Source organism: Pelodiscus sinensis, unplaced genomic scaffold (assembly GCF_049634645.1).
Source record: "Pelodiscus sinensis isolate JC-2024 unplaced genomic scaffold, ASM4963464v1 ctg110, whole genome shotgun sequence".
Taxonomy (NCBI): Eukaryota; Metazoa; Chordata; order Testudines; family Trionychidae; genus Pelodiscus; species Pelodiscus sinensis.
Window position 1 is genome coordinate 137,184 of NW_027465850.1, and position 135,978 is coordinate 273,161.

Below are 135,978 nucleotides of genomic sequence, written 5' to 3' on the forward strand. Positions count from 1 at the left end.
TGCCTGTCCTCCGCCCGCGGGGCTGCCTGTCCTCCACCTGCGGGGCTGCCTGTCCCCCTGCAGGGCTGCCTGTCCTCCGCCTGCGGGGCTGCCTGTCCTCCACCTGCAGGGCTGCCTGTCCTCTGCCTGCGGGGCTGCCTGTCCTCCACCTGCAGGGCTGCCTGTCCTCTGCCTGCGGGGCTGCCTGTCCTCCACCTGCAGGGCTGCCTGTCCTCCCCCTGCAGGGCTGCCTGTCCTCCCCCTGCAGGGCTGCCTGTCCTCCGCCTGCAGGGCTGCCTGTCCTCCGCCTGCAGGGCTGCCTGTCCTCCACCCGCAGGGCTGCCTGTCCTCCACCCGCAGGGCTGCCTGTCCTCCGCCCGCGGGGCTGCCTGTTCTCCGCCCGCGGGGCTGCCTGTCCTCCGCCCGCGGGGCTGCCTGTCCTCCGCCCGCGGGGCTGCCTGTTCTCCGCCCGCGGGGCTGCCTGTCCTCCGCCCGCGGGGCTGCCTGTCCTCCACCCGCGGGGCTGCCTGTCCTCCGCCTGCGGGGCTGCCTGTCCATCTGCGGGGCTGCCTGTCCTCCGCCTGCGGGGCTGCCTGTCCTCCGCCTGCGGGGCTGCCTGTCCATCTGCGGGGCTGCCTGTCCTCCGCCTGCGGGGCTGCCTGTCCTCCGCCTGCGGGGCTGCCTGTCCATCTGCGGGGCTGCCTGTCCTCCGCCTGCGGGGCTGCCTGTCCTCCGCCTGCGGGGCTGCCTGTCCATCTGCGGGGCTGCCTGTCCTCCGCCTGTGGGGCTGCCTGTCCATCTGCGGGGCTGCCTGTCCTCCACCTGCGGGGCTGCCTGTCCTCCGCCCGCAGGGCTGCCTGTCCTCCGCCTGCGGGGCTGCCTGTCCTCCGCCTGCGGGGCTGCCTGTCCTCTGCCTGTGGGACGCCTGTCCTCCACCTGCGGGGCTGCCTGTCCTCCACCTGCGGGGCTGCCTGTCCCCCTGCAGGGCTGCCTGTCCTCCGCCTGCGGGGCTGCCTGTCCTCCGCCTGCGGGGCTGCCTGTCCTCCGCCTGTGGGGCTGCCTGTCCTCTGCCCACGGGGCTGCCTGTCCATCTGCGGGGCTGCCTGTCCTCCGCCCGCGGGGCTGCCTGTCCTCCGCCTGCGGGACGCCTGTCCTCCGCCTGCGGGGCTGCCTGTCCACCTGCAGGGCTGCCTGTCCTCTGCCTGCGGGGCTGCCTGTCCGCCTGTGGGGCTGCCTGTCCACCTGCAGGGCTGCCTGTCCTCCGCCTGCGGGGCTGTCTGTCCTCCGCCTGCGGGGCTGCCTGTCCACCTGCGGGGCTGCCCGTGGCTGGCAGCTCCTCCCTGTGGCCGGCTCTCTGGCAGCGGAGTGGCAGGCAGCGTGGCTATCGGCACCCAGGACCGAGACCAGGTAGCCTATTGCATCCGTGCACACGCCTGCCTTGGGGCACTGCCAGCTGGGGCGGGCGCCTCAGGAAAGATCTGGTGGCGTTGGAGAAGGGTCAGAAAAGGGGGTGGGAACAGCTGCCACATAACGACACGGACGCTTCAGCTTGGCTGAGCCGGCTCGGGGATGTGACCGTCTGTCTGGCCGTGACGGGGGGGGAGACCGTGAATAGCGACTTGCTATTTATTCCTACCCACAACGTGGCATCAGGGTGACCCCGAAATTCCTAGGGCCACGTGTGTGCTCAGGCCTGCACTGGGGGGGTTCACATCCCCCCCTTCCCGAGAGCAGGGCCCAGCCCACCTGGTCTCAGACCCCCAGCCCTGCCCATGAAGTTTCACCTTTTCTCCCCTCCCCGTGAGCACATGAAACGTGGCTCTTGGCAGGCTCCACGGCTTGGCAAGACCCAGGGTCCCCGGCGCAAGGCCCGTGGCGGGAGTCCAGCCTGGATGCTCTGAACGAGCCAGGTATTCGCTCACATGGCCCGTGTTTGTGTGGCCCATGTGAGAGCACCTGCCCCCCAGGGGCTCCAGGAACGGGCCCCTGCAACTCTCCAGACCCTGCCAGCCCCTTTGTCGCCAGGCGCCAGCGTGTGCCAGTGGGAGCGCAGGCAGCCACCACGCCTGGCTGCGCTGGAGGCGACGGTAAATCGGACCGATCGCCGTGGGCAAGGGTGTGGGGATATTCGCCCACGTGTGCCCCCGAGGATGACCCGCCCCTCACGGCGTAGGTCTGCAGCCCGCTCCTGTGGGGGCCTCGGGGCGCAGCGCTGGGCCTGTGTGGTCAGCTCCGCTGGGGCGTGGCCGTACCACGAGCCCATACGCTGAGCTTCCAGGCGAGCCGCTTGCTTTGCTTTGGGAGCCGGGGCAGCTGGCGGCTATTCATGTGGGTCAGTCCCCATAAGCGATTGCAGCGGCTTTGCCCTGGCATGGACCGGTCCCCGTCTGACCGCACACTACGAAGCACAATCCGAAGCCGCACCCTGCGCAGGGCCCCGGCCCGGGGTCAGCAGTGACCTCTCGCTTTCCAGCTTCCCACCGTTGTTCAAACCCAGCTACGCACGTCGCCCGGCCTCTGAACTCTGGGGGAGCGGATACGAGCCGGGGCAGGGCCCAGCCTTCTGTTCTGTGTCTGTGCAGCACCGAGCGCAGAGCGGGCCTGGCCCTGAGTGGGGCTCCCAGGGCTACAACGATAAGAACGGCCAGGCTGGGGCAGACCAACGGTCCATCAGCCTGGTGTCCCGTCTGCCCACAGTGGCCAATGCTGGGTGCCCCGGAGGGATCACAACAAGGAATCCTCACACGATCCCTCCCTTGTCACTCACCTCCAGAGAAACAGAGGCCAGGGACACCCTTCCTACCCATCCTGGCTAACAGCCACTGAGTCCTCCACGAGTCAGTCTAGCCCTTTTCAGAATCCTGTTAAAGTCCTGGGCTTCACAACATCCCCTGGCGAGGAGTTCCACAGGTTGACTGTGCAGTGAGTGAAGAAAAACTTCCTTTGGTTTGTTTTAAACCTGCTGCCTGTTCATTCCATTGGGTGACCCCTAGTTCTTATCCTGTGGGAATAAGTAAAGAACTTTGTCTTAGTCACTTTTCCCACCTGTCATGATTTTATAGACCTTCATCTTGCAATATGAATAATAAACCATAGTGTGTGTGTGGGGGGGAGGGGGGGATCAAGCCATGCCAGTTAGCTCACTCTTGCTGCTGCCCTGTTTTCCTATGCCGGGCGCTCCTGCTTTGTGCTGTTCTCTGTGAGTTTCTCTGGTTCACCCCCAGGACAAGCTCGCCTGGGCAGGGTTTCCCAGGGCTCTGCAGCAGGAAACGTAGCCTGGGGCCACATTTCCCCGTTTCCCGTGGCTTTGTGTCTGCCTGTGAGGAGGAAGGACAGGAACAGCTTCCGTGTCCTGGGCTTGGCTCCGCGGCACAGCGCCCCGGCCATCCCTCTGGCCCGTTCCAGATCTAGCGCCAGCTTCACAAAACGACCCGTGTGGGGTGGGAGGAAGAGCTGGGGCAGCTGTACAGAAGCGGAAACACGCCCGTCCCACCATGGGACCAGCACTGACCGTGTGAGCCTGGTTTAGCATTCGAGCCAGCGTTAGCTGTGGCGAGCCTCTCTGGGGTGGAGCCCTGCATGGAGATGAAATTTGCATCCGTATCCTCAGCCATAGCCACAGAAACGAGCCGGATACTCCCCGCCACACCCCTGGATGCAGATACCTGCAGGTTGGCAAGGCCCTTGTCCAATGCTCCCTCTAATTGTTCCCACCATTGTGTGGAATACATTTTATGATGTGCACTGAGGCAGGTGTGGACGTGCACCACCAACAGACACGCACATGCTGCCGGCTTTGGGCGCTCTGTTAATCAGCTGGGCCGCACCTGAATCTCCCCTGCGCGGCCGTCCAAGCGCCCGGCTCACAGGGACGCTGCTCTAGCTGGAAAACATGGAGGTGCCTGACGTGGCTGAGGGCGGGTGTGTGTGGGGGGGGGGGGTCTATTTACACGTCATTCCCGTGTCAAAGTTCCCTTCGTTCCTGGCTCAGAACGTGCTGAAACCAGACAGGCGATTCAGCCTCAAGGGCCCGCAAGCTCGCTCAGGCCCTCGCAGGTTCAGCGGCTCTCTGCTGAGCCCCCTGAACATCTCCCTGAATGGGCCCCTGCACCGTAGATCAGTCTGCCCCAGACGCTGACGAGTCTCAGGCGTCAGACGGTTCCTCCGTAGCTGTGGCCAGCAAAGGCCACACGGTGGCACCAGCCAGCTGCCTGTTCTATTCCCCACAGCGCCCGCGGGGTGCCCCGCCCAGGCACAAGCAAAGCCCCCCTTCCTCGGCGGACGTGGGCTGTGCCCACCAAGCCCAGGGCCCCACCGACAGGCTGAGCCCGGCGCTAAGGTGGGGCAGGACCGTGTCCCGTTGGATCGTTGTGTGGCCGGCTGCTCTGACCTCTCCCACGTCACGTCGGACCAAGCGATCCACGAGAACGCGACCCACCCAGTCCACGGGGTTAGCTCCGGGTCAGCAGGGCCCCGGTCTGCGAACTGCTCCCGCAGGCCTCTAAAACCGCCCGCAGCGCCCGGCGCAGAATTCCACAGCTGGGTAAATGGCAGCCCCGTTGGAAGCCGTGTCTGTCCCACTGCGTGGCCAGCACCAATAGCTACGCGTGTCTGAGGCCGTTACTTCGGGACCTCCTCCCAGACAGCAGGACCTGGACTCGCCGCCCTCGGGACGCTGCGCCCGCCTCGCCGAGCTCCAAGCCAGGGCCGGGCTGGCTGTGCCTGGGAAACGGGACGTGCCGGGAATGGGACGGGTTTCCAGAATCGACAAAGGGAAGGGCAGGGAGAGGAGACGCGATTCTGTGTGGTCATTGGGGGCAGCCACGTCAGCAAGGCAGACTGGCCTGCTGGGGGAAAGGGCTCTGCAACAGAGCAGGTGAGAGGCCCTCGGGGGGGGGGGGGAGCCTCTGTCCATCCTGGCCCCCCCAGCCCCAGGGCCTCCCACTCCTGCCCCCCCCAGCCCCAGGACCTCCCACTCCTGCCCCCCCAGCCCCAGGGCCTCCCACTCCTGACCCCCCAGCCCCAGGGCCTCCCACTCCTGCCCCGCCACCCCCAGCCTCCCACCCCCACCACCCGTAACTCCCACTATGGGACCCCCCCTGCTCCACCCAGGAGCCCCGTCAACAGAAGCCCAGATGCCCAGGCTGTGGGGGGACAGTAAGGCAGGTTGGGGGCAACTCCTGGAACCTCCCCCCTGTGCCAAGCCCCCCATTTGGGACCCTAGTGGAGACAGCCCCACCTGTGGCCCCCAGCTCGCTCTCTGATGGGCGTGCTTTCGCTGTGATCGGAGCCGTTACCAGCAGACCGGGGCAGACGCGGGGCTGAGGAATTTGGCTTTGAGCTTCCGGGTGTCCCCCTGGAATCCCCAGCTGGGAACCTTCTCGCCAGAGCTAAGGCTGCCAGACACTTTCACAAAAATGCCTGAACATGGGGAAATCCTGGCCAGGGAAAACCTGGTTACACGTTGGAGATTAGGAAAAACTCTTCCCCTAGGCGGGTGGGAAGCGCTGGGCCGGGTTCCCTGGGGCGGGGGGAAGTCCCGGCCTGACAGAGCCCTGGCTGGGGGGGTTGAGTCGGGGCTGGGTCCCGCGTTGGGCAGGGGCTGGACTCGTCACTCCGGAGGGCTCTGCCCCGGGGGGGCGCGGCGCCTACGAGCTGGCGATTTACGTAGCCGGCCGGTGGGGGGATGGGCTGTGTCTCCCTGACTGTGTTTCCTGACCTCACTGTGTGTCCCCAAGGGACCGGGGGGGTCACTGGGCCCTGCCCCCCACCCGCAGCCAGACGGGACTCTCAGCCGGCAGGAGAACAGGGGGTCTCTTGGGTCCCAGGACCCCTGGTCAGCGCAGGTACCTGGAGCCGTCGGTACAGCCCAGATTGGGGGGGGCAGAGCCAGGCCTTTGACCCCCCCCCCGCCTCCCAAGCCACTGGATTCACCCACTCCCAGCTCCTGGTCCCAGCTCAGCCAGCTCCTGCTCTGGCTTTTGTGCTACTCCCCGGGCACAAGGTGTCGGCTGGGTGCCCCCTCTTCCCGGGCTCAGGCATTGGGCTCTGTGCGTGGGGGAGGCTGTCACACCGAAACGCCCATCCCCAGCTAGGGATTGGTGCAGTGCCTGGGGAAACTGAGGCACACACACGGGTTACTGTAGGACGGTAGAACAGCTCGTGGAGAGGAACGTTGCCAAGCGCTGCCGGTGCAGGGCGCCCGGGTAACTCCCCACGGTCGACGTTGCTTCATTTCACTGGGCCCCACAGGCAGGGTCACCGCCAGTTCGCCCTGTTTTAGGGTGAACGTTCCTGGTGCATCGAGGCAGCCTCCCGCGAACGCGCCAGAGGGACAGCGAACGCCCCTCTCCAGAGCGTCGCCTCGGCAAGCGAGCAGCCGGCCAGAGCTCCGATGCCGCTTGAGACACGTTAACGTGCACGCGAAAGGGACAGGAGAAGGGGCCCTGTTGAGCCAAGAAGGCGGCTCGGAACCTGCCGCGGGCCCCACAGGACGACGCGGTTCGGGGCGGTGCTGGGGAGCTGGCTCTACCCGTGAAGAGAGACGAGAAATCGCCTGCCGGCCTTGCCATGAGGAGAACTGAGGCGGCCACCTCGGGTTCAGACTGGGGGGGGCGCCACTGGGAGCCAGCGAATTGAGACTTTCAAAGTCTTGGCCCAAGCGAGGAGCCTGGGGGCGTCTTGTGAGCTCCCGCCTCTGGGGCCACAATGTCGTGGGCCGGCCTGGTCCCTACGGGCCCAGAAGGCAGCCCTGCCTGCGTCCGTCGCCTGCACCTCGATGCCGCCCCACGGCCTCCCCCAGGGCGCGACCCGACAAGGCTGCCCAAGAGAAAGCGCTGGAAGGGCCCGTGGCGGGGAGGCCGACCCCGAGGAGCAGGGGAAGCAGCCGCAAAGGGCGGAGGGGCTGGGGGGCGGGCGTGGTACTGCCCTGGGAATGGGAAGAGGGGTTCTGTTTTCCCGGATCCCTAAACCAGCCTGGTCCCATTGCTCGCCAGGGCCCCCGCCTCCGCCGGCCACAGTAACATCTGCGCTGGAGACGCCCCGGGGCGCAGGCCGGGGGAAGGGCCGAGGCTGAGTCCCAGGCTGGGAACTCGTCAGGCCCTGGATTAAAACCTCCAGTTCACTGCCCAGCACGGAGCCTGGCCAACCTGTGCTATGGATCAGGCATTCCAGAGTGGTTAGGGGAAGGCGAGGAGTGCGATTAGGGGGTGGGTTGGTATTGGAGTAAAGGGGAGGGTTAGGGTTAGGTTTGGGGTTGGGGGTGAGGTTAGTGTTAGGGTTGGGGTTGGGGGTGGGGTTGGGGGTGAGGTTAGTGTTAGGGTTGGGGTTGGGAGGGTTAGGGTTAGGGTTGAGGTTGAGGTTGGGGTTGGGGTTGGGGGTGAGGTTAGTGTTAGGGTTGGGGTTGGGGGGGTTAGGGTTAGGGTTGGGGTTGGGGTTGGGGGTGAGGTTAGTGTTAGGGTTGGGGTTGGGGGGGTTAGGGTTAGGGTTGGGGTTGGGGTTGGGGGTGAGGTTAGTGTTAGGGTTGGGGTTGGGAGGGTTAGGGTTAGGGTTGAGGTTGAGATTGGGGTTGGGGTTGAGGTTAGTGTTAGGGTTGGGGTTGGGAGGGTTAGGGTTAGGGTTGAGGTTGGGGTTGGGGTTGGGGGTGAGGTTAGTGTTAGGGTTGGGGTTGGGGTTGGGGTTATGGTTACGGTTAAGGTCAGGGTCAGGGTCAGGGTTACGGTTAGGGTTAGGATTAGGTTTGGGGTTGGGGGTAGGGTTAGTGTTAGGGTTGGGGTTGGGGTTGAGGTTGGAGTTGGGGGCGGGGCTAGGGTTGGGGTTGGGGTTGGGGTTGCGGTTGGGGTGGGGGTGGGGTTGGGGTTGGGGTTGGGGGTGGGGGTAGGGTTAGGGGTGGGGGTGGGGTTGGGGGTGGGTTGGGGGTGGGGGTGGGGTTAGGGTTAGGGTTTGGGGTTGGGGTTGGGGTTGGGGTTGGGGTTGGGGGTAGGGTTAGGGGTGGGGTTGGGGGTGTGGTTGGAGGTAGGGTTAGGGGTGGGGTTGGGGGTAGGAGGTGGTGTTAGGGGTGGGGTTGGGGGTAGGGTTAGGGGTGGGGTTAGGGTTAGGGTTTGGGGTTGGGGTTGGGGTTGGGGTTGGGGGTGGGGGTAGGGTTAGGGGTGGGGGTGGGGTTGAGGTTGGGTTGGGGGTGGGGGTGGGGTTAGGGTTAGGGTTAGGGTTAGGGTTTGGGGTTGGGGTTGGGGTTGGGGGTAGGGTTAGGGGTGGGGTTGGGGGTGTGGTTGGAGGTAGGGGTGGGGTTGGGGTTGGGGTTGGGGTTGGGGGTGGGGGTAGGGTTAGGGGTGGGGTTGGGGGTGGGGTTGAGGTTGGGTTGGGGGTGGGGGTGGGGTTAGGGTTAGGGTTTGGGGTTGGGGTTGGGGTTGGGGTTGGGGGTAGGGTTAGGGGTGGGGTTGGGGGTGTGGTTGGAGGTAGGGTTAGGGGTGGGGTTGGGGGTAGGAGGTGGTGTTGGGGGTGGGGTTGGGGGTAGGGGGTGGGGTTAGGGGTGGGGTTGGGGGTAGGGGGTGGGGTTAGGGGTGGTGTTGGGGGTGGGGTTGGGGGTAGGGGGTGGGGTTAGGGGTGGGGTTGGGGGTAGGGGGTGGTGTTAGGGGTGGGGTTGGGGGTAGGGTTAGGGGTGGTGTTGGGGGTGGTTTTGGGGGTAGGGGGTAGGGTTAGGGGTGGGGTTGGGGGTAGGGGGTGGGGTTAGGGGTGGGGTTGGGGGTAGGGTTAGGGGTGGTGTTGGGGGTGGTTTTGGGGGTAGGGGGTGGGGTTAGGGGTGGGGTTGGGGGTAGGGGGTGGGGTTAGGGGTGGGGTTGGGGGTAGGGTTCAGACACAGACCAGCTCCTGCACTTGCTTCCAGTCCACAGCAGACGGGGTGGGTTGACAGAGCGAGGAAGGGGGCTGCTCTGTGGAAGCTGTTGGGGCCCGGGGAAGACAGAAAATCCCCAGGGTGCCGTGTCCGTTCTGTGTCCCCGTTGGCCTCGGCTTGGAGACGCCGGGGTATTTCCTGCAGCCTTTCTCCCGCCGCGGGGCAGCGGGGAGCCCCGTGGCTGCTGAGCTGAGTCCATGGCCCCAGATTGGCCTGGGGGAGGGGAGGGGCGGTGCCGCTGGGGTCTGGATCAACCTGCTTGGCAGGCTGGAGCCGGCCCACAGAGGCTCTTTTGCCCTCCCCGATACAGACGCATAAGAAGGGCCAGGCGGGGTCAGACCAACGGCCTGTCCAGCCCAGGGGCCCGTCTGCCCACCGTGGCCGATGCCCGGTGCCCTAGAGGGAGGGAACCGAACAGGGAAGCATCCCGTGACCCTGTGTCACTGGTTAGCCGGTGAAAGGGGCCGTGGCGGCAGGGCTGGAGAGCAGGGCCTGGTGCAAGATCTGAGCCCCGACCCACAGTCTGTGAGCCAGCCAGGCCGTGGGCTAAAGCCGATGTTTGCACGTTCCCCGTCCAGCTCAGGGCCTTGCTAGCGCTCGTGCCCTCGGCACTCGATAGTCACGTCGCTGCATTCCCACTCCCACGGGCAGCCCTCAGTCTAATATGGGGCAAGGGGGTTGGAGCAGTGTGTCAGGGAGGGTCCAGACGGGGCGTGGTCCTGCCGGGGGGGGAGGGGACTCGCCCCCCAAGGTCCCTGCCAGGCCCAGTGTTGTGCGGTTCTCTGACTGACCAAAGAACAGGGCTGTTTCTGCCAAGCTCTCCGGAACAAGGAAGCTACAAGCAGCTGTCGTGGGAGCTGTAAGGTGGGGCGTACGCTACGTGCGCTCGCTGTTTGCTTTCGCTGTGACTGTCACAGGATTTCACCCGAATTCTTTGTTTGGCCAAGGGGGCAGCCAACATTCCTGCTGCTAACTGAGCCGGGCCTTGCCATGGGGCACTTGTGTTAGCAAACCTGTAACCACAGCCAGGGCCTACGGCTGCGTCTCAGTAACAGGACACCTGGCCCAGTGCCGTTGTCACTGAACCGAGCCAGGGGACTTTCCTTCCGAGTGTCGCTGACTCTGCTGAACAAGCAGGCTGCCTTCCCTGCCCCCAGGCCAGGCCCACCGGGCAGCCGGACCAGCGTTACTAATGCAACCCCACCCCAGCTGCCAGCACCTAGCAGCTGTGTGCTGGACTGTCCAGCCAGCTGTCCCTGCAGAGCTGGACGGCACACGGAAACACCATGCCCACCCAAGCCAACTGAGCCAGGAGTTTTGGTCTCCTGCAGGTGGGAACCCTGAAGCTGTCTCCTGTTTTAGGTTCCTCCTCTGCTCGGAGAAGCTTGGCACAGTCCGTGCAAATAGGCAAGATAGTGTCAAAGAGAGAACAAGTCTCCGACATCAGCTGCCACACCCCCGGGGCCGAACTTCCGCAAGCTGCTGAGATGACGATACTAATAAATACTAATACTCCAAGGTTACCTGGGTTTTGTGTCAATATAAAGCACAGGTACATACTGAATGGTGCAGCCGTGAGCTTTTGGGAGTAATCTCTGATGTGAATGCTCCCGTTCCCAGCACCAGTGACCCCTCTGTGCACGGGGAAGATTTGGTAACAAAAGTGCTGCCAACGTGCAAAAGTTGCCAAAAGTAAAAACTGGTCACATTGGTTTCTCTGCCTCCCCTTGTCAACATTCCATGGCCACATGGCCGCTCCCCTGTTGACCGACAGAGCAAAGCATTGTGGGCAAGCATCCAGCAGGGCAGTGTTGTGGGAAGGCTGAGCGGATCCCTGCACTTCCAGGGATTCCCTCCTAGCTCTGGGAGCTCTCTGTGCTGAGGAACGTCCAAGCATCACGGCGTCTCTCCACCCTCCCCTGGCAGCAGCAGCCTGCCCGCCACTGTGTTCCTGGCAGTGCAGAACAGGAGCGCTCCAGTGATTTGCTCTTTGTTTGCTCCCCAAAGGCAGCAGCTCACTGGCTGTCAGACACTTCCCAGAGCTGTGAAAGGGGAGGGACGCAGGCCTGCAGGGCAGCAGAGATCACAGAACACTGAGCACAGGCGTCAGGGCAGGCACTGTGGGATACTGACGGAAGCCAGTTCTCTGGACAGAACACACAGCAGAGTCCACACTGGCTCTTTGTCCACAATAAAGGGAGAGGGGAAAACAAAAGTCTCTCGCGGCCTTGTTAGTTTTTGACCCAAAACTGGACGTTTTTCCTGACAAAAGTTGCACTGCGGTGTAAATGCTCTCACTGTTTTGTTGCCAAAAGGCAGGAGTTGATAACAAAACGTGCCAGTGTAGACAAGACCTGAGGGCGTCATTTGAGAGACTAGAGAAGTGTCTTTCCCCACAGGTTAGTGTGTAGGGTTTGTTTGGTTTGTTTGACATTTGGGGCAGTCAAGTCCACTAGGCTAAGGAGAAAAAAAACCTGGGGGTATGTCTACACTACAGCGCTAGTTCGAACTAACTTAGTTCGAATTAGTTAATTCGAACTAAGCTAATTCGAACTAACGCGTCTAGAACTAAAAACTAGTTCGAATTAGCGTTTTGCTAATTCGAACTAGCAAGTCCACATTGAGTGGACTCTGAACAGGTCTTAAGGATGGCCGGAAGCAGTGCCGGCAGGGCATCAGAGGAGTACTTAGAGCAGTCTCAGGCTAGCCGAGGGCTGCGCTTAAAGGGTCCCGACCCCCACCCCGGACAGACAGTTCTAAGGGGTGCCCCACTTGAAAACCAGTCCTGGCTTGGAGTGCCCGGAGTACCCACACTGGGCACATCACACCACTCGGCCATCAGCCCGGCTGCACTTGCCGCAGGCTGCCATCTGGGGAGAGGGGGCAATCGGGGGGCTGCAGGAGAGCTTCCACCCCCAGAAGCCCACAGAGCCAGCCCAGTCCTCCCCATCGGGGGCTCGTACCCCATTCCTCCCTCACCTCCTTCCACTTACCCTTCCCTAGCCCCCCTTCTTATTGATGTACAAAATAAAGATAACGTTTCTTCCAACATTGACTCTGTCTTTATTGAACAAAACTGGGGGAGACTGGGAAAAGGAGGTGGGAGAGGGGAAGAGAAAGGCTGGGAGAGGGGAGGGCAACTAACATGATCAGGGGTTGGGAACAGGTCCCAGATGAAGAAAGGCTACAGAGACTGGGACTGTTCAGCTTAGAAAAGAGGAGATGGAGCAGGGACAGGATAAAGGTCTCTAAAAGCAGGGGTTGGGTGGAGAGGGTGCATTCAGAAAAGTTCTTCATGAGTTCCCATAAAGAAGGACTAGAGGACACCAAAGGAAAGGAATGGGTATCAGGCTTCAAACTAGTAAGAGAAAGTTGTTCTTCTTGACAAAGCAAATAGTTAACCTGCGGAACTCCTTGCTGCAGGAGGCTGTGAAGGCTACAACTAGAACAGAGTTTAAAGGGAAGTGAGATCAAGTCATGGAGGTTGGGTCCATGGAGTAGTCTTAGCCAGGGGGTAGGAGTGCTGTCCCTGCCCAAAGTTTGTGGAAGGCTGGAGAGGGATGGCACGAGACAAATGGCTTGGTCACTGTCTTCGGTCCATCCCCTCCAGGGTCCCTAGGGTTGGCCGCTGTCGGCAGACAGGCTACTGGGCTAGATGGACCTTTGGTCTGACCCAGGACGGCCATTGTAAGCTCAGGGCTCAGGGTTGGGGGTCTCAGTGGACCCCCTTGATTTTCATGCACACCTGCTCCTGGGTGGCCAGGCTGGCAGCTCTCCTGCCCTAGATGGCCACTTTCCTGTGCCTAGTGCAGAGATCGTGGACGAGGTCCACGATGTCCGCACTAGCCCAGGAAGGTGCCCGCCTCTTGCGGTCCAGGGCAAGCTCCCGGGAGCCGCCAGCCTGGTCCCGGGAAGAGGGGGTGGGCTGGGGGACATCGGGTGGGTGGCTCTGTGCCGTGCCAGGTGCAGGGTCTGCTGGCTGGGTGCTGGCAGGCTTGCACCTGGCACGGGCACCGTAGCCAGCCCGTGCCCCTTTAAGGGGTCCGGGGCCGGGAGGGGGGCATAGAGTTTCCCTGGTGTTGGCCAGAGTGGCCACCAAGGAAAGCTGGGGAGGGCTAGCCTCCCACTAGTTCGAATTAAGGGGCTACACACCCCTTAATTCGAACTAGCTAGTTCGAACTAGGCTTAATCCTCGTAAAATGAGGTTTACCTAGTTCGAACTAAGCGCTCCGCTAGTTCGATTCAAATTCGAACTAGCGGAGCGCTAGTGTAGCGGCTATGAATGTTAGTTCGAACTAACGTCCGTTAGTTCGAACTAACATTGTAGTGTAGACATACCCTGGGACTTTTCAACGAGCATTATTGTTTCAGATTGTTCTCTCTAGTGGAGATTGCTTGTGTCTAGCGAGGGAGCCCAATGTCAGAGTGATTACGGTACCTGGTCCATAGGCTACTAGCTCTGCAGAGAGACTGCACCTGCCACTCGCCAGTGACCTGCAGAGATCTGTCCCAGAGGATCCCGATTAGCCCTACATACCACCCGGGCCCCCTGCCAGTTTTCACCAAGAGGCCCCTGGGGCGCAAGGAACTGGTTTAACACTCACCCAATACCCTGACTCCAAGTCACCAATTTCTCGTCCTGACGGCGACCGAGCAGCGAGGCCCCACGTTTCAGCCACTGGCCGGCTGCCGGACAGACACTGACCTAGCCACGCCGGCGGTGCCAGAACTCAGGTTGCCAGGAAACTGGCGGTTGCTTATTTGGGTTCTAGAGACCTTTGTTCGGCAGAGTGACACCGCGCAGGGAAAAGGTCAGGCCACAGTTCACTCCCCATTACACTGGAAACCCCGTCACCAGCAAGGGGCAAGCCCAGAGATGCAAGGGCCGCCGGTGTCTGGCTCAGTGACCCAAGCAGGTGGACTCCTGGACTGGCTTCCAAGCAGTTCCCATGCTGTTGGGTTTTGTAATGATTTCTCAGGGCAGCAGCATGTGGGGAAGGACCCACAAACCCGTCCAGCATCTCCAGCCACCCCCCGGCTGTGTCACACTTCGGAAAGTCGTTCCAGCTGGAAACTCGTGTTTCCGTGAGTGCAACTGTTCTCTGGAACTCGGGGGCCGAGGGGAGCCAGACACCTCGTGCTAGCGAAGGGGAACCGCGCACGAGCGAGCCAAGGGAGGCTGACTGGTCTGACCCAGAGAGAACTACAAGGGAAGCAATAAAACAGGCAAATGAAATTGGATTTAAAATTCTTGCAGGTTTTACTATCCCTTGCAAGGTGACAGAAGTTTCAATTAAGAGAAATGCCAACACACACTAGAAATCTCACTGACACTAATGATTTGACAGTAGAAGCCACAAAATTCGACCAGTCTCCAAGCCCCCATTCTAAAAGGGGAACGTTTCTTTCCTTACAAGGCCACAACCAGTAATTAGAGTATAGAACAAAATTTTTTTAGTCCCGTCTTGTCCTTCTTAAACATTCCCAGGGTGTAGCAGGGCTGCTCGGCGTTTTTACGCACCATTCGATCGATCATGTCAAACAACTCAGAGACCTGCTCAGACGTCTCGTTTCCTTCGGCTCTGTTGTTGAAAGCGAGGCATCGGTGTCCACACGTCTCAATCAGGTTCTTTAGATCGTCGTCGCCCTCCTCTAAGAACGCGTCCAGGGTTTTCTTCCCCAGGTCTTCCTTCCGGGTGAACAGGACGAGCATGTATTTCTTTGCTTCAAAATTGAAAAGCCTTTGTATCTCCCTAGCCACTTCCTTTTCTTCTTCGGTGAAGCGCCCCAGCTGTATGACATGAACAATGGCGTGGACACCTGAAGAAAGGAGCTTCAAAGACTCGCCAATTTTTTTGGAGATCTCGTTGTTATGTTTCTTAGTGTCAAAAAGGCCGGGGGTGTCAAGCACCGTCACGTTCCTCCGGTGAGTAACGGCTTCCTGTCTTTCGCACTCCTTGGTAACCGACGAGGGGGAGATGTCAGAAATAAATTTTTCGGCCCCAAGAATCATGTTTCCTGTTGCACTTTTCCCAACTCCAGTTTTACCAACCAGGATGATTTTCCGCTCTGGTGCTGCTGGGAACAAGCGAGAGAGAGACAGTAGGCCAGCCGGTCAGTCCCGCTTCATTGAATAATGGAAAAAATTGTTCCCCAACCGTGTGTGGAGCAGGAATTCTTCTCACTTTCCCCAGTTTGTCATGATTTACTATTTCAAAAGTTTACTAACCCGAAAAACACTTCACAGCTGCTCCTCTTGCCCTCTTCCACCTGCCTGCCTTCCCTCCACCCTGCTTTACAGTTAGCTCACCCCCTACTAAAAAACACCCCCCGTCCCAAAATATGGCCTAGCATGCTGTGTTCTGCCATCACAGCTCACTGCTGGCGTCTTCTACTTCCCACCCTGGAAGCTGAACACCTGGGCAGCCACCCAGGAGAGATTCAGATGGTGCTCAGCTGATTAGTGGAGCACCCACAGCCAGCAGCGTGTGTATGTACTGGTGGTGCACATCTGCACATGCCTTGGTGAACAGAACAAAATTTATTCCATACTGTGACGGGCTGGCAGCAGCCCACACTAGCGCGGACAGGCGGGCAGCGCCTACCCCGGACGAGGAGGGGGCAAACGAGAGGGTGGCTAGGAAGCAGCCCGGGGCGGGGCCATTTTGGAGGCCATGGGCTGACGCGTTACGGGGTGGGACCCCGTCAGCCGGGTGAGGGTGTTCACCCGAACCCCATAGGGCCCCGGGCTGGGACCCGGTGGAGAGGGCAGTCCCGGGTCCCCCTAGCCCCCAGGCCGCCCTGGAAAGGCCTCTGGCAAGCAGTAGGCAGGGGAAGTAAAGGAGACACAAACAACAAGCCGACAGAGCCGGCGAAGGTAAACTGACGCTCCTGGGACTAGCAGCCGGGAATTGGGGCTCACTGAGCACCTTCCGCCCTAAGGTCTACCCTAGGGCCATGGATGTCGAGTCTCTTGCAGTTTTCAGCGTCTTAAGACCACCTGCTCTCTGGAACCCGACTGAATAGGCGGGGCGGGGCGGGGCGGGGCGGGGCGGGGCGGGGCAGGGCAGGGCGAGGCGGGGCGGGGCGGGGCGGGGCGGGGCAGGGCAGGGCAGGGTGAGGCAGGGCAGGCGGGGCGGGGCAGGCGGGGCGGGGCGGGGCGGGGCAGGGCAGGGCGAGGCGGGGCAGGGCTGGACGAGGCGGGGCAGGGCAGGGCAGGGCAGGGCAGGGTGAGGCAGGGCAGGCGGGGCGGGGCAGGCGGGGCGGGGCGGGGCGGGGCGGGGCGGGGCAGGGCGGGGCGGGGCAGGGCTGGACGAGGCGGGGCAGGGCAGGGCAGGGCAGGGCAGGGCGAGGCGGGGCAGGTGGGGCGGGGCAGGGCTGGACGAGGCGGGGCAGGGCAGGGCGGGGCGGGGCGGGGCGGGGCGGGGCGGGGCGGGGCGGGGCAGGGCAGGCAGGGCTGGGCTGGGCGAGGCGGGGCAGGTGGGGCAGGGCAGGGCAGGGCAGGGTGAGGCAGGGCAGGCGGGGCGGGGCAGGGCGGGGCGGGGCGGGGCAGGGCTGGGCGAGGTGGGGCAGGGCTGGGCGGGGCAGGGCGGGGCAGGGCGGGGCGGGGCGGGGCAGGGCTGGGCGAGGTGGGGCAGGGCGGGGCGGGGCAGGGCAGGGCAGGGCAGGGCGAGGCAGGGCAGGCGGGGCGGGGCAGGGCTGGACGAGGCGGGGCAGGGCAGGGCGAAGTGGGGCGGGGCGGGGCAGGGCAGGCAGGGCTGGGCTGGGCGAGGCAGGGCAGGCGGGGCGGGGCAGGGCGAAGTGGGGCGGGGCAGGGCAGGCAGGGCAGGGCTGGGCGAGGCGGGGCAGGGCAGGGCGGGGCAGGGCAAGGCGGGGCAGGTGGGGCAGGCGGGGCAGGCGGGGCAGGGCGGGGCAGGCGGGGCAGGGCAGGGCAAGGCGAGGCGAGGCGAGGCGGGGCGGGGCAGGGCAGGGCAGGGCGAGGCGGGGCAGGGCGGGGCAGGGCGAGGCGGGGCAGGGCAGGGCAGGGCGAGGCAGGGCAGGCGGGGCGGGGCAGGGCTGGACGAGGCGGGGCAGGGCAGGGCGAAGTGGGGCGGGGCAGGGCAGGGCAGGGCTGGGCGAGGCGGGGCGGGGCGGGGCAGGGCAGGCAGGGCTGGGCTGGGCGAGGCAGGGCAGGCGGGGCGGGGCAGGGCTGGACGAGGCGGGGCAGGGCAGGGCGAAGTGGGGCGGGGCGGGGCAGGGCAGGCAGGGCTGGGCTGGGCGAGGCAGGGCAGGCGGGGCGGGGCAGGGCGAAGTGGGGCGGGGCAGGGCAGGCAGGGCAGGGCTGGGCGAGGCGGGGCAGGGCAGGGCGGGGCAGGGCAAGGCGGGGCAGGTGGGGCAGGCGGGGCAGGGCGGGGCAGGCGGGGCAGGGCAGGGCAAGGCGAGGCGAGGCGAGGCGGGGCGAGGCGGGGCGGGGCAGGGCAGGGCAGGGCGAGGCGGGGCAGGGCGGGGCGGGGCAGGGCGAGGCGGGGCAGGGCGGGGCGGGGCAGGGCGGGGCGGGGCAGGGCGAGGCGGGGCAGGTGGGGCAGGCGGGGCAGGGCGGGGCAGGGCAGGGCAAGGCGAGGCGAGGCGAGGCGGGGCGAGGCGGGGCGGGGCAGGGCAGGGCAGGGCGAGGCGGGGCAGGGCGGGGCGGGGCAGGGCGGGGCGGGGCAGGGCGAGGCGGGGCAGGTGGGGCAGGCGGGGCAGGGCGGGGCAGCTGCCTCACCATCTGAAGACGGTCAGGACAGGGGGCTAGCGGAGAGTGTGGCTGGGCTGGATTTAGGGAAGAGAAGGGCAAGCGAGGGAGGAGGCTGGGGAGCGGGTGGCCCAGCGGGGTGAGAGCTGCGAGAGGCCTGGGAAGCCGCAGCAGGAGGAGGGATCTGCGGACAGGGCAGGGCAGGGGGCGGATTCCAGCCCTTCCCTCACACAGAGCCTGTGGGGGGCAGGGTTAGCTCTGTGCTCTTCAGGCTTCTCCCGGAGAGGAGGCCCGGGGGGGCCTATCCCCCTCCCCCCGTGAGCCTGCCTAGGCAGGAATGACGGAGCCAGAGCCTGGGCTCCCTCCTGGGACAGGCTGGGGGGGGCTCATCACCTGCCGCTGGCTCCGTTTCCCATCACCCACGGGTGGGGAGTTCCTGGGCCCTGCCCCCCCCGCAGTCGGGGGGCTCCCAGCCGGCAGGGGCGCAGGAGGGTCACTGGCCCCAGGGACCCAGCGCGGCCCAGACCGGCCAGTGCAGGGACCAGGGGCAGCCTGGCAGCCCAGCCTGGGGAGCGGGGCCCTGGGCCCCTCCCTGCACCCAAAGCCAGCCCAGACTCCCCCACACCGGCGACTGTCCCCAGCCCTGCAGGCCCCCCTCCCCCCGTCCCTTTCCCGGCCCAAAGGGGTCACCAGCTCAGACCCCCCTTCAGGCTCAGGACAGAGAAAGCCTGGGCCAGGGTGCGGGTGCGGGAGGCTGACACACCCAAATTCCCGTCCCCATCTCGCTATTGGTGCAGAGCCCAGGGAAACTGAGGCACACCCACGGGGTTACTGCAGGCCAGTAGAGTCCCATGCAACAGAACAGGCGCGCAGAGTGACTCTAACCCCCCCCCCTGCTCTGCCCCAGGCTCGACCCGGCAGCCTGAGCTGGGCTCTGAGCACCTGCTCATGGGTGACGCTCTGGTGGGAGCCCTGCAGGGGTCGCGGGGCCCCCTCCTGCCCGCCCCAGCCCACTGGGAGCCGATGGGGGTGGGCTCCAGCCTGCCCTGAGCGACCGAGGGCCCCGGTGGAGCCCGCGTCCCGCCCACGGGAATCTCACCTCGGCCCGGCCCATGTGCCACGGAGAGACACATCTTCTCCTCCCAGGACTTTACGACCAGCCTCACAGTCATGCTCGCCCGGGATTGCTGGGAGACAAAGGGAGAGGGCCGCGGTCACGGGCCTGGCTCCACAAAGGCTGGGGACCCGTAGGCCCCGGCAAATCGCCGGGCCCCATAGACCCTGCCCCGGCCCCCTCACACCTGAATGGGATCCACACAGGCCCCCAGGCTGGGCGGGGAGCCCCTAAGCTAGCCAAGGGGAGATGCCAAGGAGAGGGGCCCCGCCCCCGCTAGACTTTAGGCACTTAACTCTGGGCGGAGAGGAGCCCGTCTTGGCGAATGTTGCACAGCCGGGAACGCCGCCCTGCAGCTGGGGGCCTCCGCTATTTCTCACCCCAATGGCTGAGGGGCCTGGCGGGGGCGAGCGCTCTAACCACTGGGCTCACTTGCCTTTTCCCGGGCCCTCACTGTGCAGGGAGGTCGGTGTTCTCTGAGGAGCTACGAGATGAGGATGTCGGCTGTCACGGACGCTGCTCAGTGAGCAGGCTGGCACTGGCGCTGGGTGAGGGCTGCGAGGGGCTGGCTGTAAGGGAAGGGTCACAGGTCCGTGTGCGACTCCCATCGGTCACCGGCTGAAGGACCCTGCGCTCAGCTACACACGCAGGGCGAGGGGAGGCAGTGAGTGCGGGGCCTTGGGGAAGGAGGGCTGGCGACGGACAGTCCTTAATTCCAATTGGCGCCTTCAGTCCCGTTGGTTTGGGTGGCAAGAGAGCGGAGTCTACGGGACTGTCCCGGGTAAGACTCACACAGTGCTCCAGGGACTCACAGTTGTTACTGGCTCGGGGAAAGCTAAGCACAGAGCACTGGGACCTCGCAGGGCCATCGAGTCCCTCCCCGGCCCTCACGGCAGAACCAAGCACCAGCTAGTGCATCCCTGGCAGGCGTCTGTCCAACCTACTCTTCAATATCTCCAGGGATGGGGATTCCACAACCCCCCTCGGCAACTTATCCCAGCGTGTCACCCCCCGACAGGCAGGAACTTTTTCCTAATGTCCAACCTCAACCTCCCTGGCTGCAGTTTCAGTCCATTGCTTCTTGTTCTATCCCCAGAGGCCGAGGGGAACAAGTTTTCTCCCTCCTCCCTGTGACACCCTTTGAGATACCTGAAAACGGCTCTCATGTCCCCCCTCAGTCTTCTCCTCTCTAAACTAAACCAGCCCGATTCTTTCAGTCTTCCCCCCTAGCTCCTGTTCTCTCGACCTTTCATCATCCTTGTTGCTCTTCTCTGGACCCTCTCCAATTTCTCCACATTTTTCTTGAAATGTGGCGCCCAGAACTGGACACAGGGACTCCAGCTGAGACCTAGTCGAAATGCACAAGGACGCAAGTGACGGAGCCATTCATAAAAAGGGGTGTGAACCCCACTAGCCGAATGAATGTGAACACCAGTGAACAGTCACTGGACGCCTGGTACATGGCTAGCAAATGTCCAGCGGGCAGAGAGCTTGTTCTGAGCTTCCACCAGGAGAGCAGGACCTTTGCGGCCGCTGGGACTGGTTTGTGAGCGAGTCTCTAGCCAGGAAAAGGGACACGTGCACAGAGGGTTTGAGCCAGACCGAAGTGTTTCGCCAGCTGTCAGAGCAGGAAGAGAACTGGAAGCTCGAAGGCGTGATCCCAGCTCGTAGGGTTGAGAGCATCGCCCGCCTGTGATACTGACAGTATTAAAGTCAGGGACTACCCTGCAAATGAGCGCGATTTTATTACCACCCCCTCCACCGCTAAAGTCAGCTAATGCTCCACATACCCCCCGCCTGCGAGTTTCCAGCTCTTGGAATCTGGAATCCCCAGAAGCTCCTATATACTTAGCGCACTTGTGTGCATGCACACATGCATGCACACACACACACACACACGAACACACGCACGCACGCACACGAACACACGCACGCACACGCACATGCACACACACACACACACACACGACACGAACACACGCACGCACACACACACACACACGAACACACGCACGCACACACACGAACACACGCACGCACACGCACATGCACACACACACACGAACACACACACACGAACACACGCGCGCACACACACATGCACACACACGCACACGCACATGCACACACACACACGAACACACACACACACGAACACACACGCGCGTGCACACAAAGTGAGACATCAGCCTGTAGCATTTCTCCTGTCTGCAGCCGGGAACATTTCCGTGATTCACTCTCGTTTGCACAATTCCTGATTCAGACACACGAGCAAAGCTGAAATCCCTTGAGCCAGCAATACCTCAGGGCTGCCGCCTCGGTTTGGAACAAGCGAGAGCTTTTCCTGTCGCCTCCGCAGCTCTGCCCAGCTCCTGGGGCATCTTCCCGGGCTCCTGGAGGGCGGGCAGCGCAGGAACCCATTTATAGGCGGTGTCTGGCGTGTTCCGGGTTTACTCTGAATCGGGTCACCGCGCGTGCAGGACGACAAACCTGTTCTGCCTCATTTTGCGGCTCTGCTGCTGAGCAGGGGTGGGAGGGGAGAAGCAGGATTCATCGGGGGGCTGGCTGGCCAGCCGGCTCGCTCTGAAACGCTCCAGGTGTCAGAACTGAATTTGTGTCAGTGCTTAAAAAAACAGCAAGCAAATGGTCTGGTAGCACTTGCTAGACGAACAAAACATGGAGACGGGATCAGGAGCTTTTATGCGCACAGCCACTTCTCCGGATGCCCGGCGTTATGACTAGGGATAAGAGAACTCGAAATAAATAGGAGAAGGGAAGGGGGGGGGGGGAAGATGCTCTGTCGCCCCTCCCCCTCCCTCTAAACCTAAAGTATCAGGAGATGCTAAACCTGAGTAGACAACGATCCCAGTCAGTGGCTAGCTTGCTGAGCAGGAAGGAACCATTCAGAGAGCTGTTAGCACCTTCAGTGATAAGGGCCCACCACCCCATATCTCCATTAAGTCCATTAGTAATTGAATTGCATTTGCATATGTATTGTAATTCCAAGCTTCCCCTGTGGATTTGTTTTGTTAGTCTGCTCCATAAAGTGCTACCAGACCATTTGCTTTGATTTTTTCTGTTAGGGTACGTCTACACTAGCCCCCTAGGTCTATCTAGGGAAGCTAATGAGGGCAACCGGAATTGCAAATCTAGCCCGGGATTTAAATATCCTGCCCTTGATTTGCATGTTCCCGGCCGGTCGCCATTTTAGAAATTGACAAGCCTGAAGTAACTGCCCCCGTCTACACGCGGCAGTGAAGCGGGATTCCGATTTAAAGCCCCGAATTTGAATTAGCTGGTAAACCTCATTGCAGGAGGAATACCAGCTAATTCGAGTTAGGGCTTTAAACCGGAATCCTGTTTCACTGCCGCGTGTAGACAGTTACTTCGGGCTAGTCACTTTCTAAAATGGCGACCGGCCAGGAACATGCAAATCAAGGGCAGGATATTTAAATCCCGGGCTTGATTTGCAATTCAGGTTGCCCTCATTAGCCTCCCTAGATAGACCTAGGGGGCTAGTGTAGACGTACCCTGACAGACTAACTCGGCTACCCCTGGAGCTCATGTCAGTGCTTAGTTTGTGCCAGGGCTTGCTGGCCTGTGCCCTGGGCATCTCAGGGCCTGGGCATTCAGAGCCCGGCACCTCTGGGTCTGGCAGCTCAGAGCCCGGCACCTCTGGGCCTGACAGCTCAGAGCCCGGCACCTCTGGGCCTGACAGCTCAGAGCCCGGCACCTCTGGGCCTGACAGCTCAGAGCCCGGCACCTCTGGGCCTGGCAGCTCAGAGCCCGGCACCTCTGGGCCTGGCAGCTCAGAGCCCGGCACCTCTGGGCCTGGCAGCTCAGAGCCCGGCACCTCTGGGCCTGGCAGCTCAGAGCCCGGCACCTCTGGGCCTGGCAGCTCAGAGCCCGGCACCTCTGGGTCTGACAGCTCAGAGCCCGGCACCTCTGGGCCTGGCAGCTCAGAGCCCGGCACCTCTGGGCCTGACAGCTCAGACCCCGGCACCTCTGGGTCTGGCAGCTCAGAGCCCGGCACCTCTGGGTCTGGCAGCTCAGAGCCCGGCACCTCTGGGCCTGACAGCTCAGAGCCCGGCACCTCTGGGCCTGGCAGCTCAGAGCCCGGCACCTCTGGGCCTGGCAGCTCAGAGCCCGGCACCTCTGGGCCTGGCAGCTCAGAGCCCGGCACCTCTGGGCCTGACAGCTCAGAGCCCGGCACCTCTGGGCCTGACAGCTCAGAGCCCGGCACCTCTGGGCCTGGCAGCTCAGAGCCCGGCACCTCTGGGCCTGGCAGCTCAGAGCCCGGCACCTCTGGGTCTGGCAGCTCAGAGCCCGGCACCTCTGGGTCTGGCAGCTCAGAGCCCGGCACCTCTGGGCTTGTGCATCTTTCTGAAATGTAATAGCTTGCTGCAGCAGCACAAGCAGAGAAGCGCGCTGAGCTGGGAAGGGGAAGGGCCGGTCCACCCGGCTCCGCAATAAACGGTTCTCTGCAACGCAAAATCTTTGGCCCATCTGAATGGACAGAAGGGAAACTGGGTTTTCATCATGGCGGGGAGGGGCTAGTTTAGGGAGTGGGCCAGACTCAAGAAACTTGGTCTGCCAGGCCAATGCTCTGACCTCTAGGGCTGCCATCGGGCCTGTGATGGGGGGCAAGCATTGGTGGGACCTTGCAGGAAGAGCCCCTCCTTGTAAAGTCCACAGACCCGGTTCATGAGCAGGAGGAACAGAACCTGCAACCTTGCAGGCTAAAGCCACGAGCTTCTCCAGCCTGAGCGAAAAGCCTCCCGACGCGCCAGGCAGCGAAGCAGAGGGCTCTCCCGTGTCAGGGGGCTTGGTGGCTCCAGTTCCACAGGGCTGCAAGGAAAGAGCGAGAAGAGGGTCAAGTGGCCAGCGACAAAGGACGTGAAGAAATGAAGAGTGAGAGCGAAACGGGGGAGACAAACACCCCGCGAGCAAGGCGAGGCTGCCGGGGCGCGAGGGGCGGCAAGCGAGAAATGCCGGGGGGGAGGACGGACACAAGGACCCTGGGCAGGTCGGTGCGGCTGTTTTCTATTGTCCCTCCTTGCAGAAGAGTCTTTCGAACAAAGGCTGCCAGCGATGGCCCCAGCCCTTCTCCAGGTGGCATGTGGCGCGCGGGGCGAGCTGGCCGCAGCCCGCAGGGAGCCAGGGACCCCAGCGCTCCCGTTTCCCAGTTGTAAGCACTTCTCTGGTTCTGGGTCATTTCAGAGTGAGCCGTCGCCACTCCTTCCCCCACCCTGCTCAGCAGCAGAGCCGCAAAATGAGGCAGAACAGGTTTGTCGTCCTGCACGCGCGGTGACCCGATTCGGAGTAAACCCGGAACACGCCAGACACCGCCTATAAATGGGTCCCTGCGCCGCCCGCCCTCCAGGAGCCCGGGAAGATGCCCCAGGAGCTGGGCAGAGCTGCGGAGGCGACAGGAAAAGCTCTCGCTTGTTCCAAACCGAGGCGGCAGCCCTGAGGTATTGCTGGCTCAAGGGATTTCAGCTTTGCTCGTGTGTCTGAATCAGGAATTGTGCAAACGAGAATGAATCACGGAAATGTTCCCGGCTGCAGACAGGAGAAATGCTACCGGCTGATGTCTCACTGTGTGTGTGTGTGTGTGTGTGTGTGTGTGCGTGTGCGCGCGCAGTGTGCATGCGTGTGTGTGTGCGTGTGTGTGCGCGCAGTGTGCATGCGTGTGTGTGCATGTGTGTGTGCATGCATGTGTGTGTGTGCACAGTGTGTGTGTCTGTGCGCGCGCACAGTGTACATGCATGTGTGTGCGCGCAGTGTGCATGCGTGTGTGTGTATGTGTGTGTGCATGCATGTGTGTGTGTGCACAGTGTGTGTGTCTGTGCGCGCGCACAGTGTGCATGCATGTGTGTGCGCGCAGTGTGCATGCATGTGTGTGTGTGTGTGTGCGCGCAAAGTGTGCATGTGCGTGTGTGTGCGCGCAGTGTGCATGTGTGTGTGCGCATGCGTGTGTGCATGCATGTGTGCACGCAGTGTGCAAGCATGTGTGTGCGTGTGTGCACAGTATGTGTGTGTGTGTGTGTGCGCGCGCGCACAGTGTGCATGCATGTGTATGCGCGCAGTGTGCATGTGTGTGTTACACGCTCCTAGGGATTCCACGTTCCAAAGATGGAAACATGCAGGCTGTGATTATGGGGTGTGCTAGTTGTTTTGGAGTGTATGCGTGTGTTTGTGCGTGTGTGCACGTGTGTGTGCGTGTACGTATGTGGGGGTTAATAAACGCCTGCTCATTTGCAAGATACTCCCTTAGGGTTGTCCCATGAGTGGGGCTGGGATCAGGCGGGTTTGGCTGTGCCGAGACCAATCGGCCGTTCAGACAAGACACCGACAGCCGAGTCCGTCCGGGGGGGCCGATGGGCTGCCAGCTGCAAGGGGCTCTGGTGCAGCTCCCAGAGCCCCCACCCCCACCCATTCTCCACCTGCCAAAGCTGGGTGGGGGAACCGGGGAACCTGCCGGAAATGCCGGGTGTCTGCTGGGGGGGCACAATAAATGATTCTGCCCCTGCCAACAGCTGGAACCCCCCCCCCGGCAGGCCCCCGCAGCCCTTCCTGGCAGCTCCCAGCTGTTTGCTCCAGGCCGCAGGGGAAGGAGACTGGCCTTGGCCAGGCAGGCAGGGAGCTGGGCCAGACCATGTGGCGGACGGGGGCCACCAAACCCTGGGAAACTTGGTGGGGCCTGGCCCCCCCGGCCCCCCCGGCCCCCCCGGCCCCTTCTGCTTTGCTCTGCGGGCGCCTCCGTGGGGGGGTCGTGGGGCTTCTCCTACTTCGCCGAAGCTCCGGCCCCGCCCGCCGCCCGGGTCCCCGCCTGGGCAGTGTCGGCAGCGGCTGGGCGGCTACGTCCCGCCGGGGGGTCTGGCGCTGGGCCCTTCCCTCCTGACTGCCCCGAGCCCCGACCCCCCTTCCCCCCACAGCCACCCCCTTCCCCCAACTCCTCCCCCCACAGCCACCCCCTTGCCCCCAACTCCTCCCCCACACCCACCCCCTTCCCCCGACTCCTCCCCCCACACCCACCCCCTTCCCCCCGACTCCTCCCCCCACACCCATCCCCTTCCCCCGACTCCTCCCCCACACCCACCCCCTTCCCCCGACTCCTCCCCCCACACCCATCCCCTTCCCCCGACTCCTCCCCCACACCCATCCCCTTCCCCCGACTCCTCCCCCACACCCACCCCCTTCCCCCGACTCCTCCCCCCACACCCATCCCCTTCCCCCGACTCCTCCCCCACACCCATCCCCTTCCCCCGACTCCTCCCCCACACCCATCCCCTTCCCCCAACTCCTCCCCCCACACCCATCCCCTTCCCCCGACTCCTCCCCCCACACCCACCCCCTTCCCCCAACTCCTCCCCCCACACCCATCCCCTTCCCCCGACTCCTCCCCCCACAGCCACCCCCTTCCCCCCTGACTGCCCCGAGCCCCGACCCCCCTTCCCCCCACACCCACCCCCTTCCCCCGACTCCTCCCCCACACCCATCCCCTTCCCCCGACTCCTCCCCCCACAGCCACCCCCTTCCCCCAACTCCTCCCCCCACACCCATCCCCTTCCCCCCGACTCCTCCCCCCACAGCCACCCCCTTCCCCCCTGACTGCCCCGAGCCCCGACCCCCCTTCCCCCCACACCCACCCCCTTCCCCCGACTCCTCCCCCACACCCATCCCCTTCCCCCGACTCCTCCCCCCACAGCCACCCCCTTGCCCCCAACTCCTCCCCCACACCCACCCCCTTCCCCCGACTCCTCCCCCACACCCATCCCCTTCCCCCCGACTCCTCCCCCCACACCCATCCCCTTCCCCCCGACTCCTCCCCCACAGCCACCCCCTTACCCCCGACTCCTCCCCCACACCCATCCCCTTACCCCCGACTCCTCCCCCACACCCATCCCCTTCCCCCGACTCCTCCCCCCACACCCATCCCCTTCCCCCGACTCCTCCCCCACAGCCACCCCCTTCCCCCGACTCCTCCCCCCACACCCATCCCCTTCCCCCCGACTCCTCCCCCACACCCATCCCCTTACCCCCGACTCCTCCCCCCACACCCATCCCCTTCCCCCCGACTCCTCCCCCACACCCATCCCCTTACCCCCGACTCCTCCCCCCACACCCATCCCCTTACCCCCGACTCCTCCCCCCACACCCATCCCCTTACCCCCGACTCCTCCCCCCACACCCATCCCCTTCCCCCCGACTCCTCCCCCACACCCATCCCCTTACCCCCGACTCCTCCCCCCACACCCATCCCCTTCCCCCCGACTCCTCCCCCACACCCATCCCCTTACCCCCGACTCCTCCCCCACACCCATCCCCTTACCCCCGACTCCTCCCCCACACCCATCCCCTTCCCCCGACTCCTCCCCCCACACCCATCCCCTTCCCCCGACTCCTCCCCCACAGCCACCCCCTTACCCCCGACTCCTCCCCCCACACCCATCCCCTTCCCCCCGACTCCTCCCCCACACCCATCCCCTTACCCCCGACTCCTCCCCCCACACCCATCCCCTTCCCCCCGACTCCTCCCCCACACCCATCCCCTTACCCCCGACTCCTCCCCCACACCCATCCCCTTCCCCCGACTCCTCCCCCCACACCCATCCCCTTCCCCCGACTCCTCCCCCACAGCCACCCCCTTACCCCCGACTCCTCCCCCCACACCCATCCCCTTCCCCCCGACTCCTCCCCCACACCCATCCCCTTACCCCCGACTCCTCCCCCCACACCCATCCCCTTCCCCCCGACTCCTCCCCCACAGCCACCCCCTTACCCCCGACTCCTCCCCCACACCCATCCCCTTACCCCCGACTCCTCCCCCACACCCATCCCCTTCCCCCGACTCCTCCCCCCACACCCATCCCCTTCCCCCGACTCCTCCCCCACAGCCACCCCCTTACCCCCGACTCCTCCCCCCACACCCATCCCCTTCCCCCCGACTCCTCCCCCACACCCATCCCCTTACCCCCGACTCCTCCCCCCACACCCATCCCCTTCCCCCCGACTCCTCCCCCACACCCATCCCCTTACCCCCGACTCCTCCCCCCACACCCATCCCCTTACCCCCGACTCCTCCCCCCACACCCATCCCCTTACTCCCGACTCCTCCCCCCACACCCATCCCCTTACCCCCCCAGCCCTCTCCCCACAGCCACCCACTTACCCCCTGACTCCTCCCCCACACTCATCCCCTTACCCCCCCAGCCCTCCCCCCACAGCCACCCCCTTACCCCCGACTCCTCCCCCACACCCATCCCCTTCCCCCGACTCCTTCCCCACAGCCACCTCCTTACCCCCGACTCCTCCCCCCACACCCATCCCCTTACCCCCCCAGCCCTCTCCCCACAGCCACCCACTTACCCCCTGACTCCTCCCCCACACTCATCCCCTTACCCCCCCAGCCCTCTCCCCACGGCCACCCACTTACCCCCGACTCCTCCCCCCACACCCATCCCCTTACCCCCCGACTAACCCCACGCTGCTCTGGCCAGGCCGTTGCCAGGGCTGCGTGTAACGCCGTTCTCCTCGTTCTTTCCTCAGGAACCCAGGGAGATCGTGGGGCGCGCCGGGGGCTGGCCACGCGGCCGGATACAATGTCTTCCAGGGAGTCGCTCCCCGCCACGCCCGGCCAGCCGCAGGGTAAATCTCCTCGCCGAGTCCAGGGGAAGCTCTGGCACCGTGGAGTAGCCAGGCGGGGTGGGGGGCACTTGCTGAGCTATGGCCCTGACCCATCGGCCACTGAGCTCAATCGCGGGGAGCCTTTCCGCGCGCCCCGGGGCCGTGTGCACGGGGCCCTCTGGCCACGGCAGGGCAAAGCAGAGTCGAGGACGGCTCGAACCTCAGAGACCAGCCCCGTCAGACGGGACTTCGCTCGACCAGAGACAGCAACCAGCCAGGGCAGGGCCAGGGCATGACCCCCCAGCCAGAGGAGGAGGCGCAGGCTCCAGCTCAGGGGGAGGGAGGGGAAAAGCAATTCCCAGTGGCCTCGCCCTGCGCCAAGGGCCACAGAGAGCTCGGCGCGCCGTGGGCTCTGCTGGCCGCTTCCAGCCCGAGCAGGAGGGCTGCTGACCTGCCCCAGCGCTGGCGGCTCCAAAGACAATTTCATCGCCCTGCCTCCCTCCCCTGGCTGCCCTCTCCTACCCGGCTTTGTCCTCTTCCGCTTGAATTTCTGACCCGCCCCCCTTTCGGCCCTGAACCTGCTCCCATCCACCCGCTTCTGAGCGCAGTGTCCCAGCGCCCCTTTGTCTCCTGCTGCTCCGGTGTCTGGGGCCGGCTGCTAGGAACCTGGGCTGCTGCCTTCAGGGTCTAGTTTCCTCTCCCAAGACTCATTCCCTTGGCTCCCTCCCCGAAGCTCTTCTCCTTCGGGACCCCTGCAAAGCAAACAGCAAGAAATGACGCAAGATCGAAACGGGAAACAAAGCTGGCCCGTCGCAGCCATGCCAGCGTTCCTGCCCATGCCACCTGCCACCAGCCCTGCGACTGGTGCCTCCCCCTGCACAGTACGATGGACAGTTTCGGGATATTTACACCCCCCATAAACTCATTCCTCCCCCCTGAGGTTCTTGCAAAGAGATGTCCCCAGTTAGTAACCCTACAATGTAGTGGGCCTGTGTGCGTGAGCGTGTGCGTGAGCCTGAGCGTGTGCGTGTGCGTGTGCGTGAGTGTGTGCGTGTGCGTGTGCGTGAGCGTGTGCGTGTGCATGAGCGTGAGCGTGTGCCTGAGCCTGAGCGTGTGCGTGTGCGTGAGCGTGAGCCTGAGCCTGAGCGTGTGCGTGTGCGTGAGCGTGAGCATGTGTGTGTGCGTGAGCGTGTGCGTGAGCCTGAGTGTGTGCGTGTGCGTGAGCATGTGCGTGTGCGTGTGCATGAGCCTGAGCGTGTGCATGTGCGTGTGCGTGAGTGTGTGCGTGAGCTCCTCTGTGTCCTTCGCTAAACATGTCGGTCTCGTTACCGAACAGAAGGCTGAGGGCTCATTACCGTTGGCAGCTCCCCATTCCTCGTCTAGACAGTCAGCTGATTCCTCTGCTTGGAGGACAGCGAGGAATATCTGCCGCCTGCGTCCCGAGTGGCTCAGCAGAGATCCGGTCCCATCAGGCTTTCTCTGCCGGACTTTCTGTTGCCTATCAGCCCAGAGGAGGTGGATAGGACTCTACAGAGTCTCTGCTGTTGCTCTCTACGGGAGATCAAACTCTCCGGGTGCAGGCGGTCAGCTACTAGCTCAGCGTAATCCCACCGGCTCTGAGCGCTCGGAGGCCGTCTGCGCTGCCACAGCTCCCCAGAACACCACAAACGGAGCAGGGCACCCGGCGCGAGGGCTAAACGCTGGCCGGCTGACGGGCCTCGAAATGTCCCTGTCCACGCTGCAGCGCTGGGCCCTGCTCCGGGCCCCGATTCAGGAAGGAGGGTAGCAAACGGACGAGGGTTCAAAGAAGAGCCATGAGAGTGATTAACGGCTCGGGAAACACGCCCGACAGTGACAGACTCAGAGCGTCAGCTGGGCACAGAGCAGGGGAGCTGCCAGCCGCTCCCCGTTGTCTGGTCCTCGTTAGGGCCCCAGTGGAGCTGACGCTCAATGCAGAATGGATGGGCGGCTTTTCCATCCTCGCCGTCTCCCGCCCTCATTACGGATTGTGAGCGCGCGGCGGGCCGGCCATCCTCGCCCGCACTGCGACTAGCCCCTCCAGCGCGGAGCCGTTCCACCAGCAGGACCTTGCACGTTGGCTGGTCCCCCCAGCCTGGCTTTCTGGGAGTGGGACACGCAGGCCACAGTGGCTGCCAGTCCCTCTGGATACCAGCGCAGCCGTAGACGGGAGCAGCGTTGGCACCAGCGATGCGGCTTTTCCTAACCACGGTGCTTCAGTTAGGAGCCCCTCCTGCACACGCATTTGCTCGCCCCGTCCGCACCAGGGACCCTGGAGCATTGAACCGAACCGTTCCCTGGTGGCCCGTTTCCCTTCTCTCACAAAGCAAATGCGCCAGCGGTCGGAGCTGCTCCGGAAGGCGCTGAGCCAGATCAAGAGCCCTCTCGTCACGCTCCCTAGCCTCTCTGTGCTCACGGAGGGCGCGGGAGAGCCCCGGAGCATTGGTCTCACCCGCCTCTTGGGTCCTGGGTGCTGAGGCTCTGACTCTGTCGCCCTTGTTCCCGACAGGGCCGGGCAACGGCAGCCGCCTCCCTGGGCAGTCAGAACCTGTGGGTGAGATGGGAGCTGGGAAAAGTGCCCCAGGAAGCAGCACCCTTGGGCAGGAGAAATGGGAGTCCGTCCGCGGGGCCACGGAGGCCTGCAGCGACGGCGGCAGGACCTGGAATGGAGGGGAGGGCGCGACCACCAGCACGCCCGCGCCCTCTGACACTGAGCGCTCCGGCGAAGACGCCCGCGGTGAGCTCGGGGGCCGGAGGGAGCTGTCCTTGCCAGGCCCCCACGCGCTGGTGCTGGTGACCCTGCTGCGCCGGCACACGGACGGAGACCAGCCAGCACCGAGCAGAGCCCAGGAGACGTGTGGCCCGGAGGCCCCGAAGAACACGATTGTCTTGTTCGCCCGGAGAGAAGAGCTGCCGAGCGGGGCCCTGGAGCAGTGGCTCTCGCCCGCGGGGGACGTGCCCAGATGGTGGCAAGGCCGACGTTGCGCTCTCGACACGGAAGCGGCAGGGCAGGAGCGAGCTGCCCAGGCAGAACTGCTGATGGCTCAGGTAGCGGAGACGGTGCGGCGCAGCAAGGCCCCTGACGGTCCGGGCACGGCTCCCGGGGCAGACGGCAGCAGGAAGCAGGGCGGGGAAGAGGAAGATGACCAGCAAGGGGAGGCAAAGGAAGGGGCCCAAGAGGAAGAGGCGCCAGCCAGCGAGACAGGTAAATCCCCTAGGAAATAGCAAACGAGGTTTCGTTGCACGCTCCCTTCCTGCCCTGCCGGCTCCCTGCTGTAGCACAGAGCCCCGAGCTTTGCTCCCAACTCTCCATCTGCTTCTGTAACTGCACTGGACTCTCCCCGGCTTAATTCGGTGCTTTCCCTCCCCTGTCTAACGCTCGTCTTCCCGCCCCTCTGCCCCTCTCTTTGCTGGACAGCCCTGGATCCTGTGCCCAGATCCGAGTCGCTCACTCAGCTCTCCCCACCCCTGAGCAATGGCCGGGCCTTCGTCTGCCCTGGGGGTGGGCATGGAGCCAGGCAGCTCCTCTCAGCCCTGTGCTCCCCCTCTGCCCCCGGTCCCTCCTCTCCCCGTTCCTGTGACCCCCCCACACCGGTTACCAGCCTGCCCCTGCCCTCTGCTTTTCTGCTCTGGCTCCTCCCTCGTGTGCATCCCCCTCCCCACCTCCTCCTGTTCCTGCCCCGCCCCGCCCTGGTACCCGGGGAGAATGTGGGGGGGGTGATGCTGAGCTTGGTACAGGGGCTCCCAGCGCTGAGCCTGCAGGCCGTGTGTGGTGGGCTCAGTGACCCCCAGCCCGCAGCCCGGCCCTGGGGGGGGAGGAGGTCACTGACAGCCGCTGTCTCCGCTCCAGGGCCTGTCCTGACCCCCGGCCGGGGGGAGTCCAGCGCACCGGGCAGCCAGCGGGTCTCGGGTTAGGGAGGCTGCGCTAGCGCCTCCCCCTTACGGCGTTATGGGGCCAGCCCCTGCGGGTGACTGGGACGCTCGGAGGAGCCCCTAGAGAGAGTTCCTGGGACCGGCTGGGTTAGCTGTGCTGAGGTGGGAGCCGGATGCGCCTGCCCTTGGTGCTGCTGGCCCTCTGTCCGAAAGGGAGCCGGCTCCTTCCGACCCTCCCCTCCCCACGCTGGGCATGGGGGAAAGTGACACGCCCACCGGCCTCGGAGACCTGCTCATGGACCACTGGCCGGGCTGTCAGCACCCCCTGCTGCTCCATCCTGGGGCTGCACCTTCGCTCCCTGCCCCCTCCCTGCCCCAGGCCAGGCACTCCAGTCCCCATTTAAATCAGCCCAAACGCCCCGATCCCGCGCTCCTCCAGCCTGAGCCGCACCGGCCCCGGGGCTGTCAATGGCACGTTGTGTCGCCAGGCAGGGTCTGGCCGGGATCGGCGGGAACTCCATTCCGTCTGAAACGCCAGCCAGCACGCTCTGGTCCAGCCCTGCTGGGCACTAGCTGTGAGCACACGCAGACCTGAGCCATGGGGTTAGGCCCACCCGGAGATTTGCTTTGGACACCGAGCCGTCAGGGACGGGGAGTCCAGAGGCCAGGAGAAACGACTCTCCCTGGAGAGCTCCCAGACTGCTCCCAAGTGCACTGTGACCTGCCTTTTAGAACTAACTTTTACCAAACGGGTGGGTCATACGACCCCGACGGGATCATCACTTCCCCTGCAGTCTGGCTGAAATTACCTTGATCACATTCTGGGGAAGACCTCGCCCCCTCCTCAAATCCAAGGCAACGCCACGGCTCTTCCAAGAAATCCCAGCCCTGATGTGCTCTCAGTCTTGGGCCCAACACAGCTCCGCTAGCAGGCTCAATCCTGAGCAAGACACGAGGGCTGTGTCTAGACTGGCCACTTTTTCCGGAAAATCAGCCGCTTTTCCAGAAAAATTTGCCAGCTGTCTACACTGGCCACTTGAATTTCCGCAAAAACACTGACGAGCTCATGTAAGATTGTCAGAGCTTTTCCGGAAATACTGTGCTGCTCCCGTTCGGGCAAAAGTCTTTTTCCGAAAAACTTTTGCGCAAAAGGGCCAGTGCAGACAGCAGAGATTTGTTTTCCACAAAAAAGCCCCGATTGCAAAAATGGCGATCCGGGCTTTTTTGCAGAAAAGCGCGTCTAGATTGGCCACGGACGCTTTTCCACAAAAAGTGCTTTTGCGGCAAAGCGTCCTGCCAATCTAGACGCTCTTTTCCGAAAATGCTTTTAACAGAAAACTTTTCCGTTAAAAGCATTTCTGGAAAATCCTGCCAGTCTAGACATAGCCAAGGGGTGTGTCTAGACTACAGGGTTGTGTCATCAAAAGTGGACTTTTGTCAACAAAACTAGACCTGTGTCTACACTACCGCCGAGTTCTGTCGACATAACGTAAACCTCATTCTACAAGGAATAACACCTTTTGTCGAGAGAGTTCTGTCGCCAGAAGGCGTTATTGCATCTACACTGTCCTTTGCGTCTACACTCTCATGTCGACAAAGCGGCTTGCTTTGTCGACAGAACTGGCTGCAGTCTAGACGCTCTTTGTCGACAGAAGCTTTGTTGACAATATCTGTTGACAAAGCCTCTGTTGAGAAAAGCCTGTCGTCTAGACGTACCCAAGGAGTCATTCTTCTGCTCTGCTCTGCGCTGATTAGGCCTCAGTCAGAGGATTGAGTCTAGTTCTGGGCACCAGATTTCAGGAAAGATGTGGAGAAATTGGAGAGGATCCAGAGAAGGGAAACAGAAATGATGAAAGGTCTAGAGAACATGAGCTATGAGGGAAAACCGAAAGAATTGGGCGTGTTTAGTTTGGAAAGGAGAAGACTGAGGGGACATGAGAGCGGTTTTCAAGTATCTAAAAGGGTGTCACAGGGAGGAGGAAGAAAAATAGTTCCCCTTGGCCTCTGAGGATAGAACAAGAAGCAATGGGCTTAAACTGCAGCAGGGGAGGTTTAGGTTGGACATTAGGAAAAACTTCCTGCCTGTCAGGGGGGTCAAACACTGGAATGAATTGCCCAGGGGGGTTGTGGAATCTCCATCCCTGGAGCTATTTAAGAGCAGGTCGGACAGACCCTGTCAGGGGTGGGCTAATCGGTGCTGGCTCCTGCCGCGAGGGCCGGGGACGGGACTCGGCCTCACAAGCTCCCTGCCAGTCCTCGTGTTCCATGATTCTCTGAACTGCAGAACTCTCTAGTCCCACACTCCTAGGGCTGTCCCAGCAAGTGGTTAAATGTGCCGTATCGTGGACAGGTTCCCTAGGCCGAGACATAAGCTCCCTTCATGCCCAGCCTGACTCAGACGGAGCCAAGAGCTCCAGTGTTTAAGGACTAGCTCAGTAACCGCCTTGCCCTGCCGCTGCCAGTGAAAGCAGCAAGGCCCATGTGAGCACAGGGCCACCTCTTTGGGGTCTGGCCAGGGATGTTCTGAATCGGTCACATTTGCTCCCAGCAGGGCCGGGGACCAGCAGCTGCCTCACAGGGAAACCAGAGCTGAGGATCGTCCTCGTGGGTAAGACGGGAGGCGGGAAAAGCGCCACAGGAAACACCCTCCTGGGCGAGGAGACGTTTCCGTCTGTACTCCAGGCGACACCTGTCACGCAGAGCTGCAGCCGAGGCAGCAGGACCTGGCGAGGAAGGAAGGTTTTGGTTATCGACACCCCTGCTATTTTTGACACCCATGTCTCTGATGATCGAGTCACCCGGGAGATGCGTCGCTGTAGGGAGCTCTCCGCCCCAGGCGCCCACGCGCTGGTGCTGGTGACCCAGCTGGGCCGCTACACGGCGGAAGACCAGCGCGCAGTGAGGCGAGTGCAAGAGCTGTTTGGCTGGGAGGCCATGAAGTACACGATGGTCGTATTCACCCGCAGAGAGGACCTGCGCCGCGGGACGCTGGAGGAGTATCTATCCCACCGGGACAACGAGCAGCTTCTGCACCTAATCCGAGAGTGCGGCGGCCGCTACTGCGCGTTCAACAACAAGGCTCCAAAGGAGGCTCGGGCTGCCCAGGCGGAGGAGCTGCTGGGTAAGATCGCCGAGATGGAGCGGGAGAACAAAGACCGACCGTTCTACGTGAATGAGATGTCTGAAAAGGCCGAGAAGCTTCTGAAAGCAAAGGCCGCGGGCTGTGAGAGAGATGGAAGCACACGAAGAGGAGGGGAGGCCGAGCAGAGAGAGCTGATGGAAACCCAGAAGGCCTATGAGAGAAAACAGAAATCCAGGGGTGATAAAAGAAGTGCCGGAGACTGGTGTTTATCATGGCCAGGCATCTCAGTGCCAAGTTTGTCAGCGCCAGGCATCTCACTGACAAGGTTTTTGGAGGGCCGGAAGTGACAGCAACTGAGCTGCACCTACTGCCTCGCTTGACTTTGTGGGGTCTCCGAATTCAAAGCTGGAGGGAAAAGAACTTTTAACTCTTCTGAGACACAAATTTCCAGGCGCCAAAGGGCCCGTCTACACGGCATTTTGGAGCAAGTCTCTCCGGCCAGGTCAATGGACGCCGACCCCCAACCTCCTTAGGCTTCCGAGCCCGAGTGTCATTGTGAGTGGCAGCTTCCAAGCACTGTGTGTACCACTGTTTTCGGAGCACTCGCGTGAGCTCTGCAAGCCTGGGTGAGATGCTCGCTTCAGCGCCCGTGCAGCCACGTGCCATGCGACCGGTCCCACGTGGCGCCTGTCCTGGGAGACGCTGGAGGATTGTCCCGCACAGCGCGTGCCCCAAGCTCCCGTTCCATCCAGCCCTAAGCAAGTCACTGACGGACGTCACCCGTTTGCTGACGGAAGCCCTATTGTCTGTTAGGAAAATGGCTGGTCCCCGAAATGTTCTTTCCCTCAGCTTCATCCAGTTCTAGCTACGTATAAATCTTTGGCCCGTCCTTGTCCATTCAGTTCCTCCGAAAGCCCAACTGGGTTTTACCACTTTTCTCTAGCCTCCTACAGTCTACCCTTTGTGATAGTGCAAAGCCAAGATCTCAAAGCACCATCCTGCGAGTGAACCCACCTAGGGTCCTAGCCAACCACCCACCTGCCCGCTCCGCACATGGTGCCTCTGGAGCCCACAGGCATGCTGGCTCTTTCTGACACCTCACCCAGCAAACTCGGGTAACATGTTTCCCTCACATCACATGAGCTCTAAAGAGTCATTAAAGCAATTTCACTGTTTCCTGTCCCTAAGAATTCCTAAATCCTGCATCTCAGCTGCGTGTCTGCCCACACCGTATATCCGTGCAGAATATTTATACAACGAAGAAGTGGAACCACTAATTAGCATGTGTCCTCTACTAGTGCTGGGTACCATGAAATCTGTACCCCAAGCCACTTTATTAGCAAAATGTACCTTAGGAGAGTGCTTTAATATAAAACTCTGAAAATTAAACATTGTTGAAATCTATTCCATATTCGAGTGGGAAAATGAAACCGAGCAGTAATCTAAGGTTAGGCTGGATGAAGCATTAGATAGTTGTAGTGAAAAAGGATATGAAGGAACCCTATTCATGCAATTTTTACTTCTTGGTTGAGTGAGACTTTTTTTTAGGTTGCCGAAGCTTGTAAAAGACTAGGGAAGAGACATGCTCTTTACAGTGAGACCCTAATGATCTTTTTCTTCGTTCTTCTGAAATATTAGAAAAGTGCTAGTTTTTCAGTTACAACACTTAGAATTGTACATGCACAATGAGGTATGCATTCTGCTTTCTCTAACTGGTACTGCACTAGCTTGTCTTTAAAAATGTTGCTCACATTTTGCACTGGTATTTTAGTGAGTTACAATCAAATATTTCCATCTCTAGTTTATAACTATTAAAAACGAGGATTCTGTTTGTGTTTTGTTCTTTTAGGGTGACAATCGCCTTGGTGCAGAGAGTCAGCACAAGGCCTGGGCATGACTTTGTATCCACTTAAGTCTGTAAAACATGGTTTTACATGGGATTTCAATGATGGTGTTTTGTGCAGCTGCTCTGTATAGGGTATGTCTACACTAGCGGACAAAGTTGAAGTAAGATATGTAACTTCAGCTACATTAATTGCACAGCAGAAGTCGAAGTATCTTACCTCGACTTTTGGTGTGGTCTTCACGGCAGGGAGTCAAAGGGAGAACACTCTTCCTTGGACTGCCCTTACTCCTCGTAAGTTTTCCGTTAAAAGCATTTTCAGAAAAGCGCGTCTAGATTGGCAGGATGCTTTTCCGCAAAAGCACTTTTTGCGGAAAAGCGTTCGTGGCCAATTTAGACGCGGTTTTCCGCAAAAAAGCCCCGATCGCCATTTCGGCGATCGGGGCTTTTTTGCAGAAAACACTACTATGCTGTCTACACTGGCCCTTTTGGGCAAAAGTCTTTCGGAAAAAGACTTTTGCACAAACGGGAGCAGCATAGTATTTCCGGAAAAGCTCTGACAATCTTACATGGGATCGTCAGTGCTTTTCCGGAAATTCAAGCAGCCAGTGTAGACAGCTGGCAAGTTTTTCCAGAAAAGCAGATGATTTTGCGGAAAAACTTGCCAGTCTAGACACAGCCCACATGTGTTCGGAAAACCCTAAGATGAAACTGAGCACTGCACATCAGACTATAAGAACGGCCACACGGGGCCAGAGCAAGGGTGCCTCAAGCCCCAAAGCCTGCCTCGGACTGGCCCGTGCCAGCTGCTTCAGAGGGACTGAGCGAGCCAGCTTCCTAACATCTCCGGGCAGCCGGGCACTGTTAACAAACCCAGCGTGGCCAAAGGCAAGCTCTTCCTCTTCCCTCACTGCTAGCAGGCGAACAATATTTGGGTCTAGAACTGCAGAGACTACAAGTCTAACAGTGGGAACCAGACGGGTGCTACATTATTCTTCCCCCATTGTCTTTTTCCTGGTATATTCCTGATCTCGTACGTACGTCCCCAGCCAGCTGGGAATGAACCAGCTGCTCCCCACTCCAGCCCCATCGCTACTGCAGCCACGAGAAAGGGGACGATGCGCTTGGACTAAGCTCCTCCTGATGCATTGATCAGGCAGCGGCGTTCCCCAGCTCCCATGTCGCCACGGGCCTCAGCATAACCCCTCTGGCATTTTGCAACCCCCTTGCCCAATGCAGCTTGTTCCCCTCTCCCCCTTCCCCCCACTCTGCCAGGAGAGAGCCCTGTCTCTCTCCCCCACAACGGCTTTCCGAAAGCCCAATCACAGTCTATCGACTGCATCGCCCTCGCCAAGCGCTTGCTGACATGGAGAAGGAATTCTAAGGGACTGGCGAGGCACGATTCCCCTTCCCACCAAACCGGGCTGCTCTTTGGGTCTGGCAATCGCTCTTTGCCAGAGTTTCAATCTCTTCGCCCAGGCCTGATGTTAGATTTGCCGGCCTGTCACTGCCAGGGTCACCTCTGGGGCCTTTTCAAAGATCAGCTTCAGATCAGCTGCCCTCCTGTCGTCTGGGGCAGAGGCCGATTTCAGCGAGAGGCCACGTGCACACGCAGGTGCTCTGCAGACTCCGGCGTGCGTTCTTTCAGCGCGCCGGGGAGATACGCCAGCCCACGGGGACGCAGCCCTGCTCAGAGGATCAGGCTGGTTGCACCGGGGAGATACGCCAGCCCACGGGGACTCAGCCCTGCTCAGAGGATCAGGCTGGTTGCACCGGGGAGATACGCCAGCCCACGGGGACTCAGCCCTGCTCAGAGGATCAGGCTGGTTGCACCGGGGAGATACGCCAGCCCACGGGGACGCAGCCCTGCTCAGAGGATCAGGCTGGTTGCACCGGGGAGATACGCCAGCCCACGGGGACTCAGCCCTGCTCAGAGGATCAGGCTGGTTGCACCGGGGAGATACGCCAGCCCACGGGGACTCAGCCCTGCTCAGAGGATCAGGCTGGTTGCACCGGGGAGATACGCCAGCCCACGGGGACTCAGCCCTGCTCAGAGGATCAGGCTGGTTGCACCGGGGAGATACGCCAGCCCACGGGCTGACTCCCGAAGCAACATGCCACAGGCTCCTGGCACAGCTGCAGAGGGGGAAAGGAGCACCCTGCCCATGGGCAGCTGGGGCAGCTAGGGCCGGGGGAGGCAGGACCCCAGCCTCACCCGCAGCCCCACCCCCTCTGCAGAGTCCCCACCTCCCACAGGGAGGGGAGAAGGTGGGGCAGTGTGCCGAGCGTGCCCACCTCCCGGGGGGGAGGAGGCGGGACAGTGCACTGAGCATGCCCCAGCCTCCCCGGGGCACCAGGGAGGGGAAGAGAGGTGAGGGGTCAGCTCCCCTGGTCCCCTGGGTCAGCAGGGACAGCAAAGAAGTGACCCGTGGCGCTCCCCCTCACCCAGCAGCAGCTCAGCGGCGCCCACCGGCACGCAGCGGGGGTACAGTCCCTGTGTGCTCCCAGGGGACTTAGGTCCCTAGATAGAAACCTACAGCAGCCCGGCAGGAGCAGAGAGACCCTGCGTCCCCCTGCAAGGGGCTGATCTGCCGACTCGGGGGGGAGGGTTTCGGTCAAACTGTGCCACTGGAGAAGTTGTGGCAGTCGCGGGGTTTCAAATGGAGGCATGAAAGGAGACGAGTTTGAACGTGGTATCGGTGAGCGTGGCCTGCAGTTACCTCCAGGGGTCCTCTGTCCGATGTGGGTCCTTGGGCGGGGCGGCAGGGTCGTCCGTGGCGCCTCCTTGTGGCTCCTCTGGGGAATTAGCTGGGATGGCCGTCGTGTGATTACTCGGCTGCTGTTCCCCTCAGCCACGGCACCAGAAGCAGCAGCACTTTCCTCGCCAGGGCTTGGCCCTCTGGCCACGTCACACTGAAGTTCTCCCCCTTCCAGGGTATCGCGGACCCGTTAAGGAAAACTGCCCCTGGCGGCCTGCGCGTGGTCTGGTCTGTGCCACTCCGCCAGTGGCCGAGAAGGGAACCCGGGCCTATCCTCTACCCAGGTTCCAGCCCTGGTCGCTCCTTCCCTGGGCGGCTTCCTCCTTCATCACAGCTCCCTGCTCTACCAGGGAGTGCGCCTGCTGGTCAGCGGCCTGCCGGCTCTCTCCCTTTGCCAGCTCCTCCCAGCGGGCCTCCATCCACAGACAGGGCCTAGCACTGCCCGGGTTCCTCCAGCCTTCAGGCCTGGCGTGGGGCTGACCGGAAACGAGGGTTCTGTAAAACCGAAACTTTCCCCAAGAAAAACGGATGTTGCTGAAATTTCATAGTTTTTCCATCAGGAAAATGAAACAAAAATATTTCTGTTTGGCTTTGCCCGTCCGGAACTGAACGGTCCAGATGGCTGGACTCACGCAAAGCGTTTGCTTTCGGCTCAGCCTGGTGTCAGTCTGTGTGCGTCTGAGATCTGCCCAGGCCACGTAATACAGAGGGGGCGCCCGGATTGGAGAATTGAGCTCCCTGTGGAAACGGCAACAGGAACCAACCGTGTGCGGATGGCGAGAGCACAAGGCAGCCATCAGACCCTAGCACTAGCATGAGACATGGGAGTGAAACCCCATGTGTAACTTGCAAAGCCCCTGGCCAGACAGGGACAGCCCTAGACTCTGAGGTGCGCCATGCAGGGAAAGGGTCAGCAAATGAACCCCTGGATTCTGAATTGCCAGCCCACTCCCCCTCAGCCCACGGCACTAATGCCGGAGCAGTGACCCTGGGCTTCAGCTGCGAGTCGGGAGTACGAAAGGCAGGAGGGGCAGGCGGGGAGAGCGAATGAGGACCCACGGGACCAGACAGCAGGAAGCAAACAGGCCCTGCATCATCTCCTCCCCAAAGGCAAACGTGGTGAAGAGACGGGCCAATGGGCAGCCAGCAGAGACTAAAGGTAGAGACACTTTGCTGAGCACAGAGGGGCTGTACATCACGGTGCGATTCCCCCCACGAAAACGCCTTTGGAGTATTCCCTGGGCCCAACGGGCTCGCCCAGCCGAAGGCGAGTGCGACCGGAGAATCGCCCGTCGGCCTCTGAGCTCCTAGGGCTGCCCCATCTGGCAAAGGGCTTGAATAGCTATGTCCCGTTTGGGCCTCGGGGGCGATAGTCTGGGCTGGGGGGCACAGCGATCAGTGACAGGCACAAACTGTTCCCTGCCTGCAGCTGGGGACCAGTGGGAGGTGACACGTGCTCCCTGGTTTGGGTTCTGGTGATTGCCATGTCGTGGATTTGGGGCGTGGGGAACACCCCGCTGCAGCATCCTGGGCGCCGGTCGAATTATTCTTACCTTGCGCTCCTGAGTGAGCGTCTGGCCTCTCACCTGGACCAGTCATTTACCTGCAGCTCCTGGAGCAACGGCCGGGGGGGGGGGTCATTCACTTGGAACTTGCCTTTTGGGGTTGGACGGAACTAGAAACTTTCCACTCTTGGCCCGGCATTCCTGGGAGGGGCTTTGGGCTGCACGTCCAGCAAAGGTCACTAACACGCACCTCAACAGATCTGGAGGCGGCTTCCTTTCGTTCGATTTCCAAGCTGCACACAGCCTGCTAAGCAGCCCTCTTGGGGCTCCCAGATTAGCTCCCAAGGCGCTCGCTGCCCTTCCTGCGCTAACACACGGACTGTCCTCCCGTGATTTCCCCCGCTGGCAACGTCTCCGCCCGGGCTCTGCTTGCAGTTACTGGTAAATCCCAACACGGCCTCTGGCTCTCACTGACACAACTTTGCATCTGTCTCTAAGCGCGCAGCACCTGGAGCTCCGTCTCCCACAGGCCCCGTCGTCTTCGCAATGCCGGCGAGTGTGACGGCTCCTAACGGAGAGGCAGGGCTAGTCGGCCCTGAAGGCCCCAGGGCATTTTACAGTTGCATTGTGGATTTCCCTTTCCTCTGTTTTCAAAGGAGATGGCATTGCCTGCGTTTGTCAACTTCTCCAGTAGACAGTTTCGGTGGGGAGTTTTGTTCTAAGCTTTTCTTATTGGCCACTGTCGGCAGACAGGACACTGGGCAGAGGGACCACCAATGGCTATTAGCCAGGACAGGTAGGAATAGTGTCCCTAGCCTCAGGCCACGCCTCCCCTGCCCCCTCACTCAGACAGGGACCACTCCCCTCAACAGCATCCCCTTTGGGCCAGCCAACTGTGGATGTCCCCCCTCATCAGCTCCCGCCTCGGTGGCACCCCTGGGATACGAGGCAGGGGTACCGACCGCAGTCCGCACATATCTACCCTTTAAGGCACACAGCCGCTACATCCCAGCAACACCGCACCTGGAGGCCCTCCCCCTCAATCTCTGCACGCTCCTCACCTGCTCGCCCGCCAGCCGCCATTTCTCAAGCGGGGTCCAGCGAGCAGGACAACTTGCCTCCGTCAGATTCAGAGAGCTCCTCACAGGAACCCAGATCTAGGCAGGAGGAAGCAGGGTTCCAGATCTCGCCTTCTCCCCTGGCAGATGACCTGATTGTCAGGAACTTTTCAGATGGGTAGCCCAGTCACAAGACATCCAGGGCCGCATTACGACTATCGTGGGCCCTAGGCACTGTTGCCTTCGTGGGCCCCTTCCTCCATAAAAAAAAATATTAAAAATTATTTTTGATAGAACCCTAAATACTTCAACATTTTTTTTTCTGTTTTAGGCAAAATTTAATAGATTTTCGTGGGCCCTAAAAGTTTCATTTTTTTCTGATGTGAGAAAAGAATTCAAACATTTTCTTCCACCCTAAAAGTTCATTTTTTTTCTTCTGATTTAAAAAAAAATTAAAACATTTTCGTGGGCCCCTAAAAGTATCGTGGGCCCCAGGCACTGCGCCTGCTGCGCCTAATGGATAAGTCGGCCCTGAAGACATCACATTACAGAAGGTGCAGGGCAAATACTACAAATTGCTCATCATATTACAACCCTCAGCATCCTCCAAGATCACTTTACCCACCAACGAGGTTACCCTCGAACCTTCGAACTTTCGGATGCTTTGTGGCAAAATCCAGCCTCTCTCCCGCCCACAAACCGCAAAGCAGACAGAAAATACTTCATCCCTGCAAAGGACGTGGACTTTCTATTTGCCCACCCACAGCCAAACTCACTGGTGGTGGACTCTGTGAATCACAAGGCTAAGAACCCACAGTTTGAATCTACGGCCCGTGACAAGGAACACAAACGGCTAGACACCTTGGGCCACAAAGTGTGCTCTGCGGCCACTCTCCAGTTCCCGATAGCTAATTATACAGCCCTGCTAGCTAATTACGATCATGCCAATTATGCCAAATTACGAGATCTGCTACAGGACATTATTATCTAACATTCAATGAAGGTGCAACAGCTCTTTGTCTGTGTAGAATCGGCGCCCTTCCTATCTACTGCTCTCCTTTGATCCTTATCTGCTTCTTTTAACCAGCCAATCTTCACGTGCTTACAGATGGCCAGTTCTGCCTACTTGTTTTTCCCTTTAATATTTCCATACCCTCCGCTCCTGGCTTCCCACCTCCCTCTTTTTTTACCCTCCCCCTTCTCCCTTCTCCCCTATTTATTTTGGGTCTGCACATCCTAAACTCAACACTCCAGTCATCTGAAGAAGTGGGCTGTGCCCACGAAAGCTCATGATCCCATCTCCATATTTGGTTAGTCTTTAAAGTGCTACCAGACCATTGGTTGTTGTTTAAGTTTATCCTGTTGCAGACTAACTCGGCTGCCCCCCGAAGCTACAAACGAGGGAGTTCATTGGGGCATTGCTAGACCCAGTCCCAGCGAGAGCCTACCTCCCACCACAAAGATTCAGGGCGATCCGCGACCTGTTCAAGGTCCCCCTTCTCCACGGCCCGGATGTGACTGCAGTTACTGGGGCATATGGTGGCCACGGCCTTTGTGATCTTGTTCGCAAGGCTGCACATGCCTTGCATGCAACATTGGCTGACAATCAACTATCTACCAACCCCACACAGCCTCGCGAAGTGCCTCTCGCTTCCTCCCCCAGGGCTGCAGTCCCTCGAATGGTGGACATCCCCAAACAACCTCCTCACCGGTGTACCCTTCCACCGACCAGACCCTTCGGTTCCTATAACAACAGACGCATCACTCATGGGCTGGGGAGCCCACCGTGGCGCAGCGTCAATACAGGGCACGTGGGCCCAACACGAGAGACACTTTCACATCAGTATCCTAGGGCTCAGGGCCATTCGCAGGGCTTGCGCCCGTTTCCTTCCCGTGACAAAGGGCAGAACTACCCATGTCCTCACAGACAACACACCGTCCACGTGTTGTCAACCGGCAGGGGGTGGCCGATCACACTCGCTATGTGCCGAGGCAGAGTCTGGGACTGGTGCATCGGACACCAGACCACCCCAACGGCCATGTTCATGCCAGGTCAACAGACTGTGCGAGCCGGCAAGCTGAGCGGACACTCCTCCGATCAGCACGAGTGGGAGACCAAAGCCAAGGTCGTCCTCGCAATCTGCCGCAAGTGGGGCTTTCCAGCTATGGGCGCTTTGCAACACCTCACCGCCGCAAACGCCACAGGTTCTGCTCCCGGGCCGGACCGGGCGAGAGAGCGGAAGGGGAGGCTGTGATGTAGGGGGCATGCGGTACACTCTGTTTGGGCTGCGGGTGACCCCTACGGGCCCCTGGCTGTAAGCACCGCCCACCGGGGGTCGCCCTGGGGGCCCTCATGGCATGTGGAGAGTGACCCCCCTGGAGGGGGAAGGAGTCTGAACAAAGGAAGTGAGTGTTCGGGGGAAGGGTCAGTCTTTAGCTAGGAACCCATGGAGGGGACAGTCTAAGCGGAGGGCTGGGAGTTTAGGGGTCTAGGCTCCCCAGCCCAGGGGGTCTATGGCTGCCTGACCCTGACTCCTTATACCCACAACACGCCCACAGTGTGCTGTGTCCTGGGAAGCAATAACCCCTCTATTCTAGGCTGGAGGAGTCTGTTCTTGCTACTACGGGGGTGCAGGATCCCAACGCCGTCACAGACACCTTCACCATCCACTGGACAGCTCCCCTACTTTACGCCTTTCCACCAATCCCGCTCATCTCCAGAGTGATCAACAAGAGCCAATCCGCTCAGGCCACCGTAATCTTAATAGCCCCAGCCTGGCCAACACAGCCCTGGTACCCTTAGCGACACGATCTGTCGATAGATCCACCCCTCCTTCTCCCGGCGGTGCCGAATCGCCTCACACAGCGCCACGGCAGTATATGTCACCTCACGGCGTGGTTTCTCCATGATTCCAAGATGAAGAACTCACCTGTTCGGACAGGGTCAAACAAGTTCTTCTAAACAGCCGGTGTCCCGCCCCGAGAAGCACCCATCAAAGCAAGCGGGCGCATTGTCAACAACGGTGCACGATGCACAATTTGCATCCCACCAGAGTCCCCATACCTACTGTACTCGACCACCTCATGGGCCTCAGTGACGCGGGCCTCTCCACCCGCCCCATCCGGCGACCACGGCCCTCCGTGGTCTGGTAGACGGCTTCTCTCTCTCCGCTCATCCCACGGTGAAGCCTTTTCTCACAGATGTACAGAAAACGCATCTAAGCCTTCCCCCTGGTGCCACCATGGGACCTGAATTTGGTCCTTGACACTCTCACCAGGCCCCCCTTGGAGCCTTTAACCACTATGCCACTGCAGTCCCTGGCTATGAAGGTGGCATCAGAGTGGCACGAACATCCACTAGAAGGGTAGGAGAAATCACAGCCCTCATGGCGGAACCTCCTTTCTCTACATTGACAGGGATAAAGTCATAGTCAGACGTCACCCCAAGCTCCCCCCTAAGGTTCTGTCCGACTTCCACGTAAATGAACCCGTTTACTTACCTGCCTACTTCCCTAACCCTCCCCCAAGGAGGCTCTTACATACGCTGGATGCAAGGAGGGCAACTGTGTTCCACCTTGATAGATCCAGCGCAACCAGGAAACGGGACAGGCTCTTGGTCCACGCACGGGAACAGCAGCGTCGGCCCAGCGCCTAGCCCACTGGACGGTCTATGAACTCAGGCATCAGCCACCGCAGCCCATCAGGGCTCCTTCCACACGTGCGATGGCCACGGCAACGGCCTTCCTGAGCAACGTACCGTTGGCGGACATTTGTCGAGCAGCCCCGTGGTCCTCACTCCAGATTTCGCACAGCGCTGTGCCCGACACAAGGGGCCAATCCCCTCCACATCTCTAGCAGATGCGGTCCTTCCTCCTTCCTCCTTCCCCTGGGACAGACTCCAGAGCCCACCCCTATCGGGCGGGTGCTGCCACGGAGTCACCTGGGTGAGCACCCAAGGGACACCACTCGCTGCAGAGGAGGAAGTTCCTCACCCTGTGCAGGAACGTTGGTTCTTCCGGATGTGTCCGTGTGGGGGCTCCGCTGCCCTCCCCCCCCCCCCCCCCCGCCTGGAGTCCACAGACCAAGTAGAAAGGGAACAGACGGGGCTCGGCCGTGCGTGCTCCACGGCCTCGAGGGGAGGGGCACTGCGTGCTCCACGGCCTCGAGGGGAGGGGCGCTGCGTGCTCCACGGCCTCGAGGGGAGGGGCGCTGCGTGCTCCACGGCCTCGAGGGGAGGGGCGCTGCGTGCTCCACGGCCTCGAGGGGAGGGGCGCTGCGTGCTCCCTGGCCTCGAGGGGAGGGGCGCTGCGTGCTCCACGGCCTCGAGGGGAGGGGTGCTGCGTGCTCCACGGCCTCGAGGGGAGGGGCGCTGCGTGCTCCACGGCCTCGAGGGGAGGGGCGCTGCGTGCTCCCTGGCCTCGAGGGGAGGGGCGCTGCGTGCTCCACGGCCTCGAGGGGAGGGGCGCTGCGTGCTCCCTGGCCTCGAGGGGAGGGGCGCTGCGTGCTCCACGGCCTCGAGGGGAGGGGCGCTGCGTGCTCCCTGGCCTCGAGGGGAGGGGCGCTGCGTGCTCCCTGGCCTCGAGGGGAGGGGCGCTGCGTGCGCAGGCCTGGCGCGAGGGGCGCTGCGTGCTCAGAAACCTCCGCTCCGCGGCGCGGGCCCGCACTGAGACCCGAGCGGAGCACCCCCCAGACATCGCGAAGCACCGTCACTGCAGGGGTGAGAACTCCGGGCAAGGGGGCGCTTTTGTAGGGACAGGACACGAGTTCGAGGGTTCGGTGCTGGGTTTGTTTCTGGGGACCCCAGGGGACACCCTAGAGACGGATCACCCCGGCTACGGGGCACGTTCCTGGGACGCGCCCAGTGCGACTCGGCAGTGCCAGGCAATAGGAGCCGTTCCTGGAATCCGGCTGATAATGACTAAGTTGGGCTCGTTAGCATCTGGAGCAGAGATTTCCCATCAGGCCGTGCGTCTCTGCTTTCGTGTCCCAGAGTGCAGTGCGGTTCCTGCTTTGGAGAGCTGGTCTCCATGCTGTGTGCTAATGGGGATGTCTCTGCTCGGTCTTCCATGCAGCTGAGGCTGGGGTGTTTCCTTGTCGGGAGGGGCTTAGCGGGGTCTCCCCCGGCCTCCTCCTTGCTTTCATTCCAGCAGAGGCCGGGGGCGGGGGTTCCCTGCGTGTCACTGCCCAGTCCCAGCCCTGCTTTGCACCTCGGGCTGGGAAGGGAGGGGAAAGGCCGGTGGGAGGTGGTGGCCCAGAGCCCGGGGGCAGAGTCTGGGCTCAGGCATTGGCACCAGCTATTTCTCTGGTGCCACTCAATGGATTTGGGGCCCTGGCTGCTCTCTCAACACCATGTAAAACGTCCCCTGGGGCCCTTCGCCAGGCACCCGGCGGGATCTCACAGCCACGTCCCTGGCGGGGGGGCAGGGCGAGTTCCCCCCTTTATGCAGCCAGTGGCCCACGCCTGCCACTCCCACACCCGAGCCTCCCCACCGGCTCATTGACTGGGCGTGAGGGCGGAGAGGGGCAGGGCGAGCCGCCCAGAGGGGCAGGGCAGGGACGTGCAGGTGCCATTACACTTCGGGGGCGGGGCACCTCCTGCAAGGTGCCCCAAGCGCTTGTGCTCCTAGGGACGGTGGTGTGGCCACGTCCCCGGAGGCCTGTGACTGATTTTGCCGAACGCCGGGGGCTGCTGCCTGCTCTTCACACGGCGCGACAGGCCCTTCGGGGCACAGCCCGGCCCGGGGTTCCCCCCAGACGCTGCCCCTGGGCCCGGGCCGCCAGAGCAGGGAGCTCGGGGACTGGGTGGAAGACAGACCAGCTAGAGTTCGTGGCTGGGCCAGTGTCTGAGCGACAGTGAACGGACCTTCCCGCCCATGGGTACGCCCCCCCCTTCCCCTGGCTCCCAGGCTGGAGCCTGCTGAATGCCAGCCCCACGGTGCTGCTGCCCGGGTTTGCCAGCCCTGCCGCGAGGCCAGGCACGCCAGCTGCAGCACCACGATCGCTGTGTGCGGGGGAAGCCCTGGGCCTCCCCGCAAACGGCCACGTGCCGGGGGAGGAGGCAATGGCAGCCACCTGGGGGAGAACGTGGGAGCGGTGACACCGGGGTGACTCGAAAGCCGGTCTCGTGCCAGCGGAAGTTGGTCCCATAAAAGTTGGTGCCCCTCCCCCTCCCCCTCGTCTCACTGGTGCTGAGAGCAGCGCGTTCCCAGGGCCTCTGGGAGGAACATGCCAAACTTCAGGGATTTGGGGTGTCTGGCTTTGGCTTAGGGTAGCCTGCAGACGCCCCAGCTGCAGTCCTAGGCACTCCTCGGTCCCTGCTCCAAAGAGACAATGGAGGGGAAACCGAGGCACGGCCTGGGTGGTGACTTGCCCAGTCATTGCAAAGCCCAGACTGGACTGGGTTGCCGGACTCCCATTGCCCTGCCCAGGACCCTGGGTAAGGATGCTGGGTGGTTTGTGCCGATTGGCAGGGGCAGGTGGCTCTCCTGAGCTCCCCGCGGCAGTGCAGGGCGGGACCAGGCTGCAGGGACAGCGCTGCGCAGGTGGCTGACCCCAGCACACGGGGGCAGGGTAGGAACTCGGCCCGTGCAGTGCTGCATTCGGGGCTAGTGTCCGGCGGGCGCCTGCTCCCAGCCCAGCCCCACACACGGCCCCGAGGAGACGCGAGCAGGGGCGTGAGGAAGAGCCCAGCCGTGTGCTGGAGGCAGAGGAGCCCTGGGCAAGCGGGCGCTTTGAAAACTGCAACTGTCACGTCCGTGTTTCACCGGGGAGAATCCGGGAACTACAGGCCAGTCGGCCTCACTGCAGCCCCGGGGAAATCATGGAGGGGTCCTCACGGAATCCATCGCGAAGCCCTTGGAAGAGGGGACAGTGACAGGAACAGGCAGCAGGGATCCCCCAAGCACAAGATCAGCGTCTATGACAAAGTAACTGGCTCTGTGGGCAGGGTGAAGGCGGTGGGTGGGATAGACCTTGACTTCAGCAAGGCTTTTGCTACGGTCTCCACCGTACACTTGCCAGCAAGCTAAGGGAGTCTGGATTGGCTAACCGGACGGGAAGGCGGGGAGATTGTTGGGCCAATGGGCAGTGATCAACGGCTCCAAGTCCGGTTGGTCGGTTTCTAGCGGAGCGCCCCGAGGTTCGGATCTAGGGCCGGGTTGTTCATCATCTTTATTAATGCCCTGGCCGAGGGGATGGGTCGCAGCCTCAGTGAGTTCACGGCTGACACTAAGCTGGGAGGGGTCGACACGCTGGGGGGCAGGGAAGGGTCGAGGGACCTGGACAGGTTAGAGGATTGGGCCAAAAGAAATCTGATGAGGTTCAACACGGACAAGGGCAGAGTCCTGCCCTGGGGACAGGCTGTTCTCAGTGGTCAATGGCAGGACGAGGCGCAAGGGGCTCACGGTGCAGTGGGGGAGGTCTAGGTTGGATATTAGGAAAACGATTTCCCTAGGCGGGTGGGGAAGCACTGGGCTGGGTTCCCTGGGGAGGGGTGGAGTCTCCATCCCTAGAGGTGTTTAAGTCCCTGCTTGACCAAGCCCTGGCCGGGGTGATTGAGTTGGGTTGGTCCTGCTTTGGGCAGGGGCTGGACTCAGTGACTCCTGAGCTCTCTGCCAGCCATCATCTTGCAGAGCCTGCAGCCTTTCCCCATGGGTCGGGGGAACAAGGGACAAGGGCAGGACTGAAATACCTGAGGACTTACCCACCACAGGTGTGTCTGGTCCCAGTCCTGCCCGCCCAGCAGCACCCTCGGCTGCAAGCGACCCATGAGGACTGGCGGGGGAAGGGCCCTACACCCCGTGAGCAAGGGCTCCAGCTGCCCCTAGGCCCTCGCTGACACCGAAATGAAGGAGAACCAGTCGCTAAGGGGCCGGGTACCCTTTACCGCCACTGTGCAGACGAGGTGCAAACCGGGCAGACAGCTGCTGGGGATCCCTTGGAGCGTGTGGGTATCTCAGTGCTCTGGAGTCTAACGCCGAGCCCCGCTGCCCGCTGAGCAGTGTGGGCACAGGGGCAGCTCTGTGGTGGGTGGGTCCAGCTGCCACCTGGGACAGGCTCCTTCCTCCCTCGGTGACCTGGAGAGGCGGTTGTCAGCCCTCGGGTGGCTATGGGGCCCCATGTCCGCTGTGAAGTGCTGTTCCCTCGCTTCTGTGCTGCTGCCGGCACAGTGCTGCCTTCAGAGCTGGGCGCCCGGCCAGCCGCCGCCGCCCTCTGTGCTGCTCTACTGGCCTCAGTGCTGGGCGCCCGGCCAGCCGCCGCCGCCGCCCTCTGTGCTGCTCTACTGGCCTCAGTGCTGGGTGCCCGGCCAGTCGCCGCCGCCCTCTGTGCTGCTCTACTGGCCTCAGTGCTGGGTGCCCGGCCAGCCGCCGCCGCCCTCTGTGTTGCTCTACTGGCCCCAGCACTGAGCGCCCGGCCAGCCGCCGCCGCCCTCTGTGCTGCTCTACTGGCCCCAGCACTGAGCGCCCGGCCAGCCGCCGCCGCCCTCTGTGCTGCTCTACTGGCCTCAGTGCTGGGTGCCCGGCCAGCCGCCGCCGCCCTCTGTGCTGCTCTACTGGCCCCAGCACTGAGCGCCCGGCCAGCCGCCGCCGCCCTCTGTGCTGCTCTACTGGCCCCAGCAGTGAGCGCCCGGCCAGCTGCCGCCGCCCTCTGTGCTGCTCTACTGGCCCCCAGCACTGAGCGCCCGGCCAGCCACCGCCGCCCTCTGTGCTGCTCTACTGGCCCCAGCACTGAGCGCCCGGCCAGCCGCCGCCGCCCTCTGTGTTGCCTTCAGAGCTGGGTGGCGACCTATGAAGCTCTAGGGGGGATGGGACGTAAACAGCCACAGACGCGGGGCCTGACCCAATCCGCTGTTCGAGGCGACTCTGTCCCACAATGAGAACAGGAAGATTTTTGCGTGAGAATCGTAAATACCCTCAGCAGGCCCTGTCCTGCCCCCTGCTGGAGCCGAGGGGAATTCTCCACTTGACAGCAGAAAGCCCAGGCTGGGAGCGCAGCGCCCGATGGCGTAAGAGTCATTTTACCTAAGATGCATTTGCGAGGTGCACGCCCTGCACACGGGGCCAGCAGCTGCCTGTCGCCGGGCAGGACATGCGGGGGGGGGGGGGGCAGTGAAGAACCCCTTCCAAACAGCCCCAAAGGGCGTTACAAATCGGAGACCATATGCAACAAAACAAAGAACTAGATGCACCCGTCCACAACTGGCGGGGCCAGAAAACCCACCGCTCCCGCCTGGCTTATCCTCCGCCAACTTCTCTTCCAACCCCAAGTCGCGGGTGCGCCTTGACCAGCCAAACCGGCCCTCGCGGCAGCAGCACCTGCAAAGAGGCGCTTCACCCCTTCTTCGCTGTTCCGAGCCGTAATTCGGAACCGCCCCGCTCCGCCTGGAAGGGACAGGTTTGCTGTCAGTTTGACAGGGGCGGGGAAGAGGAAAGGGGTCCTTTTCCCAGGCGGTGCTGCCTCTCCCCCCTTGTGGCCTGGCAGCCCGTGGCTGCAAGGAGCCGAGCAAAGACTAACATTGGGGGCGTAGGTGGGGTGTCCAACTGGGATCAGAAGAAATTCCGTCCACAAGGGAGATTCTCTCCGAGTTTCACTCCTGGCCCCTGGACGCATGATTTAGTGAGGGGTGAGATCCACCCTGGTCCAAGGAGCCAGACGCAGTCTAGACCCCGCCCCCCCCATGCCCATGGGTCTCTTGGTCCAACACGCCAGGCCCACGCCCTGACTACGGCCAGTCCTTGGGCTGCCACGTCCCGCGTGGCTCAACTCCCCCTTACGCGGGAAGGAAAAGCTGGCAGGAAATGGCTGGATCGTGAAATGTTCTTATGCGGCCTGCGCCCCCGGCTCCTTCCGCAAAGGGGGACGTGGTTCTGGGGCCCCAACCTGGGACGCTTCCTCCACATCCCTTCCCCTCCTTGCTGCGGTTCTCAGTCACTTACCCTCCGGACGCCCACGGCCACTCCCAGCCAGGCAGGTCTCCGCCGCGGCGGGAGAAGCGCGGGCGGCCGAGGCTGGAGCCGGGAGAGCCAGGTGCTCCTAGCACCAAGGCAGGGAGGGGCAGCGCAGCAGGCAGGGCCCGGATCGCGGTTCCTGACGACTAGCGGGTGGGAAGCGCTAGAGAAGACTCGCTTGGCCAAGTAAAGCGCCGGGGAGAACAGCCCCCCGGAACCGCCCGGCCCAGCGTCAGCGGAGACCCACCCGCGGGACGGACGCCAGCCCAAGCAGCATCAGCCAAGGGCTATGGCAACAGGCCAAAGCACAGTGCCGGGAGCAGGTTCCCTGCGGGTGCCAGGCCTAGCACTAGGAGCGCCCTGTTTCTGCCACGTTCCCCAATCACCGAGCAGCAGCAAGACTGGGATATGGGCAGCGGCATCTGCCCTGCGTGGGAAAGGGAGACTCGGGGGAGCAGGAAGCACTGGCAGGGACGCAGGGAAGAGAGTGGGCAGCAGCCAGCCAGACAGGAGCTTCCAGGCCGACACGGCAGCTGAAAAGGCCAAACAACAGGCTTTGCTAACGGTGCCTGGGGTGGTGGCTCTGATCTATCGGCCTTCGGAGCACCCAGTGGAGGGCACGACGCGCCGGGCACGGGGACGGAACGGGGGCGCTGGGCACGAAGACGCCGGGCACGGAGACGGAACGGGGGCGCCCGGCACGGGGACGGAACGGGGGCGCCCGGCACGGGGACGGAACGGGGGCGCCCGGCACGGGGAGTCCGGCAGAGATGGCAGGGGCTGCAGAGCTGAGACGATGCCAATGCCCGCTCAGAGAAGGGTCAAAGTGCCCTGAGGGTGGAGGGACGGGCGGGCGGGCGAGCACAAGAGACGAGCACGTCCGGCCTTGCTGACCGACGAGCTGAGGGAACGGCAGGCGGGCGGCCGGAGGGAGGGGAACTGGACAAAAGGAAGACTTAGAGCTGAATGTCAGAAAACCCTTCCTAGCAGAGAGGTGTGTGGGGCTGTGGAATCCCAAGAGGTGGGGCCCGGGCCGCGAGGCGGCAGCACGGCACAGAGCACCGGGCCGGGCCGGGCCGCGAGGCGGCAGCACGGCACAGAGCACCGGGCCGGGCCGCGAGGCGGCAGCACGGCACAGAGCACCGGGCCGGGCCGGGCCGCGAGGCGGCAGCACGGCACAGAGCACCGGGCCGGGCCGCGAGGCGGCAGCACGGCACAGAGCACCGGGCCGGGCCGCGAGGCGGCAGCACGGCACAGAGCACCGGGCCGGGGCCGCGAGGCGGCAGCACGGCACAGAGCACCGGGCCGGGCCGGGGCCGCGAGGCAGCAGCACGGCACAGAGCACCGGGCCGGGCCGCGAGGCGGCAGCACGGCACAGAGCACCGGGCCGGGCCGGGCCGCGAGGCGGCAGCACGGCACAGAGCACCGGGCCGGGGCCGCGAGGCGGCAGCACGGCACAGAGCACCGGGCCGGGGCCGCGAGGCGGCAGCACGGCACAGAGCACCGGGCCGGGCCGCGTGGCGGCAGCACGGCACAGAGCACCGGGCCGGGCCGGGCCACGAGGCGGCAGCACAGCACAGAGCACCGGGCCAGGGCCGCGAGGCAGCAGCACGGCACAGAGCACCGGGCCAGGGCCGCGAGGCGGCAGCACGGCACAGAGCACCGGGCCAGGGCCGCGAGGCAGCAGCACGGCACAGAGCACCGGGCCAGGGCCGCGAGGCGGCAGCACGGCACAGAGCACCGGGCCAGGGCCGCGAGGCAGCAGCACGGCACAGAGCACCGGGCCAGGGCCGCGAGGCGGCAGCACGGCACAGAGCACCGGGCCAGGGCCGCGAGGCGGCAGCACGGCACAGAGCACCGGGCCGGGGCCGCGAGGACCAGAATTTATTTAGTTCTTTTCCAGACCTAGCGCCTAGGATTCTAGGAGTCCCCACGGAGAACGACAAACGTTAACTTGAAAACGACCCTTTTCCTACTCACTACAGACTAGCAGCTAAACCCACATCCCGTCCTGCCGCGTCAGTGTCCCGTACACTGGGCCCAGGCCTCGCCCGGGGGAGGGAGGACCCATCGCCGGTGACATTCCTAGAGACTGTACGGGGGGACTGACCCTGCCGTGGCCGGCGACGGGGAAAGGACCAAGAGGTCTCGTCCAGCTCTAACGATTCCCCACACTGACGCTTTCCAAGAGCCGGCTGGAGAGACGCCGGTCACGGACGGGCTAGACAGTGCTGGGTCCTGCCGAGGGGCAGGGGACTGACTCGGTGACTTCGAGGGCCCTTCCAGTTCTACTGCTCCATGCTCCTCTGCCAGTCTCTAGGTGTCCCTCGGGTCAGGAGTCCGGCCGGCCTGGGGTGTGCCCGCTTCTGGGGGGTCATACAGTCACTAGGAGGAGACAGGACGGGCGCTGCAGGAGTCACGGCTGGGGGCTGCACCTGGAGGTTTCACTCCCCAGACTGGCTCTGGCTGGAACAGGCGCGTCGTTCAGTTGTGCCCGGCGGACATGCAGGCGCCAGGCCAGCCTCTCTCTGCCCACTGGGGAGCTGCTGGCACCCGCCATGATGCCAGTGCGGCAGCAACGCCCCCCCAGCCTGACCCCCACGTAGCACACGGCCCGGCAGCTCCCACCCTGAGAAAACCCCTGGCCTGGCCGCAGCGGCCCCCGTGCACACGGGGCCGGAAAGTCCTGCTAGCACTGACCCCTGTCAGTAGTTACACAGCTCAGCTAGCTCAGGTCCCCACGGGCAGCTCCCTCCCTGCTCCTGCGCGGGGCCGGCGGCCGAGCGGCGCGTCTCCCCAGCTCCCCCTCACTTGTACTTGGCCAGGGCCTGGATGGGGGCGCAGGACAGCAGCAGCGGGTGCATCTGCAGGAAGGGGTTGAAGGACTCCCCGTCGCCGTAGCAGGACAGGAGTCTCTCCTCGGTGTGGCCGGCCTGGTGCACCGTCAGCTCCTTCTTGTGGCTGAAGATCTTGCCGCACTCGGTGCAGGGGTAGACCCGCTCCACCGTGTGGGTGAGGTGGTGCGTCCGCAGGTTGCCCTTGTACTTGAAGCTCTTGCCGCACTCCCCGCAGGTGAAGGGGCGCTCGCCCGTGTGGATGCGCTTGTGCTTCATGAGCGTGGTCTTGAGGTTGAAGGTCTTGCCGCACTCGGGGCAGACGAAGGGGCGCTCGCCCGTGTGGATGCGCTGGTGGGTGATGAGGGTGCCCTTGCGGTTGAAGCTCTTGCCGCACTCGGTGCAGGTGAAGGGCTTCTCGCCCGTGTGGATGCGCTGGTGCTTGATGAGCTCCCCGTTGTGGCTGAAGCACTTGCCGCAGTCGGCGCAGGCGAAGGGCCGCTCCCCGGTGTGGATGCGCTGGTGCCGGGTCAGGTCCCCGTTGCGGCTGAAGCTCTTGCCGCACTCGGAGCAGCCGAAGGGCCGGTCCCCGACGTGGATCTTCTGGTGCAGGATGAAGGTCTTCTTGGCGCAGAAGCCCTTGCCGCACTCGGGGCAGACGAAGGGGCGCTCCCCGCGGTGGATCTTCTGGTGGGTGATGAAGTTGGCCTTGCGGTTGAAGCTCTTGCCGCACTCGGTGCAGGAGAAGGGCTTCTCGCCCGTGTGGATGCGCTGGTGCAGGATGAAGGTCTGCTTGGAGCAGAAGCTCTTCCCGCAGACGGTGCACTCGAAGGGCTTCTCGCCCGTGTGGATGCGCTGGTGCCGCATCAGGTCCCCCTTCTGGCTGAAGCTCTTGCCGCACTCGGTGCAGGTGAAGGGCTTCTCGCCCGTGTGCACCCGCAGGTGGGTGATGAGGTTGCCCCGGTGCTGGAAGCTCTTGCCGCACTCGGTGCAGGTGAAGGGGCGCTCGGCCGCGTGGGCGCGTGGGCGCTTGGCTGGCTCCGGGCTGCCGACCCCGGGCCCCGAGCCCGCCGGGGATTTCTGGCCAGGGCTGCTGGTGGGAGGCGCCGGCACCTTTCCCCCGAGCTCAGGGGTGGCGCGCGGCCCCTCCGGAGCCACCAGGCTTCTCCGCAGCGCCGGGACGCTGCCCTGGCTGTGCTGCACCTCCCAGCGATTCACACCGGGGTCTGTCCGGGGCGAGCCCGGGGACGCAGGCCCCAAGCGTCTCATCAGCACAGCCCTGCTCGGCTTCACGTCCTCGGGCTCCTGCCCTGGGCACGTCGGCTCTCGGGCACCTGTGGGGCAGAGAGAGGGGCCAGCCGTTACTCCGGGGGGGCGCCGGGAGCGGAGAGGCCAGGAGCCCCGGGGCTGGCCCGCCCGTACGGACACCCGGGAGCGAATGGCTCGCCCCCGAGCTCGCTGGTGGAGAACGCCTCCCCTCCCAGCCGCCGAGCCAGCGCCAGCATCCCCAGACGCGCAGCAGCGAGTGGCACCGGCTTCCCTGGCACCTCGCTCCCTTTGTGACCCGGGAAATCAGCCCGTCCAAAGTGCGCCAGGTACGTGGCGGGCTGGGCCACCGCCACGTTTCATAGCGCCCCTCCCACAGCCACGGCAACGCGGCCGAGACAACCCGTCACCTGTCATTAGCCCCGGGCCCCGGCTGCACTTACTGCCCACAGCGGCACCAACAGTTCACCAGCCGCACCCTGTGTCTGGCCAGGGAACCGAGGCGGCCCGCCCCGCCAGGCAAGCTGCACCCGTAACCGCGTACCCCCCGACCTCCCCAGCGCTGGGGGGGGCATTGCGCCGACAGCAGAGCGCCCCCCAACGCAGTAAAACCAGCTCACGGAGCGGCGGCGGCCTCCCTTGTGCACGGGGGGTTCACACCCAAGCGACCAGTCTGCCGACGTAAGCGCCCGGGTGGCTACGGCCCCACGTCCGCCCGCCCCCAGGGCACATCCGGCCCCCCCGCTTCCCGCAGCAACAAGAGCGAAGGGGACCTCGGCCAGCCAGGTGCTGCTGATTGTAGCATTCCCAGGCTCCCCCGGGGCCGAGGCGCGAGGGCGAGGCCGGAGCAAGCACAAGCCTCTGCTGGCTCATGTGACGCTGGCCCCCAGCCCGGGGCTGCCGGCCGGGAGGCGCCGGGGTCCTGCGTGTGCCACCGCTATCGACAGAAGGGCCCCTCGCCCGCAGGACTCACGGCTGGGGGGCCCTGTCGCCGTCCGACTCAGGGACCCGACTGGAGGCCAGGCCCGGGCCCGCGCACGGGGCGCTGGAGGAATTTCTCCAGGCTTCTCGGGGGTCACAGCCGAGGCCGGCTCCCCGCCCTGCCAGGGAAGGGGGGAGGATACCCACAGTCGGGGGGGGGGGGAAGGGGGCCCAGGGAACCCTGGCTGAGTTCCAGGGTGTGTCATGAGCCAGACAGTCCTCAGCAGGCACAGGCCAGGGCCAGGCCGAGTGCATCCCTCCAGCGCCATCGAGCGCCCAGCGACTGGGGCCTGGCTCCAGCCTGCCCGCACCAGCAGCTCCACGGCCCGCCCCCGAGCTGCTCCGGGGGGTCGGCTCACCTGGGCTGGGGTACCCCAGAGCCCCTCCATCGCGCAGGCCCGGCGGGCACCCAATGGCCGACTCCTCGCCTGGCTCCACCTTCACAATGAGCTCCGGCTTCGCGTCGCCTGGGCCAGGAGAGAAGGATTCTCAGCCGGGGTCGCCGGTGGCCGCGGGACTCGCAAAGCAGCTTTAAGCTGGGCCCCGGGCACGCTGGCAGGAGGGGGCGTCCGTCCGTAGCACGGCCAGCGGGAGACCCCGGCGGCCTCAGTCCTGCCCCCGTGCCCACTGCCCCCCCCCAGCCCCCCGTGCACTCACCGAAGGGGTCGCCCTGCTGGGCGCACTCGTAGGACTCGTCCTCGGGCTCCGTTTTGACGACGATCTCGGCCTTGAGACCTGCAGAAAACCCAGCGCGTTGCAGGTTCCCGCGGCCTGGCGGCGAGGGGCAGGCCGAGTCCCCCACGCGCATCGGGGCCCGCCGGGGCGCTCTGCTCCCCCGGGTGCTGCAGGGGGCCCGCCTAGGGCCCTGTCCCCACACAGACCCTGCTCCGGCGCCCCCCGGCCCCTCCCCGAGCCAGCCTGGGAGCGGTCAGCGTCACTCACCAGTGGGGGGGTAGCCAGGCAGGTCTCGGCCCCCCCGGCCCTGGGGATACCCCCCGTACGACTCGTCCTCTGGCTCCGCCTTCACCGCCATCTCCTGCTTCACCTGGGGCCAGCCTGCGCCTGCGAGGGACAAGGGATCATGTCCCGGCCCCACTGGTCCCTGCAGACCAGCGGCCACCAACACCGGGCAGGGACGCTCCCCGTGCGGGGTGGCCCTGGCAGACTCGGGCCTGCAAGGCCCCGGCTGGGGAACCTGGCCTGAGGCGGGGGTTCCAGCGCACGGGGTGTTCTGGGCCCGGCCGCCCCGGGCAGGCTAACAGCGCCAACGGCACGGGAGCGCCAGGACGCCGGCTCGGGAAAGCCGGTCCCGCCGCTCGAGGAGGCCCCGGCAGCCTCCGCAATCCGGGCGCTGGGAGGGAGGCTCCGTTGGCACCTGAGCACAGGGACCGGGCTGCTGCTTTCTGAGCACCTAGGTGGGGCCACCGCAGCCCGCTCCCAGCCGGCCCCCGTCCTCCCCGCGGCCACAGCAGCCCCGGGCACGCCGGCTTAGACCGACGCCGGGGATCGCTCGGGCGCCTCCGGGCCAGGCCACCCTGAGACCCTCGCTCTCCCCAGCCTCCCTGTGCCTGGCCAGCACGGGGGAATCTCACACACTCACCTGCCCTGGGGGCCTGCGGGACTCCCCGCCCCCCCTGCTCCGGGGGCGCCCTGGTGCACGGCTCCTCCTCTCGCTCCGGTTTAATCCACGCGCCAGCAGGGCCTGCCGAGGACAGAGGGTCACGATCCGGTCCCCGGGCACCCTCGGCCCGGCAGAGCCTGTCCAGCCACAGGGCTCGCCCGGGAGCAGCGACCCCACCCGCCCGGGCAGAGGCTCGGTCCCGAGGGAGCCGGGTCAGAACAGCGCCCGGAGCTGGGACCCGAGCCCAGAATCGTCCCCGCCGGGAGGATGCGACACACAACCGCTGCGGGGGATGGGCGCTCCCCAGCGCAGCCTCCGGGGCAGGCGGATTTTCCGGGGCGGAGCCGGGAAGCAGAAACCGGCTCCCTGCTGAAAGCACCACTCACCTGCGCCGCAGGCGTCCGGCCTTCCCTGCTCGCTCATCTCCCCGCCAGCCCCCGCGGGCCGCTGGTCCCCTCGCTGCACCCGGGGCCGGCCTTCAGGGACAGAGAGAGACGAGTCACGCGCCGCCCGGCCTGGCAGGACAAGAAGAGCCGCCCGGGCCTGGGGCACCTGCAGACGGCCCCCGCGCTGGGGTTCCAGTGAACTGTGGGCTCTCCGGCCTCTCCCCGCCTCCCCCCGCACTGCCCACACCCCTGGCAGAGCCCGTCGACAGCGAGGGGCAGGGTCCGGGACACGCTGGGGACCCCCCCCGTCCTGGAAGGACCCAGCCTCCAGCTAATGGGGCAGAAGGAATTGCCCCAGTGCCCTGCACCCCCCTCACTGCCCCCTGCAGGGCTCTCGCACCTTCCTCTGGCCAGAGCCAGAAGGCTGCCCTGCGCCTCCCCCAACGCCGTCACGCAGCCGCTGCCAAGCCCCCAGGGTGCCGGCCGTGCCACACGGGCACCGAGAACCGGATCGATGGGACGCAAACAGGACACACACGAGCTCTGTGTTCGTGGAACTCCCCGGGCCACTACCCACGGCCTCCCACGCGCCGGCGCGCTCATCGCACTGGCCAGCAGGGCACGGACACTGCTTGTCGGCCGAACCCCACAGACACAGCCCCACGGCACCCTGCTACTCCCGTCCCGCATGGGGCCCCCTGGGATCCCAACACTGCATCAGCCACCGTCCCACGAACCCCTTCAGCAAACCTGGGGACGCCGCCAGCCTCGCAGCCCCCCCACGTCCCCGCAGGACACAGCCCTGCCTGGCCGGGTCCTTCGCTTGCCGTGTCCAGGCCAGCCCACAGCTCGCCGGAGCGCAAGCGCGCCGCTCGTTTGTAGCCCGTTCGCTAACGAACGCAGCTCACGCTGCTGGGTCAGGGCAAGAGGGAAACAGGCCAGAATCGGTGCCGGCAAGCGGCTGCCCCTCCCCCCGGCAGTCGGCTCCATGGCAAACACCGAGTCCGACGCACCGGTGACCGGACGCTTCCCGCCAGCCTAGGAGGAACGTGGGACGAGCAGGCGACAGGCTGATGCAGGATTTCTAGAGCCCGGATCCCCGGCGAGCCACGGACACGTCAGACACCCAGCGGCTGCCGCAGCACGGATGGCGACGGTTCCCGGAGCGTGACCCCAGGCTTGGGTCTCCCCAGAACAGCCTCCGCCCGGCGCCGAGACCCCACGTCAAACCCAGGGACACAACAGCCCAAGACGAGATTCCTGATTTTCTACACCCGGTAAAGTCTCCCCGGGGGCGTCCTCCTGGAATATCACCAGCCCCCTCTGGGAAGGGCGGCTCTCTGCCTTGAACCCGGCAGCCGCTCCCCAGACACTTCCCAGCGCCCGGGTGCACAGCCGGCTTGCACAGCTTCCCTCGCGCAGAGCCACACTGCAGAGAGGCCGCCGGTGAGAACGGGACAGAAATCCGGCCTGGGGCCGACCACGGTGTCGGGGGCTGGGACGGGCTGGAAATCCAGGCAGGGCTTTGCCCTGTGGCTGGAGGGGAACAGAGCGCCCTGGGCTGCCCGCACGCCGGTTTGTTCTCCCCCAGGACGCTGGTGGCTCTTGCTGGCCAGTCCCACACGGGCACCAGGCCTTCTCCATAGACCCCGGCGCAGCCAACTCGCTCGGCTAAGTCCGGGCCAGGCCTGCAGCTGGCAGGCACAGGAGGGGAGGGATTGACGCGCCCATGGAGGGTCCAAATCAGTCCTGACGTGCAGCCACCTGCAGCATTTCACGGATTCCAGCCACTCGTCTCTCTCAGACTCAGACTTTAAGGTCAGAAGGGACCATTATGATCATCTAGTCCGACCCCCTGCTCAGTGCAGGTCACAGAATCTCACCCACCCCTCCTAGAATAATCCTCTCACCTATATCTCAGATATTGAAGCCTTCAAATATTTTGAAGACCCCAAGATGCAGAGAATCCTCCAGCTGTGATCTGTACCCCATGCTACAGAGGAAGGCGAAAAACCTCCAGGGCCTCTGCCAATCTACCCTGGAGGAAAATTCCTTCCCGACCCCAAATATGGCGATCAGCTAAACCCTGAGCATGTGGGCAAGACTCACCAGCCAGACACCCAGAAAGTTCTCTATAGTAACTCCTATCATCCCTCCATTGACCTATTTACCTCTGATAATGAATGGTCAATTAGTTATCTCATCAAACCATCCCCTTCAGAAACCCATCTAGTTTAATCTTGAAGCCAGCTAGATCTTTTGCCCCCACTACTTCCCTTGGAAGGCCGTTCCAGAACCTCACTCCTCTAATGGTTAGAAACCTTTGTCTAATCTCAAGTCTAAACTTCCTACTAGCCAGCTTATATCCATTTGTTCTTGTGTCCACATTGGTATTGAGCTTAAATAATTCCTCTCCCTCCCTGGTATTTATCCCTCTAATATATTTAAAGTGCAATCATGTCCCCTCTCAGCCTTCTTTTGGTTAAAGTAAACAAGCCAAGCTCCTTGAGTCTCCTTTCATAAGACAGGTTTTCCATTCCTCGGATCATCCTAGTGGCCTCTCCCCAGCAACACCACTGGCTCACCTGCCTTGCCCGGAAAGCTCCCGCTGCCCACTCCTCCGGGGAGAGACAGGCTGTCCGTCCGTATCCACGCCAGACGCACAATGTTCGCCACTCGGAACTGGAGAGACAGACCGTCTGTATCCACACCCGACACACACCACTCCCTGCTCAGCACTGGGAGAGACAGACTGTCCGTCCATATCCACACACAACGCTCGCCACTCGGAACCCGGAGAGACAGACCGTCCGTATCCGCACCCGACACACACCGCTCCCTGCTCAGCACTGGGAAAGACAGGCTGTCCATCCGTATCCACACCCAACACACACCGCTCGCCGCTCACCACCGGGAGAGACAGGCTGTCCATATCCGCACCCGACACACACCGCTCGCCGCTCAGCACCGGGAGAGACAGGTTGTCCGTCCGTATCCACGCCCGACACACACCGCTCGCCACCGGGAGAGATAGGCTGTCCGTCCGTATCCGCGCCCAACACTCGCCGCTCGGCACCAGGAGAGACAGGCTGTCCGTCCGTATCCGCGCCCAACACTCGCCGCTCGGCACCAGGAGAGACAGGCTGTCCGTCCGTATCCGCACCCGACACACACCGCTCGCCGCTCGGCACCGGGAGAGACAGGCTGTCCGTCCGTATCCGCGCCCAACACTCGCCGCTCGGCACCAGGAGAGACAGGCTGTCCGTCCGTATCCGCGCCCAACACTCGCCGCTCGGCACCAGGAGAGACAGGCTGTCCGTCCGTATCCGCACCCGACACACACCGCTCGCCGCTCGGCACCGGGAGAGACAGGCTGTCCGTCCGTATCTGCGCCCGACACACACCGCTCACCGCTCGGCACCGGGAGAGACAGGCTGTCCATCCGTATCCGCGCCCAACACACACCGCTCGCCGCTCACCACCGGGAGAGACAGGCTGTCCATCCGTATCTACACCCAATACACACCGCTCACCGCTCAGCACCAGGAGAGACAGGCTGTCCGTATCCGTACCCGACACACATCGCTCGCCGCTCACCACCGGGAGAGACAGGCTGTCCGTATCCGCACCCAACACACACCGCTCGCCGCTCACCACCGGGAGAGACAGGCTGTCCGTATCCGCACCCAACACACACCGCTCGCCGCTCAGCACCGGGAGAGACAGGCTGTCCGTATCCGCACCCGACACACACCGCTCGCCGCTCGGCACCGGGAGAGACAGGCTGTCCGTCCGTATCTGCGCCCGACACACACCGCTCGCCGCTCGGCACCGGGAGAGACAGGCTGTCCATCCGTATCCGCGCCCAACACACACCGCTCGCCGCTCACCACCGGGAGAGACAGGCTGTCCATCCGTATCTACACCCAATACACACCGCTCACCGCTCAGCACCAGGAGAGACAGGCTGTCCGTATCCGCACCCGACACACACCGCTCGCCGCTCAGCACCGGGAGAGACAGGCTGTCCGTATCCGTACCCGACACACACCGTTCGCCGCTCACCACCGGGAGAGACAGGCTGTCCGTATCCGCACCCAACACACACCGCTCGCCGCTCACCACCGGGAGAGACAGGCTGTCCGTATCCGCACCCAACACACACCGCTCGCCGCTCAGCACCGGGAGAGACAGGCTGTCCGTATCCGCACCCGACACACACCGCTCGCCGCTCAGCACCGGGAGAGACAGGCTGTCCGTCCGTATCCACGCCCGACACACACCGCTCGCCGCTCAGCACTGGGAGAGACAGGCTGTCCATCCGTATCCACACCCAACACACACCGCTCGCCGCTCGGCACCGGGAGAGACAGGCTGTCCGTATCTGCACCCGACACACACTGCTCGCTGCTCGCCGCTCGCCACCGGGAGAGACAGGCTGTCTGTCTGTATCTGCGCCCGACACACACCGCCCGCCGCTCGGCACCAGGAGAGACAGGCTGTCCGTCCGTATCTGCGCCCGCCACACACCGCCCGCCGCTCGGCAGCGGGAGAGACAGGCCGAGGCCCAGCGGCGCCATCTCAGTGCAAAGAAAGCTTCAGCATTTGGTCGTGGATTATGAGTGTTTACACAGCGCCGGGGTGGGGGCTCGCAGCTTTCCCAACACTTCAATACCACTCACAGTCCCCGCCCTGGCACTTGCAAGGTAAAGGCTGAATTCTGCTCTCCTCCCACACGCAAGAACTCCCGGGGGCGTCACCACGGCTCTGACGAACGAGTGTAGCTGTTAAACGAGTAACCAATGCGCTTATGCACTTACTCAAACGGCTACAGAGGCCTCCCACTCCAGCTCCCCGGGAGCCGCCTGCTGCCTCGGTACCAGCCAGCTCCCCGGGAGCCAGGTGGAGACAGAACTTGCAGGGAATCGGCTTAAAATCCAGCTGCTGGTATGCACCCGCTCCCAGGGAGCTCACTGCCATCCCTCCGATACAGAGACAGCTGCGCAGGGCAGCAGGCGGGAGCTGGTACACACAGGGAGCCAGTTGAAAAGCACTGCAGGGCAGCAGCCAGCTCCCCAGGAGTGGGGTGGCAGGCGGGAGCCGGTACGCAGAGGGAGTGGGCTTAAAAGCTGGCTCCCAGGAGCCAACTACTGTCCCATGCTGCAGCCTCTGTATCAGGAGCAGCCGGCTCCCCAGGAGCGAGGCGGCAGGCGGAGCCGGTGCACACCGGGACGCAGTCGCAAAGCCGGCTCCCAGCACATACTGGCTCCCAGGGAGCTGGCTGCCACCCTGCCCTGCAGCTGCACGAAACCACTGAGATTTTTCAGCTGTTACACAGTCAGCCAATTCCCTGCATGTTCACACCCCCAGGGTCGTTTGCATGGGGAAAGAGACGCCTCTCTGGGTTCTGGGTCCTCCCTCCCTTCCCCTTGTTGGGGGGGACCTGGCCAGAGACAGAAACCAGGGGGCAGGGCTCAGAAGTGGCACCAGGTGATCTCTCTGGCACTGGGCTGGCTGGCTTGCACCTGCACGCTCGGGGTGAGCACATCTCCGCGTGGGGGGGAGGATGAATCCGCCCCGGGGCAGACTGCCAGTCGTCTCCTGGCGAGAGGGGCCCGTTGCCTTCTCTACAGCCCGCGGGGGCACCGCTGGGTTACTGGGCGCATCTCCCCGTCACCCCGCAGCACTGGGTCTGACCTCGGCCAGGAGCGGATTGTCCCGCTCAGTCTATTGCTCTGTGCCTGCCTCTAGCCCAGGCCGGCCCGCAGCTTCCTTCGGAAGGGGACTGCAAAGCTGCCCGCGGGCGGGGCAGCCGAGCCCACTCGCAGCAGCTGCTCTCCTTGAGGGGCCTGCTGCAGGGCATCGTGAGGTGCCCCAGCACAGCCCCCGCCCCCCCAGCACAGCCCCCGCCCACAGGAACCGTGGGACACGGCAGCACTGCCACGGGGCCACGTTGCACACTCACCAGTGGCCTCTCCAGCCTCGTCTGAGCCCTCGGGCGAGGCCAAGGCAACAGGCCGACACCAGGGGCCAGCGTTTCCTAGGGGCCGAATGCACGGAGTTCAGTAACCGCGTGACCGCTGCACGTTTCGGGTTACACGCCGGGCGGCTCCCCGGGAGCTGGCTGTTCGCCCGGCTCCCCACACGTCTCGGCTCCCGCCTGCCGCCCCGCCCGACCGGGAAGTAGCAGCACAGGGCAGCGGGCGGCTCCCCGCGTGTCCCGGGAGCCTGCGGGCAGCCACGGACATTAGGGGATGAGCCCGGAGTCGCCGCTTCAGTTCCCAGGCTACTCCCCTAGCGCCTACCCTGCCGCCGTGCCCTGTGTCTGTGCCAACACGCCTTCCGCGTGGCACGGCCCCCCAGGCCTGCCGCCCCTCCCGAGTCTCCAGCCACCTGCCCTGCCAGGGGAGCGCCCCGCCGGGCTAGGAGGAAGACCGGGCCCCCACCCAGCAAGCGGCCCCCGGGTGCAGAAGGTGCCTGGCCCGCCCCAAGCGCCCTGCCCAGGGACCCGGCCCCTGCGCTCCGGGCTGCGCCTGGGCCCCGCTCCCGGCCGGCGACCCCCGCGCGCAAAGGAGGCGCCGGGCAGGCTCCGAGCGCGCAGCGCGGCCCCTCTGCCGCCCCCGCCCCGCGCAAGGGGCGCGCCCGGCTGCTCACCGCTGCGCGCCCGGCTCCCGATGGCCGCCGACCCGGGCACTGGCCCAGCCCCCGCCCGCGCCGCCGGGGCGAGAGACAAAGGGCCCCGCGCCTGCTGCATCCTGGGAGCCGTAGTCCCCGCCCGGAGGCGCGCACGGGGCGCGCAGGACGCGCGCAGCTCGGAGGGCGCAGGGCTCCCCGCGCAGCGCTGCGGGCCGGGCCGGCCGGAAAACTACAGCGCCCCGCAGCCGCGGACGGGGTGTGGCCCGGAGACTGCGCCCCCCCCCCCCCCAAACCGGATCAGCTGGGGCCGCAGCAGCCCCGCACGGAGCCAGGCCGGGGGGCGCCCCCTCTGCGGCCTCAGTCCCAGGCGGAGCTGCCCCTTCCGCGGCTGGTGCAGCGGGGCGCAGGCGGGCCGGGTACCACCCAGTCACCCCTAGCTCCGGGATCCCCAGGGACGGAAGACCCCGGCAGCCGGGCCTGCAACACCGCGCCCATGTGCTGGGCTGGCCGCGTGGAGCTGGGGTGCGCAGCCTGGCGCTCGGCTCCCAAAGCTGGGCCCCCCCCAAACATCTCCAAGGGTCGCTTGGCAGCTCCGGTCCCACCTGCTCGCGGGACTCGCTCCCGGCTCGGCCCCTCTGGGTCGCCCCAGCTCCAGACCATACACCGGAGGGGGAAGGGCGACCCAGGTGGTTAGGGGTAAGGAACAGCCTCCTTGGGCCTTCCACGGCCGGCTACCAGGGCCACGAATCCATTAGGCACCGTGCCCAGGGCCCACGGAAATGTTTTAATTCTTTTCTCACATCAGAAAAAATGAAACTTTTAGGGCCCACGAAAAAGTATTACATTTTGCCTGAAACAGAAAAAAATAAAATGTTGAAGTATTTAGAGTTCTATCAAAAATAATTTTTAATATTTTTTTTATGGAGGAAGGGGCCCGAAGGCAAAAGTGCCTAGGGCCCACGACAGTCGTAATGCGGCTCTGCCTGAGGATCCCGGGGTACCCTGACATTGCTACCCCATGTCTACACAAGCCACCCGGCCTTTCAACGTATTCGGCGACAGAACAGGCGCGCCAGTTCGGCATCCTGGGGACTGGTTCCACAAGGACTAAAAGACGTCTGGAAACAGCACGATGCTTCACAATGCAGGGGTGTGCAGAGGTGCCAGATTTCAAAATGAGCTATTTTGAAACAGATTGGAAATAAAATACTCAGTTTGCATTGCGCGAATTCCGTCTCTTAGTGCGAGTTCCGGGTGCTGTGTAGACACACCCCATATGAGCCCGGATTAACAAGCCGGGGCCTTTCCAACTTGGAAAAGAAACGAGCGCGGAGGGACGGACGTTAGGGTTAGAAAATCGTGGCTGGTGTAGGAAACGGGATTTACGCCTTTGCCCACGGAACACGAGACGCTCCCCGAGGACGTGCCGGGGCAGCACGTTTCAAAGCAATGACCTCGCCAGCCAGCCGGGAACTCTGCCAGGGGCCGGTAGAAAGGCCCAAACGGTCCCAGGGTCCAGTAAGAAGGAAATAAGTTCATGGAGGGCGGGTCCATCGATGGCGACTGGGCAGGGATGGGGCCCCCGGTCCCTGTTTGTCAGGGGCTGGGAATGGGCGATGGGGGATCACTGGATGGTTCCCTGTTCGGTTCCGTCCCTCTGGGGCACCTGGCATTGGCCACTGTCGGCCAACAGGAGCCTGGGCTGGACGGACCATTGAGTCAATCTGGCCGTTCTGGTCGTCTTATACAGAACCCAAACGGATCTGGCCCTGCTGTAACCACTAGACCCCACTCTCCTCGGGCAAGCCAGAGCCAGGAGGCCTGAGTGGTCCACGCCCCCAGTGTCAATAGGAAGTTCGAATGCACATGGACTTCGCAGGGCTGCCCTGGGCCCTCAGTGACTTGCCACAGGCTGGCCCGACAGGGCAGTGCTGGAGCTGAGAACATAAGAACGGTCAGACTGGGTCAGACCAAAGGTCCATCCAGGCCAGTGTCCTGTCTGCCCACAGTGGCCAGCACCAGGTGCTGAATAGGAACCGAATAGTAATGATCAAGTGACCTCTCTCCTGCCATCCATCTCCACCCTCTGACAAACAGGCTGGGGACATAATTCCTACACATCCTGGCTGAGAGCCATTAATGGACTTAAGCTCCTTGAATGTATCTAGTTCTCTTTTAAACCCTATTATAGTCCTAGCCTTCACAACCTCCTCTGGCAAGGAGTTCCACAGGTTGACCGTGCGCTGTGTGAAGAAGAACTTCTTTTTATTTGTTTTAAACCTGCTGCCCATTCATTTCATTTGGTGTCCTCTAGTTCTTATATTATGGGAACAAGTCAATAACTTTTCCTTATTCACTGTCTCCACACCACTCATGATTTTATAGACCTCTATCCTATCCCCCCTCAGCCTGCTCTTTTCCAAGCTGAAAAGTCTTAGTCTCTTTAAACTCTCCTCATAGGGGACCTGTTCCAACCCCCTCATCATTTTAGTTGCCCTACTCTAAACCTTTTCCAATGCCAATAGATCTTTTCTGAGAGGAGAAGACCACATCTGTAGGCAGCATTCAAGATGTGGCTGTACCATGGATTTCTATAAGGGCAATAAGATATTCTCCATCTTATTCTCTATCCCTTTTTTTAATGATGCCTAACATCCTGTTTGCTTTTTTGACTGTTGCTGCACACTGTGTGGACATGTTCAGAGAACTAGCCACGATGACTCCAAGATCTTTCCTGATTAGTTGTAGTTAAATTAGCCCCCATCATATTATATGTCTAGTTGGGGTTACTTTTCCCGATGTGCGTTACTTTACATTTATCCACATTACATTTCATTTGCCGTTGTGTTGCCCAGTCTCTCAGTTTGGTGAGATCTTTTCAAAGCTCTTCACAGTCTGCTTTGGTCTGAACTATCCTGAGCAGTTTGGGATCATCGGCAAACTTTGCCACCTCCCTGCTTACCCCTTTCTCTAGATCATTTATGAACAAGTTGAACAGGATTGGTCCTAGGCCTGATCCTTGGGGGACACCACTAGTTACCCCTCTCCAATCTGAAAATTTACCATTTATTCCTACAGTTCTCAGTCCATGAAAGGATCTTCCCTCTTATCCCACGACAATTTAATTTATGTAAGAGCCTTTGGTGAGGGACCTTGTCAAAGACTTTCTAGAAATCTAAGTCCACTAGATCTACTGGATCCCCCTTGTCCACGTTTGTTGACCTCTTCAAAGAACTCTAATAGATTAGTAAGACAGGATTTCCTTTTACAGAAACCATGTTGACTTTTGCCCAACAAATTATGTTCTTCTAGGTGTCTGACAATTCTTTTCTTTACTATAGTTTCAACTAATTTGCCCGGCACGGACATTAGACTTACCGGCCTGTAATTGCCAGGATCACCTCTAGAGCCCTTTTTAAATATTGGCGTTACATTAGCTATCTGCCAGTCACTGGGTACACAAGCTGATTTAAAGGCTAGGTTACAAACCAGAGTTAATAGTTCCGCAATTTCACATCTGAGTTCTTTCAGAACCCTTGGGTGAATGCCGTCCGGTACCAGTGACTTTAACTGGTAAGTTTATCAATTGATTCCTAAACCTCCTCTAATGACACTTCAGTCCAGGACAGTTCCTCAGATTCATCTCTCACAAAGGACGGTGCAGATTTGGGAATCTCCCCAACGTCCTCAGCCATGAAGACTGAAGCAAAGAATTCATTTAGTTTCTCCGCAATGACTTGGTCGTCTTTAAACTCTCCTTTTGTATCTCGACTGTCCAGTTCTTCAGCAGGCTGCCTGCTTCTGATGTACTTTGAAAACATTTTGTTACCTTTGGAGTTTTTGGCCAGCTGCTCTTCAAACTCCTTTTTTGGCTTTTCTGATTACATTTTTACACTTAGGCTACGTCTACATTGGCCCCTTTTCCGGAAGGGGCATGTTAATTTCAGCGATCGTAATAGGGAAATCTGCGGGGGATTTAAATATCCCCCGCGGCATTTAAATAAAAATGTCCGCCGCTTTTTTCTGGCTTTTAGAAAAGCCGGAAAAGAGCGTCTACACTGGCCCCGATCCTCCAGAAAAAGCGCCCTTTTCCGGAGGATCTTATTCCTACTTTGAAAGATCCGCAACCTTCGCACCAGGCAGGCAAGTGACCACACGGTTCTCCCGGTCATCACAAACCCAACTATCTATGTTTCTAACGATCGAATCACCCACTACTAACACCTGCCTCTTCCTAACTGGCATCCCTCCCCCTCAGAGGTATCCTCAGTGCGAGAGGTACCGCAACATCCTCTGGGAGGAGGGTCCCAACTACGGGAAGGTTCCCCTCTGCACCCGTTGACTGTTCTCCTTCCCTGAGCCTTTCATCCTCCTTAACAGCACAGGGGCTGTCTGACCGGAGGTGGGACAGTTCTAGGGTGTCCCAGAAAGTCTCATCCACGCACCTCTCTGCCTCCCTCAGCTCCTCCAGTTCAGCCACCCTGGCCTCCAAGCCCGGACGCGTCTCTGAGGGCTCCTTGCACCGAATGCACACACCCGCCGCCCGCCCACAGGGCAGGGACTCAGACATGCTACACTGGGTGCAATAAACAGGGTAGCCCCGCTCTGCTGCTGGCTTCTGCCTGCACCTCTCCTCCAGCTACCTAGGTTACTGAGAGGGGTTTATTTCAATCAGGAAGTTTTGATGATAGTTTAGTGTAAGGGTTTTAGAGACTGGCAGGTGTCCCTCATCCCCTTCCCAACTCTCGTCTTTATAAAGCCCTGGCCTTCCCGATAGCCCCGCCCTCTGGCTAAGGCTCAGCCAATGAACAGAGGCTTCTAGATTCCAAACCCTGTTAAGAAGCTCACCACTTCCCCCTGCCGGCCACAGCACACGGTCCTTCGCACAGACACACCCCGACAGACAGACACAAGCGCACACACAGCAAGGACCCCCCAACACACCACACACCACAGACAGCCACCTCCCGCAAGGCTCCTGGGTTTGATCCGCCTTCCCTCCTGAAACATCCTGCTCACGGCGCTTTCCCGCCGGCTCCGACGCCCGCTCCGGCCGCCACTGGCTGAGCTGTTGCCCGAACCCAGAGATTTCCAGGGCCCCAGTAGCCCCTGGAGAGAGGTCATGGGGGGGGGGAGGCGGTGGCCTCAGTCAGTCCCTCCCCATTTGGGGTGTGGCTTGCACTGAGCATGCTCAGTAATGCTGCTGAAGCCACTGCCCACTCTGCCCAGCAGCGCCAGGGCTGGACCATCCCAGCTCGCCCGCCAGCTGTCTCTCTCCCCAGGGAGCACGTGCCGGGCCCACTGCTCCTGCCTGCCCCTCTTCCTCCTCCCCAGGCCCCAGCCCATCCCTCAGCCCTGCCCCCATCACCCCAGCCCTACCCCTTCTGCCTCTTCCCTGGGCCCCCACCCATCCCTCAGCCCCGCCCTCTCACCCCCCCCAGCCCTACCCCTTCTGTCTCCTCCCTGGGCCCCCATCCATCCCCCCCGCCCTTCCCCCTCTGCCTCCTCCTCAGGCCCCCATCCCTCCCCTTACCCTGCCCCCCCCTCTGCCTCTTACCTGGGTCCCACCCATCCCCCCGCCCTGCCCCATCCTTGCACCCCACCCACCCTCCAGCCCTGCCCCCTCTGCTTCCTCCCTGGATCCCTGTGACGTAGTGTTGGTACCTTGCTGGTTGCTATGCTGGGCTGTGGGTGACCCCCCCCCCCACTGGCTGCTGCCTGGACCACGGCCCAGCAGAGTAGCGGATGGGAGAGGGAGGTGCCTGTTCGACCGGTTACCCCCCAGGGAGAGGAACGAAGGAAGGAGGGGAGGCCAGTCCCTGGCTGGGGGCAGGGCTGGAAGGGACGTTGTTTAGTTTCTGTCTGGGATCATGGAGGAAGCAGCCTAGGGGAAGGGGCTGGGATTTAGGGGCCCAGGCTCCCCCGTCTCAAGGGGGGCTGAGGCATCCTAGGCCTGCCCTGGAACCGGGTTACATCTGTGCTGTGTCCTGGAGAGGCGATAAACTCCCTCTGTTCTACTGGCTGGGGGAGTCTGTTCGTGCCACTACGGGGGGGCAGGAGGTGGGGGACCCCGATGCGCAGCAACAGTCCCCCCCATCCTCCCAGCCCTGCCCCCTCTCCCTCCTCCCTGTGCCCCACCCATCCCCCATCCCCGCCCCCTTTCCCTCCTCCCTAGGCCCCCACCCATCCCACCTGCCCTGCCCTCTCTCCCTCCTCCCTGCACCCCCACATCCCCCTAGCCCTGCCCCCTCTGCTTCTACGCACTAAGTCCCTGGCCCCCACTAAGTTCTACCCCCTAAGTCCTGGCTGGCGGGAGGCAGAGGCATGTGCCACATCCCCTCTGCCTCCCGCCGAACCCCGGGGTCAGGACTCATTTCGCCGGCTCAGAGGCAGCTGGCTCCGGAGCAGACCAGTGGGCGGGGACGGGGCGGAAGGAGAAGGCAGCGTTGGGCTTATAACCTTGGAGCCAGCCCCTCCCGTCCGCGGGCGCACGGGGCAGCCCCCACCCCACCTGTGTGCGTGTTCCCGCCAGCCCCCGCCCCACGCCGATGGAGCTGCCCGTGCCACGCCCCGGCTGCCCATGGCCCTGCTTTTGTTGTTTTGGGCGCGTCAGTGGAAGATTCTGCCCACTCGGCCCGGCCCAGCCTCGCGCCAGGCCTCCGATCCCAGAGCTCGTCTCCCCCTGGCTTCCTCCCGCAGCCCCGGGCCGCTGCATTGCCTGGTCCCACGAGGCGCCGGCTGCTCACGCCAGGGGCCACGTGGCGCAGATTGAGCAGCCTGCGTTGGGAGCAGCTCCCCGTTCGCAGGGACGAGGATCCCTGGGTAATAGCTACGTCTGGGCTGTGCCAGGCCGGAACAGGCCCGTGGCCACCGCTCGTGGTAGGAACGTGGCCAGTGGCTGGGAATCCCGGGGCAGGGCCCGGCTTGCTCCTCCCTGCCTCGGTCCTCGTGCTGGCTGGGGAGGGCTGTGCTCAAACACGGGTGAATAATTCCCCAGAGCCCCCCCGAACTCTGTAACCTGCACCTGTGAACAGGCTGCAACCCACGTCCCCCGGGGCCCAGGAAACCGCTGGCTTAGCATGAGCCTCCGGAGGGCACCAGGCCAACCGAGTCACACTTGGCCGGCCACCCGGCAGGCCAGGCTGTTTCCTTCGCTGCTCGCTGCCAGCGCTGGGAGGAGCCGACGGTTGAGAAGTGGCCCGTGGGCCCCCTGGGACGTGGACGGTTGCACTCGGCTAGCAGGCCCCACCTGGCAGCAAACACCCAACTTGAAGCGGCCGGCTCCCCACCCTGGGAGGGATGTCGGCTCCCGTGGAAGTCACTGTGCCACACGCCACCTGCACAGCCTGAGTCCACCCAGACGTGTTTATTCACCTGCCCTGCCTGGCCACCCAGGGCTCACCACTAGGCCTCACTCCCCCAGGCAGGGAGATGCAGGCCCAGCCCCCGAGAGCTCGCAGCTCAGGGAGCGGAGCGAACGTAGGAATCAATACACCACGGCTCCGCCAGCCGGCCCCACGGGGAGCTGGTCGCAGCCCAGGAGAGGGGCATGCGGGCCGGGAGGTGGCCTCCGAGGCCAGTCCTGGGAGGGCCGCGATCCCGCAGGCAGCCAAGGAGCAGCGAAGCAGACGCGCAGGCCGCCGCCGCTGGCAGCACTGGTGGGGCAGGAGGGGCAGGCGGTGAGCGTGCCGAGTCGGAGCAAAGGCCCGTCCAGCCCAGTGTCCCGTCTTCCAGCAGCGGCCAATGCCAGGTGCCCAGAGGGAGGGATTGCAACAGGGCAGTTAGCACGTGACCCCTCCCATCGTCCACATCCGCTGGCCGTTGGAGGGCTGGAGGCACACAGAGCGCAGCGTCCCGTCCCTGCCCAGCCACTGGTGGATCTACCCTCCGTGGATTTATCTAGCTCTTGTCTGAACCCTGTTAAAGTCCTGGCCTTCACAATATCTCCCAGCAAGGAGTTCCACAGGTCGTCTATCTTGTGGCAAGTACCTACTTTGGTGGACGTGCGGCGGAGCGCGCTGTCTGCTCCACAGGCCTCCGGGAATCTCTGCACGGTCCAGCCGGCGCAGAGCTGGGACCCACGGAACAGCGGGCAACGTCTGCCAGGAGGAACGGGGGTCACCGCCCCCACACTGCTGCCGTCGTCAGATCTGCCCTGAGATCACTGCCCCCCCAGACCTGCGGGACCCCAAGCGCCTCTGCTGCGAGACGGGGTGACCCTGATCAGCCGGAAGGTTTCCAAATCCCTGGGCGGTTAGAACAGGGTGGACCTGGCCTGGGCACAGGGCAGCCCTTCTCCTCAGACACACAGCCACGCCGGCCGTGGTGTCCACTCCCCACGGGGAGAGCCAGCCACATGGCAGCCACAGGAGCCGCACGCTCAGCCGTGGGAAGAGTGGGGGAACTGGCTATCACCAGTGGTCCGGCCCATCACCGTGGTGTCTGGGTGCTTCCCAAGCACTGTGGGCAGGGCAGGCTGGTACGGCCGTTGTACGGCCATGAGGCCCTGCGAGGCTAAGGGACATGCCCATGGTCACATGGAAATCTGTGGCAGAGCAGGCACGTGGCACCCTCAGAGCCTGCCCGATGGTCCCCTCGCGGGGAGGCAGGGACGGGGCAAGAGATCTCGGCCCTGGGGCAGCGGGAGGCCAGACCGGATGGGGGGAGCGATCTCTCCCGGCCTTCCCTGCTATGGGTCTCTATGCGCATCACCGCCCACAGGGGGCAAGGCAGCTGTGGGGCCGGCATTTATGCACCAGCCTGGCCCCGGGCCTGGCCACTCCAGGGTCACGCCCATAGCTGGTGGGCCCCGGGGACAGGGCCAGCTGCAAGGCCTCGGCCCTGGGGTGACCCACCCCCATCCCTAGCTCCGGCAGAGCCCGGGGCTGGCTACGGCCCGTCCCCGTCCCCGTCCCCGTGGGCCTGCTGGTGCAGCAGCAGCTGGCTCTTGAAGCTGAAGCTGCGGTGGCACTGGGCGCAGGCGTGGGGCTTGCAGCGGCGGTGCAGCTTGCGGTGGGCCATGAGGTTGGCCTTGTTGCAGAAGGTGCGCTCGCACTCGGGGCAGGCGAAGGGCCGCTCGCCCGTGTGCACCCGCCGGTGCATGAGCAGGTTGCCGCTGCGGCTGAAGCTGCGGCCGCAGTCGGCGCAGGTGTGGGCCCGCTCCTGCGGGTGGCTGCGCTGGTGGATCAGCAGGCTCTCCTTCCAGCTGAAGCTGCGGCCGCAGCGGGTGCAGACGAAGGGCCGCTCCTCCCGGTGCCCGGCCTCGTGCTGCGCCAGGCTGGCCGGGTCGCCGAAGCCCTGGCCGCACTCGGGGCAGCGGTGGGGCGTGTCGCCGGCGTGCGCCTGGCGGTGGGCCAGCAGGAGGCGCGGGTGGCGGAAGCTCTGCCCGCACAGGCCGCAGGCGCGCCCGCCCTCGCCCGCGTGGTCCGCCCGGTGCCGCAGCAGGTCGCCCTTGAGGCAGAAGCTCTGGCCGCACTCGGTGCAGCCGTGCCGGCTCCGGCCCCGCCGCTTCTTGTGGGTCAGCAGGTTGCGGGGGTGGCGGAAGCTCTTGCCGCAGGCCTGGCAGGCGTAGGGCCCGGCGCCCGGGTGCAGGCGCTGGTGGGCGCCCAGCGCGGCCTCGTCCTCGAAGCTCTTCCCGCATTCGCAGCAGATGAGGGGCCCCTCGCGCTCGGGGGGGGGCCCAGCCCCGGCCCCCCACTCCGGGCGCTGCTGGGGGGCGTCCCCGGCCAGGCCCCGCGGCTTCGCCTCGCACCACAGCCCGGGGTAGTCCAGCGCCAGGCCCTCGGGCGCCGCGGGCGGCCCCCCCTTCTCGCCGCACTCCTCCAGGGACAGCTCCTCCTTCACGCGCCGGCCCCAGGCAGCTAGGGACAGGGAGTCCAGCGGTGAGCCCCGGGGAGGGAGCGTCCTGTGCCCTGGCCGACCCCCCTGGGTCCCCAGCCCCTCGAGCCAGAGCTCTGCCCCCCCGACCAGCCGCTTCTGGGCACAGCCCCTCGGTGACATCCCCGGATGGCCCGGAGCGGGCGTCAGCAGGGGGAGGCCGGGGAGCCGCTTAGCCCAGAGGGTCGGGGGCCAGAGGCAGAGGGGCACTGTGAGGGGCAGGGAGCTGGCATGGGCAGCCGTACCCCACAGCCCCCCTCTTGGCCCTAGAAGAGGAGCCACGCCGGCTGAGGAACGGCCGGGCAGTCGCCACCCGCCCCGCGGGGCGGTTCCCAGCAGTTTCTGCTCGTTTGTCTGGGGGGAGCAGTTTGCCGGGAGGGGCCCTCGGTGCGGCTCACCTGTGCTGGGGGCGTCCAAGGCTCCTCCGTCCCACTTGCCTGGGGGCTCCTCCCCACGCTCCATCTTGCAGATCAGCTCCGGCGTGGGGCCTGCAGCACCTGGGCAGGGCGGAGAACCGCGCTGGGCGTGAGCGGGAGAGGCTGGCCCGGGCCAGGGGGCTGCAGGATGGGCCTGGCCCCGCAGCGCTGGGTGGGAACTGGAGCTGCCGCCCAGGGTACCTGGAGGGGTCCGAGGGGTGTGGCTGCCGTGAGGGGTGGGCTGGGCGTGCCCAGTGGAGCGGTTGGGGTGGGCTGGGTGCCCGGTGGAGCGGTTGGGCTAGTTCCTGGGACACTGGGTGCCTGGCGGGATCCCCGTGTCCCTGAAAGGGGCCTGGGACCGGGGCAAGCACAGAGCTCGCTCACCGCCCCAGGACAACGCGCTGACAGGGCTCCGGCTGGCCCCCTGGGCTCGATTTCCCCCTCCCACGCCCTGCGGCACCGGCCGGGCCCTGCCAGGCGCTGTGTGCTCACCCAGCGAGGCCACCAGCGCGTAGTTCTCCATCATCACCTCCCGGTACAGCTCCCGCTGCCAGGCCGCCAGCTCCGCCCACTCCGCCGGCGAGAAATAGACCGCCACGTCCTCGAACGCCACCGGCGCCTGCCACGCGAGAGAAGCCCCGTTCAGACCCACTGGCTCTATGTGCCCCCATCCGCGAGGGGCCGGGCAGGGCGTCTGTGGGCTCCGGGCAGGGTCAGGCCCTACAAGCTACCCCCCACCCCCCACCCAGAGCCTCTCTGAACTCGCACTGGCCGAGCCCACAAAGGGCCACAGCGGGGAGCCCGCTGGCCAGTCCCCAAAGGGCACAACGGAACAGACTTTAAACAGCACCTGCCAGCCGGCTCCTGCCCCTGCCCCCTTCACCAGCCGGCTCCTGCTCCTGCCCCCTTCACCAGCCGGCTCCTGCCCCTGCCCCCTTCACCAGCCGGCTCCTGCCCCTGCCCCTGCCCCCTTCACCAGCCGGCTCCTGCCCCTGCCCCCTTCACCAGCCGGCTCCTGCCCCTGCCCCTGCCCCCTTCACCAGCCGGCTCCTGCCCCTGCCCCCTTCACCAGCCGGCTCCTGCCCCTGCCCCTGCCCCCTTCACCAGCCGGCTCCTGCCCCTGCCCCCTTCACCAGCCGGCTCCTGCCCCCGCCCTCCCCGTCGCCAGCCGGCTCCTGCCCCTGCCCCCGCCCTCCCCGTCGCGCAGGGCACTGCTAGCGCCAGTGCAACAGGCCGGTTCGTCCTGCCTTCGGGGCGCTCTGGGCCCAGCCCCCGTTCGAACAGAGCAGCCCGGAAACTCCCCGCGTCCCCTCCGGGCATGACAGACGCGAGGCGCCGCCAGCGGGTCGCGCACCACCGGCCCCTCGGGGCACATGCACCCGGCCCAGGGCGGGGCGGGCTCGCCAGGGGCATCGCTCAGTGACGGGGGGGGGGGGGGTTGGCGCCCCAGCCCCACCCCGGGGACGAGCCCCCCCGCAGGCCCCTCCCGGCTCCCCACGCCCGGTGCGGATGCCGGTCACCGGCGGCCCCTCCCCGCGGCGCGGAGCGCGCTCGCCCCCGGCCCCTCCAGCGCAGCCTGCAGGAGGGTCCAGGCTGGTCGCGCCCGGCCCGGCCCCGGCGAAGGAGGCTGGGGCAGCGCGCGGGGAGGTGGCCCCGGGGAGCGAACGGCCCCCGCCCCGGCCCAGCCTGCACCCGCCGGGCAGACCAGACCGGGCCAGCGGCGCCCGCTCTACCTGCTGCGCCGCGCCAGCGGCCATACCCCTGCGCGGCCCGGGCTGTGCGCGCTGCGGGCCCCGCGCCGCGTCCTCCGGGGCGGGGGCGGAAGGGGACGGGCTGGGGCGGGACCGGGGAAGGACCCGGCTGCTGGGCTCGGGGCTGCCCCGGCCGGGGGCTTCGGGCACCAGCCGCAGCCGCGCGGAGCCCCCCGGTGCCAGGGCGCAGGGGACGGGGCGCCCCGCTGCGCGCCCGGACAGGCCCGGCCCTGCCCTGCCGGCTGAGCGCCCCGCTGGCACAGGCCCCGGGCGCCCGCCCTCTGGAGCGCCCCTGGGGCGGGCCCGCTGGTGTGGGGCTAGGGGCGGGGATGGGGGAAGGAGGGTCCGGGGCAGAGGCGCAACGAGGTGTTCTGCGCCCGGGTGTGACGGCAGAATGGACCCCCGCCACCGCCAAATGCTGGGGCCCCAAACCTGGCGCATGGCTGAGCTCGGCCGTGGGGGGAGCTGGCACCGAGTCTTACCAGACCCCTCCAGTTTGGGGCTGGTCCCCTGCACTGACCCTCTGGCAGAGGTGGAGGGGGTCGGGCTGGGGCCAGAGGCAGGGAGGGGGTAGCTCCAGCCGGTGGTGGCGGCAGAGGAGGCGCAGGTGAGCAGGGGGATGACAGGGGGAGTATAAGGGGACTGTACTGGCCCCTCACTAGTGTGGTACCCAGGGCCCACTTCCCCTCCTCACTACACCCCTGTAAATCATCCACCTCTTAGGATAGTTGTGTAATGAATTACTTACTTTACTAATGACAGACAGACAAAGGATATAGTTTGGTGGTTTATTCTGTTAAATATTTTTTTCTCTTTAATTTGTTCATATCCCATTCTCATTAGACTCATAGACTTTAAGGTCAGAAGGGACCATTATGATCATCTAGTCTGACCCCTGCACAGTGCAGGCCACAGAATCCCACCCACCCCTCCTAGAATAATCCTCTCACCTAGGTCTCAGATATTGAAGCCTTCAAATACTTTGAAGACCCCAACATGCAGAGAATCCTCCAGCTGTGACCTGTGCCCCATGCCACAGAGGAAAGCGAAAAAACTCCAGGGCCTCTGCCAATCTACCCTGGAGGAAAATTCCTTCCCGACCCCAAATATGGCGATCAGCTAAACCCTGAGCATGTGGGCAAGACTCACCAGCCAGACACCCAGAAAGTTCTCTATAGTAACTCCTATCATCCCTCCATTGACCTATTTCCCACTGATTAGGTTCATGTCTTTTACATAAGGTCAGATTCTTAAATATGTAAGTTTTATAAAACATGAGAAGTTAATGTTATACAACCTAAATAGCGATGAAATTCATATATTTCCTTCAAGCATTTAAAACCACTGTTATAGCAAATGAGTAGCCCATTGCTTTAATGAAGAAAAGTAAACAAGATTTTGAGCATATCAAATTTATTGTAACAGAGAGGTAGCCGTGTTAGTCCAATCTTGGTAAAACAAAAAGAAAACAAGTTATGTAACACTTCAAAGACTAACAAGATCCCTAATCAATTTATTCTCAGCAATCTGTAATGTTCCCTAACTACCCATTTACTTACCTAGTTAACCTAATTGTTTTTCACGTTATCGCACCGCAAAAAACCACACGCGAGTTCTCCATGTAAGAGATTAACTTACCTGTTAAAATAACGCTCCGAAAAACTTTTAAATAAGATTCACACACAACACAAGAGTCCCCCTCGCCTTCTTGAAGGCACTTGCGGCAATAAGCAGCGTAAGGCTGAGGATACCCTGCAACTGGCTTTCTGTCTGCCTGAGGACTTCTTCCTTCACGCTGCCGTGAGAGTCTCTCCGTAAGTAAAATAGTCCTAGAGAGGTAGCCGTGTGAGTCTGGTCCTTCTGAAACAAAAGACGGGACTATGCAGTACTTTAAAGTGCCGCATAGTCCTGTCTTGTACCCTTAAGTAAAGCAGAGAGATCTCTGAGCCGCTCTTCCAAATTGCACACAAGCCATTCAACGGAAGCCACAGATGTCCAGATCCAAGGCCAGCCTTGCCTGGGGCAGACTGCCTCGCCAGTGTTCACAATCACAACGTCCAAACACGAAAGCCACGTTAATCCCACGTCTCTGCTAGGACTGGGGGTTGGAAAGTCTGCACCAAACGGTGGGGTGATCTGTCATTTCAGTGATGCCCCCAGCGGCCGAGGCTCCGATTATCCAGCCCCAGCGGAGGTGGAGCCGGCACTGTGGGTACGTCTGATACGTTTTTACCCAAACGCCTGGCTGCCCAGCTCGCCAAAGGAGAAAGGAAACAGGGCGGCAAGAAGGACTGGAACGGTGCAGAACCGTTTTTAAGGCGGCGGCGGGGTGGCTGAGTTAGTCTGCAACGGGAAACACGTAAAAACAACCCAGCAGTCTAGTGCGTTACACACTGACAAAGCATGTAGCTCAGAGGCAGGCCAAAGGGCCTCCCTGGGTCGGCTCCGGTCTGCGGAGGCCCTGCCCCCCCCCCGCCCCAGGCCAATTAGGGTTTGGGGGCAGGAGAGCACGTGAAGCTTTCTCTGCTCTGCCCCCCCAAGGGAGCAGCACACGGCACTTCCACGCCCCACGTGCTGCTCGCAAGGCCGGGGGTGGGGGAGCGCCCGAAGCCTCCTCCTGCCCTACCGGAGACATGGGCGCCTAGTGGGAAGGAGGCAAAGGGCTCCCCCACCCCAGATCAATCATGGTCTGGGTAGCCCCGCCCCTTCCTGGTTAGGCCCCGCCCCTTCTGCAGTGACCCAGGGCTACTTAAAAATTTTTTGAAGTGGCCCTCGGGCAAAAATTATTGCCCCCCCCCTTATGTAGATGGGATCATGAGCTTTCGTGGGTGGAAGTGGGCTGTGCCAAACGCTCATGATCCCATCTACCTCAGGCATGTCAAACAGGCTTCTCCTGGGCTGCACGTGGCCCAATCGACATTTTTTGTGGCCTGCCACAAGATTTTATAAAAGAATAAAGTGAGGCCCGCTGGCCGCTCGGAGCACGTGGCCGAGTGCAGACCACGGCTGGCCGGGCTGCTCTGCGCAGGCATCAAGCGCCTGCTCGCAGCTGGCTGCTGTGCTCACGCCTCCCCCGCGCCTGAGGAAGAAATGTGGGGCAGCTGCAATGCTGGCTCTGGGACCAGGCAGTAGGTATGGGGGGAGGGGCGGGGAGTGCCTGGGGCTGGGGGAGGCGTTGGGTCAGAGGGGTTCTCTGGGGGAGCAGAGGGGAATTGGGTTAGTACGGGGATATGGGAGTGCCTGGGGCTGGGGGAGGGGGGAGGCATTGGGTCAGAGGGGTTCTCTAGGGGAGCAGAGGGGAATTGGGTTAGAACGGGGATATGGGAGTGCCTGGGGCTGGGGGAGGGGGGAGGCGTTGGGTTAGGGGGGTTCTCTAGGGGAGCAGAGGGGAATTGGGTTAGAACGGGGATATGGGAGTGCCTGGGGCTGGGGGAGGGGGGAGGCGTTGGGTTAGGGGGGTTCTCTAGGGGAGCAGAGGGGAATTGGGTTAGAACGGGGATATGGGAGTGCCTGGCTCTGGGGCAGTCGAGGGGGATACTTTGTTAATGTTTTGGGTTTTATTTATCTATTTCCAAATAAAATCACAAAACGTATATTCATTTTATATCAAATAGACGTCAATTTTTTGCAATTGCACGAATAATTATATAGAATCATAGAATACTAGGACTGGAAGGGACCTCGAGAGTCATCGAATCGAATCGAGTCCCCTGCCCTCACATCAGGACCAAATACTGTCTAGACCATCCCTGAGAGACATTTATCCAACCTGCTCTTCAATATCTCCACAGATGGGGATTCCACAACCTCCCTCGGCAATTTATCCCAGTGTTTGACCCCCTGACAGGCAGGAACTTTTTCCTAATGTCCAACCTAAAATTATGCAAAATCTCAAACTTACCAGAAGCCTGTTCTAGTTGATTGACCATGGTCTGTACTTGCTTTTATTTCAACAAAGCAAGTTGTGTATCATAGACAGCATTTAAAAGTATCTTCAATTTATATTTAAATTAAACATTATTTTATGAGTAAATAACAATTTTATGCATCAAATTATTGTACTATATTAAAACAAGACCTGAAAAATATTATAAAATATACCTGAAACATAACCTATAATATTCGATTATAAAATATATTAATGATATTATCATTATAAAATATATGAACTATACCTACAACATACTCTATAATAGTACATAATTACAGCTTTGCAATGGAAGGACATTTTCTTTGGGGTCTGTGAAAGCTGTCGGGTTTCATTTGCGGCCCTCAAGTTTGCCCTGCCTGATCTCAGTGTTTGTTTGTCTTTAAAATGTAACCAGATTTTTTTTTAGTTTTTCCTTTTGTTATAAAGTATCTTTTATTTAAAATAATTATAAGTAGCCCCAATGCACCCACCTCTCCCCCAGAGCCAGCCCCTCACACCTCCCACAGAACCAGCCCCCATCCCAATGCACTCACCCCTCCCCTTGAGCCAGACCCCCCCCGAGTCCCCATCCGAATGAACGGAACAGCTGGGCAAGGGATTCTAACTTCCAGTGGCCACTGCTGCCACCCGGCCCGGCTGCCTCAGCTCGCAGCGTGTAGAGCTGGGAGCAGGGAGCCGACTCCCGGTCTCTGTTCAAAAGCATCACGTGGGCCAGCGTAGCCTGCGCGTCACTCCCAGCCCGGCCCGGCGCCCCTGACACAGCGCCCAGGGGCTAATGCCCCCCCTACACCTCTGCCGAGGGGCACAGGCCAGGCTGCCCATCCCCATCGCGGGGGGGGGGGGTACAGCAGGTCCCCAGCGCCCCGGCTCGCACCAGTCGCACACACACCAGGCCGGGCAGCAGAGAACGAGCAGGTGGCTTTATTCGCACTGGGCCTGACCCCGGCCCGGGCCTGGGGGCAAAGCCGGCACCAGAGCGCTGCTGCCAGGCTGGTCCGGGCTGTCCCCCGCTGGCGTAGCACCCGAGGGCGTCATACGGCCGAGGGGCCAGGGCGCTGCCCGGGTTCATTTGTACTTGGTGAGGGCGCCCAGGGGCACGTGGGTGTGCGTGCCGGAGACCAGCATCTCGTGGATCTGGAGGAACTCGCTGAAGGTGCCCCCGGTGCCGGAGCCGGGCGGCAGCAGCCCTCCCGCGTAAGCCCACTGGTGCCGCCGCAGGGCCCCGCGGTCGGGGAAGCTCTGGCAGCAGTGGGGGCAGCCGAAGGGCCGGGCGCCGGCGTGGGCCCGGTGGTGCAACAGCAGCGAGCCCTCGTGCAGGAAAGTCTTGCTGCACTCGGGACAGGGGCGGGGCTCTTTGTGCACATGGGTCTCCTCGTGCCGCACGAGGTGCTCCTGGCGCGTGAAGCCGCGGCCGCACTGGCCGCAGGCAAAGGGCTTCTCCCCGCTGTGCACTGCCCGGTGCCGCCGCAGGCAGCCCTGGCTGCTGAAGGCTTTGCCGCACTGGCTGCAGGGGACGGCGCCTGCCCCGGCGGGCTGCCGCTGGTGCTGGGCCATACACTGCCCCTCTGAGCTGGGGGGCACAGCCCCCGGCCCCGCCCTGCCCCTCTGGCACTCGGGGGTCCCCTTGCTCTGGGGCTCAGTGCCCCCCAGCGGGACCCCCGGGGGTTCATCGTGTCCCTTCCCCGCAGGCCGCCCCTTGCGCTGCCTCCGACTGGCGCTGGCTCCTGGCCCAGCCGCGCCCGGTGAGACTCTGGCTGCGTCTCGCCCCGCCGGCATCTCGCTCGGGTCCAGCCCTGCCGGCTCCTCCTCTGGCCCCCGGGGCCCAGCGCCTGCGGGGAGAGAAGCGTCCGGGCGTTACTGGCCCCTCGGGAGGCCCCAGGGTGAACCCGAGACGGGGCCCAAATGCAGCCCCTGGGCACCTGCCCCTGGGCCCGGTCTCTGGTCACAGCGCTGCCGGTTCAGAGCCTGCCTGCGAGGTCCCTGCCCCGCTGCGCTATTTCCCAAGGGAAGGGCCCACTGAGCGGCTCCCCCCGCCTCCAGCCAGCCCCACTGGGAACCCAGCGTCTGCGGGCAGGGGCCACGCTCTGCCCCCCTGCAGTGGGGGTCTCGCAGTGCGAGGCTCCTGGCAAGAGGGAAACTCCTGCACGTGCTCCTGACTCCGTACGGCCCACGGGAACGGTACCCCCGGCAGGCCCGGCTCCTGACTCCGTACAGCCCACGGGAACGGTACCCCCGGCGGGCCCGGCTCCCGACGGTACGGCCCACGGGAACGGTACCCCCGGCGGACCCGGCTCCCAACGGTACGGCCCACGGGAACGGTACCCCCGGCGGACCCGGCTCCTGACTCCGTACGGCCCACGGGAACGGTACCCCCGGCGGGCCCGGCTCCTGACTCCGTACGGCCCACGGGAACGGTACCCCCGGCGGGCCCGGCTCCTGACTCCGTACGGCCCACGGGAACGGTACCCCCGGCGGACCCGGCTCCCGACGGTACGGCCCACGGGAACGGTACCCCCGGCGGGCCCGGCTCCTGACTCCGTACGGCCCACGGGAACGGTACCCCCGGCGGGCCCGGCTCCTGACTCCGTACGGCCCACGGGAACGGTACCCCCGGCGGGCCCGGCTCCCGACCGTACGGCCCACGGGAACGGTACCCCCGGCGGGCCCGGCTCCCGACCGTACGGCCCACGGGAACGGTACCCCCGGCGGGACCGGCTCCCGACCATACGGCCCACGGGAACGGTACCCCCGGCGGGCCCGGCTCCCAACGGTACGGCCCACGGGAACGGTACCCCCGGCGGGCCCGGCTCCCGACTGTACGGCCCACAGGAACGGTACCCCCGGCGGGCCCGGCTCCCGACCGTACGGCCCGTGGGAACGGTACCCCCGGCGGTCCTGGTTCCCGACCGTACGGCCCGTGGGAACGGTACCCCCGGCGGGCCCGGCTCCTGACCGTACGGCCCACGGGAACGGTACCCCCGGCGGGCCCGGCTCCCGACCATACGGCCCGTGGGAACAGTACCCCCGGCGGGCCCGGCTCCTGACTGTACGGCCCACGGGAACGGTACCCTCGGTGGGCAAGGCTCCCGACCGTACAGCCCGTGGGAATGGTACCCCCAGCGGGCCCGGCTCCTGACCGTACGGCCCGCGGGAACAGTACCCCCGGTGGGCCCGGCTCCTGACCGTACGGCCCGTGGGAACAGTACCCCCGGCGGTCCTGGTTCCCGACCGTACGGCCCACGGGAACGGTACCCCCGGCGGGCCCGGCTCCTGACCGTACGGCCCGTGGGAACAGTACCCCCGGCGGTCCTGGTTCCCGACCGTACGGCCCGTGGGAACGGTACCCCCGGCGGTCCTGGTTCCCGACCGTACGGCCCGTGGGAACAGTACCCCCGGCGGTCCTGGTTCCCGACCGTACGGCCCACGGGAACGGTACCCCCGGCGGGCCCGGCTCCTGACCGTACGGCCCGTGGGAACAGTACCCCCGGCGGTCCTGGTTCCCGACCGTACGGCCCGTGGGAACGGTACCCCCGGCGGGCCCGGCTCCCGACCGTACGGCCCACAGGAACGGTACCCCCGGCGGGCCCGGCTCCCGACTGTACGGCCCACAGGAACGGTACCCCCGGCGGGCCCGGCTCCCGACCGTACGGCCCGTGGGAACAGTACCCCCGGCGGTCCTGGTTCCCGACCGTACGGCCCACGGGAACGGTACCCCCGGCGGGCCCGGCTCCCGACCATACGGCCCGTGGGAACAGTACCCCCGGCGGGCCCGGCTCCTGACTGTACGGCCCACGGGAACGGTACCCTCGGTGGGCAAGGCTCCCGACCGTACAGCCCGTGGGAATGGTACCCCCAGCGGGCCCGGCTCCTGACCGTACGGCCCGCGGGAACAGTACCCCCGGTGGGCAAGGCTCCCGACCGTACGGCCCGCGGGAACAGTACCCCCGGCGGGCCCGGCTCCTGACCGTACGGCCCACGGGAACGGTACCCCCGGTGGGCAAGGCTCCCGACCGTACGGCCCGTGGGAACGGTACCCCCGGTGGGCAAGGCTCCCGACCGTACGGCCCGTGGGAACGGTACCCCCGGTGGGCAAGGCTCCCGACCGTACGGCCCATGGGAACGGTACCCCCGGTGGGCAAGGCTCCCGACCGTACGGCCCGTGGGAACGGTACCCCCGGCGGGCCCGGCTCCCGACCGTACGGCCCGCGGGAACAGTACCCCCGGCGGGCCCGGTTCCCAACCGTACAGCCCGTGGAAACGGTACCCCCAGCAGGCCCGGCTCCCAACGGTACGGCCCGCGGGAACGGTGCGCCCAGCAGACACTGGTGGGAGATGGTGGAGGGGGCCCCGTGGGGTCTGCTTGGGCAGGGACAAACCCTCCGACTGGCCCAGGTCCCGCTGGACACCAGCAAGGCTGGACAGGTTCATGACGTGGGCACCAGCGTGTCCTGCACCATGACGTGCCAGGAGCCGGCACAGGGACCCGACTCCGGGAGCTTTGCTCACCCATGCCTGGGGGGCCAGCCCCGCCTGTCTCCCTGGGGCCATACGGCTCTTCCCCTCGCTCCAGCCTGGAGATGATCTCCGGTTTCTCCGAGCCGTCTCCTGTGGGATGGAAGGCGAGGTCTGGGACGTGCCTGTCTAATGACCCAGTGACCCTGGCCCGCAAGGGTCCAACGCGGGCTGTGAGGTGCCTACTAGACTAGCTACAGAGCCCCGGGGAGGGATCCAAGTCCCCGGGACCGGACGGCATCACCCTCGAGTTCTGAAAGAACTCCGATGGGAGACTGTGGAACTATTCCCTGTGATTTGTAACCTCCTTTAAATCAGCTTCCGCACCTAATGACTGGCAGGTAGCTAATGTGACACCAGTATTTGAAAAGGGCTCTAGCGGGGATCCCGGCAATTACAGACCGGTCAGGCTAACGTCAGGACCAGGCACATTAGTTGAAACTATAGTAAAGAATAAAATTGTCAGACACATGGATGAAGATAATTTGTTGGGGAAAGTCAACATGGTTTCTGTAAAGGGAAATCCTGCCTTACTAATCTATTAGAGTTCTTTGAAGGGGTTAACAAACATGCGGACAAGGGGGATCCAGTAGATCTAGTGCACTTACGATTTCCAGAAAGCCTTTGACAAGCTCCCTCACCAAAGGCTCTTAAGTAAAGTAAGTTGTCATAGGTAAGAGGGAAGGTCCTTTCATGGACTGAGAACTGGTTACAAGACAGGAAACAAAGGGTAGGAATAAATGGTCGGTTTTCTGAGTGGAGAGAGGTAACTAGTGGAGTCCCCCAAGGGTCAGGCCTAGGACCAATCCTATTCTACTTATTTATAAATGATCTGGAGAAAGGGGTAAACAGGGTGGTGGCAAAATTTGCAGATGATCCCAAACTGCTCAAGATAGTTAAGACCAAAGCAGACTGTGAAAAGCTTCAAAAAGATCTCACAAAACTAAGGGTCTGTCTACACTGCATTCCTCTTTCGAGAGAGGAATGCAAATGCAGGGGAACGAAACTGGAAGTGAAGTGCGGATTTGAATTTCCTGTGCTTCATTTGCATAATCACGTCCGGGCGCTATTTCAAAATACCCTATTTCGAAAAAAGAAACGCTGTCTAGACGCGGTTATTTCGAAAGAAAACTCTTCTTTCAAAATGACTCTTAAACCTCACGATATAAGTAAAGGTCATTTTGAAGGAAGAGTTTTCTTTCGAAATAACCGCGTCTAGACAGCGTTTCTTTTTTTGAAATAGCGCCCGGACGCGATTATGCAAATGAAGCACTGGAAATTCAAATCCGCGCTTCATTTGCAATTTCATTCCCCTGCATTTGCATTCCTCTCTCAAAAAAGGATGCAGTGTAGACAGACCATAAATGTAAATTTATGCACATTGAAAACATAATCCCAACTCTACAGACAATACGATGGGGATTCATTTGGCTACAACTACTCAGGAGAGATTTTGGAGTCACTGTGGAGCGTTCTCTGAGAACATCCGCGCCGTGCACAGCGGCCGTCAGAAAAGCAAATAGACTGTTAGGAATAGAAATAAGACAGAGAATATCTTATTGCCTCAATGCGTGGATGAGACGATGGCGTAGGGAGGAGAGGGTTAGATTTATTAGGAACTGGGGACACTTTTGGAAGAGGGGGAGCCTACATAGGAAGGATGGGCTTCACCTAAACCAAGGTGGATCCAGACTGCTGGCACTTAACGTTAAAAAGGTTGCAGAGCAGTTTTTAAATTAAGAGATGGGGGGAAGCCGGTGGGTGCGGAGGAGCATGTGGATTGGATGGAGACATCTCAGAGGAGAGTCTATTGACAGAGATTCTCTAGGTTTTAGTCAGGAGGAGAGGATGGAAGAGGATAAAGTATGGGCCAGATCAGACAAGAAACATTCTCATAAAAAGGGATCTGACACATCAGAAAAGAGTAGACAAATAAACAGTGACAAATTTGTAAAGTGCTTGTACACAAATGCTAGAAGTCATAAGAACATGAGAACGGCCGGACTGGGTCAGACCAAAGGTCCATCCAGCCCAGTATCCTGTCTGCCGACAGTGGCCAGCACCAGGTGCCCCAGAGAGGGTGGACCGAAGACAACGATCAAGCGATTTGTCTCCTGCCATCCCTCTCCAGCCTCTGACAAACAGAGGCCAAGGACACCATTTTATCCCCTGGCTAATAGCCTTTTATGGACCTAACCTCCATGAAATTATCTAGCTTCTCTTTAAACTCTGTTCAAGTCCTAGCCTTCACAGCCTCCTCTGGCGAGGAGTTCCACAGGTTGACCACACGCTGTGTAAGAAGAACTTTCTGTTATTAGTTTTAAACCTGCTCCCCGTTAATTTCATTTGGTGTCCTCTAGTTCTTCTATTTAGGGAACTAATAAATAACTTTTCTTTTATCTGCCCTCTCCACACCACTCATGATTTTATAGACCTCTATCATATCCCCCCTCAGTCTCCCCTTCTCTAAACTGAAAAGTCCCAGTCACTTTAGCCTCTCTTCATATGGGACCCGTTCCAAACCCCTCAGCATTTTAGTTGCCCTTTAGTCTAAGTAATAAGATGGGTGAACTAGAGTGCCTCGAGTTAAAGGAGGATATTGATTTAATAAGCATCACAGAAACCTGGTGGAGTGAGGACAATCAATGGGAGACAATCATACCAGGGTACAAAATATATCGGAAGGACAGAACAGGTCGTGTGGGGGGTAGGGAGGTGGAAGTGGCACTGTATGAGAAAGAAAATGAAGAATCAAATGCAGTAAAAATCTTAAATGAATCAAAATGTTCCATAGAATCTTTATGGCTAGTAAATTCCATGCTCCAATAATAAGAATTTAGCAATAGGGATCTATTATTGACCACCTGACCAGGACAGTGATAGTGACTATGACATGCTAAGGGACATTAGAGAGGCTTTCAAAATAAAAAACTCAATAATAGTGGGGGATTTCAATTGATTTAGTCCTGAGTGGAGCGCAGGATCTGACCCCAGAGGTAACTAGAACAGGACCGCTTGGGAATAGTGACCATAATATAACAACATTTCACATCCCTGTGGTGGGAAGAACCCCTCAGCAGCCCATCACTGTGGCATTTCATTTCAGAAAGGGGAACTATGCAAAAAGGAAGAGGTTAGTTAAACAGAAATTAAAAGGCGCAGTGACTACAGTAAAATCCCTGCAAGCTGCACGGACACTTTTCAAAGACCCCATAATAGAGGCCCAACTTAAATGTAGACCCCAAATTCAAAACCACAGTAAAAGAACTAAAAAAGAGCCACCGTGGCTTCACAACCATGTCAAAGACGCAGTGAGAGATAAAGAGGCATCTTTTAAGAAGTGGAAGTCCAATCCTAGTGAGGAAAACAGAAAGGAACATAACCACTGCCACGTTAAGTGTAAAAATGTAAGCAGAAAAGCCAAAAAAGGAGTTTGAAGAGCAGCTGGCCAAAAACTCCAAAGGTAACAAAATGTTTTCAAAGTACATCAGAAGCAGGAAGCCTGCTGAAGAACTGGACAGTCGAGATACAAAAGGAGAGTTTAAAGACGACCAAGTCATTGCGGAGAAACTAAATGAATTCTTTGCCTCAGTCTTCATGGCTGAGGACGTTGGGGAGATTCCCAAACCTGAACCGTCCTTTGTAGGTGACAAATCTGAGGAGTTGTCACAGACTGAAGTGTTATTAGAAGACGTTTAGGAATTAACTGATAAACTTAACAGTTACAAGTCACTGGGACCAGATGGCATTCACCCAAGAGTTCTGAAAGAACTCAGATGTGAAATTGCGGAACTATTAACTCTGGTTTGTAACCTAGCCTTTAAATCAGCTTCTCATAGAATCATAGAATCATAGAGCTGGAAGAGACCTCAGAAGGGCGTCAAGTCCAGCCCCCTGCTCTAGGCAGGACCAATCCCAACTAAATCAACCCGGCCAGGGCTTTGTCAAGCCAAGACTTAAACACCTCTAGGGATGGAGACTCCACTACTTCCCTAGGTAACCCATTCCAGTGCTTCACCACCCGCCTAGGGAAATAGTTTTTCCTAATATCCAACCTGGACCTCTCCCACCACAACTTGAGCCCATTGCTCCTTGTTCTGCATCCGTCACCACTGAGAACAGCCTCTCTCCATCCTCTTTGGAACCTCCCTTCAGGAAGTTGAAGGCTGCTCTCAAATCCCCCCTCACTCTTCGCTTCTGCAGACTAAACAGACCCAATTCCCTCAGCCTCTCCTCATAAGTCATATGCTCCAGCCCCCTAATCATTTTGGTTGCCTCCGCTGGACCCTCTCCAATGCATCCACATCCTTTTTGTAGTGGGGGGCCCAGAACTGGACACAATACTCCAGATGTGGCCTCACCAAAGCCGAATAAAGGGGAATAATGACATCTCTGGATCTGCTGGCAATGCTCCTCTTAATGCAGCCTAATATGCCATTAGCCTTCTTGGCTACAAGGGCGCCTGCTGACTCATATCTAGCTTCTCATCCACTGTAACCCCCAGGTCCTTTTCTGCAGAACTACAACTTAACTGGTTGGTCCCCAGCCTGTAACAATGCTTGGGATTCTTCCGCCCCAAGTGCAGGACTCTACACTTGTCCTTGTTGAACCTCATCAGCCTTCTTGTGGCCCAATCCTCCAATTTGTCTAAGTCACTCTGGACCCTATCTCTGCCCTTAAGGTATCTACCTCTCCCCCCAGCTTAGTGTCCTCCGCAAACTTGCTGAGGGTGCAATCCATCCCCTCATCCAGGTCATTAATAAAGATATTGAACAAAACCGGTCCTAGAACCGAACCTTGGGGCACTCCGCTAGAAAGCGACCCCCATCCTGACATCGAGCCATTGATCACTACCCGCAGGGCCTGGCCTTCTAGCCAGCTTTCTATCCATCTTACCGTCCATTTATCCAATCCACATTCCCTTAACATGCTGGCAAGAATATTGTGGGAGACCGTATCAAAAGCCTTGCTAAAGTCAAGGTCTATCACATCCACTGACTTTCCCATGTCCACCGAGCCAGTTACGTCATCATAGAAGCTAATCAGATTGGTCAGGCACGACTTGCCCTTTGTGAATCCATGCTGACTATTCCTAATCACTTTCCTCTCTTCCAAGTGCCTCAATATGGATTCCTTATGGATCCCTTCCATGATTTTTCCAGGAACCGAGGTAAGACTGACCGGCCTATAGTTCCCTGGATCCTTCTTCCCTTTTTTGAAGATGGGCACTACATTTGCTTTTTTCCAGTCATCCGGGATCTCTCCCGATCTCCACGACTTTTCAAAGATAATGGCCAAAGGCTCCTCAATGACATTTGCCAACTCCCTCAGTACCCTCGGATGCACTAAGTCCGGGCCCATGGATTTGTGTATGTTTAGCTTTTCTAAATAGTTCCTAACCTGTTCTTTAACCACCACGGGCTGTCCATCTTCATCCCATCTTGTGTCACTTGGCGCAGAAGTCCAGGAGCCGACCTTGTCCGTGAATACAGAGGCAAAGAAAGCATTGAGTACTTCAGCTTTCATAGAATCATAGAATCATAGGACTGGAAGGGACCTCAAGAGGTCATCGAGTCCAGCCCCCCGCCCTCAAGGCAGGATCAAGCTCCACCTACACCATCCCTGACAGATGTCTATCTAACCTGTTCTTAAATATCTCCAGAGAGGGAGATTCCACCACCTCCCTTGGCAATTTATTCCAATATTTGACCACCCTGACAGTTAGGAATTTTTTCCTTATGTCCAATCTAAACCTCCCCTGCTGCACTTTAAGCCCATTACTCCTTGTCCTGTCCTCAGAAACCAAGAGGAACAAATTTTCGCCTTCCTCCTTGTGACACCCTTTTAGATATTTGAAAACCGCTATCATGTCCCCCCTTAATCTTCTTTTTTCCAAACTAAACAAGCCCAGTTCATGAAGCCTGGCTTCATAGGTCATGTTCTCTAAACCTTTAATCATTCTTGTCGCTCTTCTCTGTACCCTTTCCAATTTCTCCACATCTTTCTTGAAATGTGGCGCCCAGAACTGGACACAGTACTCCAGCTGAGGCCTAACTAGTGCAGAGTAGAGCGGCAGAATGACTTCACGAGTTTTGCTTACAACACACCTGTTGATACAACCTAGAATCATATTTGCTTTTTTTGCAGCAGTGTCACACTGTTGACTCATATCATCTGTCCCCACATCATCTGTCACTAGGTTACCTCCTTCATCCAGTAGGGGCCCCACCCGCTCTCTGATCACCTTCTTCTTGTTAACATGCCTGTAGAAACCTTTCTTGTATCCTTCACATCCTTAGCCAGTCGCAATTCCATTTGCGCTTTCGCCTTCCTGATAACCCCCTGGCATTCTCGAGCTAGACCTTTAAACTCCTCCCTGGTCATTTGTCCAAGTTTCCACTCTTTGTAAGCTTCCTTTTTGTGCTTAAGTTCACCAAGGATTTCCCCTGTAAGCCAGTCCGGTCTCCTACCATGTTTGCCTCTCTTGCTACGCGTCGGGATGGTTTCTTTCTGTGCCTTCAATAAGGCTTCTTTAAAATACTGCCAGCTGTCCTGGACTCCTTTCCCCTTCATGTTAACATCCCAGGGGATTCTGCCCATCAGATCTCGAAGGGAGTCAAAATCTGCTTTTTTGAAGTCCAAGGTGTGTATTTTACTACTCTCTTTTCTTCCTTTGGTCAGGATCCTGAAATCTACCATCTCATGATCACTGCTTCCCAGGTTGTCACCCACCTCCACTTCCCCTATTAGTTCCTCCCTGTTTGTGAGCAGAAGGTCAAGCTGCGCACGGCCCCTGGTCGGATCCTTCAGCACCTGTGTCAAGAAGTTATCCCCGACATTCTCCAAAAACTTCCTGGATTGCCTGTGTACTGCCGTATTGGTTTCCCAGCAGATGTCAGGGGGATTAAAGTCCCCCACGAGAACCAGGGCCTGCGATCTGGAAGCTTCTCTCAGTTGTCTGAAGAAAGCTTCATCTACCTCATCCACCTGATCCGGTGGCCTGTAGCAGACACCAACCACAACATCACTGCTGTTGTTTGCTCCTTTAAACTTAACCCATAGACTCTCAACAGGTTTTTCTCCCTCTTTATACTGGAGTTCAGAGCAATCGTAGTGCTCTCTTACATATAGTGCAACTCCTCCTCCTTTTCTCCCCTGCCTGTTGTTCCCGAACAGTCTATACCCTTCCATGACAGCGCTCCAGTCATGCGAGTCATCCCACCAAGTCTCTGTTATCCCAATTAAATCATATTTCTTGGTCTGGGCCAGGGCCTCCAGTTCTTCTTCAGGTAACCAGTTGATCGTCCTATCTTCTCCATTCGAGACTGGGGTCCTCCTTTCTTGCTCCTTCCTCTTTGCATTTCTTCCCGGTATCTGACTTTCCCACTCCCCTCAGGGTTTTGGTCACCATCCCCCGACGAACCTAGTTTAAAGCCCCCGTCACTAGGTTTGCAAGCCTGCCCGCGAAGATGCTCCTTCCTCTCTTCGTTAGGTGGATCCCATCTCTTCCTAACAATCCTTGTGCCCGGAACAGAGTCCCATGGTTGAAGAAACCAAAGCCCTCTCTGCGACACCATCTGCGCAACCACGCATTGACGTCCTCAATTCGACGATCCCTGCCCAGTCCTTTCCCTTCAACAGGGAGGATGGACGAGAACACCACTTGCGCGCCGAATTCTTGGATCCTTCTTCCTAGCGCTACATAATCCGCAGTAACGCGCTCAAGATCATTCTTGGCCGTATCATCAGTTCCCATGTGGAGAAGCAGGAAGGGGTAGCGATCCGAAGGTTTGATCAGCTTGGTAAGCCTCTCAGTGACATCCTGAATGCGAGCTCCCAGTAAGCAGCACACCTCTCGAGATTCCAGGTCCGGATGGCAGAGGGATGGCTCAGTCCCTCTTAGGAGGGAGTCCCCGACCACCACCACCCGTCGTTTCCTTTTGGGGGTGGTGGCCATGGAACCCCCATCCCTAGGACTACGCATCCCATGCCTTTCAGTAGATGGTGCTCCCTTCTGGTTTCTTCCTTGTGAGGTCCCTTCCAAAGCTTTCAGCACTGCAGAGCCTGTGGAGAGAGCCTGAAAGCGATTGCTTACCTCTATAGCAACGGGGGATTCCCGTGCTGGCCTTTTTCCCCTTCTAGAAGTTACATGCTGCCAGTTCTCTTCTTGGTCACGTACTGCCCTCTCTGGCTCTTCTGCCTGCCGCGCTTGAAGGATTAAACGCTGCCTTCTATCAAGGAGTCTTCATCCTCTCTGATCGAGCGTAGGGTCGACACTTGGGCCTCCAGTCCTCTAATTTTTTCTTCCAAAATGTCGACCAGCTTGCACTTGGTGCAGATGAAATCCGTTCTTTCTTCTGGGAGGGAGACAAACATGGCACACGCTGTGCAGGTAACAACAGCAGACCCATCACCAACCATCGCTGCTGTCCTGGAAAAGGGATTTAAAAAGAAAGGCAAGAGAACCTCCCGCCCTTCCCAACTCCCTCTCTAACCTCCCTGTTAGCACTCACCTGTTCACAAGCTCCTTGGTCGCTTGCCCACTGCCTTATGTACCCAATGACTGGCAGATAGCTAATGTAACACCAATATTTGAAAAGGGCTCTAGAGACGATCCTGGCAATTACAGACCGGTCAGGCTAACGTCAGTACCGGGCAAATCAGTCGAAACAATAGTAAAGAATACAATCATCAGACACATAGAAGAACATAATTTGTTGGGCAAAAGTCAACATGGTTTCTGTAAAGGGAAATCCTGTTTTACTAATCGATTAGAGTTCTTTGAAGGGGTTAACAAACATGTGGACAAGGGGGATCCAGTAGATCTAGTATACTTAAGATTTCCAGAAAGCCTTTGACAAGGTCCCTCACCAAAGGCTCTTAAGTAAATTAAGATGTCATGGGATAAGAGGGAAGGTCCTTTCATGGACTGAGAAATGGTTAAAAGACAGGAAACAAAGGGTAGGAATAAATGGTAAATATTCCCAATGGAGAGGGGTAACTAGTGGTGTACCCCTAGGGTCAGTCCTAGGACCAATCCTATTCAACTTATTCATAAATGATCTGGAGAAAGGGGTAAACAGGGAGGTGGCAAAGTTTGCAGACGATACTAAACGGCTCAAGGTAGTTAAGACCAAAGCAGACTGTGAAGAACTTCAAAAAGATCTCACAAAACTAGTTGATTGGGCAACAAAATGGCAAATGAAATGTAATGTGGATAAATGTAAAGGAACGCACATTGGAAAAAATAACCCCAACTAGACATATAATATGATGGGGGCTAATTTAGCTCCAACTAATCAGGAAAGAGATCTTGGAGTCATCATGGATAGTTCTCTGAAGACATCCATACATTGTGCAGCGGCAGCCAAAAAAGCAAACAGGATGTTAGGAATCATTTAAAAAAGGGACAGAGACTAAGACGGAGAATATCTTATTGCCTCTATATAAAACCATGGGACGCCCACATGTTGAATACGGCGTACCGATGTGGTTGCCTCACCTCAAAAAAGATCTATTGGCCTTGGAAAAGGTTCAGAAAAGGGCAACAAAAAGATGAGGGGTTTGGAACGGGTCCCACATGAAGAGAGATTAAAAAGACTTGGACTTTTCAGCTTAGCAAAGAGGAGACGAAGGGGGATATGATAGAGGTCTAATAAAATCCTGACAGGGATGGAGAAAGTGAATAAGGAAAATTCTCACAATATAAGAACTAGGGGTCACCCAATGAAATGAATAGGCAGCAGGTTTAAAACAAACCAAAGGAAGATTTTCTTCCCTCAGTGCACAGACAACTTGTGGAACTCCTTGCCAGAGGATGTTGTGAAGGCCAAGGCTATAACAGGGTTTAAAACAGAGCGAGATAGATGCAGGGATGTTAGGCCCATCAGTGGCTGTTAGCCAGGCTGGGCAGGGAGGCTGTCCCTTGCTGGTGTTTGCGAGAGGCTGGAAATGGGCGAAAGGAGAGAGCTCCCGTGATGGTTCCCGGTTGCGTTCGCTCTCTCTGGGGCACCGGGCACTGGCCACTGTCGGCAGGCAGGACACTGGGCTGCACGAGCCTTCGGTGTGACCCCGTCTGGCCGCTCTGCTGTTCTTATCTGACAGGCAGCCTAGCTACCCAGCCCCAGTCGGGACCCGCCGCTCTGGCTGGCTTGGGTCGGTGCTGCTGTGCTTGACACACCGGGCCCAGGCTGCCGGGCCGACCCTGCCCCCGTTCTCCCCACGCCCAGCGGGGCGCCTGTGCCCATGCTCCAGAAGAGCAGACGCCAGCCCAGAGCCCCGTGCCGCTGCCGCCGCCGCCAATCGAGGGATCTTTACCCACAGAGCTGACCAGCTGGTAATTCTCCTTCATCACGTCCTGATAGAGCTCCCGCTGCCAGTCCTTCAGCCCCGCCCACTCCTCGGTGGTGAGATAGACAGCCACGTCCTGGAAGGCCACCGGCGCCTGCCACGCAGAGCAGCCCGGCTGAGCCCCGCCCTCGCCCCTCAGCCAATCGCCAGTCACCTTGGGCGGCTGCCGCGAAGTCTCATGGACAGGGCGAGACCCGACCCCTCCTCCCCTGGGTCGGGCCAGGAGCAAACAGCCCAGCGAGGCCCACATCCCCGGGGCGGGACCCCCAGCCCCCGGCCCTCCCCCAAGGGCTCAGCACGCCCCAGTTCACTGCCCGCCCCAACGCCGCGGCACAGGCCACGGGGCCCAGGCACCGAGCAGAGGGGGCTGCCCAGACACCGGGAGCCCATTCACCCCACTGCGAGGGGGGACCCAGCCACCCAAGGCGCCGACAGGGCCAGCGGGCGGCCGGCTCCTCTGAGGAAGGATTTCGGGGACCCAGAGGCCTCAGACCTCGCCGCTGGCATCCCGCCCAGGCCCCTTCCCTGGTCCCCCCTTGCCCGGAGCCGTTGCGATTCTGGCCGTTACCTGGCTCGGGGCGGCCTTCCCCGGGGCCGGAAGCAGGGGGAAATTCGCTCTCGAGTACTGATGGTCCCAGGCTCGCGGCGCCTTCTCTCGCTTGGCTTTTCTCGCCGACGCCCTGGGCCTGGGGCCCGCGGGGCCTGTCCGAGGGGAGAACCCGCCGGGCGGGCGGGCGACCGTATCACACGGGGGCCACTTCGCCAATGTCGGTTCTGGTCCCGGGCCAGCTCCACCCCAGTCAGAAGGGGCGGGGCCTGAGGCAGAAGGGGCGGGGCTAGGGCTAGCCTCCGCCCAGAGCTGTCTGGGGCCAGAGGCTTTGATGTAAAAACACAGCAAAGGGCTCACGGCTCCAGCCCCCCCGGGAGAGGGCCGGGACCGGGAGCCATTTCAATAGGATCCTGCAGCCTGCACCGCCGCCTGGACCTCTGGTGACACAGGCAGCCGGCTAGAGACAGAAAGCGGCCAGATGCAGCCCCAGGCCGGATCCAGCCCCCGGCCGCATCGTGCCCAGCCCCGGAATCTGTGCTGAGTCCTGCGGTACCCAGGGCTCGGCCGCCACGGGACTTCTCCTGCCAGCAGCCCCCGGACAGCAGCTCCGCAAGAGGCCCCGGGTCCCATGGGCAGCACCCGCACCCCTGGGCCTGGCAGTTCACAGCCGAGGCACCTCTGGGCTCCCGGGCCGCAGACACCGCTCTCCACCCACCCAGCTCTGCCGGCAGCGCGGCGGGAAGGGCGGCAGTACACACCCCTCGCCACCCCTCCTTCTGTGTCCTGCTGCCGGCGCGCGGCCTTCAGAGCTGGGCACCTGGCCAGCAGCCATTCTCCGGCCGCCCAGCCCCCTCGTCCACTGCAAACTGAGCACCCAGAGCAAGGCTGGACAGGCCGCACCCACCCATCCCGCTAGCCGCGCCCCCTGCCCGTCGGCATCTCCCTGCTGGGGCTGGAGTGATGGACCAGCCCCAGCCCCTCGCTGGAGTGCAGCCCCCCGCCAGCCCCACTGCAGCCCCCCGCCAGCTCCACTGCAGCCCCACTGCAGCCCCCCGCCAGCCCCACTGCAGCCCCCAGGGCCGGAGAGCCCTGCCCCCGAGACGCAGCTCCTCACCCAGCGCGGCCACCAGCGCGTAGTTCTCCATCATCACCTCCCGGTACAGCTCCCGCTGCCAGTCCGCCAGCTCCGCCCACTCCGCCGGCGAGAAATAGACCGCCACGTCCTCGAACGCCACCGGCGCCTGCCACGCCACCGGGCCGATCAGACACACCCGGCCTGGCCCACCCGCCCTCCGCCCACTGCTGAGCCCAGCCCGGCCTGTCCCGGCACACCTGGGCGGGCGGGGGGTGGCCCGGGTCTGTCTCGATCAGCCTTTCACCCCGGATGGGCAGGGTAACAGGCCCCCGGCGCCGCACTGGGAGCTGGGCCGACCCCGCGGGGGGATGCGACTGGCGGGGTCAGTACTGGGGGGGCACAGGACTGCGGGGGGGTCCCCTCAGGACCACGCCTGGCACCAGGCCTGCCCTTTGGGACTCTCTCAGGCAGCTGCTTGCTCAGGCTGGTCCGCACGGCTGGTAGGCGAGACCCCCCCAAAAGAAGCACATAAGGGGAAGGGGCCGAGCCACAGAATCCCGCAGCCCCCGCGCTTCCAAGCGACCCTACAATAACAACCCCGCCCCCCCGGCCGCCGGGACAGGCTCCCGAACCCCCCCCCCCTCCGCCGGGCTCCCAACCCCACCCTCCGGGACAGGCTCCCGAACCCCCCCCCCCCGGCTGCCGGGACAGGCTCCCGAACCCCCCCCCCCCGGCTGCCGGGACAGGCTCCCGAACCCCCCCCCGCCGGGCTCCCAACCCCCCCCCCCCGGCCGCCGGGACAGGCTCCCGAACCCCCCCCCTCCGCCGGGCTCCCAACCCCCCCCCCCGGCCGCTGGGACAGGCTCCCGAACCCCCCCCCCCCGGCTGCCGGGACAGGCTCCCGAACCCCCCCCCGCCGGGCTCCCAACCCCCCCCCCCCGGCCGCTGGGACAGGCTCCCGAACCCCCCCCCCCGCCGGGCTCCCGACCCCCCCCCCTACCTGCGCCCGCATGGCCCGGCCGGGTCCCCGCAGCGCGGCTCCGCGGGCTCTGTCCGGCCGCACCCCGCTCCCAGAGCCCCGGGCCCGGCCCCAGGAGCCGCCGCTGCGCAGAGCCCGCTCCTGGGGCCCCCCCGGCCCAGCGACACGGGCCCGCATCAGGAGCCCCCCCGTGGGGCAGGAGCCCCCCCCCGCAGGGCTGCGCCCAGGGCCCCGCCCCCAGGCTTGGGGGGTCCCCCCGCGCGCAGAGCGGCCCGGATTGCAGAAGCACCAGCGGGGGGGTCTCGGGACCCGGGCCGGGCTCCGGCTGCGCCCCAGGGCGCCCACGAGCCGTCAGGGGGGCAGCAGGGCCCTGGGCCCAGCCCCCCGCGGGGTGACCCTCGTGGTGACCTGTGTGGGGGGAGGGGCTGGCCCGCAGGGGGAGGGCTGCCAGATGGTTGAACCAAAAATACCGAACACCCCCCCCCCCCCAATAAACAAAAAAACCCACCGGGGGAGGGGGGGGGGGATATTCTGTTGAGAAAAAAAGGGGGGGGGGGCAAAGTTGTTGGGAAAAGACCCAGCAGGGCCCTTTAAGGCTTTGGGACTTGCTGCCAGCTCATCTTGTTTTCCTGCTTCAAGCCAGAAGACAGGCCCTGCGGCCGGACCGGGTGTGCGGGGCAGGGGCCGGGCCTGGTTGCTGAGTGTGTGTCGGGTGCCAGGGTCTGGGATTGTCACCTCCTGGCAGGGAAAAAAAATCAGAAAATAGCCGACAGTTTAGGACAGTTTAGGACATTTTAGGAGTCTGGTATTTTCTGATTGTTTTTTTACCAGACAGAAGGCGAGAATACCGGACTGTCTGGGTCAATCCCAGACACCTGGACACCCTAAGCTGGGTCCGTGCCTGTTCCCTCGAGTTTTTCCACCCATCTGCAGAGTAAATTTTGTTCTGTGCACCAAGGCATGTGCAGATGTGCACCACCAATACCAAGGTGCTGCCACCTTTGTGTCTCCTGGCTGCCCCCCCAGCCCCCCCATCTCCATCCCAAGTGGAGCACCTCTGGGGGAGGTGGCCCCTGTGCCCGCGCCAGCCCCACTATCCCCCCGGGTGCCTTGGTCAGAACATCAGCACGGCCGGGGGGGGAGGGTCCATCCAGCCCAGCGTCCTGCCTGCCGGCAGTGGCCAGTGCCAGGGGCCCCAGAGGGAGGGAATGATCACGTGACCCGCCCCCTGTCGCCCGTTCCCAGACACACAGAGGCCAGGGACCCAGCCCTGGCTAATGGCCATTGATGGACCCAGCCTCCATGAATCTCACTTGCTCTTTTTTGAACCCTGTTAAAGTCCGGCCTTCACCACATCCTGTGGCAAGGAGTGTCGTGGACCGGCCGGGTCTGGCACCGCTGTTTGTCCCGTTCACTAACTCTTGTCAAGTGCGTTGGAGGAGAGCGCTTCAGAGAGGGAACATCGTAACCTTTCCTGGGCTCGCCTGTGTGGAGTTCTCTGAGCACAGTTTGAGAACTTCCGGTCTGGATGGAAGCTTGTATTTCCATTAAGTTAACATGAAAAATATATAAAAATAAAATGTATAGATGATGCATCAATGGAAAAATAAAAGTTAACTTTTTCTGAAGAAACTTATTCAATTTGGAAAACAAATGTATTCAGATTGCTTTCTTTCTGCGGTTTCTTTACAAAATCGTCCGTTAAGTCATTGTAAGTAATATTTTGTATGGAAGCACTTTCAATTGTCAATACTGCTGAACTTGTCAAACGTTGACTCGTCGTATTTCACAAAGAATTTTTGACGCATTTCAACACAGAAAAAGAACATTCTTCACCAGCACGTGTGACAGAGGTTGGTGAAAATATTTCCAGCCTGGTATCCACATTCGGGAAGGTTGCCTGCAAACCGACACGTGCAAGTCTGAACAAACCAATCGGGGAACTCGAAGCACAGAGCTTATCATTTTTGATAAAACAAATGAAATGTTTTACTTCATCCTCCATAAGATTTGTGTCTATGTCCTCTCGGTAAATTCACTTCACGGTAAATACGTCAACACTACAACACTACTCTGAAATAACTTAGTCCACGTCTACACAGCAGGCAGTTATTTCGAAATAATGTCAAAATCCTGTTGAGCTGGAGGACTTCTTTCTCCGATTCCTGTAACCCTCAGGCTGCGTCTAGACTGGCATGATTTTGCACAAATACTTTTAACGGACAAAGTTTTTCCGTTAAAAGTATTTGCGCAAGAGGGCGTCTACACTGGCATGTGCCTTTGCACAAGAGATGTGCTTTTGCGCAAAAGCATCTGTGCCAGTGTAGACGCTCTCTTGCGCAAGAAAGCTCTGAGGCCATTTTAGCCATTGGGCTTTCTTGCACAAGAAATTAATGTGGCTGTCTACACTGGCCTCTTGCGCAAGAATACTTGTGCAAGAGGGCTTATCTAGCTGGAGTACCACATTTCAAGAAAGATGTGGAGAAATTGGAAAGGGTGCAGAGAAGAGCGACAAGAATGATTAAAGGTCTAGAGAACATGACCTATGAAGCCAGGCTTCATGAACTGGGCTTGTTTAGTTTGGAAAAAAGAAGATTAAGGGGGGACATGATAGCGGTTTTCAAATCTCTAAAAGGGTGTCACAAGGAGGAAGGAGAAAATTTGTTCCTCTTGGTTTCTGAGGACAGGACAAGGAGTAATGGGCTTAAAGTGCAGCAAGGGAGGTTTAGATTGGACATTAGGAAAAAAATCCTGTCAGGGTGGTCAAATATTGGAATAAATTGCCAAGGGAGGTGGTGGAATCTCCCTCTCTGGAGATATTTAAGAACAGGTTAGATAGACATCTGTCAGGGATGGTGTAGGTGGAGTTTGGTCCTGCCTTGAGGGCGGGGGGCTGGACTCGATGACCTCTCGAGGTCCCTTCCAGTCCTATTATTCTATGATTCTATGATTCTATCCCTGAGTGGGAGTGTCGGAGTGTTTGCACAAGAACCACTGATTTCATACAGTACAAAGTCAGTGTTCTTGCGCAAATACTCGCGGTCAGTGTAGACAGGTGGCCACTTTTGCACAAAATCATGCCAGTCTAGACGCAGCCTCATTGCCTGAAGAGTGAGGGAAGTCAGAGGAAGCGTGCTCTGTCGTGAAAGAAGTGCTAAGTACATGCTCCCTATTCAAAATAAGCTACCGATTCACGTAGTTCAATTTGCATAGCTTAGTTCGAGTTAAGCCCTGCAGAGTAGACACACGCTTGATTTCTTACTGTAGTGGCTTTTAGTGTCTCCATCCATACTTGTCAAAAAACATGCAAAATCAATCGACAGTTTTCTTCAGAGAGCCCCCTCTGCTCTGCAATTGCACTAATCGTGTGTCACAAATCACACTGAACTTCTCGTTCCCTTTGAAATGGATTTCATTACCTCTGGTTTCATGAAAACATAACGTCCTGGGTTTTTTACACTTCTCATCAAATATATGCGAGGCACCTCTATTTTCTGTTACTGTTAGTGCCTCTGCTTCATGGACCTATAACCATTTCGAACTGCCACGTGTGAAAGTAGAAAGAATTATACTGTAAGAGAAAGATGAATGATGCTGTAATAATTGAATAAGTTGAAGGAATACTGTTTGTCTCTGAACAGGAAGAAGAAAAGTATGTGAATGTTGTTTGTAGGTATGCAGATCAGAGTGCTAGCCAGGTGGGCCTGAGTTAATAGGAAAAGGAACATTAGGTGTTAGGGAGAAAGCAATTGAGATAACCAGGGAGATATGGACAGGAGATTGCTGTGTGCTTCATGTGGAATGAAGATACTTGACTAGCCTCACACTAATCATGTGAAGTTTTGCCCCTCTTTTAATCCTGTTAATTTTGGCTTTCTTTTGACTGTATAAATCAAGGGGTTTGAACCTTGTGGGGCACTCACATCTTCTGGGTGCATTTAGCAGAGCGGCTTTGCTAATAAACAGAGCGGTCTGACAAATCTGTGAGTCCTGTCTGACTTTGACACATGGCAAAACCCGTACCTGAGGCTAACAATTGTGCAGCTTTCAATACACTTGTATCCGCTTTTTGCAGTGATTTACGGACGGCGTTAAGTCTCTGAAGTAAATGGTTCCACAAAATAGTAAAAACAGCAATAGCACAGAATCCTGGAACCCCAGGGCTGGCAGAGAGCTCAGGAGGCATCAAGTCCAGCCCCCTGCCCAAAGCAGGACCAGCCCAACTCAATCAGCCCAGCCAGGGCTTGGTCAAGCAGGGACTGAAACACCTCTAGGGATGGAGATTCCACCCCCTCCCCAGGGAACCCAGCCCAGTGCTCCCCCACCCGCCTAGGGAAAGAGTTTTTCCTAATATCCCACCTAGACCTCCCCCCCTGTGTTAATGTTCACGCCCTGGGTCCTCTACTCCATGGTCTGGGACGGGAGTTCCACTAGCCCTGGGCTTGCACCGCAGTGTAGACCCAAGGCGCCACTCGGGTGACTTAGTAGGTAAGAGCACAAGGGAGCGGTAGCCATCACAAGCACTACTGTGCATCCCCCAACCCAAACAGGACACTCAGAGCCGGGGTCGGTCCCTCCTCCCCCTCCCCACACCGCTGTGCCAGCACACCCCGGGCCGGACGCTCTGCCTGCTGTCACAGGCTTGGAGAGTTAGGATCTGCCGTCTGGTCCGCTTCAGGAGCGGCTCATGCACTGGCCCGTCTCCAGGGTTCACGGCTTGGGCTAGCCACAAATTCCCACGTGTCCCTGGGGCCCAGTCCCCCTGCCACTCTGGCTAGTCTGGCTCGGAGAGCCCCAGGGAATGAACCGACCATGTCAAATAAGACGGGACCTAAAAGCGACGGTGGCACCTGACTCGGCCTGTTGGTGCCTCTTTTCCGGCCCCCCCCACTACGCTCTCCACTGCAAACCCGCGCAAGCCCCGTCGCCCCTTCTGGCTGAAAACTCATTGCAGCTTGCCGGAGAGCTGCTCTTTCCCCCTTCCATAAGCACTTGGACCCCCCCCCCCCCCCCCCCCCGCAGCCCTAGCTAGGTGACGTTTCTGGTGTTGGAAGGCCATTTGTAGAAAATAACAGCTTAGCCCAGGGGGTCCTAGCGTGACTGGTAACACTGCTCTACAGCCAAAGAGCTTCTGAAATAAATGTAGCCAAACTTTACTCATTCTGGGTCACTGAGAACAAAAATGATGCTTAAAATTGTTGATTGGCTCTAGTTTTCAAGATATGCTATTAGGTCAGTATATACGACCCTTGACTTGCGAATGGCGGAGGATAAGTGCATTATAAAGGGAAGGGATCTCAATTTAAACCAGAAATGACTAAAATACATCTTTGACTGGATCTATGAATAAATCTATGACTGGGTTTGGACAGTACTTGCTTTTTAGGTAAAACAATGAATGATGCAATCTGAAGCTGGTATTGCGTCATACATGATATGAATTGCATCATGTTATTCTTAGAAGGCATGGATGATGCAATCATAACAAAGCTCACATCCCTCTGCTGAACAAATTGCCCTATATCAGCTCTAGAAATCACACAGTGTCGTGCTCTCTCATTTGTCAGTGTTTGATTTTTGCCAAGGGACACATTTCTGTTTAGCCAAAGTGAGCAGAGATGCCTCGTACTTGTGTGAACAGTGCAGATAACTTCTGCTATGTTTGTGGTAAAGTGACTTTTGCATCACAAAAGCGCAGTATAACCACTATGGTTAAGAAAGCCTATCACCTTGATTTTGGCTGCAAAATTGGAGATCAGGACAAGAGGTGGGCCCCACACATATGCTGCAACACTTGTGCAACAAATCTTTGCCAGTGGTTGAACAGGAAAAGGAAATCTATGCCTTTTGCTGTGCCAATGATTTGGAGAGAGCCAACAGATCATACCAGCAATTGTTACTTCTGCATGGTGCCTCCAGTTGGGAAAGGTGTGTCGAAGAAGAAAAAGTAGACTGTGCATTATCCAAACATTCCATCAGCTATACGCCCAGTACCCCACGGAGGAGGACTGCCGGTTCCTGATGCACCAGAATCATTCTCACTTGAGTCAGACGAGGAAGAGGATGAAACTTCTGGTCCTGAACCATCAATGTCACAGGACCCACATTTTCTCCCATCCTCCCCCTCTGAACCTCACCTCATAACACAAGGTGAACTGAATGACCTTGTCAGGGATTTGGAACTACCCAAGAGTAGGCAGAGCTGTTGGGCTCCAGACTACAGCAGTGGAATCTCCTGGCAGGTGATGTTGGGGTTTCCATGTTCCATGACTGTCAGAAGGATCGTGTCCCATTCTTCTTCATGGAAGGTGATCTTGTAGCCTGCAACAACATCGATGGTGTGATGGCAGCCCTCAACATCGTTCACGATCCAGATGAGTGGAGACTGTTCATTGAGTCATCGAAGATGAGTCTTAAAGCTGTTTTGCTGCATAATGGCAATGTTTTGCCATCAATTCCAGTTGGTCATGCAGTCCAGATGAGGGAAACCTATGACAACATGAAACAACTTTTGAGGTGCATAAACTATGACCAACATCAGTGGCAGCTTTGTGGTGATTTGAAGGTTGTTGCTCTCTTGCTTGGTCTGCAGACTGGATACACAAAGTACTGCTGTTTTCTCTGAGAATGGGATAGTCGTGTAAGAGATTCCCACTACCTCAAGATAGATTGGCCACTCCGACAGTCATTGGAGCCTGGGAGGAAAAGTGTTCAGCATCCACCACTTGTTGAATCAAGGAAGATTTTGTTATCACCCTTACACATCAAGCTGGGTCTGATGAAGAACTTTGTCAAGGCCATGGACAAAACACAAGCAGCAGGTTAAGTGAAGCTAAGATAAAGGAAGGTGTCTTTGTTGGTCCTCAGATTCGTGAACTTCTTCGAGATGATGCATTTGACCATGCACTGCGTGGCAAGGAAAAGACGGCACGGAAAGCCTTCCAGTTAGTGGCAATAAATTTTCTCGGAAACAACAAGGCAGACAACTACAGGTTGTTGGTGGAAAACCTCCTCAAGGCATACAAAAGCCTTGGTTGCAACATGTCACTAAAGATACATTTTTTGCACTCTCATCTAGATTTTTTTCCACCGAACTGCAGAGCAGTGAACGACGAGCACGGCGAGCGATTTCACCAGGACATTGCAACAATGGAGAAACACTATCAGGGCAAATGGAGCCCATCAATGCTTGCAGACTATTGCTGGACAGTGACAAGAGATGCTCCATTTAATGAATACAAGAGACAAGCCAAGAAGCGCCGAGTAGACACTGAATAGGACTAAACTATGTACATAATAGTTTTTTGCCTTTTGTTTCATAATAAATTTTATTTATATAACCCTTTTGCTGATTTTTAAAGTGTTACATAAACAGGACAGGTGAAATATTATCATGTAAAGCAACCATAAACACATGAAAAGACCTCGGTTTACAATTTATGATTAAAACTCTACTATCTACACAATATACATAGACGTAAAATGTAAAAACTTAAATATCTTGGAAATAGTTGCCAATCAGTTGTTTTCATAGAATCATAGAATAGAATCATAGAATCATAGAATAATAGGACTGGAAGGGACCTCGAGAGGTCATCGAGTCCAGCCCCCCGCCCTCAAGGCAGGACCAGTGGGACAGTCCAGGCGCGCCGCGGCTGTCCCACCGCTGGCGTGCTCCGAGGCTTTGCTCCCCATCTCCCTGGTCTGCTGGTCAGACCAGGGAGACGAGGAGCAAAGCCTTGGAGCACGCCCGCAGTGGGACAGCCCAAGCGCGCCCGGGCTGTCCTGCTGCAGGCATGCTCCAAGGCTTTGCTCCCCGTCTCCCTGCAGACCAAGGAAACGGGGAGCAGCTTTTCTCGCCCCAGAGGACGGGGGCGGTGGACTGCAGCACATCTGGGCGTCCTGCCGCTCCCGTCCTCCGGGTCGAGAAAAGCCCCATTAATTGTCATGTTTGAATTCAGCACATCAAAATACATAATAAACAGCACATTTTATCTCTGAAGCAGACGACTTCTAAAAAATTGTAGACCAGTGTAATTGAACAGAAAAAAATGCTTGAACAGACTTGACTTGTGACAGTGAGGGTGTGTCTAGACTGCAGGCTTTTTTCAAAAAAACTTCCCCTGCGTCTAGACTGCAGGGGGAAGTCAATCGAAAGAACGCGGCAGTTTTTTCGACGGCAGAAAACCTTGTTTTACGAGGTAGAATGCCTTTTTTCAAAAGTGCTCTTTCGAAAAAAGGTGCTATGTCCTGCAAACTGTGCTTTTTCCAGGCTGCCTGGGTGCTCTCTTTCGAAAAAGCGGCTTGCTTTTTCGAAAGTACTGCTTGTAGTCTAGATGCTCTTTTTCGAAAGAGGCTTGCAGTCTAGGCGTAGCCTGAGGGGCAAGCACCTTGCCTGAATACATAACCCAAACTGAGAACTCTAGACGACGTTGAATTTAATAGTTTGGTCTCACATACAACCACGTGTATTCTCTTTTGCTATTTATAATCTTATTCTCATGAAATTCAGCATCTTTCCTTCAAACCCTCGAATACTTTCAGGCCTGCTGGGATTGTTGCCAAGTATTTGAGAAATTGGAGGCCAAATTCCTCTTCCAGATTCTCCTAGACCAGCGTTTCTCAACCTTTTTCTAAAAAGTGCCCCTTTTTCAAAAACAACAACAACAAAGTTAAGGTTCCCCAGTACCTACAGTTTTCAGACACACAAACTTTTTTCTGCCATTGCAACACATTTGTTTAAACAACTTAATTGTAGCCAGGTGGGCGATGAAATTTTGGGGTGTAAAAAGTACAAAAATAATAAAGCGCTGTAAAACATAACAAAAATTCAGTTTTCTTCAAATTTCAGTTGTGTTGCCAAACCTCCAGACTTCTCTCATGTACCCCTACTCGTACCACTGGTTGAGACACGCTGTCCTAGAGGTTAACCAGTGACAAAAAGCAGTGGACAACCCTACATATCACTAGGCGCACTATGTGCAATGAGGGTTCCACAAGGAGCTAAGGGACAGGTGTGATTTCAGAAGGGATAAACGCCACAGATGTGTCCTTTCTGATTTCAGAAAGCCCCTGTGTTCTAGGGTACAAGATTTGGCACAGACACATCTGGTATTACTCATAATACAGGCAGTCCCCGGGTTACGTACAAGATAGGGACTGTAGGTTTGTTCTTAAGTTGAATCTGTATGTAAGTCGGAACTGGCATCAGCCGCTGCTGAAACTGACCAGTTTCAACAGCGGCTGAATCTAGAGGCCAGTTCTGACTTACATACAGATTCAACTTAAGAAACCCAGGCATCCCCAAGTCAGCTGCTGCTGAAACTGATCAGCGGCTGATTCCAGGAAGCCTGGGGCAGAGCAGCTGGGGTGCTGCCGGGTTGGTCCGGAGCGGCGCTGCGGGACCAACCCGGCAGCCCTCAGCTGCTCTACCCCAGGGGTAGGCAAGAAAAGCCTGGTCTGCTGGGGGGGGGCCCTAGCTACCCCCCCCCCCCCCAGCAGACCAGGGAGACGGGGGTGGCGGGACCGCCCAAGTCCTCCACGGCTTTGCTCCGTCTCCCTGGTCTGCTGACCTGGGAGACGCGGAGCAAAGCCGCAGAGCACGCGGGCAGCGGGACAGTCCAGGCGCGCCGCGGCTGTCCCATCGCTGGCGTGCTCCAAGACTTTGCTCCCCATCTCCCTGGTATGCTGGTCAGACCAGGGAGACGGGGAGTAAAGCCTTGGAGCACGCCCACAGTGGGACAGCCCAAGCGCACCCGGGCTGTCCTGCTGCAGGTGTGCTCCGAGGCTTTGCTCCCCGTCTCCCTGCAGACCAGGGAAACGGGGAGCAGCTTTTCTCGCCCCAGAGGATGGGGGCAGCGGACTGCAGCGCATCTGGGCGTCCCGCCGCTCCCATCCTCCGGAGCGAGAAAAGCCCCATTCGTAACTGCGGATCCGACATAAGTTGGATCTGCGTAACTCAGGGACTGCCTGTAGTGTCAATGGCTTGTGTAGTTTACCAACTGCCCCTGTATAAAACTGGAACACCCACATCTGGAATACTGTGTACAGATGTGGTCTCCTCACCTCAAAAAAGATATTTTGGCCTTGGAAAGGGTTCAGAAAAGGGCAACTAAAATGATTAGGGGTTTGGAACAGGTCCCATATGAGGAGAGGTTAAAGCGACTGGGACTGTTCAGTTTAGAGAAGAGGAGACTGAGGGGGGATATGATCGAGGTCTATAAAATCATGAGTGGTGTGGAGAGGGCTGATAAAGAAAAGTTATTTATTACTTCCCATAATAGAAGGACTAGAGGACACCAAATGAAATTAACGGGGAGCAGGTTTAAAACTAATAAGCAAAAGTTCCTCTTCACACAGTGTGTAGTCAACCTGTGGAACTCCTCGCCAGAGGAGGCTGTGAAGGCTAGGACTATAATAGAGCTTAAAGAGAAGCTGGATAATTTCCTGGAGGTTAGGTCCATAAAAGGCTATTAGCCAGGGGATAAAATGGTGTCCCTGGCCTCTGTTTGTCAGAGGCTGGAGAGGGATGGCAGGAGACAAATCGCTTGATCATTGTCTTCGGTCCACCCCCTCTGGGGCACCTGGTGCTGGCCACTGTCGGCAGACAGGCTACTGGGCGAGTCCGGCCGGTCTCGTGTTCCCCGCCCCGCCCTGCCTCGCCCCCCCCCCCAGCTGGGGCAGCTGCTCCCCAGTGGGACCGTGCGGCCGGCGGCGCCCCCACGCGTGTTCCGCTCCTGCGAGCCCCTGCCCCCGGGGCCCCACTGAGCATGCGCGGGGCCGCCGCCCGGCTACATTGTAACCACGGAGCCTTAAGAAAGGAAAAGCCCCCCCCCCCCCCGCGGCTGCTGCCTCCCCCCGGGGCTGGCGGGTTCGCCCCTCCCGCGCCTGGGGAGTTTCCCAGCCCCCCCCCCGAGTTTGCTCCAGCGCCGACTCGAACCTGCTCTATCCCCCCCCCCCGCCCCGCTCGCCCCGCCCCGCCCCGCCCCGAGCCCGTTTCCTGCGCAGCTCAAGGCCGGGACGGGACGTGTCGCTGCGGGCCTGGGAGCGGCGTCGGGCGGGACCAGGTCTGGCTTCGGGCCCCCCGCCCCCTCTGGGCCCCCTGCAAGCCCCCCCGGGACCCCCTGCAAGCCCCCCCCGGGAACTCCTGCAAGTGCCCCCCCGCCTGGTCCCCCCCGGAGCCCCTTGCAAGCCCCCCCCGGAACTCCTGCAAGTCCCCCCCCGGGACCCCCTGCAAGCCCCCCCCGGAACTCCTATAAGTCCCCCCCGCCCCCCTGCAAGTCCCCCCCCCGCCCGGGCCCCCCCGAACCCCCCCCGGGTAACTCCTGCAAGTGCCCCCCCGGCCTCCCTGCAAGCCCCCCCGCCTGGGCCCCCCCCGGGAACTCCTGCAAGTCCCCCCCCGCCTGGGCCCCCCCTGCAAGCCTCCCCGGGAACTCCTGTAAGTCCCCCCCGCCCCCCTGCAAGTCCCCCCCCCCGCCTGGGCCCCCCCCGGGAACTCCTGCAAGTCCCCCCCCGCCTGGGCCCCCCCTGCAAGCCTCCCCGGGAACTCCTGTAAGTCCCCCCCGCCCCCCTGCAAGTCCCCCCGGGTAACTCCTGCAAGTGCCCCCCCGGCCTCCCTGCAAGCCCCCCCCCGCCTGGGCCCCCTGCAAGTGCCCCCCCGGGAACCCCTGCAAGGGGTGCGGGGCAGGGGAGTTCGGCAGCGGGGGCAGGGCAGGGCGGGGTGCGGGGGGGAGTTCGGCAGTGGGGTGGGGGGGTGAGAGGTGTGGGGCGGGGGCGGTGCGAGGCGTTGTGGGGGGAGTTCGGCAGCGGGGCGGGGGGTGCGAGGGGTGTGGGGCGGGGGCAGGGGCGGGGGGTGCGAGGGGTGTGGGGCGGGGGCAGGGTGGGGGGTGCGAGGGGTGTGCGGGGGAGTTGGGCAGCGGGGCGGGGGGTGCAAGGGGTATGGGGGGGAGTTCAGCAGTGGGGCGGGGGGTGCAAGGGGTGTGGGGCAGGGCGGGGGAGTGCGAGGAGTGTGGGGGGGTGTTCAGCAGTGGGGCACGGGGTGCGAGGTGTGTGGGGCGGGGAGTTCGGCAGCGGGGCGGGGGGCAGGGCGGGGGGCAGGGCGGGGGGTGCGAGGGGTGGGGCGGGGCAGGGCAGGGTAGGGGGAGTGGGGCTGGGGGCAGGGCAGGGGGTGCGAGGGGTGGGGCGGGGCAGGGCAGGGGGAGCGGGGCTGGGGGCAGGGCGGGGGGTCCGAGGGGTGGGGCGGGGGAGTTTGGCAGCGGGGCGGGGGGCAGGGCGGGTGGGGCGGGGGAGTTCGGCAGCGGGGCGGGGGGCAGGGCGGGGGGTGCGAGGGGTGGGGCGGGGCAGGGCAGGGGGAGCGGGGCTGGGGGCAGGGCGGGGGGTGCGAGGGGTGGGGCGGGGGAGTTCGGCAGTGGGGCGGCGGGCAGGGCGGGGAGTGCGAGGGGTGGGGCGGGGGAGTTCGGCAGCGGGGATGGGGGCAGGTCGGGGGGTGCGAGGGGTGGGGCGGGGCAGGGCAGGGGGAGCGGGGCTGGGGGCAGGGCGGGGGGTGCGAGGGGTGGGGCGGGGGAGTTCGGCAGTGGGGCGGGGGGCAGGGCGGGGAGTGCGAGGGGTGGGGCGGAGGAGTTCGGCAGCGGGGATGGGGGCAGGTCGGGGGGTGCGAGGGGCGGGGCAGGGCAGGGGGAGCGGGGCTGGGGGCAGGGCGGGGGGTGCGAGGGGTGGGGCGGGGGAGTTCGGCATCGGGGATGGGGGCAGGTCGGGGGGTGCGAGGGGTGGGGCGGGGCAGGGCAGGGGGAGCGGGGCGGGAGGCAGGGCGGGGGGTGTGAGGGGTGGGGCGGGGGAGTTCGGCAGCGGGGCGGGGGGCAGGGCGGGTGGGGCGGGGGAGTTCGGCAGCGGGGCGGGGGGCAGGGCGGGGGGTGCGAGGGGTGGGGCGGGGGAGTTCGGCAGCGGGGCGGGGGGCAGGGCGGGGGGTGCGAGGGGCGGGGCAGGGCAGGGGGAGCGGGGCTGGGGCAGGGCGGGGGGGTGCGAGGAGTGGGGCGGGGGAGTTCGGCAGTGGGGCGGGGGCAGGGCGGGGGGTGCGAGGGGTGGGGCGGGGGAGTTCGGCAGTGGGGCGGGGGGCAGGGCGGGGAGTGCGAGGGGTGGGGCGGGGGAGTTCGGCAGCGGGGATGGGGGCAGGTCGGGGGGTGCGAGGGGTGGGGCGGGGCAGGGCAGGGGGAGCGGAGCGGGGGGCAGGGTGGGGGATGCGAGGGGTGGGGTGGGGGAGTTTGGCAGCGGGGCGGGGGGCAGGGCGGGTGGGGCGGGGGAGTTTGGCAGCGGGGCGGGGGGCAGGGCGGGTGGGGCGGGGGAGTTTGGCAGCGGGGCGGCGGTGGGGCGGGGGAGTTTGGCAGCGGGGCGGGGGGCAGGGCGGGTGGGGCGGGGGAGTTTGGCAGCGGGGCGGGGGGCAGGGCGGGTGGGGCGGGGGAGTTTGGCAGCGGGGCGGGGGGCAGGGCGGGTGGGGCGGGGGAGTTCGGCAGCGGGGCGGGGGGCAGGGCGGGTGGGGCGGGGGAGTTCGGCAGCGGGGCGGGGGGCAGGGCGGGTGGGGCGGGGGAGTTCGGCAGCGGGGCGGGGGGCAGGGCGGGTGGGGCGGGGGAGTTCGGCAGCGGGGCGGGGGGCAGGGCGGGGGGTGCGAGGGGTGGGGCGGGGGAGTTCGGCAGCGGGGCGGGGGCAGGGCGGGGGGTGCGAGGGGTGGGGAGGGGAGTTCGGCAGCGGGGCGGGGGGCAGGGCGGGGGGTGCGAGGGGTGGGGCGGGGGAGTTCGGCAGCGGGGCGGGGGGCAGGGCGGGAGGTGCGAGGGGTGGGACGGGGGAGTTCAGCAGCGGGGCGGGGGCAGGGCGGGGGGTGCGAGGGGTGGGGCGGGGGAGTTCGGCAGTGGGGCGGGGGGCAGGGCGGGGGGTGCGAGGGGTGGGGCGGGGCAGGGTAGGGGGAGCAGGGCTGGGGGCAGGGCGGGGGGTGCGAGGGGTGGGGCGGGGCATGGCAGGGGGAGTGGGGCTGGGGGCAGGGCGGGGGGTGCGAGGGGAGGGGCGGGGGAGTTCGGCAGTGGGGCTGGGGGCAGGGCGGGGGGTGCGAGGGGTGGGGCGGGGCAGGGCAGGGGGAGCGGGGCTGGGGGCAGGGCGGGGGGTGCGAGGGGAGGGGCGGGGGAGTTCGGCAGCGGGGCGGGGGGCAGGGCGGGGGGTGCGAGGGGTGGGGCGGGGGAGTTCGGCAGCGGGGCGGGGGGCAGGGCGGGGGGAGCGGGGCTGGGGGCAGGGCGGGGGGTGCGAGGAGAGGGGCGGGGGAGTTCGGCAGCGGGGTGGGGGGCAGGGTGGGGGGTGCGAGGGGCGGGGCGGGGGAGTTCGGCAGCGGGGCGGGGGGCAGGGCGGGGGGAGCGGGGCTGGGGGCAGGGCGGCGGGTGCGAGGAGAGGGGCGGGGGAGTTCGGCAGCGGGGTGGGGGGTAGGGCGGGGGGTGCGAGGGGAGGGGCGGGGGAGTTCGGCAGCGGGGCGGGGGGCAGGGCGGGGAGTGCGAGGGGAGGGGCGGGGGAGTTCGGCAGCGGGGCTGGGGGCAGGGCGGGGGGTGCGAGGAGAGGGGCGGGGGAGTTCGGCAGCAGGGCGGGGGGTGCGAGGGGAGGGGCGGGGGAGTTCGGCAGCGGGGCTGGGGGCAGGGCGGGGGGTGCGAGGAGAGGGGCGGGGGAGTTCGGCAGCAGGGCGGGGGGTGCGAGGGGAGGGGCGGGGGAGTTCGGCAGCGGGGCAGGGGGAAGGGGGGGGTGCGAGGGGTGGGGCGGGGCAGGGCAGGGGGAGCGGGGCTGCCCAGGATGCTGCAAGAGGCCTCCGGGGAGCAGAGGGGCGTCCCAGGGCAGAGCCAGACTCCAGATGCCTTGGGTGGCTCTGCCGGCGCCCTGCTGGCCGGCCCCACGGCTCGGTGCCAGGGCCTGCCGGCATGTGCGGGGGTGGGACAGGAAGCAAAGGCCCCGGAGCTCAGCAGTGTCCGGAGGGGGCTCGGGGTCCGGGCCTGCAGGGGGTGGGGCAGGGAGCCTGCCCGGGGCGGGTCTGGGACTGGGCGGGTGTCCCGAGTTGGGGAGCCACAGCCGCGGGGGGGAAGGGTTCTGGGGTCCCAGGGACGCAGCCTGGCTCAGACTTGTGAAGCCAGGACGGCCCGTCACGGGGGAAGGGGCCCGAGCGCCAGCGCCCTGCCCCCTCCCTGCGGCCTCTGCCCCCCCCCCGGCAACTGTCCCCCAGTCTGCAGGCAGCCCTGCCCCTCCTTGGTCCAGTTTCCACGGCAAGGGGTCACCTGTTTGCCCCCCCCCCCCCCAGGCTCAGGTCAGGCTGCGCTATTGCTGCGGGCGTGCTAATATGGGGCAGCTTTGGGCAGCCCCCCCTCCGTGAGAGCCACCCCCCCCATCCCTCCCCTGCCAGGTCCCAGTGCAGTGCCCAGGGAAACTGAGGCGCGCTCTCTCCCCTCTCTACAGAGCAGCGCAGAACAGCAGGAGTCCCATAGAGCGGAACAAAGCAAAGCGCGAATACCGGCCCCGCTGCGGCACTGCAAGGTCCAGGGGAAGCAGCAAGCAGGCCGGGGGCAGCCCCTGGGGGCAGGAGGCGGGAGGCGGGCGGGCGGGGGCTGCACACGAGGGGGCGGGAGGCGGGCGGGCGGGGGCTGCACACGAGGGGGCGGGAGGTGGGCGGGGCGGGGGCTGCACTCGAAGGGGCGGGAGGTGGGCGGGCGGGCGGGGGCTGCACACGAGGGGGCGGGAGGCGGGCGGGCGGGGGCTGCACTCGAAGGGGCGGGAGGTGGGCGGGGGGGCGGGAGGTGGGCGGGGCGGGGGCTGCACTCGAAGGGGCGGGAGGTGGGCGGGGCGGGGGCTGCACTCGAAGGGGCGGGAGGTGGGCGGGGCGGGGGCTGCACTCGAGGGGGCGGGAGGCGGGCGGGGGCTGCACTCGAAGGGGCGGGAGGGGGGCGGGAGGGGGCTGCACTCGAAGGGGCGGGAGGCGGGCGGGAGGGGGCTGCACTCGAAGGGGCGGGAGGGGGGCGGGAGGGGGCTGCACTCGAAGGGGCGGGAGGGGGGCGGGAGGGGACTGCACTCGAGGGGGCGGGAGGCGGGCGGGGGCTGCACTCGAAGGGGCGGGAGGGGGGCGGGAGGGGACTGCACTCGAGGGGGCGGGAGGCGGGCGGGGGCTGCACTCGAAGGGGCGGGAGGGGGGCGGGCGGGGGCTGCACTCGAAGGGGCGGGAGGGGGGCGGGCGGGGGCTGCACTCGAAGGGGCGGGAGCTGCACTCGAAGGGGCGGGAGGGGGGCGGGCGGGGGCTGCACTCGAAGGGGCGGGAGGCGGGCGGGCGGGGGCTGCACTCGAAGGGGCGGGCGGGGGGGGGGCCTAGGCTCCGGGTCCGTGTCTCACTCCCCTCCCTGTGCCAGAGGGGGCAGGATGCCGGGCACGGTGCTGAAGGTGAACGGGACGGAGGTCTCCGCTGAGGGCTCGGACCAGACCGTCATCAACATCAGCGTCACGCAGGAATCCTCGCTGGGCTCCCTGCTCAGGGCCCTGCAGCAGCTGAGGGTCCAGTCTGGGGCCCGCGCCAGCCCGGGGCCTGCCAAGCGCCTGACTGCGAGCTGCTGCCGTGGGGAGCAGAAAGTGCTGGGGGTGAGAGCCGACGGGCGCGATTCCCACGCCCTGTAGCCGCGAAGGGCATTTCGGAGGGGCGCGTTATGTAGAGAGCCGACGGGCGCGATTCCCACGCCCTGTAGCCGCGAAGGGCATTTCGGAGGGGCGCGTTATGTAGAGAGCCGACGGGCGCGATTCCCACGCCCTGTAGCCGCGAAGGGCATTTCGGAGGGGCGCGTTATGTAGAGAGCCGACGGGCGCGATTCCCACGCCCTGTAGCCGTGAGGGGCGTTTCGGAGGGGCGCGTTATGTAGAGAGCCGACGGGCGCGATTCCCACGCCCTGTAGCCGTGAGGGGCGTTTCGGAGGGGCGCGTTATGTAGAGAGCCGACGGGCGCGATTCCCACGCCCTGTAGCCGCGAAGGGCGTTTCGGAGGGGCGCGTTATGTAGAGAGCCGACGGGCGCGATTCCCACGCCCTGTAGCCGCGAAGGGCATTTCGGAGGGGCGCGTTATGTAGAGAGCCGACAGGCGCGATTCCCACGCCCTGTAGCCGCGAAGGGCGTTTCGGAGGGGCGCGTTATGTAGAGAGCCGACGGGCGCGATTCCCACGCCCTGTAGCCGTGAGGGGCGTTTCGGAGGGGCGCGTTATGTCGAGAGCCGACGGGTGCGATTCCCACGCCCTGTAGCCGTGAGGGGCGTTTCGGAGGGGCGCGTTATGTCGAGAGCCGACGGGCGCGATTCCCACGCCCTGTAGCCGTGAGGGGCGTTTCGGAGGGGCGCGTTATGTAGAGAGCCGACGGGCGCGATTCCCACGCCCTGTAGCCGTGAGGGGCATTTCGGAGGGGCGCGTTATGTCGAGAGCCGACGGGCGCGATTCCCACGCCCTGTAGCTGCGTTGCGCGGGGAGCGAGGGGCGTTTCGGAGGGGCGCGTTATGTCGAGAGCCGACGGGCGCGATTCCCACGCCCTGTAGCCACGTTGCGCGGGGAGCGAGGGGCGTTTCGGAGGGGTGCGTTATGTAGAGAGCCGACGGGCGCGATTCCCACGCCCTGTAGCCACGTTGCGCGGGGAGCGAGGGGCGTTTCGGAGGGCGCGTTATGTTGAGAGCCGACGGGCGCGATTCCCACGCCCTGTAGCCACGTTGCACGGGGAGCGAGGGGCGTTTCGGAGGGGTGCGTTATGTAGAGAGCCGACGGGCGCGATTCCCACGCCCTGTAGCCACGTTGCGCAGGGAGCGAGGGGCGTTTCGGAGGGGCGCGTTATGTCGAGAGCCGACGGGCGCGATTCCCACGCCCTGTAGCCACGTTGCGCAGGGAGCGAGGGGCGTTTCGGAGGGGCGCGTTATGTAGAGAGCCGACGGGCGCGATTCCCACGCCCTGTAGCCGTGAGGGGCGTTTCGGAGGGGCGCGTTATGTAGAGAGCCGACGGGCGCGATTCCCACGCCCTGTAGCCGTGAGGGGCGTTTCGGAGGGGCGCGTTATGTAGAGAGCCGACGGGCGCGATTCCCACGCCCTGTAGCCGTGAGGGGCGTTTCGGAGGGGCGCGTTATGTAGAGAGCCGACGGGCGCGATTCCCACGCCCTGTAGCCGCGAAGGGCGTTTCGGAGGGGCGCGTTATGTAGAGAGCCGACGGGCGCGATTCCCACGCCCTGTAGCCGCGAAGGGCATTTCGGAGGGGCGCGTTATGTAGAGAGCCGACGGGCGCGATTCCCACGCCCTGTAGCCGCGAAGGGCGTTTCGGAGGGGCGCGTTATGTAGAGAGCCGACGGGCGCGATTCCCACGCCCTGTAGCCGCGAAGGGCGTTTCGGAGGGGCGCGTTATGTAGAGAGCCGACGGGCGCGATTCCCACGCCCCGTAGCCGCGAAGGGCATTTCGGAGGGGCGCGTTATGTAGAGAGCCGACAGGCGCGATTCCCACGCCCTGTAGCCGCGAAGGGCGTTTCGGAGGGGCGCGTTATGTAGAGAGCCGACGGGCGCGATTCCCACGCCCTGTAGCCGTGAGGGGCGTTTCGGAGGGGCGCGTTATGTCGAGAGCCGACGGGTGCGATTCCCACGCCCTCTAGCCGTGAGGGGCGTTTCGGAGGGGCGCGTTATGTCGAGAGCCGACGGGCGCGATTCCCACGCCCTGTAGCCGTGAGGGGCGTTTCGGAGGGGCGCGTTATGTAGAGAGCCGACGGGCGCGATTCCCACGCCCTGTAGCCGTGAGGGGCGTTTCGGAGGGGCGCGTTATGTCGAGAGCCGACGGGCGCGATTCCCACGCCCTGTAGCTGCGTTGCGCGGGGAGCGAGGGGCGTTTCGGAGGGGCGCGTTATGTCGAGAGCCGACGGGCGCGATTCCCACGCCCTGTAGCCACGTTGCGCGGGGAGCGAGGGGCGTTTCGGAGGGGTGCGTTATGTAGAGAGCCGACGGGCGCGATTCCCACGCCCTGTAGCCACGTTGCGCGGGGAGCGAGGGGCGTTTCGGAGGGCGCGTTATGTTGAGAGCCGACGGGCGCGATTCCCACGCCCTGTAGCCACGTTGCACGGGGAGCGAGGGGCGTTTCGGAGGGGTGCGTTATGTAGAGAGCCGACGGGCGCGATTCCCACGCCCTGTAGCCACGTTGCGCAGGGAGCGAGGGGCGTTTCGGAGGGGCGCGTTATGTCGAGAGCCGACGGGCGCGATTCCCACGCCCTGTAGCCACGTTGCGCAGGGAGCGAGGGGCGTTTCGGAGGGCGCGTTATGTCGAGAGCCGACGGGCGCGATTCCCACGCCCTGTAGCCGCGTTGGACGGGGAGCGAGGGGCGTTTCGGAGGGGCGCGTTATGTCGAGAGCCGACGGGCGCGATTCCCACGCCCTGTAGCCACGTTGCGCGGGGAGCGAGGGGCGTTTCGGAGGGGCGCGTTATGTCGAGAGCCGACGGGCGCGATTCCCACGCCCTGTAGCCGCGTTGGACGGGGAGCGAGGGGCGTTTCGGAGGGGCGCGTTATGTCGAGAGCCGACGGGCGCGATTCCCACGCCCTGTAGCCACGTTGCGCGGGGAGCGAGGGGCGTTTCGGAGGGGCGCGTTATTTCGAGAGCCGACGGGTGCGATTTCCACGCCCTGTAGCCATGAGGGGCGTTTTGCAGGGGTGCGTTATTTCGAGAGCCGACGGGTGCGATTCCCACGCCCTGTAGCCGCGTTGCGCGGGGAGCGAGGGGCGTTTCGGAGGGCGCGTTATGTCGAGAGCCGTGCTGTGTCGGCCGCGCCATGTTTCAAACTTGCAGATCACATGGGAATCAGACCGGCGCTGCGCCTGGCTCCCGCAGGGTCCCGCTTTCGCCCCGTGGTGCCGGGTGGATGGGCCCTCCGGGAGTCTAGGAAAGAGCAGCAGCCCCAGCTGGGAGGGAAGGAAACCGGGGCAGGTTCCTCTCTAGACAGGGAGCTGTGACGGAGGCGGGGGGGTGGAGAAAGGGGGAGCTATTCAGGAAACCTTCCCAGCACTCTGAGGTGGGGGGAGGGGGCAGAATGCTGCAGGGGATAAGGACAAGGACCTATTGAGGGTGGTGTGTTCCCAGCGGGGGGCCAGGTGGGGGCAGGGCGAGTCTGTTTCCGGCGGGGGACGGGGGCGGGGCGGGTCTGTTCCCGGCGGGGGGGGCAGGGCGGGGGGGCAGGGCGGGTCTGTTCCGGGCGGGGGGTGAGGCGGGGGGCGGGGCGGGTCTGTTCCCGGCGGGTGGGCGAGGCGGGGGGGCGGGGTGGGTCTGTTCCGGGCGGGGGGCGAGGCGGGGGCAGGGCAGGCCACCGTGTCCATCAGCTGAGCCCCAGGGCTGCTCCTGCAGGCGTGCCAGATCCTGCTCGGGATCCTGTGCGGGGCGTTCGGCGCCCTCCTCTGCTTTGCGCCGTACACGACGGAGGTCTGGTCGGGATCCCCGTTCTGGACCGGCGCGCTGGTGAGTCGCCCCCGGCCGCAGGCCCTGCCCCGCTGGGGCGTGATGCCTTGTCCCAGAAATCACCGGGGTGCTGGCCAAGCCACTGAGCCCCTCTCCCTGGCCTCGGGGCTCCCCTCCCACCTCCCTGTCCTGCTGGCCCAGAAGTGCTGGTCTCCCCCAGCCACGGCACAGTTGGGTAACAGCCCCCCGCAGAGCAGCACCGGCAGGGAACCCGCTCGGCTTAGCGACCGGGCCGTGGCAGCCCCCAGAGCACGGCCCCCTGGCACCAAAACCCAACCCCCCGACTTGCTGTGTTTACGCTGAGGGCTAGCCCCCGGGACGCTCCCCCCTCTGTCCGTGAGAGGAGCGGTGCGCCGTGGCTGCTCCCCTGACCCCGCCCAGGTCCCAGGTATTCACACTGGGCCCGGTAAGAAACCCACGTGGTGTGAGCCGGTCCAAGCAGTGGGATTTCCACGGCTGCCAGTGGAAACAGACGGATCCGAGTGAGTCACTAGGACAAGGACCGCGCCAGGCGACCCGGAGCCGGGTTCCTGCCGATCGTCCCCTAAGCGCCGTGCTAACCAGCCTCCCCCCTCGCCTCTCAGATGTTTCCCCAGGCATCTCGGGTGGGAAATGGGGATCTCGTGGGTCTGGCCACGGCCCGTGTGATGACACGTCGGGGTCCCCCCAGTCCTGCAGCCCCGTAGCAGCAAGAACAGACTCCGCCAGTGGTAGAACAGGGGGGTTTATTGCTTCTCCAGGTACAGCCCAGCACAGACTGGACGTGGCTACAGGAGTCAGAGCCAGGATGCCCCAGACCCCTTGGGGCGGGGGGCCTAGGCCTCTAGACTCCCAACCCTCTGCTTAGTCTCCCTCCTCCCCCCCCCCCCAGCCGAAACTGACCCTTCCCCCGAATGCTCACTCCCTTTGTTCAGTCCCTGCCCTCAATAGGTAGGACTGTTGAGGTAGGGTAGGGTAGGGTCACTGTCTACAGTGCTTCCAGACACAGGCCAGTAGGGGTCGCCCACAGCCCAAACACAGCCACCGCGGAATGCCCGACCTGCCCCAACAATGTACTGCCTGCCCCCTACATCGCACCCTGCTATGTGCTTTCTCCCCTTTGCCGAGGCGGGAATTCGCTCTGTTCCGTTCAGAGTTTGCTCACTTCCCGTGGAAAAGTGCAAGATCCAAAATGGGGCCCAGCATCAGGTGGCCTGGTCACATGACCTGGCAGGACCAGCCACCGTTTAGATTTACAGGGAAAACAAGGCCACTCTCAGACGATTGCCTTGAGCACCGGGCCATTAATCCCGTAAGCAGCCCCGTGGCCCTTCCTAGGGACTCCGGGTTCATGGGCGGGTTTACACGTCTGCCCTCGCACACGGGAGTGGGACGTGCACAGACACTAGCAGCTTGGACGCTGCCCTGTCAGGTGCTGCACTTTGCCTGGTGTCGTCGACTGGGGCATTACTCCAAAGCCAGTTTTCTCAGGGGTGGCAGCCTGTTCCTGGCAACGCTCCTGGCAAACTTGCAGCCCATCGGGTGGGATTTCTGCAGCCCCTCAGCCCCAAGCGACACCCCAATGCCTGGGGGGGGCTCTCTGTGGTGCCCCAAGCTGCACCTCGCTGCCCAGGCCTGGCTCTGCCTTTGCCTGGGTTGGGGCTGGCTGCTGGCCACGCCCAGCCCGCCCGGCGTCCCCTGTGGCCGTGGGCGGGGCTGGCGGCTGGCCACGCCCGGCATCCCCTGTGGCCGTGGGCGGGGCTGGCGGCTGGCCACGCCCGGCGTCCCCTGTGGCCGTGGGCGGGGCTGGCGGCTGGCCACGCCCGGCGTCCCCTGTGGCCGTGGGCGGGGCTGGCGGCTGGCCACGCCCGGTGTCCCCTGTGGCCGTGGGCGGGGCTGGCGGCTGGCCACGCCCGCTGTCCCCTGTGGCCGTGGGCGGGGCTGGCGGCTGGCCACGCCCGGCGTCCCCTGTGGCCGTGGGCGGGGCTGGCGGCTGGCCATGCCCGCTGTCCCCTGTGGCCGTGGGCGGGGCTGGCGGCTGGCCACGCCCGGTGTCCCTTGTGGCCGTGGGCGGGGCTGGCGGCTGGCCATGCCCGCTGTCCCCTGTGGGCGGGGCTGGCGGCTGGCCACACCCAGCTGTCCCCTGTGGCCGTGGGCGGGGCTGGCGGCTGGCCACACCAGCCGCACACGCTCACCTGCCTTCCCTTCCACAGCTCGTCCTCTCTGGAGCCGTTTCCATTGTGAGCGAGATGCGAGGCACCTGCTGCTGGGTGAGCGTGGGGGGCAGGGAGGGGCTGGTGGCTCCAGTGGGGGAGGGAACCGCCCTGGGTGGGGGCCCAGCCACCGGCTCCTCCCAGACCCCTCTTTCCCTGTGTGGGCAGTGCACAGCCTGGCCCCGACACCAGGGTGGGGGGCTCGCTGCCTGACCCACGGGAACCTGCCTCCTGGGAGGGGCTGCCGGGGGAGTGTCCCCAGGATCTGGGGCAGCGGGCAGGGGCTTGCAGGCTGGAGGTCCCCAGCGCCCAGCTGGGATAAAGCCCATTTTCTCCAGGGCGGGGGAAGGGTGCACAGCGCCACACGCCTGGGCGCGTGGAACAAAAGGTATTCCACACGGCTGGGCCCCTCCTGCGGTTCCCCGCTGGCCCTGGGGGCGGATGGACGGGGTGGGGAGGCCTGTGTCTCACTGGGGTGTCCCTGCCCGGCAGGTCTGGCTGGCCTCCCTGCTGAGCCTGGCCAGCACGGTGGCGGCGACGGTGGCTGTGGTCATCGGAGTGGGGAACATCTCCTGGTACTCCTCCAGCAGCTACTACCTCTCCTACCTGTGCGGCTCGCCCTCGCCCTCGCCCTCGCCCTCCGGCAGGGGCTGGGGCTCCGACGACTCCTGGCGGGAGCGGAACTGCAGGGACGAAGTGGGCAAGCTGGCGGTGAGCCGAGGGCTGCAGGCTCTGCACGGAGGGGGGGCGGCTTAGCCGCGGCTGCGCTTCCCAGCTCCCCGGTTCCCCAGCAGGGTCCCGCGAACCCAGGGCCCTGCGCCGCGACTGCAAGCCAGCCCCCAGCCCCCCGCTGCAGCAGCCCCCCCGCCGGGGGGCCCGTGGCTGGAGCCAGGCCGTCCCTTGGGCCCTGGCCGGCGGGGGAGCGGGGTGTCCCTTGGGCCCTGGCCGGCGGGGGAGCGGGGTGTCCCTTGGGCCCTGGCCGGCGGGGGAGCGGGGTGTCCCTTGGGCCCTGGCCGGCGGGAGAGCGGGGTGTCCCTTGGGCCCTGGCCGGCGGGGGAGCGGGGTGTCCCTTGGGCCCTGGCCGGTGGGGGGAGCGGGGTGTCCCTTGGGCCCTGGCCGGTGGGGGGAGCAGGGGGCCCCTGGGGCCCTAGCTGGTGGGGGGAGCAGGGAGCCCCTCGGGCCTTGGCTGGTGGGGGAGGGGGAGTGCAGGGCTTGGACCCCTCGGTGCCAGCTGCTCCCACCTGTCCCCTTGCTGTTCCAGCACCTGTTTGCGGGTGTGCGGCTGCTGCTGGTTGTGGCCATGGCCGCCGGCCTCTGCATCGGCCTCTACTCCCTCCTGTACAGCTGCTGGGCCCTGTGCTGCCGGCCGCAGGTGAGGGGGCCGCCCCAGAGCGGGCGTGGGGGGAGGGGAGGGTGGGAGACCCCAGCGCTCTACGGGGATGCAGGGGAATGGCCCAGCAGGCCCCTCTGGCTGGTGTGGAGATCCTGGGACCCCCACAGCCCCACACGTGAATTGGGGCGTCAGCGCCCCCTGCTGAGAGCTGCCCTGGAGCCCGACCTACCCTGCTCGGCGCAGAGGGAGCCGCCTGATTGGCTGGCGCAGCCTTGTGGGGGCGTCCGTCCCGTTGGCATCAGAGGGCACCTGGCGATAATGAAGGGGCCAGGCTGGGGGTCCCTTCCCCCCCACCCCCAGCCCGGTGTGTCTGCCCCGCCCCCGGGGGCGCTGTCTGGGCCTGCGAGCAGGGAGCCTCTCAGCACCCCGGGCTGGCTCCGGCCCCCCCTCCGCTGGCATCTCCCGGGCAAAGGGGCCACGGCAGGACGCTCCCCTCCGCCCACAGAGCCAGCCGTGCAGCCGTTGGGGGAGGGGGGGGGCAGGAGCCGGCCTGGCAGCGCCCAGCTGTGACCCCCCCACCCTGCTTGCAGGAGCCCACCGAGGACGGAGAGAACAAGGAACCACTGCTGCCCCCTGACTCCGTCCTCCCGCCGGCCGAGGAGAAAGCCCGGGATGGCCAGGGGGTCTGAGCCCCGCCTGGCTCCAGCTTGGGGCAGCCTGCCCCCTCCCGGCGCAGCCGCCTGCCACGGCCTGATCACGCTGTCGTGGCCGGTCGCGCACGCGCCTCCCCGCTGCTCTGCGGGCTCGTGCAGCAGCCCCGTCACGCTGAGCTTTGCGCCACACGCCCGTCCTCGCGCCAGCGTCGCCCTGGGGAGACAGGCGCTGCCGGGACAGTCCCCCAGAGCCCCCGCTTGTAGGGGAAGCAGCATCCGAACAGCTCCCTTCTGGGCCCCCGCGTACACAGGGAGACCCAGGTCCTGCTTAGCGCGACTGTAACCAATGATTGTATTAAACACCTTAAAAAACACCGGGAAGTCTAGTTGCAGAAACAGGCGCCTGCTGCCCGGGCCGGGGTACTAGCAGCCGGACTGTGGTACGACCGCTCCTAGCCACGCGTGGCGTCTGGCACCGGGATGCCCCGCCCCCTTAGTGGACTTGCACCGCGCCGGCCAGCGAGCGTGAGGCCCACAAGTGCAGGAGGGTCCCACGGCCTCGGCTGCCCACGAGCAGCTTCTTGCCGGACGAGACGCTGTCGAACTCGGCTTCCTCGGCCCGGCCAATCACCCACCTCCAGCCCCACCCCTTCTGCTGAGGCCCCGCCCCTCATGAGCATGCCCCGTGTGCGCACACCCCCTCCCAACCACAGGGAAGGAGGGGAGCAGGTGGGTGCATGCGGGAGGGCGCGCTGTGACCCGTCCCAGCCTCTGGCCCCGGAGCACTGGGAAGGGAGGAGGGCGTGCCGTGGGGCGGGCGCTGGGGGGCAGCACTCCTCCTACAGCAGGCACTCTGGGGGCGCAGTGGGGGCAGAGCCTGGTGGGCGGTTTGGGACGCCCCTGCCGCTGGTACTGGGCCGTTACCTTGAGCGTGCTCCTGCCCTGCCCGGTGCAGCACGACGGCCCTGCCAGCTGGGGGGTGAGCAGGGCTCCCGGCCCTTCAGCCTGGTGGCAGGGCAGGCTCTTTGGCTCCGCCCGAGGAAGCGGGTCCCTGCAGCCCCCAGGGGACACGGAGCCCGCAGAGCGGGGCCGACGCTGGCAGGGGCCCATGACCTGGCACTGCGGGAGAAGGGGCTGCCCCACAGGAGCTCCCCAGCAGGACTCTCCTGGTACTTGCTGCTGAAGCAGAGTCCCTGGGGACGCGGGCAACAGGAGGCCTGCACACCGGCTCACTGGGACAGTCGCTGGGGTCACAGACACCGGGCGCGCACACCCGCTCACCGGGACAGTCGCTGGGGTCACAGGCACCGGGCGCGCACACCCGCTCACCGGGACAGTCGCTGGGGTCACAGGCACAGGGCGCGCACACCCGCTCACGTGGAGACAGTCGCTGGGGTCACAGGCACAGGGCGCGCACACCCGCTCACGTGGAGACAGTCGCTGGGGTCACAGGCACCGGGCGCGCACACCCGCTCACCGGGACAATCGCTGGGGTCACAGGCACCGGGCGCGCACACCCGCTCACGTGGAGACAGTCGCTGGGGTCACAGGCACCGGGCGCGCACACCCGCTCACGTGGAGACAGTCGCTGGGGTCACAGGCACCGGGCGCGCACACCCGCTCACGTGGAGACAGTCGCTGGGGTCACAGGCACAGGGCGCGCACACCCGCTCACCGGGACAATCGCTGGGGTCACAGGCACCGGGCGCGCACACCCGCTCACCGGGACAATCGTTGGGGTCACAGGCACAGGGCGCGCACACCCGCTCACGTGGAGACAGTCGCTGGGGTCACAGGCACCGGGCACGCACACCCGCTCACCGGGACAGTCGCTGGGGTCACAGGCACCGGGCGCGCACACCCGCTCACCGGGACAGTCGCTGGGGTCACAGGCACCGGGCGCGCACACCCGCTCACGTGGAGGCAGTCGCTGGGGTCACAGGCACCGGGCGCGCACACCCGCTCACGTGGGACAGTCGCTGGGGTCACAGGCACCGGGCGCGCACACCCGCTCACGTGGAGACAGTCGCTGGGGTCACAGGCACCGGGCGCGCACACCCGCTCACCGGGACAATCGCTGGGGTCACAGGCACAGGGCGCGCACACCCGCTCACCGGGACAATCGCTGGGGTCACAGGCACAGGGCGCGCACACCCGCTCACGTGGAGACAGTCGCTGGGGTCACAGGCACCGGGCGCGCACACCCGCTCACCGGGACAATCGCTGGGGTCACAGGCACAGGGCGCGCACACCCGCTCACGTGGAGACAGTCGCTGGGGTCACAGGCACCGGGCGCGCACACCCGCTCACCGGGACAACCGCTGGGGTCACAGGCACAGGGTGCGCACACCCGTTCACGGGGAGACAGTCGCTGGGGTCACAGGCACCGGGCGCGCACACCCGCTCACCGGGACAGTCGCTGGGGTCACAGGCACAGGGCGCGCACACCCGCTCACCGGGACAGTCGCTGGGGTCACAGGCACAGGGCGCGCACACCCGCTTACCGGGACAGTCGCTAGGGGCCCCAGGCACAGGGCACGCACACCCGCTCACCGGGAGACAGTTGCTGGGGTCGCGGGCAGGGAGTGCACACCCACTCATCAGGACGCAGTCGCTGGGGTCATAGGCAGCAGGTGCACACCTGCTCGCCCGGACACAGTCGCTGGCATCACAGGCAGGGGGCGCACACCCACTTACTGGGACACAGTCGCTGGCATCAATTGCAGGGGGCGCACACCTGCTTACTGGGACACAGTCGCTGGCGTCACAGGCAGGGGGCGCACACCTGCTCACCCGAACACAGTCGCTGGTGTCACAGGCAGGGGGCGCACACCTGCTCACCCGAACACAGTCACTGGTGTCACAGGCAGGGGGCGCACACCTGCTCACCCGAACACAGTCGCTGGCGTCACAGGCAGGGGGCGCACACCTGCTCACCCGAACACAGTCGCTGGTGTCACAGGCAGGGGGCGCACACCTGCTCACCCGAACACAGTCGCTGGTGTCACAGGCAGGGGGCGCACACCCGCTTACTGGGACACAGTTGCTGGGCTACAGCCCATTCCTGTCCCAGAGCCGGTATAAAGCCCGGGGGTCCTGGCTCCCAGCCCCCTGCTCTAACTTGCTAGACCCCCCCTACCCCATCCCTTGAGCCCTGTCAAGGCTTGTCCCAACTCGGGCACTTGGAGGGCAGAAGGGGGCTACAGGGAGGTGTCGCTGCGGGCCCCCGGGAGCGCCCAAGGAGGGATTCCTGCGGGGGGGCCTGCAGAGCTGTAACCCTGCCGGGGGGGCTGGCGCAGGGGGCTGCAGGGTGCTGGGAGGGGCCCGGCGGTGTCTCTTGGCGAGCTGGCTGAGCAGCCTGCGGCACGTGGACACGGAAGCTCGCAGGCGCCAACTCGCCACGCGGCTCGTGGGCTGAGCGGTGAGGTCTGGTGCGGGCAGCGCCCGGTTCCTCCTCTTGCGGAGGCGCCGCAGCAGGACTGAACCACGGAGCCGCGGCGCCAGGGGCTCCGTTCCGTGGGCTCAGCACCGAGAAGTCCCACGAGCCCCAAGCAAAGGGCGTCTGCCTTCCCACTCCCTGTTCCACTCACGTCTCCTGGTTCCTGGGCCTCCCCAGCGCACGGATGCCGCTGGCTTCTCCAGGCCCGGCCCCTGGCTCCGGCCAGGCCCTGCTCTGGCCAGACAACGCCTGGCACAGGAAGGCCGCTGCAAACCCCACACTCTGTCTCCATTGGCTCGCGCCCCGGGGGCCTCGCTGGGGCCACAGTCCGTGGCGTCACCCGTACAGGCGAGGGCTAGAGAGTTACCTGCAGAATGGCTGGCGTGTCCCCCATTCGCCACGAGCCCAGACCGAACCCAGCAGTGCCCCCTACGCCCTTCCTGCTCTAACCATTAGACCCTGCTCCCTCCCCCTCCTCCTCGGGAAATGACCCGGGTGTGACGGCTGATCCGGCCAGCCACGGCGGCACTGGAAAGTCCTGCCCCTCACTGAGCGGCATCTGTCGCCCCGGGCATGTGCTGATGTGTCGGCCTGGCGCTGGCACCACCACGTTGGGCACCGCGTCCGCCCAGCCTGGCCCCGTCACGTGGCACCCGCAGGGCCGGGCACCGCGTCCCCCCAGCCTGGCCCCGTCACGTGGCACCCGCAGGGCCGGGCACCGCGTCCCCCCAGCCTGGCCCGGTCACGTGGCACCCGCAGGGCCGGGCACCGCGTCCCCCCAGCCTGGCCCCGTCACGTGGCACCCGCAGGGCCGGGCACCGCGTCCCCCCAGCCTGGCCCCGTCACGTGGCACCCGCAGGGCCGGGCACCGCGTCCCCCCAGCCTGGCCCCGTCACGTGGCACCCGCAGGGCCGGGCACCGCGTCCGCCCAGCCTGGCCCCGTCACGTGGCACCCGCAGGGCCGGGCACCGCGTCCGCCCAGCCTGGCCCCGTCACGTGGCACCCGCAGGGCCGGGCACCGCGTCCGCCCAGCCTGGCCCCGTCACGTGGCACCCGCAGGGCCGGGCACCGCGTCCGCCCAGCCTGGCCCGGTCACGTGGCACCCGCAGGGCCGGGCACCGCGTCCCCCCAGCCTGGCCCCGTCACGTGGCACCCGCAGGGCCGGGCACCGCGTCCCCCCAGCCTGGCCCCGTCACGTGGCACCCGCAGGGCCGGGCACCGCGTCCCCCCAGCCTGGCCCCGTCACGTGGCACCCGCAGGGCCGGGCACCGCGTCCCCCCAGCCTGGCCCCGTCACGTGGCACCCGCAGGGCCGGGCACCGCGTCCCCCCAGCCTGGCCCCGTCACGTGGCACCCGCAGGGCCGGGCACCGCGTCCCCCCAGCCTGGCCCCGTCACGTGGCACCCGCAGGGCCGGGCACCGCGTCCCCCCAGCCTGGCCCCGTCACGTGGCACCCGCAGGGCCGGGCACCGCGTCCCCCCAGCCTGGCCCCGTCACGTGGCACCCGCAGGGCCGGGCACCGCGTCCGCCCAGCCTGGCCCCGTCACGTGGCACCCGCAGGGCCGGGCACCGCGTCCGCCCAGCCTGGCCCCGTCACGTGGCACCCGCAGGGCCGGGCACCGCGTCCCCCCAGCCTGGCCCCGTCACGTGGCACCCGCAGGGCCGGGCACCGCGTCCCCCCAGCCTGGCCCCGTCACGTGGCACCCGCAGGGCCGGGCACCGCGTCCCCCCAGCCTGGCCCCGTCACGTGGCACCCGCAGGGCCGGGCACCGCGTCCCCCCAGCCTGGCCCCGTCACGTGGCACCCGCAGGGCCGGGCACCGCGTCCGCCCAGCCTGGCCCCGTCACGTGGCACCCGCAGGGCCGGGCACCGCGTCCGCCCAGCCTGGCCCCGTCACGTGGCACCCGCAGGGCCGGGCACCGCGTCCGCCCAGCCTGGCCCCGTCACGTGGCACCCGCAGGGCCGGGCACCGCGTCCGCCCAGCCTGGCCCGGTCACGTGGCACCCGCAGGGCCGGGCACCGCGTCCCCCCAGCCTGGCCCGGTCACGTGGCACCCGCAGGGCCGGGCACCGCGTCCCCCCAGCCTGGCCCCGTCACGTGGCACCCGCAGGGCCGGGCACCGCGTCCGCCCAGCCTGGCCCCGTCACGTGGCACCCGCAGGGCCGGGCACCGCGTCCCCCCAGCCTGGCCCCGTCACGTGGCACCCGCAGGGCCGGGCACCGCGTCCCCCCAGCCTGGCCCCGTCACGTGGCACCCGCAGGGCCGGGCACCGCGTCCCCCCAGCCTGGCCCCGTCACGTGGCACCCGCAGGGCCGGGCACCGCGTCCCCCCAGCCTGGCCCCGTCACGTGGCACCCGCAGGGCCGGGCACCGCGTCCCCCCAGCCTGGCCCCGTCACGTGGCACCCGCAGGGCCGGGCACCGCGTCCGCCCAGCCTGGCCCCGTCACGTGGCACCCGCAGGGCCGGGCACCGCGTCCGCCCAGCCTGGCCCCGTCACGTGGCACCCGCAGGGCCGGGCACCGCGTCCCCCCAGCCTGGCCCCGTCACGTGGCACCCGCAGGGCCGGGCACCGCGTCCCCCCAGCCTGGCCCCGTCACGTGGCACCCGCAGGGCCGGGCACCGCGTCCGCCCAGCCCGGACTCCGGCCTGGCCTGTTTCCGGGCAGCCCGCCCCCCGCTCTCCCGGCACGGGGAGGCCAGCGTGGGAGCCCCGGGCTGCGTCCTGTTGAGCTCTGGTTTATTTTCCAGGAAGGTTTCTGCCCAGCCTGCGAAAGGAGCGAGCCGCGGCCGTACCAAGGGACCGCGGGGCATTCGGGCAGCTCCCGCAGTTCCCAACATGCACCCTGGCGCGGTTTCCATCACTGCAGGGTTTGCAGGTTGGGTCAGTGGCTCAGAGCCCCCCCCCCCAGGTTCACTCTGCCCCCCCTTAGGCATCTATTCCAAGCTGAGCAGCCTGTTTTACTGGTCCCTGCTCCTCTGGGGCTGTCCCGTCCCCTCGCCCGGCGTGGGCGCCCCACGGGCCCGGACGGCGGCAACGAGGCGTTTCCTGTCGCACCCCTCCAACCGATTCCCAACTTTCCGTGGGGATTCCAGTGCCGACCTGCTGGAAGCACGGGGTGTGCACAAAGCATGGTTAACCAGTGGAACTCACCGTCACAGGATTCTGGGAGAAGCCAGGCACAGTTCCGTTTGGCTCCCGTTTCACACACGGGTCAGGGCCTGGGCAGGCCCAACGGGGCTGAGATCCAGAGCACACCCCGCCAGTCTGGGGGAGGCACAGTGGACTGGGCCTGGTTTCTGTCAGGAGGCATTGCCTAGGGCCCCACACGAGCACCTGGCTGCTGGTGATGTGCCAGGGAAAAACGCCTCGGAGCGCCCAACGCAGGGGCACCTTCCCAGCCCCACTGCAAGCTGGGGGAGCACCCCAGCGCTTTGGCTGTGACCGGTTCTGGTCTCGCGGCCTCGGGCGCAGCGACACGCGGGCGGCTCTGCAAACCGAACGCTTTTAGCAAAACATGGTTTTACACCCAGAAGCTAGTGGAGCTGGGTGAGGCCGGCATGTGGGGGGGTTCTCTTGCTGAAACCCGGCATCCCTCTGCAGGCGCAGCCCGGCGTTCCGCCCCTTCTCCCGCCCACGGGCTGCCCAGCTGGGCTGCAGTTCCAGGCCTGACCCCACGGGGCTGCCACTGCGCGGCCACATGCCCTGGGATCCGTGGCAAGTTGCAGGGTTGTTGTGGGGGGGAGGGGGTTATTCTGCTTTTCCTGCTGGAGAGCCTGCCCGGCTGGCACGTGCCCGACCCTCCGCCGGGTGCCGCAGGGTGCACCCACTTCTGGGGCGCGGAACAAGGGCCTGAGGCAGGCGTTGCACTGTGGGCTGCTCAGAGTGGCTGGTGGGGGCTGGGGACCCTCACTGCCCTGTGCACGGGGGGGGAGGCGCGCAGTGCCCCCTGCCTTCCTGGGGAGGGGCCACACGGGCGCTTGGAGTCCCTGGAGGGAGGGGCTGGGGCGGGGAGAGCGGGCTGCCAGGCCACAGGGACCAGGTGTCTTTCACGTGTGACCTGGGCACAAAACGTGCATCTTTGCCTGTGCACCGCGTGGGCCACACGAAATCTGATGAGATTCAACAGGGACCAGTGCAGAGTCCTGCCCGTGGGACGGAGGAATCCCAAGAACTGGTACAGGCTGGGGGCCGACTGGCTGAGCAGCAGTTCTGCAGAAAAGGGACCTGGGGGTCCAGTGGATGAGAAGCTGGAGATGAGTCAGCAGGCGCCCTGGTAGCCAAGAAGGCGAATGGCGTATTGGGGGGCATTAGGAGGGGCATTGCCAGCAGATCCAGAGGTGTCATTATCCCCCTTTATTCGGCTCTGGGGAGGCCACAGCTGGAGTCTTGTGTCCAGTTCTGGGCCCCCCTACACTGATGTGGGCGCATTGGAGAGGGGCCAGTGGAGGGCGCCTGAAATGCTGCGGGGCTGACCCACGAGGCGAGGCGGAGGGATTGGGGTCTGTTCAGTCTGCAGAAGAGCAGGGGGGGGGGATTTGAGAGCAGCCGGCAGCGCCCGGCCGGGGGATCCCGCGAGGCTGGTCTCAGTGGGGGCAGGTGGCAGGAGGCGCAAGGGGCTCACGTTGCCCGGGGGGGGGGGGTCTAGGCTGGAGATTAGGACAAACGATTTCCAGGCGGGGGGGGGGGGGGCAGCGCTGGGCTGGGCTCCTCGGGAGGGGGCGGGGGCGGGGGCTCCATCCCCAGGGGTGTTTAACTCCCCCCTTGGCCAAGCCCCGGCTGGGCTGATGGAGTCGGGCTGGTCCTGCCTTGGGCCGGGGGCGGGACTCGGTGACTCCTGGGGTCTCTGCCGGCCCTGGGATTGGTTGATTCCATGCCCCCCACACCCCCACTCCAGCTGTACTTGGTGCCGTGCAACAGCGCCCTCTGGTGGGTGAAAGGCACAAGTGCAGCAGCACGGCCCCAGCAGACATAGGGCACCAGGACGGGCAGGGACCACGAGGTCGAATCCCGTCCCCGGCAGCCCCCAGCACCGCCTGGAGCACCCCTGGCCGGTGTGCGCAGCCTGCCTGCAGGTCTCTCCAGGCACGGAGACGCCGCACCCTGCACTGTGCAGCGAGGGGCCGCGAATAGCCCCCCCCCGGAGAGCGCAAAGCCCCTGGGCCGCTGGCGAAGAGGCGCCCACTCGGCAGAGGCGGCTGCCTGGCGGCGGGAGGCGCGGAGCACGGCCGTGAGCCGGGAGCTCCGCCAGAGCAGTGAGCAGAGCCGGGAGCCGTGCTCTGGGCGAGGCCTAAAGCGGGTCAGGCAGCGCCCTGGTCTCTCCGCGAGGAGCCGGCTCAGAGGTCAGAGCAGGCCTGGGGCCCAGTCAGACACGTGATCCACAACATAAGAGCGTCAGCACGGCCAGACTGGGTCGGACCACCCGGCCTTCCGGCCCAGACTGCCCACAGCGGCCAATGCCAGGGGCCCAGAGGGCGGGAACAGAACCAAGAATCCTCACGTGAGCCCTCCTGTCACCCACCTCCACAGAAACGGGCCAGGGACCCCCTTCCCACCCACCCTGGCTAACAGCCATTGATGGAGCCAACCTCCATGAATCGATCTAGCTCTTTCTTGAACCCTGTTAAAGTCCTGGTCTTCACACCATCCCCTGGCGAGGAGTTCCACAGGTTGACTGTGCGTCGAGTGAAGAAAAACTTCCTTTGGTTTGTTTTAAACCTGCTGCCTGTTCATTCCATTGGGTGACCCCTAGTTCTTATATTGCGGGAATAAGTAAAGAACTTTTCCTTCTTCACTTTCTCCACACCACTCCTGATTTTATACACCGCTAGCATGTCTCCCCTTCGTCTCCTCTTTTCTAAGCTGAAAAGTCCAAGTCTTTTAAATCTCTCTTCATATGGGACCCGTTCCAAACTGCTAATCATTTGTTTGCCCTTTTCTGAACCTTTCTCAATGCCAGTATATCTTTCCAGCTGAGACAACCACATCAGTATGCACGCGTGCGCACACATACACACACCCCCGGGGCACATACAACCACATGGTAGGGCCAGGGCCCTGGCAGGGTGGGGCTGAGGTTCAGCTGCCCTAGGGCTACAGCAGGGAGACACGACTTTCCCCCTCTACCTCCCGCACCCACTAAGGGCCCCACCCCCTCCCTGGGCACCCTCTTCTTGCTAACAGAGCTGGGGAAACCTTCCCCCTCCCGCGCCAGCCACCAGTCCGGTGGTGCTGGGCACAATGCGCAAAGCTGCGGAAGTGAGTTGAATTTCTGCACGAGCCAGGGCTGGCTTGGCGGGCAAAGGCCCCGGAGAAGGTGAGGATGCGGGTGGGCCCGACTCAGCATGAGACACTGGCCCCCTGCAGTGGGGCCCCTGGGTGCAGGCAGGGCCATGCCGAAAGGCCCAATACCCTTGAGGTGGGGGGTCAGGCGGGGCGGGCAGTGCGAGCCACAGCAGACTGAGGGCAGCCCACCGGGGCAGGGCGAGCCCGTGGGTCTGCTCTCCCGTGGCACCAGGCAGCCAGGCGTGGGATTCCCTTTGAGCAGACACACCCTGCCGAGAAGGGAGCCACGTATCTGCCACCTGCCGTGTCTGAGCGAGCCCGGCCCAGGGGCTGCACCGGGGCCAGGAGAGACGCCTGGGCCCACGTCTGAGCCTCCTTGGGAGCCACGTGGGTTCCGGGCGAGGGAAGGCCCCGAGGTCGGCCACGTGGCCGGGGCAGGCGTCGAACACCACGGCCGGCGGGCGCCGGGTCCATTTCCTACAGCCGCTGCCTGGCTCTTCAGAGGACCGGGGGCCGCGGGGTTAGCAAAGGGGGTGCGCTTTATTCACAGCCCAGCAGGGCGGCCTGGCAACACCCGGTTCCTTGGGGGGGGCCCCGCCAGCCAACTGCGCTCCCCCATTGGCCTCACAGCCAGACCAGGAGCAGTCTGGCCTCTCCCCGCAGGCTGGGCAGCACTTGCAGCGGATGGCCCCCCCCCACGAGCCCCCCCGACCCCGCCGCACAGAGGCGCCGCGCTGGGACCCGGGCCTGGGACTGAGCCGGCTCCTCGGCCAGCCCCCAGAGCGTCCGCGCGGAGCCGCGGGGCCGACAGCGTCAGCCACAGACTCCCGCTCCCGCCTGGCCCAGCAGCGCAGCGGGAGGGGGAGGCAGGGCCAGCCGGCGGGCCCGGCTCCCCAGCAGCGCCGTCCTGGCCCGGTGCCTGGTGGAGACGCTGGTGCCGTTCCAGCTGCCGCGGCAGGCAGAAGCGCTGGCTGCACTGGGGGCAGGGGAGGGGCCGGTGCCCGCGTGCGCCCGGAACCTGTCCTTGCGCCAGCCCTGCCCGCACTCGGTGCACCAGAAGGGCTTCTGCCGCTCGTGCTCCAGCCGGTGCACGGCCCACAGGGGGAGCCCGTGGGGGCGTGAAGCCGCCGGGGGGGCAATCCGGCCAGGCGAGGATCACGGGGCCCCCGGCGACACCCGGAGAGGAGCAGGTGGGGGCGGCAAAGCCCCTGCCCCGAGAAACATCCACTCGGCCCGGCCCGCAGCCCCTGGCATCACTCACCCACGCCGGGGGCCACCGGAACCGCTCCCCCCGGCCGGGGCACCTGCCCTCACTCCGGCTCCCTGGGGCTCTCCGGCGCGGGGCCTGCGCAGGGACAGGCCCGAGGGGCGTTAGGCGGGTGCTCCGGGAACAGCCCCCGTCCCGGGCGGATCACCCTGCGGGGGCAGAGCCCCAGGGCCACCCACCGCCAGGCCGGGGCGAGAGGTGCAGCCTGCGAGCCACGCGCGACCCCGAGCCCCGCCAGGGCCCCAGGAGCAAACCCACCGGGACCCACGGCCCCTCCGCTCACCAACCCCCACAGGCGCCCGGACGGCCGAGCTGGGCGCAAGGGCCCGGCTCCGGCACCGCGCTCAGGTGATGCAGGGAGGGGAAGGGGCTCTCCCCGGCATCCGGCGGCGGGCACAGGGGTTCCCCAGGGCCCTTACTCTGCCGGGAGCCGAGCAGCCTGCCCAGGTGGGGCGCCCAGCGGGTGCAGGGGAGAGCGCCAGGGGGCTGATGGGCGCTGCGGAGTCGCGTGTGGGGCAGGTGGGCAGCAGGGCCCTTGCCCCGGGGCCGGGTAACTGGCTACAGGGAGCCTCACCCAGCGCGGCCACCAGCGCGTAGTTCTCCCGCATCACGTCCCAGTACAGCGCCCGCTGCCAGGCCGCCAGCTCCGCCCACTCCGCCGGCGAGAAATAGACCGCCACGTCCTCGAACGCCACCTGCAACGGGGCCACGCGGAGAGCACCCGGCCCTGGGGGGCGCAG

General features: G+C 63.0%; 6 protein-coding genes and 2 long non-coding RNA genes across 23 annotated transcripts in view; 4 read left to right on the plus strand and 4 right to left on the minus strand.

Moving 5' to 3' along the window:
- Positions 1-14,086: 14,086 nt before the first annotated feature.
- Positions 14,087-40,535, minus strand: LOC102450355 (GTPase IMAP family member 4-like). Of its 13 annotated transcripts, none has more exons than XM_075915603.1 (4): positions 39,860-40,534; positions 19,130-19,262; positions 18,679-18,766; positions 14,087-14,947 (listed from the first exon to the last, which is right to left on the minus strand). In XM_075915603.1, the coding sequence occupies exons 3-4, from the start codon at positions 18,749-18,751 to the stop codon at positions 14,301-14,303; spliced, it is 720 nt and encodes a 239-aa protein (XP_075771718.1). In that variant the 5' UTR covers positions 18,752-18,766; positions 19,130-19,262; positions 39,860-40,534; the 3' UTR covers positions 14,087-14,300. The 13 variants fall into 13 exon arrangements, with proteins under 13 accessions (XP_075771718.1, XP_025035084.1, XP_025035022.1 ...); XM_025179299.2 differs by lacking the exon at positions 39,860-40,534 and adding an exon at positions 28,178-28,484; XM_025179237.2 differs by lacking the exon at positions 39,860-40,534 and adding an exon at positions 20,996-21,772.
- Positions 24,027-30,986, plus strand: LOC102451050 (uncharacterized). The gene is made up of 3 exons (XR_012898956.1): positions 24,027-24,167; positions 28,246-28,344; positions 30,851-30,986. It is a non-coding gene; the product is annotated as an uncharacterized LOC102451050 (long non-coding RNA).
- LOC142818186 (GTPase IMAP family member 1-like) lies at positions 31,381-35,643 on the plus strand. Its single transcript, XM_025179198.2, has 2 exons — positions 31,381-31,546; positions 34,763-35,643. Exons 1-2 carry the CDS (start codon positions 31,381-31,383, stop codon positions 35,641-35,643), a joined length of 1,047 nt encoding a protein of 348 aa, XP_025034983.2.
- Positions 40,536-54,276: 13,741 nt separating the features above from the next.
- On the minus strand, positions 54,277-78,315 carry LOC102450112 (uncharacterized). The gene is made up of 14 exons (XM_075915608.1): positions 78,158-78,315; positions 76,917-77,043; positions 76,407-76,505; positions 75,026-75,992; positions 74,122-74,231; positions 65,462-65,536; positions 62,405-62,679; positions 62,082-62,178; positions 59,497-59,586; positions 59,090-59,191; positions 58,432-58,551; positions 58,147-58,224; positions 57,849-57,956; positions 54,277-56,576 (listed from the first exon to the last, which is right to left on the minus strand). Exons 1-14 carry the CDS (start codon positions 78,179-78,181, stop codon positions 55,216-55,218), a joined length of 3,633 nt encoding a protein of 1,210 aa, XP_075771723.1. The 5' UTR covers positions 78,182-78,315; the 3' UTR covers positions 54,277-55,215.
- Positions 65,969-67,352, plus strand: LOC142823896 (uncharacterized). Its single transcript, XR_012898958.1, has 2 exons — positions 65,969-66,828; positions 67,059-67,352. It is a non-coding gene; the product is annotated as an uncharacterized LOC142823896 (long non-coding RNA).
- Positions 78,316-81,713: 3,398 nt separating the features above from the next.
- On the minus strand, positions 81,714-99,718 carry LOC142823891 (uncharacterized). Of its 4 annotated transcripts, XM_075915631.1 has the most exons (6): positions 99,594-99,718; positions 98,633-99,090; positions 97,537-97,670; positions 96,936-97,062; positions 86,613-86,711; positions 81,714-83,935 (listed from the first exon to the last, which is right to left on the minus strand). In XM_075915631.1, the coding sequence occupies exons 2-6, from the start codon at positions 98,664-98,666 to the stop codon at positions 83,172-83,174; spliced, it is 1,158 nt and encodes a 385-aa protein (XP_075771746.1). In that variant the 5' UTR covers positions 98,667-99,090; positions 99,594-99,718; the 3' UTR covers positions 81,714-83,171. The 4 variants fall into 4 exon arrangements, with proteins under 4 accessions (XP_075771746.1, XP_075771745.1, XP_075771747.1 ...); XM_075915630.1 differs by lacking the exon at positions 99,594-99,718 and having other exon boundaries at positions 98,633-99,237; XM_075915632.1 differs by lacking the exons at positions 96,936-97,062; positions 99,594-99,718 and having other exon boundaries at positions 98,633-99,239.
- Positions 99,719-110,491: 10,773 nt separating this feature from the next.
- Positions 110,492-124,625, plus strand: LOC142823893 (transmembrane protein 176B-like). Its single transcript, XM_075915636.1, has 8 exons — positions 110,492-110,638; positions 115,041-115,118; positions 115,982-116,207; positions 119,963-120,073; positions 122,266-122,322; positions 122,758-122,976; positions 123,527-123,637; positions 124,189-124,625. Exons 3-8 carry the CDS (start codon positions 115,992-115,994, stop codon positions 124,285-124,287), a joined length of 813 nt encoding a protein of 270 aa, XP_075771751.1. The 5' UTR covers positions 110,492-110,638; positions 115,041-115,118; positions 115,982-115,991; the 3' UTR covers positions 124,288-124,625.
- A 10,678-nt stretch (positions 124,626-135,303) lies between these two features.
- LOC142823885 (uncharacterized) overlaps positions 135,304-135,978 on the minus strand; it is an 8,490-nt gene continuing 7,815 nt past the window's right edge. Inside the window, exon 4 of the mRNA XM_075915609.1 lies at positions 135,304-135,933. Coding sequence (XP_075771724.1) covers positions 135,583-135,933 — 351 coding nt within the window. The 3' untranslated portion in view covers positions 135,304-135,582. The remainder of the gene's footprint in view (positions 135,934-135,978) is intronic.

Bases quoted from the DNA above. Each gene is read 5' to 3' on its own strand.
- LOC142818186 (XM_025179198.2), top strand. From the start codon at position 31,381: ATGGCTCAGGTAGCGGAGACGGTGCGGCGCAGCAAGGCCCCTGACGGT. The intron at 31,547-34,762 runs GTAAATCCCCTA...ATTTGCTCCCAG, and splicing joins GGCGCCAGCCAGCGAGACAG to CAGGGCCGGGGACCAGCAGC.
- LOC142823891 (XM_075915631.1), bottom strand. From the start codon at position 98,666: ATGATGGAGAACTACGCGCTGGTGGCCGCGCTGG. The intron at 86,712-96,935 runs GTAAAGATCCCT...TCCATCCCACAG, and splicing joins CCAGCTGGTCAGCTCTGTGG to GAGACGGCTCGGAGAAACCG. The intron at 83,936-86,612 runs GTGAGCAAAGCT...CTCTCCCCGCAG, and splicing joins GGCTGGCCCCCCAGGCATGG to GCGCTGGGCCCCGGGGGCCA.
- LOC102450355 (XM_075915601.1), bottom strand. From the start codon at position 23,319: ATGGCAGCCCTAGAGGTCAGAGCATTGGCCTGGCAGACCAAGTTTCTT.
- LOC142823893 (XM_075915636.1), top strand. From the start codon at position 115,992: ATGCCGGGCACGGTGCTGAAGGTGAACGGGACGGAGGTCTCCGCTGAG. The intron at 116,208-119,962 runs GTGAGAGCCGAC...CTGCTCCTGCAG, and splicing joins GGGAGCAGAAAGTGCTGGGG to GCGTGCCAGATCCTGCTCGG. The intron at 123,638-124,188 runs GTGAGGGGGCCG...CCCTGCTTGCAG, and splicing joins CCCTGTGCTGCCGGCCGCAG to GAGCCCACCGAGGACGGAGA.
- LOC102450112 (XM_075915608.1), bottom strand. From the start codon at position 78,181: ATGGCCGCTGGCGCGGCGCAGCAG. The intron at 75,993-76,406 runs GTGAGCCGCACC...CCCTGTCCCTAG, and splicing joins CTTGGACGCCCCCAGCACAG to CTGCCTGGGGCCGGCGCGTG. The intron at 74,232-75,025 runs GTAGCCAGCCCC...TCCTCCTGGCAG, and splicing joins GACGGGGACGGGGACGGGCC to ACGTTGCCCGCTGTTCCGTG.